Source organism: Protopterus annectens, chromosome 14.part0 (assembly GCF_019279795.1).
Source record: "Protopterus annectens isolate FY-2018-M chromosome 14.part0, PAN1.0, whole genome shotgun sequence".
NCBI lineage: Eukaryota > Metazoa > Chordata > Ceratodontiformes > Protopteridae > Protopterus > Protopterus annectens.
Window position 1 is genome coordinate 1167962634 of NC_056748.1, and position 144179 is coordinate 1168106812.

Below are 144179 nucleotides of genomic sequence, written 5' to 3' on the forward strand. Positions count from 1 at the left end.
CACACACACACACACACACACCAGTGGTGGGAACAGAACACCTGCCTATCTACAGAGCACTATTACAATACTACATAGTTACGAGTCGCGACGCATAGACTACACATTTCAAGGCTGTCATTATGACCTTCTAGGAATGCGGACATCAACAGGGATGCTGGCAGTTAAGATGTACATACCTGTGAACCTTTATGTTTAAAGTAGGAATCCATCCTGACCTGGAGTATGCCCATCTGTGGAATGGACAACTACTATCACTATACAGGGTTACAATGGTCATGCCCATACACAGAGGCACATAACTGACACAAGGTATCACTGGGCATGCTCACACAGTAGCACAGGGCTGTTCGGAATGCACTATGTGTCCTACACAAGGTTATACTAGGCATGCTCATACACTTAGTAGCACAGGGCCGTCTGGGATGCACTCTGATTCTAAACACGGAAGGCCACAGTGGTCATGCTATTACAGGTAGATGTAAAGAACACATTGTAATAGGCTCTGATGTTAGTAGTTGTCATTGTTAGCAGGAACGCTGCTCTACATATATCTGACACCGGTCTTTTACACAACGTCTGCTGCTGTCCATCACCTTAGATGTACCATCCTATACCAAGCACAATATCACCACTCGCAGTGATGTCTTGCTAGGAGTGGAAACTGTTTAGCCAACACAATGAGCCTTGCTAGAAGTGGCAACTGCTTGACCAACACAATGAGCCAATGTCCTGCTGTAAGTACGAGGTTGTCCAGTGTTTTTCATTCTGGGATCACATGACTGACCGTAGACAGACCTTTGACACATATCACATGCATCCATGATTCAAGGGAGTGAGGTTAATACCCAAGTCGCATCCGCCCATATAGTGCTGTTCCAAGGCAAATGTCCTAAACACAGGATAACACCCTGACACCTAGAGGACAACTGCATTGTATGCTTATGCTAACCAGTGCTAGATGTGTAGCATCCATGATCACAGCTGCTCACTATAGATCCAACAGTGGGAAGTACTGACATCTGTGCAGTGAGGAACACCTGGCTGATGGCTCTGTAGTGCACAATAGCACTACCACCATATACCTCATAACCAGACATGTGGGCCATAGCACAGGTATGGACCGCTCCAGGTGGTGGTGTCCCCACATACATAGAGGCCACTCACATAAACTGACCGGTACCCCCACGAAAGGCATCACAGATGTGTCATGTGCAGGACACAGTGTCACATGCTGCATTCTAGGATGTAAACCTCAGACACCACCATGCCCTCGGACCACCAACACACATCCATACATGTTGTAGGACATTAAGAGTACACCACCATGTGACCCTTGACCAGTGGACTGTACCAAGCTCTACATCTACTATAGAGAGTATCCATGTACTGACTCAGTTGCATCATGTGTTATGCAATGCAATGATACCACTGTCTGTAACCAGGTCGGCTGTACACATACCAGAGGCCCTCAGTTATTTACAGCATTAGCAGATGACTGTTGCTGTACACCAGTACACACCCTCATGTTTGGATATGACATACATGTACCTGCCCTGGGTATGTACATGCCACACACACACACACACACACACACACACACACACAACATACATGTAAATAGCATAGCTGTTGTCCTTTGTGCAAACAGGTGGCTACAGCCATTGCATACATGCACATGGAATGTAGGTCCATGGCTGCTGAATGCTAACGGTACATAAGGTGTGATATCAATGTTGACAGAGGTAACATTCCCTCTGTACCAGTCACCCATTACACCTATCATATCCTACAACAGTTCATGTGTCATGTATGTCATTACACATGTCCACTAATTGCAATGCCTACAAACATGCCCAAATGACAGGATTGTAGGACCTACCCACATGCACATGTAGTGGTATGCATTCAGATACCATGTGTGTGCAGTTGCTGATGTATGCAGGTGACATGCATCTTAGTACATCATGCAGTTGCAATGCAGCCTCAACATTGCCAACTGTATATGGTGATATGCTGAATGTACGGAAAGATGTACCTCAGGTATGGACAGATGTGTGGAAATAACTAAGTGGTGGGGCATCCTTGCAGATGGATGTTTGCTGAGGACAGCTCACATGTGTGTCACAAGCGGCCCTACAATAACCTGTATGACCGGTAAGCAATGGTTTTGTTAACTGAAGGACATAACACACAACGTATACAGCGGTCAGGGTGACACCGAAGGTAAATCACTTGACACCTGTTAACAGTTAAGACTTCCTGTGTGCATATATCAGCACTGTTGCCAAAGTAAGTGTCAGTACACTTTGTAATGTGTGCAATACTGCTGTAAGTCTGTCATACATATCTTGAGCTAGGCAGGTCTTTGATTCACAGTACTGGCATGTGTGGTTGTGTGTGTGTCCATATATGTCATATATGGTGGGGAATACATCTCAATTGTTACTCACTCTCCTGTACACTAGTGTACACATCTGTACAGACTGCAATATAGAAAGGGCATAGGCAGGGGCGTGTATCTCACTCATGTGAGGTATCTGTATGTGCGTGACATAGGTGTATTCAATACTGAATGCCACAGTGTATGTGTGTGTGTGTATCTATGGCTGTCTGGTCCATGGAGTGAGGATGTATGTTACCATACTGAACTGATAAGACCCCCTCCCCCCATCCAGGCGATGCAATCTACTATTCATGTAGATGTCCCCGATCTTAGGCCATACTGACTACCTGTACATGTGTATTCTCTGTGGCACGTCATGTAGGTGCACAGTACTGTAATGATGATTTGCACATAGGCAAGGGCCCTCAGCTCAACAGTAGCAATTGTGTGTGAGTGTGTGTGTTACTGTGTCGGTGAATCCATGAGTGTGTGGGTGTGTTACTGTGTCACTGAATACATGTGTGTCAATACCTGAGTCTGTGGGTGTAGTTGTGTGTTGGCATCCTGTCATGGGAACGTGTATTACTGCTTCCCAATGAGGCATCACACTTCCCACTGACCTCTACCCTTGTAATCAGCTAGACCGCTCTCTTACCTCACCACTCCATGTAACTGTACCTGTGATGTCACCCAGTATGGATGTCACGTCTGTAGCCACAGTAGCTTAATACACAGCTGTCATACTCTTGGATCAGTAGACATGTTTGGAACATGGGACATTCTCACTATTATGTGGCAGCTACACGGTGCATGCTGGTATATTCATACATACCTGTGAGTAGTCCACATTGACTAACTGCAAACACTGACATCTACCGGCACATGCAATTAGACCTGAAGGAGGAAAGCAAAACATCATGACCAACATGCAGTTACTGTTGTTACACGAGACACATACTGTTAACAGTACAAAATGCATTGTACACCTGTAGTACATGGTATGTCTGCTGCCTGTCAACAGTACTCAACAATTGTAAACTACACTTATCTTTCTAGTCTGTTCACCCTGTGCATTAGACCATATGAGCATGTCCCTGCATCAATGGTGTGGATGTCAGGGATGCGGCACAGGCATCATTATATGCACAGGGTGATGATGTTTGCCAAAGACCTAGGCTGCTCCATTGGATGACATCATGTGTGTGGGTTAGGGCCTTTGATCTAATTGGGTGTGTGTGGATGTTATGCATGTGTGTGTTGCGGTTCATAGATTAGTACTAAGCTAACTGCCTTTGCAAGCCATTTTAAGCTTAGCCAATTATCCTTTGTGAGACTCAGACCCTGCACCTTGTGTTTGTAAGGCAAACACCTTACCCATTAGGCCATCCTCCTAACTCCCAACATGTTTCCAGTGTGTGCGTGTATGTATGCACACACTTTTGGCATGTGTCTGGCCTACACAGGGATATTATTGACAGCTGCGGACTGTACAGGCCAGGTTTTACAGTTTACGGTATCCGGCCATGGACATGTGACCTGTGCCTGCCAGGGGTTGCACGGGCAGTACCTGGCAGAGGTGCAGATTGGGTACTGTCTGATGAAACTTGTCCACTGGACACGTGTCCCTGTTGGGACCGTCCAGGGCCACGTGCATGTGACCTGCTGTGTCATGGTGTGGACAGCACAGCACCAGATGCACTGCTGCTGCTACCACCACTATGGGAGCAGACATGAGAGGTAGCTCATACACATAGACCTGAAACAGGTGCTGTAGCAGGCCTACTTCCACGTGCCCGATGCCTCACTCCTACCAGATGTTCAAACACAGCTCACGCTCGTGCATTGTCATGCCACGGTCAAGGACTCCAACCATGTCACCCAGTTGTCTATCCAAAGCTTCAGCAATCTGCTGTTGAGCATTTACCATTGCCTGGATGTTGTTTAAAGAATGGACAGCGGCCCTCTGAAGCCTCTGATCTTCTCTGTTGTGCTGTTCAGCACATGCTTGTGCCTCCATTACAGCCTGAAACATGCGTCTGGTGACACCAGCTGCTGCGCTCTGTCTTGCAGGAGCATGTTGGCCAGAGGTCCTCCTATGAGCAGTACTGGCCACGTGCCTGTGTGGGGCACCACCAGTCAGTTGGCTGACACCATGGTGTGCAGGTACACCTTCCATAGCCCCCACACTTTCCTGTTCCAAGCTACCACATGCCAACTGTCCTTCCTCTATGGCCACTGGTGATGGGGTATGTGCAGCATGGGATCTATGTATGGGGATGAGGGGGATATAGGTGGAATGGCAACCAATGGCACAGTTCCAGCCCCTGACAACCCTGCCTGTGCCTCAATCATATGTTCATCATCACTGCTAGAATCTGTTGGGACACTAACATCAGATAGACTGCAGGAGGGCAATGCACCTACATCACCTGTGATGGCAGACAAGAACTGTACATTACAATCTATACAGTAGACACACACACACACACACACACACACACACACACACACACACACACATGCATGTGATATGACAGAAGGCATACAGCACATACAATAATAGTGGTAGTTATCATACATCCCTGGGTTGCACACAACAGCATGCAGATGGCATGCAAATTACACAATCATAGTAGTAGTTAGCATACATCCCTGTGTTACATTATGTAGACCAGCACAGGTTAACAGTACACCTGCCTGATGTGTGGCATATGACCTTGACAATCACATGTAGTATGACATGTGGTCTGCTGACGTGTGCAATGACATGCATACATGTTTAACACAATGGTGTCCTGTCAAATATACAGTGGGGTAATGGTGTCCTAATACATTGTTGTCTGTCCGCCCTACAGATATGCTGCACATTTAGCTGATATGCATGGCCATTGTAGGGAATCATAAGGCATCTCTATTGCTTTACAGTGTGAGTTACAGACACAATTCACAGCCATGACTGTGTTCAGATACAATACATATATACTGTGGAATGTGACCCACATCACTGAGGTGTATACACACTAAACCAAGATGTGGAATATGTGACACAGGTCACTGAAGGTTATACGGATGACACCCCTGCACATCTGCACCCATATTGCTGCTGCCTGGCAACTATGGCCAGACATGGTGAACACGTCGGTACACCATGTCCCACAAGACATCTGTGTACCACACACACACACACACACACACACACACACACACACACACACACACATACGAGGAGCAAGTATGACATTGATGTCCATCACCAGTAAGGGGAATGTACTGCATCTGTGGGCTGATGTGGATACTGTACAGGTGACTGCTGTCATGTCGTGACACCCTCAAGATGTTCAACACATCTTATGTGGTGGATTGATGTCATGCCTACACAAGATGTGCACAGGCCTGTAGGATGTCTAGTGTTCCACATCTGCAATATAACCATTATACAAAGGCCATAGTTGGACCATGTGTAGCCATTGTATGATAGGGTGTACACACAAGCACATCACGTCTACTGTGTGTTGCTTCATGTCTCTGGCCATCCTCCATGGCCATGTGTGTACATGTGTTGGCCAAATTATTGTGGCAGATGTCTATTTCACATGTCTGTGTTGTCCCATATGGCATACACCCATAGATGTCATATGCCCCTTTCCCCAAAAAAACTGACGGGGGCCCGGGGTTAAAGCAAAAAACAAAGGGGTGGGTGGGAGGGGTGTGTGGGTGGGGTGGGGGGGGTGGGGGTGGGTGGGGGGTGGGGGGGTGGGGTGGGGGGGGGGGTGGGGGTGGGTGGGGTGGGTGGGGGTGGGTGGGGGTGGGTGGGGTGGGGGGGGGTGGGGTGGGGGTGTGGGGGTGTGGGTGTGGGGGTGGGGGTGGGGGTGGGTGGGTGGGTGGGTGTGGGGGGGTGGGGTGGTGGGTGGGGTGGGTGGGGTGGGGTGGGTGGGGTGGGGGGGGGGGGGGTGGGGGGGGGGGGGTGGGGGTGGGGTGGGGGGGGGGGGGGGGGGGGGGGGGGGTGGGGGGTGGGGTGGGGGGGGGTGGGGGGGGGGGGGTGGGGGGGGGGTGGGGGTGGGTGGGTGGGGGGGGGGTGGGGTGTGCGGGTGGGGTGGTAAATGTTTTTTGGGAAAATTATGTTTTTTCATAGTTTTTTAAAGGGCAGGTTGGGGGTTTTTGCCAGGGCCCAGGCCCCACTAGATTTCCCCCCTTTTGGGCAAAAAGTTTTTAAAGATTTTGGGGGACAAAAACCAACCCAAAAAATTGGGGTGGACCAAATAAACCTTTTTTAAAAAAACCCAGGGGAAAAAAAACCAAAAACGGGGGGGCCCAAAAGGGGCGGGCATTCCCTTTTAAAAAAAACACCAGGGGTCCCAAAATTTTTTGTTGGGGACCGGGCCTTTTTAAAGGGGGGGTTGGTTTTAAAAAGGGTTCTTTTGGGTTTTTTCCCCAGGGTTATTAACAGAGGGGTGACAATGCAATATGTAGCTGTCAGATTGTGACCATATGTCACACACACCTCACCCACAAAGCCCCTTCTGTATGTTGTTCACAACACTCTGAGTCGGCTATTGCTCCTAGGTCATGCTCATTCACATACTTCAATAGGCAGATGCCTTCTGTTTGTCAGTGTGGTATGGACTACAATGAGGGGGAATACAATTAATTAACCCTGTCTTACTGTAGCTGGAACTGGTGTGATGAGCATGTATTATTCAGACACCTTATGTAGTGTTGGTTCTGCCAGCAGTCCCGTTGCAAAACACTCCTGTGACATAGGAATGTACATCTAGTATACCGAGTGTAGGTGGAACACAGTATGGGTGATAATGTCCTCTGACCGGGCAAGGTTATGATATGCAGTGTGAAATCAACCTTACTGTCATTTACATCTGTACTGCTGACATCAAATAATTTGATCAAGGTTCATGGCCTTTCAGACCATACTCAGCAGGGTAGTAGTGCAGTACTTCCCATTATCAGTGGTGTCTCCCCCTTTGTGGGTTGTGATACCTGTTGGTGTGCACCATTCAGTGTGTACACAGCCTGACATGAAGCTATGTTTTACATGATGTGTACCTGGAGAGCAACTTGTTTTGCCATATGTGTATGATACAACCTGTAATGTGGACAGGTCCCATGCAGCCTGAGTGCATCTTGTACCTGCATAGTTGTGGGTACAGGGGCCCTGTGGTGTACATGGATATATGATTGTGTACCTGTTGGGGAGGGGCAGTATGTTTATCCAAGACCCTGTTATCCAAGACCCTATCTGGATTGCTTATTCATGCTTAGCACTTGTTCAAAACTTGTAAGCACTACGTAAGCTGCTAATTACTATAGCACTCAGTCTTCCTCATTACCTAGAGGTAAACAGGTTTTGTGCATACTTTTCTCACTTGCTTAGAGTAAAATAGCTCTTGTGCTCACTTTTCTCACTTATCTAGGGGAAATTAGTTTTATATTCAGGCATGTCCAAGGGTCAGCTGCCAGTGTTCTCTCCTGTATATCTGATGAATCTGGACATCTTGAGGCACCTCATGTACACAGACAACCCTCTCCACCTACCACCTAACACAACAACCTGTGGGAGGTGCGCTTATCTAGCCAAACTGGAGGTAAAGCTCTCTCCAACCAAGCCTGACCCTGACAGTCATGTGGAGAAGGTAAACACTCTCACCACACCACACTCATCACAGAGTCTCACTGAATCTACCCCACCATTAACTGAGAAAACTACTCGTGTACCAACGCATTAGCTCAACGCTTTCTGGAATTCATAAATACCAGTGCCCTGGATCAACATATCCACACACCCACCAGGGGCAACAATATCGTAGACCTAGGCATTACCAACATGAGTGACCCGTGTTCCACACCTGAAGTCAACTCCTCGTTGGTCCAATCCGACCATAAGCTGAACACCGTTGATATCCACACCCCACCCCTGCCCCCCATTAAGGAAACCACAGTATAATATATGTCTACAAAGCCAGCTTCATGCTTCTTAAGACAGACGTGGTGAATGTCACGACACCCATGCAGATGGACAATACTGTTACAACTGCTGAATCCTACATAAATGCACTCTATAAACACTTACATGAGTGAATGGATCATGCTATCCCAAACAGAACCAAGACGCTATACTCCTAATTAAGGAAGCCAATCTGGTGGTCCCCTGCCATAAACAAACTGTACAACAGGAGGAAGACACTGTTGCAAAAGAGAATACAATCCCATGCGTGGAGGAGCTCCCTGGTCGCCCTCAGTAAGAAGGTGAGATCCCTTATAAGATCCTCCAAATCTAGCTACGAAAATAAAACCGCCACTAATTCCAACAACCACAAAGCATTCTATAGCTATGTCAAATATCTCAATGTCAACACCCAGATCTGCTCTGAGTTACAGCACAAAGGCATGAACATTACAGAACCAACTGATATTGCCAACATCCTAGCAGGTTCAGTGCTACTTCTCCCCTCTCATCCCCTAAAGGGCCCATATCTATACAGGAAGAGTGCAGAGTCCCTGTACTCACAACTATGCAGGTAAAAGCTGCACACTCTAAAGCCAATATCACAGCATCCATGGGGCCAGACAATATCCCAGGCTGCGTTTTACACAAACTTCAGAATGTACTGGCTCTCCACCTATGCACCATATTCAATAATAGCCTTGCATCGGGTTTTGTGCCCCCCGAATGGCACACAGCAACAGTTATCCCACTACACAAAGGTGGCACCAAAACAGACCATAGGACTTATTGCCCTATAGGCCTGACTAGCCTGGTCTGCAAGGCTATGGAGCACATCATCATAGATCTCAGTCACAGAGACATTGGGTACCTCTAAACCTTTGACCCCTCACAGTTTGGCTTTAAGTGCAGCCCATGCCTCCTAAACCTGGTGGATGTCTTAGAGACAGTTACCAAGGCATTAGATGAGGGTAAGGAGGTCCACACAGCCTACCTAGATCTCTCAAAGGCTTTCAACACCATTTCTCATTCTAGTATTATTGACATACCCATCCGCCTGAACATCAACCTCTGCATCATGTGATGGTTTGCAAAGTGGCTCACGGACAGAACCTTCACAATGGGAGTTGCATACCCTAGGTCCGACTGTATACCAGTTACAAGTGGCATCCCCCAGGGCTCAGTCCTAGGACCCATCATGTTCAGTATATAATTCTCTGACATACAGGCAAGCACAGGAGGGCTTTGGCTGAAAAGGTTTGCAGACGACTGCAAACTAGGGGACATAATTGTTTCCCCAGCTGTTACAGACACCCTCAGGAAGGGTCGCACTGAGATGGATACCTGGTGTCAATATCATGGCCTCAAGCTGAATGCCAAAAAGTGCATAGTCATCCCCTTTGGATATAACTAATTATCCGCAGACTACCACATAGGTGCTAATCCCCTACATACAGAAAAGGTAATACGGGATCTGGGAACCCCAGTAGATAGCAATCTCTCCTACGATACCCATAATGACAAGGTGGTTAGAATATCCTTCTACGTGGCCCCGCCAGTCTCTAATGGGTTCGCATTCAGAGCAAAGAAGGCCATTGTACCTCTCTACTCATGACTTATTAGACCCATTAAAGGATACAACACCCCATTTGAGATGTACCTTACAAGACAACTGCAACAGCTTGGAAGACCACAACAGTACCACACCAAGGGGATTACTGACCTTAAACAGATGTCCTATGCAGCCCAACCTAAGAAACTCCAGCTGTACTCGGTTGCATACCGCATACTCACAAGTGATCTCTGCTTGACATACAAGGCCCATGTCCAACCCAGTATTGCTGGATATGCTCCACCTAAACAGAAGCCCCTGAGAGCCACATGCTCTAGGGATATACACCTAACCACAACAATGACTAGAATGTGCTGGACAGATAGATTCCTGACCCAGAGACTCCCCATGCTTTGGAACATGATTCCAATGTACATCAGGCAGGGCCCCTCACTAGCACTCTTTAAGGGGAAACCTTGATGGGTGGATGGGGGACAGATATGTACCCCGGGGATCACTGCAGTGGCTCTGCTGGACAGAGGCACAGGAAACTAATGGCTCTGCCGTTCAGAGGCACAGGGAACTAACCTATGGGGGTGGCGAAAGCCAACACACTCTAGCTAGACTTATAAATACCCTTGGTAAGACAGCCTACTACCTATGTTTGCACTTATTACATGTCTTATGTACATGGATAGTTAACTAGCTCTTCCATTTTACTTTGCCATCATGCTGATAAACTGTCGGGTGACTACAAGTCATATGTATCCTGTTATTGTGTATTGTAAATGCCAATAGATATAACTAATGTTTGCCTAACATAACAGTAATGCTATGTAACTTGTAATACAAATCTGCCTACCATACTGTACATTACACAGTTATTGGCACACTATCCCACAATGCAAATCATAATTGCACAGTGTCCCAACCTTCGACATGTTATTCTCAGTAATACACCCATACATATGCCTACTGTTACAATATATCAACATATACTATCCCCTGTTGTAGCACATACTTTTTGGACCAGCCCTGCCACTGACAGCGGCTGGTGAGGAATATTTGTGTTCAAAACCCTTATATAGCATCTCTTGTGGTGTACGCAGTGTTTGCCTTGTGACCTACAGCAGTACACGCATAAATACTACAAGCGTTACTATGCTCAACAACACATCACTACAAGATAACTGTTTCCACTATATAGATTGCATGCACTTTAAATATTACAGAACAGGTACTACATACACAGACATACTGAGTGTTCTACATACCTTATTAGTAACCCGAGGTGTCGTTGACTGTTAATTCAATCCTTTTCAGTTTGTGTTTCAATTGTCTTTGTAATGTTCTGCTGGTATATACGGATGGTTTGAATGTGTGATAAGCCATCCTTTTCTAGTTAAATATCAGTAACATGTGCTATCCTGACCACCAATTGATGTTCCAAAGTAGTTAATTAGATGCACATCAGCTGTGCAGCTACTCCATTAGCCAATACCATGGCAACAGTGGTGTATAATTGAGTACTCCACTTGGGCGTTGTCCGTTTGCCTTACTTTCGAGGAAGATGGCCTGGATGCGTTGTTTGCGATGTATTTCAACAGCTATTATGAAGACAGACAGAGATATATTAGCTATAGGACTCCTGTGGATTGTGTGAAATGGCTAGAGGATGTTGTTCTACATGTGAGTACAACTGTTATATTTCAGAACATTGCTACTTATGCAGGGTTTGTTTGTACCTGATACTTCTGCAGATGTTTCAGTCTGGCAAGGATGTTTGGGCAGCTATATATCTACATATATATGTATATCCCCATATATCGACATATATCTCTTTCTCTCTCCCTCTCTCTCTCTCTCTCTCTCTCTATATATATATATATATATATATCTTGATATATATATTGATGTGTGTGTGTATGTATGTGTGTGTGTATATATATATATATATATATATATCATACATCTTTCATTGGGTACATGCCGGTTTGTCCTATTTCTACACATTCCTACCTTTTGTGTTTTATCCTGTCAGTATATACAACTGCCATTGGTACATCTCAGGTAGCTTAGTGGTATGTTGTTGTGAAGATTGTGTACATGGTTGCGTGTTCTAATCCTGGCAGTGGTAATTTTACCTCTCAGAGCAGGCATTGGTAGTGCAAGGGTGATTAATGCACATTTCAGCGGTTGTGTGTTGTACATGTTTATTATTCTGTGGAATACTACCTATGTATGCAAGTTGTGGTTAAGGTATACTATGTAATATGCAAATCATCTGAGAAGATTCCTGTCACAGATACTCCCCATTATTTGGAACTACATCCCTGATTACATTATACAAAACCCCTCACTAACACTCTAGGAAATCCTAGCGAAAAGGCACAGAAAGTCACAAGTGTTCCAACAATCTTTAACGAAGCACTTTTCGTCCTGCTCACTGGCAGGACTTCATCAGATAAGAAATACTACAAGATTACATCATTAAATAATAAATGGGTAAACCACCAAAACAGCAAATCCAGTCCGGAGACCACCACAACAAGTAGCAGGACTCACTTCCTTTTCCACAAATTGGAACTATTATTGCAGATTCTTGGATGACACATGCATTTTTTGGAATGGACCAGTGGAGGGTATTGAAAGCTTCATTGAGTACATACACACCACCACGACCTTCCTAAAATTCACCCATCAAATATCTCATCATAGTGTCAACTACTTGGATGTGACACTCACTAAGGAAGGGGAAGGGGTAAAATCTTGTATTTATAGAAAACCTACTTTCTCCAATGGTTATCTACATTTCCAGAGTTCGCACCCACGTTTCCAAAAAAGAGGAATCGTGAAAGGACAGTTTGTCAGAATTTCATGGATGACCTCTTTGGATGTGGACTTTAGATCAGAATGTGATATTTTGAGATCTTTATTTTTAGAAAGAGGTTACCCCATTGATCTGGTGCAATCAGTACAGGATGAAGTCATGGCTGCACGTGATACTAGATTTAGTCCCATTGTGGCAAAGAGGTCTAGGGAGGCTGATAGTTGTCCCCGTACGAATATAGAGGGGATGTTTTCTGGTAATTGTACCTTTATCACTGATTTCAGCATCAATGCTTCTCACATTAGGAATATAGTGGAGAAAGAATGGCAATCGTTTCAGGAACTTACAGATTTAAGTTCATTCAAGGGCAAGGAATTAAAGACTATATTTAGAAGAGGATTTAACATGAAAAGGGTCCTGGAACAGCATGAGCTTACATTTCAGTCCTCTTGTAAGAGAACAGGAACATACAAATGTGGGCATTGTTCATCTTGTAAATACATAGCCCAGGACCACCATGTATACCTGGAGAGTAGAAATAGGGACATCAAGGCCGCAGGATACTCCAATTGTTTGTCCACCGGAGTAGTATACCTGGCTATATGCCAATTATGTCCGGCGTTCTACATCGGCAAAACCGAGCGACAATTAAAAAGACGTATATACGAACATCAATACGATATAGTTAAATCTAATACTAAAAATGCATTATATAAGCATACTATTGAATGTGAGGGAGCCAGTTTTCTGTATTTTGTAGTAGAAACTGTTCCCAAGGACATAAGAGGTGGACCCTGGGAGGCTAGGTTAGCTCATAGGGAGACCTATTGGCAGATCCTCTTAGAGTCCAATAAAGCTCTAGGGCTGAATGATTTTATTACAATTGAACCTTATCTGAAGCTTAAAGCAAGGTGTATTTAATATATGTTTTATTATAAATATTTTACTCACCTTTAATATTATAGAAATTTATGTTTTGAACCAAGGAACAATTCATTTATTTAATTTTGGTTCATGGTTTTATATTCTATATATATAAAAATACTTGCTATACAGCTGTGATTAAGAGAGATCAACAATATGTAGTATTGCCATTCAGTATGGTTGTTTATTTTAGTATCCAATAAGTATTATGTATACTATTGTATTTTATGGTTATTTTTTAAGATATCTCTTATATTTTGATTAACTGCATTATTGTATAATTGATTGACTACCTGCTCGTTAGCATGTGTATTATTTAAATTGCAGTATGCTTTGAGATTTCATCTGAGGAAGTCGTGTTGATCGACGAAAACGTGTGTGGGATTTTATATATTTTTTGCACGTTAATAAATTGTGGCTTTAGTTCACCTTATTGTGAGTCCTGCTACTTGTTGTGGTGGTCTCCAACTGGATTTGCTGTTTTGGTGGTTTGCAAGTTTTCCTACAGCGTTTCTGCTTTTGGTGTAAATAATAAATGGGTGTTACAATCAAGTCAAACACCACATGATTGCCTTAGAGGTATTGCTCATTGTCACACATTTGTTGCAATATATAGTATATATAAAATACAAATTCCTTAATGTGAGAATTCCTTGATGTAAAAATATATATGTATATAAAAAATATATGTATATGCCAACTCCTCTCTGTTAAAATCAAAACAGGTAATAGAAATGTTTATAGTTTAAAACATTGTTAAAAACATTGTCACAGAATCAATACAAAGAGTTAAACTGCAAGAATTTGTTAACTTGCAGTACGAAAAATTGCCACACTCCCATGTAAACCAACTAAATGTCTACATAAACTGACTCCAGGGAATCCTTGCAAAGTGGGTAGGGAACAGTGGATACACCCCAGGGATCCCGCAATTGGCTCTGCTCCACAGAGAGACCGTTAATCAATGGGGTGGTGACAGCAGACACTTTTTGGCTATGCTTATGAGTGGCCTCAGGCAGTCAGGCATGTACCTACCTATGTATCTATGAACCTATACATACAGTATGGACACATGCTGATAGCTTAATTTACTGTTCAGGTATTGACTTACCTTGTGACAATGGCAGCTGTGTGTACAATAGTTGAGGGCTACCTATGTAGGATGCACACAGTAGACCACCTATACATGACAATTTACAGGTGGTCGTGTGTGTGTGTGCCATCCATGTTTGCTGTGTGTGCAGGTGGAGAAGGGTGTCAGTCCATAAGTGCCTACACTGTCAGTGTGTGTGCTATACGTTCCCTCTTTGCTAAGGCATGGGCATACTGGGCACGCCTCCGTCTGCCTACTGGGGTTGGCACAGGGTGTTTGTGGTCTGAGTCCCTCTGTGCCTGTGGGGCCCTTGGCAATGATGGTGGGCTGTGAGGGCCTTCACCATTCTGTCCCTGCTGCAGCTGTTTCTGCAGGATCATACTGTGTAGCATGGCACATACTATGAAGATGTGGGCACACATGCCTGGAGAGTACTGCAAGGCTCCACCAGATATGTCCAAGCAATGGAACCGTGATTTCAGCATCCCAAACATGCACTCTAGGATGATTCTGGTTTCTGTGTGTGCCTCATTATGGCACTCTTGCATGGCTGTGTGTGCATTTCTGATGGGAGTCATCATCCACGGTTCCAGTGCATAGCCAGCATCCCCCGCCAGGTGGCCATATGAGATGTCCCCCCTGGCAAATACCTGATACAGCTGTTCGGCATGCCAGATGTAGGAGTCGTGATAACTTCCAGGGCTGCCAGCACACACATCCATGATAATGTCCTGGGCATTGCACATGACCTGGCAGTTGATGGAGGGGTATCCCTTGAGGTTTATATAGCACCTACCCTGCTCACCAGGTGGTGTCTTGATGTGTATGTGCATGCAGTCTATTGCACCCAGTACTTCCGGGTAGTCTGCCACAATGTGGAAGAGAAGCATATTGCTGGCCAACTCCTCCTGCATTCGGGGGAAGTATATGTGCTCATTGGTATATGGTAACATGGCATCCAGGAACTGGTGGAGTACCCTGGATGCTGATGCCTGTGAGATCCCCATGATATCCCCAGTTGGCCTTTGGAAGGTACCTGTGGCTAGTATTCTCAAGCTTACACATACCTTCATGTCCACTGGGATGGGTTCCCCTCTGTTACTTCTGGCTCTTAGGCATGGCCGGCACACCTCAACAAGTTGCTGTGTGGTGTCCCTGTCCACCCTGTAACGCTCTACTATCTCCAGATCATGTAGCCCCTGGTAGGTTACCCTGGGTCTGAACACTCTTCTTCTCCTCCGGTGCCTGAGATGGTTGTCAGCATCATCCTCCACACAACCATCAGTCTCCAACACATGCTGGTGAATCAAAGCTATGGCAGCCCCTAACATGTACATATTAAAAGTTCCCCATCTGTATACACCAATGGTGCAGAGTGTCTGGGAATACACAAGTGTGTGTGGGGCTTTCACACCTTATACTATTGTGCAATGGATGATGCTGGTGTAATTGGGTGTGTATGTGCAATTCCAGCTGCAGGGTATCTTAATTATTGGTTTTACAGCAGGTACTGCTATTGTGGGGCCTTTGGTGTTGACTTACGCTTGGCTACCGTAATTCATCTATTGCCCTTTACTTCACTTTTCATCCCGATTCCCCTCCCATTGACAGGCATGCATCCAGCTGCCTGCTTTCTTGTTTTGTACTTTCACAACCCAGGATTGTGTTTGGAAATGTGTTATGTAGCTGATCTACTGCAAGTTTGCTTTGTTCTGTTGTGACAGTTCTCTTTTCTTTACTGTACGGCACCTCCCATTTCCTGTTCTGCAGGTTGCTGCTAGCAGCCTTGTTAGCTGTTGTCAATGGCCCACTGTGAGTTCCTAGGTGTTAATTACTCATTTGTACTTCAATTACCATGCTGCAGCATTTCCTTATTGTCTTCCCATATCCTTCCTGTTTCAGCTGTGGTGCACACCGCGCACAGCCGTTTACCGGGTTTTGAGCGTATTTTCATCCACGTTCACATGCACTTTCGGTTACCTTGTGTGCTCTCAGCTAAGCAAAGTAATGGCTACTTCCACACCCCTATCCTGCGGCTTTGCTTAGCAACAGGCAACCCGGATTAGCAATGCTCCAATGCGCTTACAGCTACGGTGGCTCACCCCTCTCTTGATGTCATGTTTACCTCCAGTCCACTCCTCAGTGTTGTACCGCTATGCCGTGTAGTACATCCTTACGCCGGTGGGAAGTTTGTGATTCAGTATTACTTGACTCATTTGCATGGCATTGACTACTAATTCCTAGTAACCGTGCAGAACACTGTCACAGACCCTTAGCAACCCTTGCGCCATGGTTGTGGTGTAGCATGCGTGCCATTGACTATTATGGGGAATTCATGAATTGTGTTACATTGCAGTTTTATGACATCTAAATATATTTTCCTTGTGATCCCATTTGCGCACCGATGCACTGCAGTTTTACTTTGCGTTAGTGTGGCCATGACATTAAATGTTATTTTTTATGTGTTGTGCATGTTTTTTTTGTGCCATTGGCTATATATTTAGCCATTGGCATATATTAACATTACAATACGTAAGTTTGGTCCGCTTTCATGGCTCCAATTTTATGTTTAAAAAAATGTAAACCGTTTTTTTTGGTTTACATTTCTTCATGCTAACACTACGCCTGCACCACTTCATGAATCGCTGTATACCTTCATCTGCATGCTACATTGCTGTGCATGGGGTAATTAGCATACATGCGCCAGGAACTGCGCAGCTCTGGCGTACGCTGGTAGTGCATGTGGAAACAGTTCGTACCCGAATCGCTCAGCGGCCATATTTGACGCTAGATTGCAGACACTACTCTGGCACCTGGCGCAAGCTTCATGAATCCCGGGGATCATCTTTCCTTCTTTTCCAAAATCTGGGTCCAGCATGTTTTATGTTTAACTTTCACTCTGGGCTGCAATTTCAATGCGAGGTCAGTTACATGGAACTATTTTACAGCCGAGGCTTTACAGAATGGCCACACTAGAAGTTTCTGTGGTTGCATCAGTCATTATTATCATTTTCAGTTCTTTTGCTGCTGATGATGATGATGATGCAAGTCATAGCCTGTTCCCTTACTTTTCTTCTTCTGTCTTTTTGATCATTCATTTTTGGAAGGTATCGTAATACTAAAGATTAATTATCTAAATCCCTGCTCTTCAAAGGCACCTCACAGAAATAGATAAATACCAATAAACAGTGTTTAGAAGTTGTGGTAGAAAAAAAGTTATTCATAGAGAGGTATATGATTTCCTTTCTGAAAAGTAAATGAATATTTCAAACTGTCTTTTGGCAAAGCTCCTTTGCACCACTTGTGCAGTGGTGGGACATATTTTCATCTAAGAAGATAGTCCAACCCTTGGAAGCTGCAAAGCCTATGAAAAAATATTTGTTTTACAAGAAAATTATTCTCTTAGCCTAAAGTTGTGTGACATCAGATTTGGAATATTTAGTTAGTTATACTATGAAGGTGCAGCCTCTGCATATCGGAATACTGAGCAGCTTAACCCTTTCAGAAATTAAGATTTTTTTCCCTAGGCTGCAGGTTTTATTATTAGATTTTGATTGTGCGGTTGTTCTACAGCATGTGTATTCAGCAGCTAAACCTTTTGATATACCCCTACAATGAGCTGGGATTCTCTGGATCTTTGGGACTGTGGCATATTTCCCTTTGCTTTCTCCTGCACAGAGAAGAGACATTTACCCAACTAAAGTCAGCATAATAACTGATGTCTAGACTTGCTTTGTTACAGTGAACCAGCATCATACCTGGTGTTCAGGCTTACTTTGTTACAGTGACACACCTGGTGTCCAGGCTTACCTTGTTATAGTGAGTCAAATTCCCACTTGGTGTCCAGGTTTACTTTGTTATAGTGAACTAGCATCACACCTGGTGTCCAGGTTTACTTGCTGTAGTAACACACCCTAGGTATAGCTTACTTTGTTATAGTGAGCGAGCATCACACCTGGTGTGAAGGTTTACTTTGTTGTAGTGACACACCTGGTGCCCAAGTTTACTATGTTAAAGTGAGCCAGCATCACATATGCTGTCCAAGCTCACTTTGTTATAGTGACACACCTGATGTTCGGGCTTACTTTGTTTTAATGACACACGTCTTGTACAGGCTTACTTTGTTATAGTCACACACCTTATGTCCAGAGTTACTGGGTTATAGTGAACAAGCATCACACCTAGTGTCCAGGCTTATTTTGTGACACACCTGATGTACAGGCTTCCTTTGTTATAGTGGCACACCAGATGTTCAGACTTACTTTGTTTCAATGAGAGTCCTCACACACAGGCTTACTTTGTTATAGTGACGCACAGGGTGTCCAGGCTTACTGCATCATAGTGAACCAGCATAACACCTAGTGTTTATATTTACTTTGTTATAGTGAACTAGCATCACATCCGGTGTCCAGGTTTACTTTGTTGTAGTGAAACGCCTGATGTACAGGCTTACTTTGTTCTAGTGAGCCAGCGTCATACCTAGTGTTGAAGCTTACTTTGATATAGTGACAAACCTGATGTACAGGCTTTCTTTATTATAGTGACACACCTGATGTACAGACTTTCTTTGTTATAGTGACACACCTGATGTACAGGCTTACTTTGTTGTAGTGACACACTTCATGTATAGGCTTACTTTGTTATAGTGAGCTAGCGTCTCACCTAGTGTCCAAGCTTACTTTGTTATAGTGACACATCAGAACTACAGGTGTACTTTGTTATAGTGACACATGTGATGTACATTTGTAATTTGCTATACTCAGCCAGCATCACACCTGGTATTTAGGCATACTTTGTTATAGTAATCCAGTACCATAACTCCACTCCAGGCTTACTTTCTTCTAGTGAACCTTGTTTTTTTAACCTGTCAGCAGTACTGTACTTTGCTCAGAACCTGTTATCTTAGTGCAGAATATCATTTTTTCTCATCTGTCCAGTGTTACCTTTAAAACAATCATATCCACTGTCCAGTGAATGCACGATCCTTCATTATCCTGTTATTCACACATGAGTTTTTAATCTCTTTTGATGATTTCAAAGAATTTCATCCAGAATTAATATTTCCTGACTAGTGATTAAAAGAGAACTATCTTCCCAAGCTGAATAAGCTAGGAATTAAAAAAACAAAAAACATTCCATGCCATTTTCTTCTAAAGCCTTTTTTGTGTTGAGGCAGCCATCTTTGGGCATAATTTTCATGGGTTGTAGCAGCATGCTGTCTATAAGGCTATGATATAATTCTAGAATTTAGTCTCACCCCTTCAATGATTATACTCTATTTTACAGGCTTTGTGAAATCCAGGAGGAACCCATACTGTCGGCTTCACTTTGGAGTGAAGAGGGGAAGTTGAACTACTCAGGTTCGTGTTTAATAACTGCTCCCTCAAAGGATGCTATACCAGAATGCAGATTAGGACTATACTACTGCATTCAAACTCAATTTAAATAAGAAAGGAAAGGCCTTTTGGTGTGAACGGGAGGTAGGCTATACTGCAACACTGATTCTTAGATTGTAATGCCTACTGTTATGTTGAGTATGCTCAAATAGTTGGGGTTGTGTTCCTTATAAGGGTCACTGTCATAGTACTATTCATAATTCTTGGGAAGGGTAATAAAGTAGTAGATAACCTGGAATCAAATGCAGGATGGTAGAACCCACATTCCCTGCAAAAATTCTGTGACAAACCTGCTGTGCTACAAGATTGTATATCTTGTTTACAGTCATTAGAAGAATTGTAAGTTGCTGCACTAATACTACCTAACAGGTACTTCCTGGTGACCCATTTCTGGAAAAAGGCAACAGTGATAGCTGCTGTTCCAAAGAATTGAAGTTTAACCTACTGCATGGTGATCATAATGGCAGGGGATAAAGTTTACTATCCATTTAGAGAGAGTTTGCTTGGCGAGTGGCCTGCCCTGCTTTCATGGCATAATCTGTTTATTTCAATGTAATAACTATTTTTTTGTACATCCATACTAAGCACTGTTATTTGAAGGCTTGGGATAAAAAAAAAATGGTAGATAAATAGTTTATTTCAAAGCCAGTGCTGAACTCAGGAAGGAATTAAGAGGGGGTGGTCTGAATTGCTATCCTATCCGTATGCATGGATGTATAGGATTCTTTACACATGAAGGTCTGCAGCACTAATATTTTTACTTAAGTAATGACCACTGACCACCAAAACAAGTTTTCTAAAACAAATACATAAGACATGTTCAAGTTCAAAAGGGGTAAAATCATTTTTTCTTTTACAAAGTTAAGGTTGTGTAGAGTGGGGCATGGTCTACCTCTAGTCTCCAAATGAAGAACTCCCTTCAGAAACTGATTGAAGAACTAAAGCTCAGCAGCAGAACAAACAGAAGACAAAGTGAAATAGGTAAAACCGTGCACTTTGAGCATATATGGACCGCTGTACTGCCTGCCTCCAGAAGTATGATATTTTTGTAGTTGCTGTTTTGGTGCTTTTCCAAATGAACAAGGCCCATTGATCTTTATCAAAATATACTGGAATCAGCAGATTTAGCTGTTTATATTTGTAGCATCTAGAAGCAGATCTTCAAGTCATGGTTCCAGGTACTGAAACCGTTTATCCAAGGGCTAAGGGACACTAGTGTGTCCCAAATGTCCATCATTTGGTTTCAGTCCTAGATGAAGTGAGAAACAAAAAGGCATATATTTGCAATAAATTTGAAAATATTTTATTTATGGGGTTTGTTGTATGATTTGAATCACTTTTGGTGTTAAATGTATTTAATTATTAGACTCGGGTCTGTGACATTTTCTATATTAGTGCATTTTATGATTTGGATGGTATTTTTAAGATCACAGGGCTGGTTACACAGACTCTGGCATATGGTTCTACAGCATCATGCGTGATATTTTGCCATAAATATAGTCCTAACTTAGAATGTTCTGTTTTATTTTACATTAATTTGCATTTTCTTCTTTGAGCAAACTTCCTCTTATTAAATGCATGCATGTACAAAGAAGTTCTGAATACAGGACTTCTGATGTAAAGACTTATTTAATTGATCATAGAATCAATATGCCTTTTGCCTTAGAAAATGATTTTTTTCCTGTTTAACACAGAGGCAGTGCATAAAACTAGTTTCAAGGGAAAATTATATTTGATGTTTGAGAACAAGAAGACCAAGCTTTTTTTTTAATTGGTATGACAACTACTCGAGTCCAAACTCCCTTTTCAAGTGGTTAAGTGGCCTACTGTTACAAAAATGTTGTAAGTCAAAGGTAATAGCATTAACTCTTTGTAGTAACAGTCACAGTTTTACTGAGCAGCATGCATTGCTTTGGAAACATAATCAGCATTAGCAGAACTTTAAGGAAGTTACTGAATGGCTAAGTTTAGTGTTTTTTATTTTAAGTATATGCAGTTTTTTTGTCAGCTTTTTTCTACTTATTTTACACAACTGAGCATGTTTTCATTGCAGTAGTTTTCCTCTCTGTAGTGAGTTTTATTTTACTGCATGTCATTTCTTAATGCTCATTACATATTTGAAAAAATCCAAACGATAACCAAACACCAAAGAAATAGTAACAAGCACAATGGGACTGGTCGCTGAGTATAGTAAATCCACAGAAAGTCGCAGATAGACACCCTTTAAAACCAAATAGTAGCGTTTATTAAAGGGTAAACTAACATAGAATCTCCTTCAACGTTATGCTTGTTACTATTTCTCATTACATATTTGCTGTTTGCTGATTAAAGTATTTATACAGGAAAAGGAGCATTTCTAAAGAGTTTATAAGTTTGAATATTTTTTGCAGGAAGCATTCCTGCTGGTTCTACTTCAGTAGACCGAAAATTCACTGACCCGACTTTGTTAGCCAAAATGAAAAGGCCAACCACAGAATACCGACATCCCAGAAAACCGATTTCTCACTCCAGGTAAGTAACTGCTTGCCACCCGGTTGAACTTTGACCCTTATCCCCGGTAGTGCAATCTCGGAGTTGGTATATTTAGTTGGGGGGGGGGGGGCTGGGTTTACTTTCTTTCGGTTTTACTATTTTTTCAGGATGGCCAAATGGTTACTTACCTGGCGTGGGAAGTCTATGTTCTGGGATGTCATTGTTCTGCAGTTGTTGGCCTTTACATCTTGGCTAACTGAAAGTTGGGTAAGTGAACTTTTGGTCTACTGAAGTAGACCCTTTCTGTGTGGTGTCTCTTGTAGTTCCCATTATTAGTCAGACGTAGCATTTCCATTCCATAACTGCTTTCCCAGCTACAGTATGTTTTTACATATCAGTTCCTTTTATTACTTTTGTGAAGTGTTTTGAGATAAAGATGTGTGATAGATTCATTAATGAAATGTAATAGCAGCTGAAATGGGTGAAGGAGGAAGATGCTAGGAGACAGAAAAAGAAAGATAACTTGAAGTAGCAGTAACTGAATGTGTTTAACTTGGGAAAGGTAGTGTAATGGAAACTGATGTTATGGTCATATTTCTTCTGCACTTTAAACCAGACAGCCGCATCTGCTTATGGATGGATAAGTGAAGTCCTGTAGAGACATTAAAAGTGATACCTTTGCAGTGACTGAAAGTTATTTCTTAATGGCTATGAGGTAAAACCCAGTAACTAACTTTTTTATATACCTGTCCTGTGGTTAATTTTAAAGTAATTACGTTAGAAGATGTCTCAGGAATAACCGAGATCAAGATTAAAGCATTCCTGTGCAGGTTTCTTTGTGTGACTCTGTCTGTTTGCTGTCTCGCTGTAATTCCTTGATACCTGAAGAAGTAACAAAAATAAGTAACAAATCATTTGAAATTTGGTTCTGAAGAAGTCTGTTAATTTTTTTTGAAAGAAGTCTGTTATTTTTTTAGAATGAAATCAATCAACTAGTTTTTTAATAGAATTTCTTGCTTGGCCTTCTTTTCATGTGTGGATTACTTTGGTGGGGTTTAGGAGATTATTGGTTTGTTTTACATCAGGTAAGCAAATTTTGGATTAGCACAAATGTTTGTTCTTGCTGAGATTTTTGTCAGGATCAGCACACGTGATCTGCTTGTTTTATTTGTATTGATGTATGTAAAGATCTGTCTAGTCCTGTAAGGTTTGCCAAATAAATGTTATACAGCAACTGTGGAGCCTTTAACGAAGAACTGGAACATCAACCTAAAAACACTTAAGAGGGAATTTGGTTGCCAAGAGAATTGCTTCTAACCTTTCAGAGGAATAAAGGAATACTAGGCGAACATAAGAGGCCTAATTATTGTTTAAGGTGACACAATTATAAGTCCTTGCCTTACATGGTGACCTGTAACATTTGTCTACCCATCTGCAGTGGTAAGTTACTCCATATGCTGTGCATATGTTGATTTAGAAACTTATCCAACCAGTGAATCATGTTTATTTGTTGGTGTTGATTTAGGTCTCAAATAGGAGGTCAAATAGGATTGGGTCTTTCATGGCGTGAAAAGTGAGACACAGGTCATCTCAAAACAGGAAGTTGGTTACACAGTATAAAGACAGTTGTGGTATGCTGTGCGGAATAGTCAGAGGATTTGAGAACTTTACTTTTGTTTGTAAGAAATCATTGGGGTCTTTTCAGTTGAGCGCTATGCTTGGATTTTGTATATACCAAAGGGGTGGTTGGTCTGATAAAGGAAATGTACAGTGGTAGGACGACTTCTTTGGATCTTAAACATATTCTTTTGGAAAACATCTCAGCCAGATCGATGGATTTCACAACTATGATGGAAACATGATGATTGAATGAGAGAGTGAATTTTGTACATAAGTAACTGAGTATCTTATGACCGTATCTGTTTCAAGAGGAGAACGCCTTATAATACATGAGGTGGGAACTGCACATAAGTAACAAAGTATCTTATGACTGTATCTGTTTCAAGAGGAGTACCACTTATAATATATGAGGTGGGAACTGTACATAAGTAACAAAGTATCTTATGACCGTATCTGTTTCAAGAGGAGTACCACTTATAATATATGAGGTCGGAACAGCTCATTCAGCTATTATCCCATGTTACCATGTAGTAGCTTACAGGATTGCATTTTCTCAACTTTGTTGCCACTGTTGTGACAGGTGTACTGGAACTAAACTGTTTCCCTTATAAGGTGGCCAGGCATCAATCCTATATATATTTTTTTACAGTGATTGTGTAAGAATTGTATAGACCACATATCCCTATATCATGAGGCAATCCTAGTTTGTTTTACATTCACAGTATAAAGCACAGTCTATTAGTTTCATTTATAAAACATTTTTATAGGAAACTGTATTGAAAGAAACCAGCTTAAATGTCTTATAGGACTGATGCACATTAAAGCATGTCTGCATGCTATGTCTTTATGCAGCACTTAAAGAACACTGACTTGGAACTGAAAAGTTGTTCTCCAAGAAAAAAATGTGTATATATGTTTTCATGGTGGTGTTCTGCATTTGTATTAGCAATGTGTATCCAGAATCTCAGATACAGAATTTGTAACCCCCAGCATGCAACCCACAACTGAGATGAACAGGAAGAATTACATCAATGATGTTGTAGAATGCTAAGCAGATATTTCTTGGAAACAGTTGGTAGCCTTTCTTTAAATTATAGAGTAGATTTTGTCACGTGCAAAATATAGCTCAAAAACTTTAACTAATTGTGGTTAGCCTTACATGCAGGATCTGTGGACCTTCCGAGTCTATCCAGCTAACAAAAATAAATAAATACATACAGCAGTGATAAGTAAGTGAAACTGTCAATGGGTGAGACAGTAACAGTAATTCAAGAGCATTCCCCATTTACAGTGACTCCAAAGAGGTGGAGCTTATTACATTGTGAAAAAGTGCAAAATGTATATATTACATTGTGAAAAAGTGCAAAATGTATATATAAATGTTTGGCCCTTTTTTAATACAGTTTACGTAGAAGGGTGATACAGATGCTTCCTTACAAAACTTAGTTCCCTAGTTCCAACTAGGATGCCTTCAATGTGGAGTCTGCGTGCCCTTCCTTTATACACATGAGTTTGTGCAAGGATTTCAGGTTTCTTCACACATCTCAGAGCTATGTCCATAGATGAACTAGCAATCATTTAAACTGTCTATAGATGTGTGGGGATGCCAGAGGAGGTATAATTGTGTGTGGCTGCTTGTGCTCTGTGACTGACTCCTCTCCTGTGCAGGATTGGGTCCATCAAGTTCACTTGCTGCATGCTGGGATAGGCTGTGCTGGCCAGGACAATATGTGGATAAAGTTAACATCACAACACTGAGAATGAGTTATTTAGTATCCTCTAGATATAGTTAGTACTTATCACAACCCTGAGATTGGCACAAATAATGATGGTCATTTAGGATCTCAGGGAGAAGAGAGTAAGTAATGGTCAGATAACATTGTTGCACGTAGTGTTTGAGCAGACTGGGCTAAGGAGCCCTTTACTGTTGGCCTGAGTTTGATGTTTACTTTTCAGTTTGCATCTCAACACATTTCCTAACTAAAGAAAGTTTTCTGAAATTCTTTGAAAATAGATAACTGTGTCTATGAGGGCTTATCTAGCTTACAAAGATTGTTGTTTGTCTTTTCGGCTTTTCCCGGTTAGGGGTCGCCACAGCGGAACTCGAATTAATGAAAGAAATTAATCATGTCAGGAATGTTTTTGTGAGCTGAATGTGCATCTATTTACCTAAAAAGCTAGTTGCAGGTGGAGATTTTTAACCATTTTGTGATGGCCTAACCCTACAAAAGTCATTTGTACTACTCAAGGACCCCCATCATTTCACCTGCTATAACCACGTAATTTGATAAGAATTTTGTAATAATTTTCTATTTATTAATGAGATATTGAATAGAAAGACCCTATGGCAGTAACATGAGTACTTTATATTTTTAATAACATGACAGCTATAACATTGTAGTTGCTTTTTATTAAACTGAATGAATGCAGTGTGTGCAATTCAAATTGAATTTTCCAAGAAACTAAATATTCAGAAGTGTGAAACTCAACAGAAAGAGCACAGAGAGAGCAAAATCTTAACTGTGACTCGGATGCAAAAGCAGTAAATTGGGAAGCATGGTGTTCAATCTTTTAGTGTTTTTTTAAGTGAATTTCACTTCATGCACACCCACACCTTTGAGTATGTGCGTGTGTATGTTTGAGTATGTGTGTGTGTTTGTGTGTATATATATATATATATATATATATATATATATATATATATATATATATATATATGTAAAATTAAAAAACAGCTTACTTTTTTGCAGGGAGACAGTCTCCCCTGCATGCCTACATCCCCTGCAAATGATGGATATCAACTCTCAAATGCCAGCAGAAGTAATCATATGATTTTTATATCATTAAAAATATCAACATTACAAACCATTGACTATATGGAATGTTTCCATATAACTATCTCTACCTATCTATACATAAGGTGCAGTAGATTTGGACTTGGCGCATATATGGTAAATTTTGTCGGTAATTTCAGTGATTAAATTATATTACCTTTGAAATGCAACAGTCAACTGTAATATAATTTCAGGAGTTATCCTCATTCTCCATGGTGATGTGACCATGGTGTTAGTGTATTTAACTTCTGAGGACATGTTGGCATAGCCCCCACATTATGGGGGGATGGATTGCAAATGTAATCTATTTATTTAAACTTGCATTCACTTTAGTAAGGTACTGTTTATTTTGTTAGCTGTTTGTTGAAAAAGTTCATCAGTAATGATGGAAAGTTAATTAACAATGTAAAAAAATGTAATCCGATACATGTATAAATATATAATGTAGATTTTATATATAGATATGTTTTTGTGTATGTATGTCCATGTTTGTGCATGCATGTGTGCGTGTGTGTGTGTGTGTGTGTGTGTGTGTGTGTGTTTGCTGGACTCTGATAAACCTGTAGAGGTCTTGGAACCTGTGGTACACCGAATGTCTGCTCAGACTCCACTACAATGACCCCACCAGAGGCCAATATGATATCTGAGGTTCACAGGTCTGAAACAACTGAAGCTGCCATTGATGGTGAAAATGGAGAACCCTGCTTAATCATTTCTGAAGGGCCCAAAGGCATACTGTAGATCCTCATTAGAAAGGAAATTCCCAGGTTTCTCATTGAGATTTGTTTGGGGTCAGAGCATCCACAATTAGTGAAAGTGGGCATCCCACCTAGAAAAAAGAAACAAAAGACTAAAAATGTTTCTTTCCTCAGACATCCAAAGAAAGGAGTGGATAGATTTTTCACATGGCATATTTAGTGCCATAATGGCACTTAGGCTGCCAGCCTTTTGTAGGGCCTGCTACTACCACTCCTTCTCTTTTCAATCCCCCAAAAGAGGCACTTAGACACTTCTTCCGAGGCCAAAGAAGATAAGACTTGGATGAGCACTCCTTGGGTTACTAATCCCAGATTCATTCACCAGGTCAAATGGCCTCAGATGATGAAGATTCCTTGTCTCCTGACACCCTGTTGAAAAAGCTTAATTTGTGGAAACTATTGTTAATATGATGAAGCCCTTTGAATGGGAATCTAAACAAATGTTTGAAGTTCAGCAGAGGTACTATAACATGCTTTTATGCCTCCTGTTCTGGAGGCTTTACTTAATGCATTTGCATCTGCTTCCACTGCACCAGACTCCCAACCGCCAGCTCCTAAAAGGCCTGACAGGTTTTATAAGGTACCAGAGTATCTGAAATTCTGTACACAAAACGTGTGGCAGATCCTTTTATGTCCACAGACAAGGTCTCTAAGTTACTGACTGCTGCTAATGCTCTCACTTCTGATAAAGGCAGTAAGGACAGACTGAGGAAAAAGGTTTATATGTCTTCTACCCTGGCCTTTAGAGCTCTCAGCTATCAGACTCAAATAACTAAATAATGTGTGCTTATTCTGGGCAATTTAAATAAAATACTATCCACTCATGAGGAACCTGCAGTAAACAACAGGCTGTCTATATGGTGAATCAGGCTTCGGAAGTAGCAAGACATAGCATCAAATGCAGTCGTGATGCAGTAGAAGCTTCTTACTGGGCAGCTGCTACAAGTTCTGTGATCAGGATGTATGTTTGGATATATTCACAGCCCACTTCAGAGTATGTTAAGGTGAAACTCCTGGATTCTTCTTTAAACAAAGGGTTTTCTTCTCTTTAAGCATACTTTAAAATTTTCTTTGTCATTGAGTCCTGAGCTATTAAAGTTTTAAAGTGTATTTAAAGAGAAGAAGTATGAGACATTAGGTCATGTGATTGGACATGGGATAACTTGATTTTGTTATTTAAGTTATTTCTGAGGTAAGTAATTTAGCCTGATGAAGAATTTTAAAGGGATGAAAGCACTAACAAGTTCTAATAAATTACTGGTTTATAGTTATTTTGTTTGTATTTCTGTGTTGTACAACTATTATTTATTTCATTGTTCATTTTTTGTGGTGCATATTGCCTTGCTTGAACTGACCAATGCATTACACACAATACCCCATTTGGGCATTGTAGACAAACTCATAAAATTAGGTATAAACCCGTATAGGACCCAATAAAGTTTTTTTTTTTTTTTACAAAAAGAGCAGTCACTAGCAGATTTGCTCAAGTCTCAGTGTCGGGGCTGCCCACTTAAGGAATCTACTTCACCGAAGTCCATGTCAACATCAAGGGCTTCTGGCTAACCAAATATGTAGATAATTGTAAACTAGGTGCAGTCACAGAATCCCCCAAAGACAGAAATATCTTTCAAGAATGCTTGACACAAGCCATTAACTGGTACCAGAGACATGGTCTAAAACTCAGTATTAAGAAGTGCATAGTAGTGTCTTTTGGGAAGAGACCTACCTCTGGGAACTACCACATTGGCAATACACCCCTAAGAACAGGCCTAGTGGTCAGGGATTTGGGAATGCACGTGGACATTAATCTGGCCTTTGACCATCATGTGTGTATGGCAGTAAAGAAATCATTCTACTCTGTGCAGCTTAGCAAGGGTATGTCACCTAAATGCAAGGATGCCATTGTTATGCTGTGCTCACTCCTTATCAGACCAATCATTGAGTACAACACCCACTTCAGTGTGCACCTCAACAGGCACATGCGACAACAGGAGCATCTACAGAGGTACCTCACAAGAAGAATACAGGGGACAAACAACATATCCTACAAGGGCCACATTAAAGCCTTATCCTAGTACTTTGTCACACCAAGAATTTTGGAATCTGGTATAGTGAGTGTGTTTTGTTATTTGCAGAGAAAAGGTGTTGCTATTGCATAGAAAGCAGTCACTGTTGTGAGCTTTATTATATGTCCTTTATTATAGTTTGATAGGCTCACAGAAGCCAGTGATCAAATAGAATGTTTTGTAGCCTAACCTTAAGATTTCATGTCATCATTACCCCACACACCGCCTTTACAAAACATAACAGAATGTAGAGATAGCACATTCTAGTCTACTACTGTGGTGGGCTGTTGGCTGATACAGTAGTCTTAAACACATTTACTAGAGTTTACTATGGATGCTCGTTGCACTATACGTTCACTAAGGAATGAAACTGCCCTGTGATTCGCAATACTAGTGGTGAATGGCCATTGTGGTAGAAGCACGCAGGTCAACTCTTACAGGGTTACAGATCAATATTTTCAATACAAAGGAAAATCTCCCTTGTCCTTACTGTACTCTTGACAAAATATAATAGTGCCTTTAGTAATGATATACATATATTTTTACAAACAATTAATTACTTGTCAATCACTTTAACTTGGGATCGTAATTCATAGTTTAATATCTGTAGCAGGTGCAGAAAAATGCTTTTTGCCTTTTACTAGCTTTACTGCAAAACAAATCTTCAAAACCACAAGTCAGATAAGATAGAAGACAGATAAGAGTGAAGTAAAAAGGTGCGCAGTCACAGTGACAAATCAAGTAATACAGAGAGCCCATATAACAATGGTGCAGTGAAGTTATTTCACAACATTAGAGATATTAACGACATGACGTTTATAAAGCAAGATGTGTGCAGTGACAAGATAATGTGCTATATTGTAATCTGTTCGTTTAAACGTCATAGCTTGGCAGGATACACACACACACACGACTCTTCTAAAGGAAGGATATGAGTATTGCAGCTGCTTTTACCTTTAATAAGAAGGAAGAGTCTGTTCATTGCCACCTGATCTTCAGCAGTGTTTTGAGAGTTGGAATGTAAGGTCCAATTGCTGCTTGTTCTGATACTTACCCTTCCTTTTCTAAATGTGGGTAAGTACACTTGCAGAACTGATGAATTAAAGTGACATTTCCAGATAACTCTGCTGTCATGCTGAATAGGTACGCACATAGATAGTAGTCTTAACCTTCACCACCATGTGGCCACAGTGATGAGGAAATCCTTTTATGCTGAATACCTTGTAACTAAAGGCATAGCATCTAGGTCCAAAGGGTACATTATCCCACTGGTCTCGGCCCTTATTGGACTAGTCATAGAGTACAGTACTCCCATCGGTGTGTACCTGACCAGGCATATGCAGCAACTAGAGCGACCTCAGAGGTTCTTTATAAAAAGAATACAAAGCATAACAAACCTGCCCTTATGCAGAACACCTTAAAGCCCTTTCCCTCTACTCAGTCTCCTATAGATTGCTGAGAGGTGAGCTATGCCTGGCTTACAAGGCATCTGCAAACCCCATACTTGTGAATCTCCTGCATATTTGTAAGTCAAACAGCACCAAAAACACAAGGTCTAGAGACCAGAATTTTGTCTGTGACTTGAGCAGAACGTGCTGGAGAGACAGATGTGTCCCAGAGACTGCCCCTCCTATGGAACAGCTTTCCCATCCAAGTGAAGCTGAGTTTTTCTATTAACCAATTTAAGAGCAACCTAGACTAGTATATGGGGAATAGGAAGTTTACACCAGGCCTGACACCTATGTCCCTTATGGACAGAGGTAGTTTATAAATGTCTGGCCTTCAATGTCCTATTGATCCAGGACATCATTATTCTTTTGGGAAAACGTGGCTAGGCTTTGAAAGGCCCCCTGGGTTGTTAGCCTAGTAACAATCGTTGAATCTATGAATGGCATTACAGTATCAGTTGTATATGTGCAGAAACAAAGTGTTTTGGTAGACTGTCTTTCTGATTGTTCCATTGAAATGATGTAATGAGAACTACAGGCTTTCATAGGTGAACCAAGCTGAATGTTTGGTGTTCAGGTAAGGACACAGTTCCACTAGTCTAGTCACATATTTTTAATGTCACTGATAATCATGTATTTTTAATAAGAGTCAATCAGATGAAGTCACTGCATTCTTTAAAAAGCAGGGGTAGCACATTCTTCTCACTTGATTAGGGAAATGGCATTTCCTCAAAATGGAATGTCATACGGTGGCAGTTAGAAAGACTTAGAAGTGATTTATACTGTCAGGAAATTAAAATGCATGGGGTGGAGATTAAAGTTAAGCCATCCTTAATCAATCTGATTTCCTGAGTAAATATGCAGTGCAGTGCACCCTAAGAAAAGAGAACCCAGTGCAAATGTCTCGGATCCTAGTAAAACAAAGAGTTAGAAGGTCACACTGAAAAAACAATCAGAAAAAACTAAATGAAAACTCCAGCCAAGCTAGAACTTCCAATGAGTGACCTCCCAAACCTCCTGTAACAGAGGCACACGGGATAAAATGACTAAGACTTTTACGTGTCAGTTAAAAATTTTAATTGTTTTATGAGGATGTTGCCTACTTTTTTGAGATTTACACAAGAAACAGATAAGTTTGTGTTTAGATGGCCCTTTCAGGATAGTATGAAGGTCAATAAATCTAAAGTGTTACTGTAGTGTGACAACAAATGTCAAACTTGAGTCTAAAAAATTTAGGAGTCGGGCATGGGTCTTGCCTCTTCTTATCTTCTGTTTATCTTCACAGAACGAACATTAAATTATAATTGCTTAATGTCAGATGCAGACAATAAACATGTTTAGTCTGCCCTATTAAGTGCTTTATATTCTGCCTCCCCTATACCTCTAGCTTTCCCTTTATCCTTTTTCTAGCTATCCCATGCCCTCTTGAGTACATTTTGGAATTTCCAACACCAATTCTGTTACTCCATGCCATGATGACACAACCCTTTCTGTGAAAAAGAGATTTCAGACATCCAGTGTTAAACTTTGTAAAGAAAAGAGCCTTTCAGAAGTCCTACAGGATCAGCAGAGACATGCATGCTATTCCAGATATTTCTGATACCAGTCCCAAAGAGTCATTCTGCGTGGTCTATCCAGAAGAGACTGGATGTGCTTGTTGACAGTCCACAAGATTCCTATGATTCTGTAAAACAGTCAGTGACTGCCCATTTCATTGGTTAGTACTAAGCTAATTGCCCTTGTGAGCCATTTTAAGCCTAGCCAATTATTCCTTGTGAGACTCAAACCCTGCACCTTGTGTTTGTAAGGCAAACACCTTAACCATTAGGCCACCCTCCCATCTCAGCTGTGGTTTTCTATTTCAAATCTTCCAATATGCATTCACAGTATGTCTGAGAGGGTTCAGCAAATTTATGTTTGTAATGGTTGCAAGGCAGACTGAATGATAAAGAAGATAGTCAGCCTTCATAAAGGATGCCAGCAACAATGTGTTCACCAGTCCAGAGGACATCAGAGGCGGATGAAGAGAGCACTTCCAGTAGCTTCTGAATGAAGAAACCCCCACATAAGCTGTTCTTTCTTAGACACAGCCTGCAATGAAAGCAAAGGAGAAGCCCACCATAGAAAATGTAAGATTAGCACTAAAGGAAATGAAGACAGGGAAAGGAGCAGGCCCAGATTAGGTCATAGCAGATATGATAAATATGGTGGGTGGGATCAGGCAGTAATGGCTGCTGAGGGTACTCATAACAATATGGAGAGAAAAGCGTATTCCACATGACTGGAGAACAAGCATACTAGTGCCACTGTTAAAGAACATAGGCGGCATTCACAACTGTGGGAAGACTAGAGGTATCAAACTCCGATCATACTACATGAAAGTTATGGAAAGAGTGATTCAAAAACAAATACACAGATTAGCAGAAAGTACGATGACAGCTGGGCAGTTTGGATTTAGATCATGCTGCAGCACAGCTGACCCATTGCTTGCAATGAGACAGATACTTGAAAAACGCTAGACATGAGGAAAGACTCCAACTAGGCATACCAAGACTTGGAGAAAGAAAGTTGATTTGGGCAGTTCTGCATTGGTTCATAGTCCTAGAAACAGTGGCAGAATTAGTGTTGGCTATGTACAAGGGCTCAGTGACTCAAGTATGAACAGTATTCATTCTCACAGAGGGGTTCTTAGTGGGAGTGGGTGTGCATCAGGGTTCAGCTCTGTACCCATTGCTGTTCATATAGTTGATGGACTACATGAGATAACATGCCAGAGAGGTCAAATCAACAATGTTACCGTATGCAGATGATGTGGCTATACAGACAGACTAAGTACTTCAGCAAAGGATAGGGAAATGGAATGGAATGCAAAAATGAAGGCACATGGGATGAAACGCAGTACTGGTGGGACAGATGTAATGACAGCAAATGGGGGAAATCAGAAGAAGCTAAGAATTGAGATAGAAGGGAAAATAGTAGAATGGGTTAAAAGCTTCAAGTATCTGGGAAGGGTTGTTGAAGAGAAGGAAAGCCTGAATGAGAAGGTCAAAGCTAGAATCAGAGGGGCTGGACCCAACTAGCACAGTGTCAGGGATAATGCATGACAGAAGAATGCCAAGAAAAGCTGAAAAGTAAGGTGGACAAATCATGGGCAGTGAAGGCAGAGCAGTTGAAGAGGCTAGATGTGATGGCAATAAATTGTCTGAGATGGGTGGTAGGATGCACACTGTGGGACAGATAAAGAAATGAGGAAATAACAGCAGACCGCAGAGTAGCTCCAGTTACAGAAAAGGTCAAAGAGAACAGATTACTGTGGTTTGGGTACATGTGCAGGAAAGCAGAAGACAATTTGGTGAAGAAGATTTGGGACAGACAGGAGGAAGACAAGAGGAAACAAGGGCATCCAGCAAAGAGATGGATGGGATCGTGTGAGAGAGGACCTATGACAGTCAGGCATTACTATCAAAGAAGGTAGGAGAGTAGCACTGGATAGAGAAAGAGATGGCTGCGGTTGACACAACAGCCTGATCCTATGTAGAAAAATGGGAAAAGGGGGGTTGATGATGATGGGTGTACACCAGATGCTACAGGAATTTAGAGGATTTCCCTTCTTGGATGACTGAATCCATAAAGTAAAGAAAGTATCAATTTGTTTCATGCTTTCCAGCAACTGGGGATCACTGCAAACTTTGTAAATCCATCCATGCATCCACAACACATTTTCAACCACTTTTGCCATGGGGATGGGGTGTCACATCAACAGTGACAATGATTTAGAGCCAATGTTCATACCATCTGAAGTCTTGTCTAAAATCCATGATAGCAGCTGAGCTTCATGGACTGTGCTGGGGATTTATTTGGTTTCTTCTGCCTTTTGTTATTGTTCATGTCATCCACAAAGGGCAAGTGTAGGTGTGGAAGGCAAATTCCACATAATGATACTCATGAGCTCTGTTTGTTTTGCTTAGGGCTTACCCATGACCATTGGTCTTGTTCTATCTGTCAGAAATTCTTCTCTGAGACTTTATGTAGTCATCTGTCTGCTTTAAACCTATGTCTAGAAAACCAAAGGCTTAAGCATTTGACTAGGAAATCGATGGAGGGTTCTGTGAGTTTCTCCGAGCTGTCCTTGAAGAGCAAGGTAGGCAAAGCTAGACCCAAGTCCTCTTCAGCTGCACTTTCTCTCTCCTATGTACCCCTTGAGGTTGATGAAAACCCAGTGGTATGGTTGGAGAGAGGGTCTGTCTCTCCAGTGGGAACCGCAGTGGAAGTCATTAGGAGTGGGGATCTGGGCACATCCGAGGGGATGCAGACATCTGGTATGGATGATTTGGAGGAACCACAGCTATTTATTTTGGAGGATTCAGGAATTGGTCCAGTTCCCTTGCAAAAAGAAGCTCCGGGCATTAGGCCTTTGCCTGACCTTACTCTTGCCCTAGAAAAACCTGCCAAACAGAAACAAAAAACTAAGCATTCCAGAGTACCTAGTACTCCTACATTGGACTGGGATGTTTTCTCGCAAGGTCTTAAGACATTGATGAACCTCTGGCCTATGACTACTGCTTCTCCTATTTCTGGCCCTGCCTTCTCCGCTTCCACTGTGGTGCCATTGGGTTCCCAGGAGTCTTTCTCTGCTCTTCCGGCCCAGAGCTCTGAATCAGAGGGGTCTTCCTTGGATGAAGACTCTTTAGCTTACTCCACTCAGATTCCTTCCCCCTTGGAATATACTTCTCCAGAGGAAGAGTCCAGTGGGGGCGGGGATTCACCAATGGAAGAACTCTCTTTTGCAGAGACAGTTAATAAGATGAGGGAATTCTTTAAGTGGGATTCTTCCCAAGTTTCAGAGAAACAAGAGATACTGTGGCTTACTTCAGTTGGAGGCACCTGCAGCTGTCCCTCCAGTGCTTCATGCTTTCCTAGATGTCTTTGCATCAAATTCCAAGACCCCAGATTCACAGGCACCAGCTCCTAAAAGACCTGACCATTTTTATAAGGTCCCTGAGGACTGTGGATTTCTTTTTAAATGCCCTTCAGCTGATCCTGCTGTGGTGTTTATCACCTTAGATAAATCCTCTTGGCTTGTTCTTTCCACAAAATTGCTTCCTCAGACAAAGAAAGTAATATTTTAGAAACATTAGGAAAGTAGGTTTACACCTCTTCCACCCTGGCAATCAGAGCCATTAATTACCAGACTCACATGTCTAGGTATTCTCTAGATTTGCTCTCCCAAGCTTCTCAGGCCCTGTTCCAGCTTCCTAACTCAGAGGCCAAGTCCTTATCTCTCTCTCTCTCTCTTGGCTGCATTTTCACAGGTCACTAAACATTTCATTAAATACAGCTATGATGCCGTAGAAGAGTCCTCCAGCGCTGCAGCTTCTGCTTTTTTTCTTAGGAGATACTCTTGGCTGCATCTACAGGCTCTCCCAGATGACATCAAGGCACAATTGTTTGATGCTCCCTTGGAAAACTCTGAAGGAAAAAGGCAAGGAGCTCCAGGATTTAAAGCACCTGCTAGTTTCTCCAGTTCCTAAATTTCATAGAAACTTCCCTGCTGAAACTCATTTCATCTTCTTCTTCTGCTCCCTCTGGTTCTAGAACACATAAATCTGTTAGGAGACCCCCTCAGCCTAAAACGGTGGCTTCTGCTCTATATCCTCAGCAGCCCTTTCAGTCCAGACAGGGCTCTATGTGACATCCAGCTCCAACTTCCAAGTCATTATCCTCTGTCTCTCCATCCTTCTATTTCCCTTTCAGCCTGGAAGGAGATCACTCAGGATTCTTGGGTGATATCCATTATTCAAAATGGTTAATTCATGATTTGGAAGTCTCTATCCCCCTTTCACAAGATTCCTCAACCTCCCTCAGATCAACTGCATCTGTTTCCTCAGCTGCTAACTCAGCTTTCTCTCCAGGGCACCATCCGGCATATTCCTTTAAGTCAGCAAGGAATGGGATATTATTCCAGGATGTACCTGGTTCCAAGATAAGACAGTCCTTCGAGACCCATTTTGGACCTCTCAAAGTTGAATACCTTCCTGGTGGTGCCTTCTTTCAGGATGCTGTCCCTGCAGACTCTTCTCCCTCTGGTTCCTCCTCAAGCATTCTTAGCTTCACTGGATCTCAAAGATGTTAATATGCATATTTCTATTCACCTTCACTTCAGGAAGTTCTTACATTTCTCGGTGGGTTCTTGGCACTTTCAGTTCTCTGCCTTGCCTTTTAGTCTTTCCACTGCTCCAAGGGTCTTCACAAAGTGTCTAGTCCCAGCCATTGCTTTTCTAAGATTAGAAGGTCTTCAAGTTTACCCTTACCTGGATGACCTGCTTTTTCTGGCCAGCAGTCCAGATCTTCTGCTTCAACACCTAAATCTAGCTATTCCTTTTCTGCAAGGCTTGGGCTTCATAATAAATTATAAAAAAATCTACTCTATCACTCAGTCAGGATCTCATTTTTCTGGGCTGCAGGTTTAGGACAGACTTGATGGTAGTTCTTCCTTCAGAGAATGCTCTGTCTCTCATGAAATCACTTCTAACTCTTTCTTCCATAACTGCCAGGGAGTTTGTGAGACTTCTTGGATTCATGGCCTCTACAATTCCCATGTTGCAAAACTTCACATGTCGAAGTTCCAGTGGTTTCTCTAAACAGTCTGGTCCCAGCATGGTCATCCCTTGGAGACTGCCATTCCTCATCTTCCCTGTTTGAAAACAGAACTAGGTTGGTGGATGCAGCAACTCAGTCTGATCCTGGGTTACCCCTTCAAATTCATCAACCAGTACAGGAACATTTTACAGATGCCTCAGACTTAGGATGGGGAGCAACCTTTGCTTCCACAAATGTTCAGGGCCTTTGGTCCCCCTCTCAGAGGAAAGAACACATGAATATCAGGGAAGTGAGGGCACTGATTCTAGCCTTACAGGCCTTTCACCCTGTGTGTTTCTTCCAGGACCCAATTGACATCCTCACAGACAACACTACAGTCCTTTGGTACATAAATAAGCAGGGGGCACAAAATTTAAACTTTTTTGTTGCTTAGCTGTCAAGGCATGGGAGTTGGCTACTCAGTACAAAGTCTCACTGCATGCAGTGTACCTTCCTTCAGCTCAAAACTTGGTGGCAGATGTATTAAGCAAATCCATGACACAATCACATGAGTGCATGCTTCACAGGGATGTGTTCCTGGATCTAGTTCACTGGTGGGGTACTCCAGAGATTGATCTTTTTGCCTCCCCTCAGAAGAGAAATCTTCCTCTTTTTTTGTGCCAGGGTCCCTCACCCTCATGCTTGGAAGGTGGGTGCCCTATCATTTTCATGGTAGAGGATGATGTTCTTCGCATTTCACTGTTGCAGTCATCACATTTGGATTATCCCTGCCAGGATAGCCCTCAGTCAGCCCGAATACCAGAGGCGTAGTATTTCTGCGTTGGTTGCCATCATCCCAGGACTGATGTCAGGTCGTCAGTTTTATAAATTAAGGCAGCCGATGCCATTACATCAGTCTTTCTTACTGAGGAGCCCAAAGGAGAAGCAGTTTGCATGAGTCCTGGTTGGCCATTACCTGAGATTTTCATTTCCAAATTAAAGTTGAAGTCTTCTAAAGCTAAGTACCCTGTTGGGGATCCTTTTTCTTGCTATAACTGATGTCAGAAAAAGTTAACAGTTGTCTTGCCTGTGGAAAGAAAATACACCACCGAGATTTTCATTTTACTGCATTACTTGCTTAGGCTCAGACCACAATGTCCCCTGCTGTCACTTTATTGCTTTGTTCAATGCCAGAACTGTACATCGTCGGGCCCTTACTGTAGCTAGATATTTTCGCTCTCAGTCCTCAAATTCCTATATGGCTTCGGTAAGCCATCCGACAGCAGATCCTCTGAAAAAACATAAAGATAAAGACAGAGACAGACTGCACAGGTCCAAAACTGCTGACAACGCTTCCATTAAGCTAATCATCAGTTCTCTGGTCCTCAGTTGCTTTCACAACTCCTGAAGCCCGCTTCTGTGGATTCCAGGCCACTATTGAGACCCTTTTGGAGTCTGGTATGCCATAAGACTCTTCATAGACTAAGGATCCTGTGGATGTCTCTACCTTGGATGGGTCCAGAGCCACACTGAGTGGGCATCGGCTTCTGAGGAAGTACTTCACACTACAGATTCTCGACACAGACCGATGACTTCTTTTGCATCAACCGTTCTTTCCAAAACTACCGAGTTTCTAAGGCTCAGGGTACGAAGCACACCCAAGAAACTGACGGCCCAATCTCAGGCACCTGCTTCCTTGCCTCAATCACAGATGCTTAAAATGGCAGAAGACCTTGTAATGCTTATCAGGGGAAGCCAGGCTACCCCTTCCAAAAGAAAAAGAGATTTGTCCCCATTAGTTTTATCTGAACAGGACTCTGATGACTCCGATGACTCTGATGTATCTGAATATGAAGATATGAAGCCCCTCTCAGCTTATGAGGATTCTGATTCAGAGGAATCCATCCCTTCAGCCTCTCCACCTGAGGACTTTTCCTTTGGGGCAACCTTACATACCTTAAGGGAGCATTTCCAATGGGAATGTCGGGACTACCCTCAGTCAAAAAAAGAGACTCTGGGAATTCTTAGATCATCCACAACACAGACCTCTGGCCATTCATCCTGTTCTGGATGTTGTGGATGGTTTTATGGAATCTAGTTTGACTCCTGACAGTCTCCCTCCCTCCTGCTCCCAGGAAACCTGACGGGTACTAAAGAGTCCCTGACTCCCACAAATTTCTTTTCAAAAATCCAACTGCTGACCCTAAGGTTATCTCTCAAGGACGTAAAGGAATTAAAGCAACTTCTGCTAAGAATCCCACCCCCTCAGTTAGGGATTCCAAAGCATTTGACAGATGGGGTAAAAAAGTATATAACTCTCCTACTGTTGCTATTAGAACACTAAACTGTCAGTTCCATATGCTGAAATATCAGCAACATACCATGGAACTCCTCAAACAAAAAATATCTTCTTTTCCTGCTTGTGCAGAAAATAGAGTTACAAGAGTTAATGCATTCTGCAAGTCAAGTAACTAAGCACAACTTATAATTTTTTTATTTATTTATTTTACATTTGTTTACCGAGCTAGTCTAACTGGATACATGTCCATTTTCAGTAGAGGCCCGGGGAGAAAAGCTCCTAGGTAAATACAGCTAAATTAACAAATTTCTGTGAGTTAAGCATATAAACAAAATCAATACAAAAATACAAGCAAAAACAGACTGATTTAATGTGGTGTTCATGCCCTAGAAGCATCTTGCAGGGCAGCAGTCACTGGTTCTTTCCTTAGAAGGCATGCTTGGGTAAAAGAACAGCCCTTGCCAAGCCATGTCAAATCCAAATTATTGGATGCACCACTGCACAAAGACAACTTATTTGGCACCAAGGCAGAGGAGGACTTAAAAAAGATGGAAGAAAAAGCTAAATCTATGCAGACAGTTAAAGACTTCTTGCAGGTCCAGCCACTGAGGTTCAGTAGACATGGCCCCTCCAAACACTGGTCCTTTCTTGTCCCCTCCAGGTCAACTCAGCCCAGACCCTGGGGAAGCAGGCCCCCCAGACAGCAGCCCCAGGGAATGCAGATATCTAAGCAATGGAGTTCCTCCTCTTCATTACCAGGGAGTGCTAAGCCACCTTCTCATGCTAAAAACTCACAATGACTTTACACTTCCACCCCCTCCCTCTGCCCACCCACTCTTGCCTCTAGGAGGAAAACTCTCCTTCCATGCAAGCACCTGGGCCCCATTACCAATGTACGCTGGGTCCTCAACATAGTGTCCCAGGGATACAAATTTTATTTCTACACTCTACCAACCCAAAATGTTTCCCAGATCTTCCCCCAAACCAGTGGCCAGAGGCCAAAAAGCAAGTCCTTTCCCTGCTCCCTATGAGGACAATAGAGCATGTTCATGCAGAACAGGTAGGCCAAGGTTTCTACTCCAGACTCTTCCTGATACCCAGAAAAGAGGGCACCTGGCACCCCATCCTCGATCTACCCATTCTAAACATTTTCCTGGTGATAACAAAATTCTAAATGTTCACCCTCCAGCAACTTCTACCTATGCCCTCCAAGAATGCTTGGTTAGCCACCCTAGACCTAAAAGAGGCCTACCTATGCATATCAATCAGGAATCTTGCAGCAAATATCTACGTTTCAGGGCAGGATCACTGCACTTTCAGTTATCTGTGCTTCCCTTTGGCTTATCCACTGCTCCCAGAGTTTTCACAAAATACCTGGCTCCTGCCATTGCTTTTTGCAGACAATGAAATATTCAAATTTACCCATACTTAGACGACTGCCTGATTCAGGCAGACAGGAAAAGTTTCTAAAGCACCTGACCTTTGTAAAGGAACTACTGACCTCCCTAGGGTATACTATCAATGAAAAGAAATCCAAAGTAGTACCCACGCAAAAGATTGTATTCCTGCTAGCAAGCCTGGACACGGCATCCCAGGTGGCATTCCTTACTCCGGAAAAAACAAACCTACTTGACAACCTACTTCTCTCAAATAGCCACCAGACTCCAGTTATCTGCAAGGAAAATCTTGCAAGCTCTGGGGTTCATGGGTTCTTGCATTCTACTCATTCCATATGCCAGACCGCATATGAGGAAACTACAATGGTACCTAAAAAGCCTTTGGTGTCAGCACAATGATAACTTGTTTAAGGAAAGATATTCTTTGGTGGGCAGTAGCATGCTACCACAACAAGAGGGGTTGGGAGGGTGGCCTAATGGTTACGGTGGTTGCCTTGCAAACACAAGGTGTGGGGTTTGAGCCTCACAAGGAATAATTGGCTAGGCTTAAAATGGCTCACAAGGGCAGTTAGCTAAGCACTAATCTATGAACCTCAAGAGACTACCCTTCTTACAACCCCACTCCACCCAGACCATCACCACAGATGCATCAGACTATGCCTGGGGTGCACATCTGGACAGCAGGTGCATTCAGAGCCAATGGAGCCCAAACCAAATACAACCAAAAAGAGATGTTAGCTGTTCAGCAAGCTCTGACAGCCTACAGACCCCTACTCTCCCCGGGGCCGGGGCCTTTACTGATCAAAACAGACAATACCACTGTGATGTGGTATATCAACAAGCAGGAAGAGACTCGCTCGTACCCTCTGTGGAGGCTCACCATGACCCTTTGGCACATGGCCTCAGTCATGGAACTCCACCTGTTAGCACAATTCCTGCCAGGCTCTCTAAACTCTCTGACAGGCAACTTAAGCAGAAATCTTCTGGACCCACATGAGTAGCAGCTAGACCAAAGAACCTTCACCCTTGTAACCCAGAAGTGGTACACCTTGAAGGTCAACCTCTTTGCTTCCCACGCCAACCATCAACTCAGCAAATTCTGCACCAGGGAATCTCACATCAAGGACTGGAAAGTGGATGCTCTATCCTTCCAGTGGGTCAACCTCTCAGTCTATGCATTCCCCCCTCTACCGCTCATTACAGGGGAAATGCTCAAAATAAGGTAGGAAAACCCAAGGACAATCCAGATTGCCCCAGACTGGCCATGCCAGCACTGGTACCCTCCGCTGCACAGCCTGTCACCACTGCCACCATGGCATCTCCCTCCGATCCCAACACTCCTGACCCAGAGGAATGGAGAATTCATGCATCCCCAATTGCAGACCCTCAATCTGGCAGCCTGGCTTATTCACTGACCACTGCACAAGCTGCCAATCTAAGCAAACAAGTTCTAGATGTTATACGTGAGGCCAGACACCCTAGCACTAGAAAGTCTTATGCTGACAAGTGGAAAAGGTTTTGCACCTGGATCCAGGCTAAGGGAGCCAGAACTGCACAGCCCTCCCTACCTCTCATCCTGGATTACCTGGCTGACCTACTACACAGGGGTCTATCCTTCTCTTCCATTAAAATTCATGCCTTTGCCATCTCTGCTCATTTCAGCACAGAGCCACCTCTTTTATCCCACCCTCTCATCAAACAGTTCCTAAGAGGGGCTAACAACTTGAGGCCACACAGAAGAGCACCTACCCCAGCTTGGGACCTTAACTTTGTTTTGGAAATGCTCACCCCGCCCCTCTTTTGAACCAGAAGCATCAGCAGAGTTCTTCTCTTGGAAGACAGCCTTGCTTCTGGCCATCACTTCAGCTAGAAGAGTATCTGAGCTACAAGCACTAATGGCTGTAGAGCCCTTCATCATTTTTCATGCTGACATTCTCCCCCTCAGGACTAACCCATCGTTCATGCCAAAAGTGGTGTCCAGTGTGGCTCTCAACCAATCCATTCATTTACCCACCTTTTCCCCTAACCCACAAAACAAGGGGGAAAGGATTCTGCACTCTCTAGATGTGCATAGACAGCTCAGATTCTACCAAGACAGGACTAAATCATTTAGAAAGACAGATCAATTGTTAGTCAGCTTTGCTGCAGGAGCAAAGGCCATATCCTAACAAACCATTTCCAAATGGATAGCACACTGCATCCATTTGTGCTACAAGCAGCACGGGAAACCTCCCCCCAAAGAGGGTCAGGACTCATTCCACCAGAGCAACCTCCACCTCTGCAGCTTTCCTCAGCGGGGTCCGCATCAGGGACATCCTGGAGGCTGCAACATGGACATCTGTTCATATTTTCACCAAGCATTACCACCTGCCTATCTTCTCCAAATCCAGGGCAGGCTTTGCCACAGCAGTCTTGCAGGGCATCCTAGCCAGCCCCCAGTCTTCTTGACTGCCTCTACCCTTGTCTTCAGCTTTGGGAATCGACCCAAATGTGATGACATGAAGAACATAGTACAGTTGTGTACACTTAACATAAATGTAGATGTTCAAGTGTATTCATTGTTGCAGTCCTGGTTTCCCTCCCTCCATCCCCCTTGTCTCTCTCTCTCTCAATTTCTCTCTCTATCCTTACGAGGATTTCTTGGTATTACTTTCTACTGGTGGTGTTCTTCCACCATAATCTAGCTCCCTCACGGGGGCGTCCTGACAGTTATAACAAGAAAAACAGATGTAATGGCATCCGCTGTTTTCATTTATAACACTGACAACCTGACATCAGTCCTGGGGTGATGGCAACTGACACAGAAAAACTACACCTCTGGTATTTGGGCCGACTGAGGGCTACCCTGGCAGGGATAACCTAAATGTGATGACTGCAACAGTGAATACACTTGAACATCTACATTTATGTTAAGTGTACACAGCTGTACTTTTCTTTATGCATCCCCCCTTTCCTTTGATTCAGAAAGTCCTGTTGGATATTCAATAGGAGAAACCAAAAATCTTGTTAGTGACTCCCTCTTGGCCAAGACAGCTTTGGTTCCCTCTTCTTCTGCATTTTGCCAAGGGCAATCATTACAAGTTGCCTCACTGGATGGACCTAATCAGTTAAGGCAAGGGATCTCTAATTCACCCACAGCTGTCAACTCTTCACTTGACCTTATGGGTGATCAACTTTTGATTCCTTTTAGGCACCTTTTTTCTAAGGATGCTTCTGGTTTTGCAGGAGGCCAAGAAACCCAATACTAGGAAGTCATAGATTTCAAAGTGGACAAGATTTTCTATCTGGTGCCAAAAAAGGAAAAAGGACCCCTCTTTTGGTGGATATTCCTTTGATGTTATCTTACCCGTGTGAGTTGCTTAACAGTGATATTTCTTATTCTTCTGTTTTACTGTGTTTACTGTGTGTAATAAATTAGATTCAACTACGAAGTATAAGTGGGTCTGCCTTTATTGGGATCCTGTGCTCAGAGATTTTTATACTTATTGTTTTTTATTTGTCTATGCGGTCCATTGGTTTGGTGTTCCTTATTCTTCTATTAAGGTCCACTGTTCTGCCTTGTCTGCTTGCCTGCCCTTTTCTCCTCCATTGGTTTCCAATCTGGAGGTTAAGCTTTTCTTAAAAGGCATCCTACATATGAATCCTCCCAGGAATCAGTTCCTCTTCCTTGGGATCTTAATTTTGTACTGGAGAAGGTGACTCAGGTTCCTTTTGAACCAGCAGCCTCTGCTTTTCTAAAGTTCTGTACTTTGAAAACAGTACTTCTGGTAGCTATTATCTCTGCCAAAGGAGTTTCTGAGATCCAGGCATTAATGTTTCACCACCAGTCAAGGTTTATATGGTTCTAGTACACTAGCTATAGGGACCTTCTAGATAGAAACTGATGGCATTATGAGTAAATCTTGGGCATATGTGGAAAAGCATACCTGCTTTCCCAGCACTCCATAGGAGACAATCACCACTATGCACGGCTTCTTGAAATATCTTTCACTTCTCCAAAGTGCTGAGAGCCATATATTACATCCGTGTTTCAATAAAAGTCCTATCTGATGTCCATGGATAGTGTTACATTGATAGGAAGAGACCAGAAAATGCTCCAAGCAAAAAATCACTTGGAACACAATATTTAATCATGTTGTCTAGATGCAGCTGATGGGCACTGCAGTGTGACTTTATCGCTAGCAGCCCACTCTTTCTAGTATGTGGAATGCTGCATAATATGATCTTACAAAAAGCAAGGTTAGGCAGAATCCTTGGGAGCCTGTACCACCAAAGCAGTAGATCCCACTGTAATCATCAGCACATCCAACAGCAGTGACAGTGCTGGCAATGGATAGCCATCAGTGACTGTGCCACAAACACTCAACAAGCATAATGTACAGTATATGGCAGTGCTGGCAAAATGGCACCATCTAATCTGCTTCTATGGGTCCTGACATGTACACATTGGTAATGGAATGTTACACAGAATAAAATGATACATGCAGTGGTATGTAAAGGTGGTGTTGGGCAGTGAATGGCCAAGTCACACTGTGCATCAGACAGGTTCATATATATTGTGCAAACTACAGGTTGCTGAGGGCCCCAACCATCATTATTTGCCAAGCTACCTAGTGATACATAGACACATGTCTGCCTGCTTGCATTAACAAGGGGTGGGGGACCACAAATCAACAATGATAAAAGCAAGGGTCATGAGGAGGGAAGGTATTAATATCTAATATGACCTCATCCACTGAGTGAGTGGAGTGACACTGTGAGACCATAAATTGGGCTGAATGCAATGGAGAACTGTGGGAGATGCACTATTGAACCTTGAAGCCTATCCCCAGTGCTGTTGAAAGCCATGCAGGCCTAGACACCTTAGGAACATGAATGTGGTGGAAATGGGGGTTGCACACATATCACTTTACCCTAAGTGTCCTGTGACATGGTGGCTCCAGCACTGGCTTGGGTATGTTGCTACTTCAACCATGCCAGGTGCAGAATGTGTTCCTAGCAATGGGCATTCAATATATCCACTATGGGTATGCACATGCTTGTAACCTTATACAACACTGAGGTACTTTACATGGTTGATGGCACTGGATAGCTTCACAATGGTGGCAGTGGCCATGGAAGCTAAATGTCCCACCAGTAAGCTAGTTGTAGCACTATCCCTAGATTCCATGGTGACTCCCAGGCCATGCACATTATCACTCACTTCCATTTCGGCATAGATAGCTACCAATTCTGACAGGATTACAGCCCTGCATACCTGGTGACTGAAGCTGAGAGATGTCAACAAGTCAATGTACAGTAGTAACAGTGGACAATGCTTTAATGCACTGGTAGCCTGACATACACCAGGTATGTATGTATCAGATGCAGTGCACTGAAGTGGTGAACACTGCATCAGTTACTGTGGAGCCCCCCCCAAATGGATTGGCAGTATATCATGCTATGCAGTTTGTAAGGTGGGTTTGGGTGAGGTTAAAGCAGAGCCATAACTAGATCATCTGGTGCCCTATGCAGTACACAAAACTGGTGCACCTCTCAATGCAAAGCTGTGGACAAAAAAAAAAAAAAAGATCACAGACCTTTGTCTATACTGTAACAAGTAGCTTATGCAAGCTTCTTGCTACTGTTACTAAATACATTGTAACATAGTGTATTAGTAAATGTAGCAAGGAGATTGTATAAGTTCTTTGTTACAACTACAATATACATTCATTTAAGCAGCACAATATTACCCATTGCTTCTTAAACAGTGATACTCCACTCATGCCCCATCATCACCTGCCAGTTGTACTCAGTAACAGTCTCCTCCTTTGCCACATCCTAGTTATGGTTCTGGGCTACAGTGTCACTATGGGCAGTAGATGACCTACTCAGGAAAGATTCCAACACTATCAATGTGCCCTGTGGCTGTGAGTTGATGTACATGCTGGCATCATCACCAGACCCTGGTAGGGGACTTAGCCTATTGTTCTGGCCCAGCCAACACAGGAGTCACTGTAACAGCGGTTTGCTCTGTGGATACAAAATACATTCCATAACTGTGTGCTACTGCTTGCTGCACATTCCCTCCTGCCTTGTGGTTTGCATGCTGATGTTAGATGGAGGCAAATATGAAACATTTACCTGTGCTGACAGTCCTCTTGGCCTATATGTACGATGTACCTGTAAAGGTCACAGAGAGTTGTTAGTGGATCTGTCCTGGCATTGGTCTGATCACAGCTGCTGCATCCCTCCTGCAGTAAGTATACTATCCTGGCTGGTATCTGTGAGAAATACAAGGCTTCTTACTAATCCCAGAACCCATGTCCCTTTCTTCTAGTATGACATCTGCCCCCCACATCACCATGTGAAGATGGCAGGAATAATTATTCCCCAGTGAGTGTCAAACTTGGAGTCACAATGTTGTATGCCTTCTGAGAAGCCTGTCATATCATATCATATCACATCATTTACATACTTCCAGCACTGATATGCAATGTGGTTCCTCCCGCTCATGCCAAAACATTCTGCATAACTGTTGCTTACACACAGACTCATAGCAGCTGGTGGGCATCCCCCTCTCTTGACCAGCTGCCACTCATGAGTCTTGATTGCTTATAACAAGACATTTTCTGCAGGGCTGAACTGGTCCTGCCAATGCCCTCCACCTTTTGTGGAAGACATGCCTACACTCGCCGAAACAGGAAAACATATTATTTGAAATAAATGTGTGGGTGAACAGAGGTAGCAATGACACTATGACAGCAGTCTGACACAGTGCAGCATTACTCACTTTGAAATGAGTACACTGTGGGGCCACATTTCTTCTGGACAATGGGGTCTGTGTCTGTGTATGTGTGTGTGTTTCTTTGTGTATTGGTGCAAGTGTATGTGGATGGCACGGGAAGCCCAGGACCTGATATTGGGTGTAACATCTGAATGTCCCCTGCATTTTTAATTGTGGCAGGGGGCAGAGTAAGTGAGATGTAGGGGGAGCATTTCACAGCTGTGTGTAGGAATCTTTTGCAGGGCAGTTCATTCAGGACTCATACAAATACAGGAAAATGTTATATTTAACATTGTCTATTCGCAGCAAATCAAAAGGATATCATAGTGGTGAAACAAAGGATAGGACAGCTTGTATGGGGAGAGGCGGCTGTCCTGTATCAGTGGCTGACATCCTCTGCCAAGTTCGTATGTCGACAGGTGCATGATCACTGCAGGGTACATCTGTAGATGACTGTTTTAGTCATGACTAATACTGAACGCTAGTCCTTATCTAACAAGTATAATACTACACTATATCTTACCACATTAATAAAGACCACAACTTCCTCCTAGGAAATTGCTGTTTTAATGTTGCCAAACCACTGATTCAAGCTGTTCAAAAGTGTCTGCCACTTGCTTTTCCTTGCTGCACATTGTATCATCCAAAAAAGTGTATTAGCCATAATAATCACTAATAAGTACTAGTGTACATTATATATGTACTAATAAGGCTAGATTTCACCTTTGCCTTTGAATTATTATGTTTTCCAGAAGCACACAAATGACATAAATGTAGATATAATGTGCTACTCATCACCAGGATGATGCTAACACCATTGGCATGTGTGAGATGTGTGGGAATGAGAATCTTGGGCATTCTGCATGTCATTAAAAGCCCATTGGAGAACATAAATCTCAGGCTGTCATTTTGTTTTGCTCTGCATGAATGAAGATGGCTGCCTGTGCTAGAACCCATACAAAGAACCTGGCTGATGGGCAAGAGACAGGAAAATGTATTCTCTCTCTCTGTCTCCCCTCTCTACACACAGTTCAGGGAGTGGCTGCTGGGACCATACATGTGACCTTTCAGGAAGGTGGATACATGGTATGACATGGGGAACCTGCTGTCCAGGGTGACCAGCATTCCATTTATCAATGAGCAGTACAGGTACCAGTATGCTGACCTTCGTTCTTATTACAATTAAGATATACAGACATGGGAATCAGTGGAATGGCAAGGATGTCCCAAAAGGTATATCTCCTGTGTATGGTACTGCCTTTTACAAAATCTGTGTATGTTCTTGGTTTGCTCTTTTTATTTACTATGACAAATGCCAAGATATTCTGGGTTGGCTGCTGTGAGTGATTGTGTATGGTGTGTGATGTAAGTGGCAGCTGTTGTGTTGTAACAGTGTCCTCTTTTGTGGGGCAGGACATCTGGGGCATTGTGGACACAACTTCAGGCTTCCTCATTATTGCTCATAAGTGTATCAATGTTAGCTGTGTCTGCCAGGTCTATTTCACTTAATCAAACATTTATGACCTCAACTAACCAATGATAGAACCTTATTTGTCGAAGTTACTATTAATCAGTGTACCTAAACATTGAATATACAGTTACCAAAATATTTTTGTTAGCCAACACCATGCATTACAACACTGTAAACAAACTTTAAACAACAAACGTCCGCAACACCTTACAAAACTTTTCTAAACAGTTGTTTGTCTTTTCCCGGTTAGGGGTTGCCACATCGGAACTCCAGTCTGCTAATGATTGGCAGTCGATTTTTATGGTGCTGAGTTGCTAGTCCGACACCCAACCTTCAGTGAAGGCATGCCCATTCATGCATGTCTTTCGGAGGAAGCTCGACCGCGGGGAGGACATGCAGACTCCACACAGAAGGCACTCCAGCTGAGAATCGAACAGGAGAACCTCTTGCTGTAAGGCAACAACGCTACTGCTGTGCCACCCCAGCTTTGCTAAAACTTTTCAAACAGTAATATAACAAATTATTATGTTAATGCGCAAACCACACTACAAAAATAAACTTACATTACAAAAAAAACACTTTCTGTAAGTAAAGAACTTAGCAAGCCAATTTCTGTAAAAGTGGGCATACCCTAAAAATAAACAGGCAAAACAGGCATTACCCGATTCTTAAAATATGCACCGGACTTTTTTTCTTCATTTTTGCAGGGGGTCAAGCCCCCCGCACCCCCATGTGGGAGGCTGCCCCCCAAATTAAATATACCAACTCTGAGATCATACTACATTGAGGAAAAGGGTAAACAATGAACATAGATTGAATATTCATGCTGCCTTCTGTATGAATATTGTTTTATTTTCCCCAGTTGTTGAATGGTGGGTGGGATTTAGGTGGGAGCTGCTACTACAAATCCTGCGAGGTATATACTGATACAAACCTAGCATTCTAGGATGGCCAACTAAAATTTTTGAAAAGAATACCTTTGGTGTTTAGATACTTTGATTAATAGTTATTTTGACAAATGCAGTTCGATCTTTAGGCATTCAACAAAATAACCATTCTGTTAAGTGATCTAGACCCATGTCTGCCATGATGCACCTGTTAGTAATAGTGTAGTTGCCTCTGCTCCATTGTGCAAAATTGTGGTAGTGCAGATTGCTTACCTAGATCCTGATAACCTGACTGTTTGCTTTGCACATGCATAAACTGCATGAATTCTGCCTTCGGCTGTGGGGCTCATTTCTGGATTTGTGTGCTTGTACACATATATATATGGAGCTGTAGTTTTACCTAGGGTTCTGGGTCTCAGTCATACCTGCATGTGATTTGTAACTCTCTACATATCCTGTATGTCTTTCAGCACAGGCAGATTATGAAGACTAGGCCAGCTGCCCAGGAAGAAGCAGTAATTAGAGGAACAACATGGTTAATGGCACCCTATGCCTTTCCAGGCTTATACCAGCCGTAATTGCTCTGTATCCTCTTAACTAATGTTATTTTTCCCAATTTTCCCTCATGTCTGTATTTCACTGTCATCCATCAGAGATACAGGCTCATCAGGCATAGACTACTGCTGATGTTGCTATGGATAATGTTGTGGATTAGGCTGGTGAAGTTGGTGGAAATGCCTTGCTGAGGAGGGGTCTCATCCATCCCAGGCAGGGACACCACCTCATTCACCACCCCTGGTTATACCAGAGCTGGAGCATCAAACAGAGGCAATGGTTGACTGGGAAATGAACTGCTGGGTTACCATCCATGAACCTCTCCTGAAGTGGGTAGCAGACTTGCTGGACAGGCTGACTTATGCAATCAGGTCAATAGGGTGGGTATGGCACATTTCATTAGGCATTGGGACCCAAGACCACCACATGTACCAAGTTCCAATAAACTCCTCCTGTGCCATTTGGCAGTTGGCAAGCAGCCTCTACCTTATCCTTTATATCCAGCCATTTGTCTGCACTTTTGTTTGTCTGTGCATGTGTCCCCTTCCCCTTGTATCACTACTTCTGTTTCTGTTGGTCATCGTCTTTGTTTATTTATATGCCCTCACCCTCCATTCCTCTTCTTTTGATCCTTTCACTTTCTCTTCTCTAGCTTTATATATAAAAGGGAATCCTTTCCCCACACAAAATGGATAACAACTTGTGCTACCTGCCATGTTTTTGAATTCATGTTTTCACAAGTTTCAGGCAGTGTGATGTGAGATTTTTACTTTGTCCTTCTTTGTAGACTCAGCTACATCACTTGGCTTTATTTGTAAAGTTTCTCCTTAGCTTTGTCTGTCTCCCTGAAATACAGCAATCTGCCTGCACAAGCTATATATCCCTGCTTTGTTATTCATGTCTAATTAGAACTGTTGTGTAGTTAGCAGCCAGCTACATGACAGACATGAGAAAAGCATACAAACTATAGAGACAGTGACCAGAGATCAGTAACTAAACCCAAATCATGGAGTTGTGAGTTAGAAACATAAACATTAAGATACTGTGCTGTTATCCTCAAATGTGGTTGACATTAAGATTGTATTTACTTTTTCTTGATACAAAAGAAATAAAAGATGTAATGATCATTGAATTACCTTCTAACTAAAGTAAAATAAATTGTTGCTAACAGAACAGACTGAATTTAAAATGAATTTGTCAAAGATTAATTGTTACTATATATTTTCTAGTTTGAACAAATATGCTGTCAAGATCAAATTAAAATTTAAAATGTACAGGTGTTTACATACAAGACTGTTCAACAAATACTGAAAAATTTACATGACAGTTCAACAAACATTAAATAAACTCAAGGACAGGTCATGCCTACTCAACCTGGTGGACTTGTTTGAGAAGGCCACCAAAGCAATGGATGAAGACAAAATGGTTCACACTGTCTACTTGACCTGGCCAGTGCATTTGACACAGTATCCCACTCATGCATTGTTGACAAACTCAAGAGATTAGGTGCAAAGTCATGTTACCCAGTGGATAGCCAACTGGCTCACAGACAGGACCCAGAAAGTTAGAATTGGATAGTCCGCCTCTACAAAGAGGCCAGTAGCAGGTAGAGTCCCTCAGGTATCAGTCCTGGGACTGCTCTTTTTTGTCGTTTACTTCTCTGAAGTCAGTGCCAATGTCAATGGCCTCTGGCTAACTAAATTTGCAGGTGACTGCAAATTAGGAGCTGTCATTAAATCCCCCACTGACACAAATGTTCTTCAGGAAGGGCTAACACAGACAAACAACTGGTGTTAGAGCCACGGGCTAAAACTAAATGCCAAGGAATGCACAATAGTATATTTTGGGAAGTCATCCATGCTAGTAACTATCACATTGAAGTTACACCCCCCTAAAAGGTGACCCAGTAGTCAGGGACTTGGGGACACACATAGACAGTAATCTAACCTTTGAAGATCATGTGTCTACCTTACTGAGGAAATCATTCTATGTTGCTGAACTTATAAATAAAGGTATGGCATTAGATCCAAGGAAGTCATTGTTCCACTGTATTCAGCATTAATTAGGCCAGTCATTGGGTACAATACCCCCTTTTGTATATCCCTAACCAACAATTGAAATATCCACAAAGGTTCCTCACTAAAAGAATACAGGGAGTAAATAACATGTCATATGCAGATCAACTCAAAGCTCTATCCCTATATTCTATGTCCTACAGGCTGTTGAGGGGAGATCGATACCTGACATACAAAGCATTATCAGATCCCACTCTGGTGGACCTCCTGCATATCCAGAAAAAAAAAAGCACCAGAATTACCTGTTGTAAAGACATAACACTTGCCTGTGATATAAAAAGGACCTACTGGAGAGACTGGTATGTATCCCAGAGACTACTACATCTCTGGAACGGGCTCCCCATCCATGTTAAGCAGAGTTCTCCCTACCCAATTCAAGTGCAGCTTGGACAATTGGATGGGGAACAGGAAATTCATCCCTGGTTTGGCACTTATGTCTCTAATGGACACAGGCAGCCTGTAAATGGTTCATCTTTCAGACCCCCTGCTTGTAAATGTTTCATCTCCCAAGCCCCTGCTTACATTTATCAAGGGTACCAGAACTTGTCAGACATTTGAAATGAATGGCTATGCTTAAAAAGGCCCTTGTGGTCATTAGCCTAGTAAAGACTTATGGACCTATAAAAAGAAGAACCAGTGATAAAATGCAGCCAATTATATGATGCTTTTGTATTGCTATCATAAGTGTTTACCTTAAAGATTTTCTTGATGTGCTAAAAACTACATGAAATGTAAGGCATTGTTATTTATGATTAACTGCATGTATAGGTCAACTAATTTCTATAATTCCACTTATCTTAATTTCTTGACCTTCCACCCTTGTACAATCCAAATATGCACACAGTCCATCCACACAAAGACCAATAGTGTGTGGCGGTTAGCTGCTTGTTCCACTGCATCCTGCTCTGAATCTGCAAGTTCCTCCCCTGAGTCTAGTATCAGAATAAAGGCCAAACTGTCTTTGTCTGCCAGTAGAGAAAGTACAGTTGTGCAAGTAAACTTGTCATAACAGCGAATGTTGGAATTTATTTGTGTGTCTTTGTTGACCGTAGAAGGTCTGACTCGGCAGACCCTATTTTCAGCAGAGGCTAAAATAAAAGCTCCACCAGAGTACATTAATACTGACGTGTGAATTTCAGACAGTTTTCAGAACAACAATTACATTTCTCAAGAAACAATCAAACCAAACTGACAATGTCCAAAAAAAGCACACACAAAAGATTTGAGCTGCTAGGAGAACCGCAATGAGAACACAACGAAGCACAGTAGTATAGATGAGCATTTTCATTCCTTTATTCAGTGTAATGGAACTTCATCAGATAAAGTCCCAAAATTAACTTCCCTCTTAAATTTATTTATTTATTTTACATTTGTTAACCGGGCTAGTCCAACTGGATACATGTCCATTTTCAGTGGAGGCCAGAGGAGAAAAGCTCCACTATCTAATGCATAATAACAAAAATACATTCAAAGTACATAGGTAATTTAAGACACAACTAAAGCAGGGATTTAAAATTACATAGGGAATTAAGACACAAGTAAAACAGGCATATAGGCTTTCCTTTCAGTAAGTTCAAAAAGGTGAATACAGAGACTATCAAATTTCTACATTTCTATATTTCTAAATATTAAGAGAGAACCAGTCAAAACTCATTACTAATTAAACAGCAATTTCATAAAAAGTCATTGCTACACTTGTTAAACAAACTGAACAAAACATACATACAACTGTTTGGAAAATAATAGAAACATACAAAACATCAAAAACATTGTTTATGTATAAAAAATGTAACTGTAATCTGATAAAAATATATTTTTAACAAAAATCTGGAACTGGTGAATTTGTAATTTAACCCTAAAAATTGTTGCATAGCTTAAAATGATCTCAGTATTAACCTGTTCTAAACTCTTATCTGCTTTAACAGCCAACAAACTGCTAATAGATATTCTATTGTTTATTACTGGTGTTTATGTAGCATTCCATAGAACCTGCCAATATGTTTCCTAGGGTTACCACCTACTCCACTTTGCGAGGGACAGTCCCTCTTTGGGCAGTTGTGTCCTGCATAAAAATTGAAAAAATGGCAAATGTCCTGAGATATTAGGACAAACATATTTCCTATATTTTATGTAATAGTTGCATAAAACAGTTATTCTGTTTCTGAAACACCTAAATATTATAAGAAACAGAAAAAGCAACTAAAATGCTACAAGAATAAGCGTTTATTTAGGCAAAAAAGTGAAGTTCTGTCCTTTGTACTGGCCGTGGGTATGTTTTGCTTTGCAAAATCTGACGTTTGTACAAAAAATGTCTCACTTTCGGCATTGGAAAAGGTAGCAACCCTAATGTTTCTTTATACTCAAGAAATGAAGACTAGTTACCTCCCCTTTCATTTCTTTTTCCAGAATACAAAATACAAACTTTTTTAAATTGGTGCAATTAATAGCATGTCTATAAAGCACATTAGAACTGTCTTTTTTCTTAATTGCATATACATGTTGGTATATCCTTTTTCTAAATGAATTCCCTGTCTTTCCTATATAGTACATGACACAAAAAATGCTGCATATACTACCCTTTTGCATTATAGTCAAAGTTACCCTGTACCACAAGGACCTTATTGTATTTTTCCAGTAGTCATATTCATGGTCTGATATAAGTACCTACACTCTTTGCAAGCACCACGTGTTTTCATTCTTCCATGGTAACCCCTGTCAAAATCTTTGTTCTTTTCAAAAATGTTAGGGTAGGATATCTATTAGTAGTTTGTTGGCCCTTGAAGCAGAGTTTAGAACAGGTTAATACTGTGATAATGTTAAGCTATGTAAGAATTTTTAGGGTTAGATTATGAATTCACCACTTTTAGGTTTTTATTAAAAATATAATTTTATCAAATTAAAATTACATTTTATACACAATATGTTTTTTTATACACAAACAGCATTTTTTTATGTTTTGTATGTTTATACTATTTTCTAACAGCCGTATACATGTGACTTTTAATGAAATTACTGTTTAATTAGTAATGAGTTTTCTCTGATTATTTAAGAGGGAAGTTCAAATTGGGATTTTTATCTGATGAAGTTCTGTAACACTGATCAAAGGAACAAAACCGCTCATCTATACTATTGTGTTTCGCCGTGTTCTCATTGCTGTTCTCCTAGCAGCTCAAACCTTTTGTGTGTGCTTTTTTGAACATTCTCAGTTTAGTTTGTTTCATTCATGTTTGTGTAATTCTGCTGTTGTGGAAGGACTCTGGAACACTTGATTATCAAACTTTTTGTTATTTTGGGCTATGGATATCAAAGGAACTGGTGACTTACAGATGGTCCTCAATGACAATAGTGTTAATCTAGCCCAGTTAATTTCTCTCGACTCAAGTCAATGCTAAAATGGATTATGTTATTTTTACTGAAACAAATAGAACCAACGTGTCTAACAATACAAATTTAATTTCCCCTTTGACTACAAGGCATCCAGTAAGGGGAGCTTCTATGCAGCAAAATCCAATTTACTCGGAGGTGTTGTTTCAAGGAGCTAACACCAATGGACAGTTCCCTGCTAAAGACAGCATGAGATTGGAAAATATTGGTAACTATCCCACCAGTAACAGTGATTTCTTTGTATGGCTAAACAGAGAGTTTTCATTAAACAATGGAAACCGAGGGCAGATATCAAATTCTTGAGAAGAATTGTTACACAACATAAAACAAAAATTGTTTAAAATGAAAAAAAACTGTTGAAGCAATATAGGGGACTGCAGCTCTATGACATCTTTTTTGACATCTTTTTTGAAGACTGCATTAAAGTGCATGTCCTGAAGTGGTTGAGAATTTATAAGTTTCCGAATAGCATACAGAGTGGCTCCCTTCTTCACAGTGATTTGCTTGACTTATTTGACCAGACCAGGCTATAATTTATGAGGTTGTTGATAACAGATAACCAATGGACAATTACTGTTTTTAAAATAGAAATTATTTCATTACAAAGTGATATTACAGGAAATCTTTTTCCTTTTCACAAAGAACTTTATAAGGGTATCTTGACTAGAGTGGAACAGCATGTTGTTACTGTTAAGAAAAGGAAGGAAAATAAACTCCAATAGGATCATGGGGAGTATGAGCAAAAACATGCATACTCTTTGCCGAAGAGCAAGTCCAGTAATAGGGTTTCATTCATGGAAAATGATGAAACCATGGTGCCACAGGTTTTGGAGGAATTAACGCAAAATGTTTCTTATGGCCAGGAAGTCACAAATTTTCAGCAAGATCACACTCCCCTTCCAAGAAGATCGCTGAGAGTGACGGACAAAACATCTGCCCAGGTACAACAACAGGATTTTGGCCTGTGATAACAGCAACACAATTCTTGTTAATATCTGAGGGGCCGACAGAAGAGAAAGGGGAAAAAGACCAGAGGTAAGAGATCTTAAGGGTGACAATTGTGTTGTTTTTGAATTTGAAGGACTTAAAATCTATAGTTATAATGGCATTATAATAACAAAACAGCATGGGGCCTTATTATCCCAAGGTTTTAATTTTATGCATAATCGAAAGAACAATTATGTTGAAAGCATTTTGGCTTTAAAAATGTTTGCTACAAATGTTAACCTAAATTTATTAGAGAATAACTGAATTAGTAATGATGTTAACTGTGAACTTTATGCGATAGACATTAGAATGGTGTATAATACATTTTTAACAACTAAAGAATCTAATTTAAACAACAGGGAGTATAAACACTGTTAGAACTTACAAACAACCATGAAATAAGGATCATGAAACCAGGTAAAGGAGGTGGGTTGGTCACTATGGATCAACATACTTATACAGCTAAAATGTTTGAATTCTTACAGGATAGTTGTTACTTTTTTGCAGCATCATTGACTGAAGCTGACATATCTAGCTACAGATGTGATTTGTTATTAGAGGAATTATTTTTGGAATATGACTTCAGTTTGGAAGAGATTAATTATTTAAAAGTACATAAATTATTAATTCACTCCTTATTTGGGATCCCAAAAATTCATAAATCTATTTTCGATCCCCCAATGAGACCTATTGTTGCAACAAGGGGCTCTAAGACTGAGCCCCTAGAGAAATTTATTGACCATCACTTGAAGGAATTCTTTGACGACAAGCCACATGTTCTGACAGACTCCTGCCATTTACATATGTATATGGCCAAGTGTGAGTATAATTAAAATATTATTTTCTTAGTATTGATGTGAAATATTTATTCATGTCTATTTCACATGAATAATGCATAGAATATTTTATAGAAGCTTTAAACATAGTTTCTGACATTACTCAAGATTCTATGCTCTATCTACCTTAATGGATTTAGTATTGAAAACAATGTTGTTTGCTTTCAAGGACAGTACTTCAAACATATAAGGGGGTGGCTACGCAGACATCATTGGCCCCAGTTTTTGCAAACGTTGTTTTGTGGTTGTGGAAAATCAAGTTTATTTTGGAATCAGAATACCAGAATTCCATCTATAAATATTTTAGGTGTTTGGATGCTATTCCTATTTTATGGAATGATGATGCACAAGAATTCCACAATTTATAGATTACATTAATTCCACTATTATTTCTTTATCATTTATTTGCACACACAGTTGAGGTGGAAGGTTGTAACTATTTGGGTGTACATTAATATAAGAATAAGGAGCAGCATTGTTATGTGTTGTCCATTTACAGAAAACCTACTTATTCAAATTTTTTTACACTTTGGGAGTAATCATGCATACTAGCAGAAAAAGAACTTGGTGAGGGGCCAGATGATAAAACTCTGTAGACTAATTATAGATGACAAATGTTTGCACAAAGAGTTTTCCATCTTAAAAAAAATATGTTTAAAGAGAAGAATTAGCCACCACTTCTGTTGGAGGAACATGAAACCTTAGTTTTAAAGGATAGAACGGCTTCATATGCACCCCTATTATGGAATCCCTGAGTGTCAATTCAGTACTAATAAGAAAGATGTTAGTGGTCAAACTAATTGTATCCTAACTTTTGATCAGCATTCCCTGCTATTAGACACACAATAGAAAAAAGCTAAAAGTGTGTGTTTGAGGCATTTGGATTGACCGACAAGTTGGGCCAAACTCCCAGGATAGTTTTTTGGAGAGGCTGGAACATGAAAAATATCTTTGAAAAAAACAAAGATTTTGACAGGGGTTATTATGGAAAAATGAAAAAGTGTGGTGCTAGGAAGGAGTGTAGGTACATATATGAGACCATGAATATGACTATTGGAAAATACAATAATGTCCTTGTGGTACAGTGTAACTTTGATTGTAACACAAAAGGAGTAGTATATGCAGCATTTTGTGTGTCATGTACTGCTTTCTATATAGGAAAGATGAATTCGGTTAGAAAAAGGATATGCCAGCATGTTTATACGATTAAGAAAAAAGACAGTTCTAATGCCCTTTATAGACATGCTATTAATTGCACCAGTTTTAAAAAGTTTGTATTTTTAAAAAAAGTTGCAAGAAATGAAATGGGGGGAGGGGGGACTGGCCTACAGTTCTTGAGTATAAGGAATCCTATTGGCAGGTTCTATTGAATGCTACACAAATACCAGGAATAAATGATAGAATATCTATTAGTAGTTTGTTGGCTCTTGAAGCAGACAGAGTTTAGAACAGGTTAATACTGTGATAATGTTAAGCTATGCAATAACTTTTAGGGTTAGATTACGAATTCACCAGTTCCAGATTTTTATTAAAAATATATTTTTATCAAATTAAAATTACATTTTTTATACACAATTTTTTAATGTTTTGTATGTGTATACTATTTTCTAACAGTTCTATGTATGCTATGTTCAGTTTGTTTAACAAGTGTAACAATGATTTTTTTATAAAATTGATCTTTAATTAGTAATGAGTTTTGATTGGTTCTCTCAATATTTAAGAGGGAAGTTCATCTTGGGATTTTATCTGATGAAGTTCCATTACACCGATTAAAGGAACAAAAGAGCTCATCTATACTACTATGTTTGCCGTTCTCATTGTGGTTCTCCTAGCAGCCCAAATCTATTGTGTGTGCTTTCTCAGGAAACAGCAAAATAATTACAAGACAGGTGTATACAGTAACGCATTTACATCAATAATTCAGTAAAGTCTATACAGTTGTTCCAGCTGTAAAATCATGCAGAAGTAAATGAAGTGATACTGCAGAAGGGAAACATTATTGTAAAGAAGTTTAGTCTTCTTTCATTGCAGTAAAGGAAGGTTTGCAAGGAGTTCAAGATACATAATGAGGTTAGTTATAAAATTATGTAGGAAGGGAGATTTTAGTATTGTATAGGTTTGTAAAGAGTTCAAGAGGTATATTGAAGTAAGTTATACAATTATGTAGGTGGGGATAGAAGACAGCAGTACTGTATAGGAGGGTAGTGGTAATAGCATTCTGAATTGATCACTGTTGCAGTAGCCTTAGCTATGTAACACATCCTACCAAGGATCAGACCTGACAGCCAACATCTAAAGCTTTAGAGTACCTTCCATGCACCCTAGCCAGTATCCATAGCTTTAGAGTACCTTCCATGCACCCCAGCCAGTATCCAAAGCTTTAGAGTACCTTCCATGTACCCTAGCCAGTATCCAAAGCTTTAGAGTACCTTCCATGCACCCCAGCCAGTATCCAAAGCTTTAGAGTACCTTCCATGTACCCTAGCCAGTATCATAAGCTTTAGAGTACCTTCCATGCACCCTAGCCAGTATCCATAGCTTTAGAGTACTACCTTCCATGCACCCCAGCCAGTATCCAAAGCTTTAGAGTACCTTCCATGTACCCTAGCCAGTATCCAAAGCTTTAGAGTACCTTCCATGTACCCTAGCCAGTATCATAAGCTTTAGAGTACCTTCCATGTACCCAAGCCAGTATCCAAAGCTTTAGAGTGCCTTCCATGTACCCTAGCCAGTATCCATAGCTTTAGAGTACTACCTTCCATGCACCCCAGCCAGTATCCAAAGCTTTAGAGTACCTTCCATGTACCCTAGCCAGTATCCAAAGCTTTAGAGTACCTTCCATGTACCCTAGCCAGTATCATAAGCTTTAGAGTACCTTCCATGTACCCTAGCCAGTATCCAAAGCTTTAGAGTGCCTTCCATGTACCCTAGCCAGTATCCATAGCTTTAGAGTACTACCTTCCATGCACCCCAGCCAGTATCCAAAGCTTTAGAGTACCTTCCATGTACCCTAGCCAGTATCCAAAGCTTTAGAGTACCTTCCATGTACCCTAGCCAGTATCATAAGCTTTAGAGTACCTTCCATGTACCCTAGCCAGTATCCAAAGCTTTAGATTACCTTCCATGCACTCTAACCACTGTTCTGTATGACATAATAAGGATACAATCAGTGGCTATGGTGCCAAAACTTCAGAGCTGTCTTGCTTCAGAAGGAGGCTAAACACCAATCCATACTTATAAAGATCCCACACCTTGACATAAAAATAGCAAAAGCAGGAGAATAGAGGGAGTATGTGGCTACAGCAGCAGTGATCTATTCAAACATCTATTGCTGTAGTAGGTTTACAGACACAGTTCTTCTAAGCTACATTGGACAGCTACCAGAACTTAGAAATCAAGGGAGGAGACTGATGGATTAGAGTCCAGGATCCCCTGCAGAATAGTCCTAGCAAAGCCTGCTCTGGCCCTAGAGAAGGAGTCAAATTTGTAGTGCTTGGTAAAGGTATGTACAAATGAGCATGTTGCTGCCCTAGTACATTACTAGACTCTACCCCTTTCGAACACGCCACAGAAGTAGATGAAGCCCCAGTAAAATGGGCACTGACGTTGTCTGGAAGTGTCTTGTTATGGTGAGAATAACACAAAGTAAAGGCATGGGACAACTCTTTAGAAACTGTATTGCTTAAAACTGCTTGTTCCTTTTTCCTACCTTCGCAGGAGAAAAGCAGATGATCTCCAATCTTGAAGGCTTTCATACTTACAATGTGGGCATGCAGAGTATGTATAGTTTTTCTCCCTCATGTTTAGGCTCTAGAAAAAAAGGAGATCAATAGACTGGCTTAATATAAACTCTAAAATGTCCTCAGGCATAAAGGAAAGATTTGTTCTCAAAGTAACCCTATCTTTATGAAAAATAAAATAGAGATGACGCACCACAACAACTTGTAACTCAGATACACTTCTTGATGAAGTCAGAGGAATAAATAATATTATTTTTCAATAGAACAACTTCAAGTCAGCCTCATAAATTCAGTCCTCACTACAGCTTCTTCTTCGCCTCACCTGCCCATGTGTGACTGCTGTATCCATCAGCTGTTACTCATATCAGTCATCTCTTTCTTTCTCAGCCCGAGTGGTGATGTTCCTCAGAAAACCACTATCCTCTGTAGCTGTTCAGCTGCCCTTTTCTGGTAAGGGAGAACCACCTTTGCTGGCATTAGGGAAAGGGGGGGGGGTGCTCCTTCAGTAAGCTGTTCTGAGGAACTTCATTTCCAGGGAAAGGACTGACCATTAAGCCACACTCCTAAAGCAGATAAGAGAGATTGGATGCCCTTTTTTCTTCTTGCTGCTCAGAAAATGATTGATAGTGCCACCAGGCCAAGGTCCACATCCTAGCACGATAGAATAGCACACTTTTCCCTAATAAATAAATTAATGAATGAATAAATAAGGGAATCCCTACAGGAAACCAGGATCATGTGTCAGATGAAAAAGTTATCTGACAAGGGGTTGAACAGCACTTAGCAGAGTTGGTAAGTGTCTTGAGAGGAATTTAAGGTTTTATTGTAATTTTTTTAAATGACAATCCGCAACATCAAAAGCCCAAGACCCAAAGAATACAATTTGAGGTAAAACATTAATTTTCTTTTCACAAAAAGTAAATATTTTCAATTGATTCCACTTAGGGAAGCATAACACAAAATGTTATATTCTGAGGTAAAACATTTAGTGATAACCACTAATAAAAAACTAAAACTTACTTGTAATACAACTGATGTTGTACTGTGAAACATAGATGTTTGCATTAGTAGAAGAAAAATAAAATTCATTTTTTTTTTTTTTTTTATAATATTGACTACCAACCTAGATTGTTACATTTGCAGTGTGTTATATATACTTTAGAGACAGCTTTTATAATGAAAAGAAAGACAGTAAGCCAACTGACAGAGATAAGCGATGACTGTTATTTTGAACTGGAATTGGGATATCATCATCTGCTGCTTGGTGATTAGTGACTCTGACAAATGTTGTCCTGAGACTGTATCTGAGGTCCACCACTCTAAAATGATTGCTTCTTCCCAGAACATGACCATCATTTTTGTCATTATTGCTCATTTGCCTTCTTGGTACAAGGTGTGAAAACTGTAGGTTATTTCTGCAGTTAGGGTGCCTAAAAATATATAAAGTACAAAATGCTTCATTAATTCTAGACTCTAGTGTAGCAGTCTCTCTTTAACTTCAGCCTTCATTAAGTCTCCATGGAAGGCTAGAAAGGAATTTGTTCTAGAGAAGATATATCTCTTATTTTCATACTCTCCTTGGGATGCTTACTGTGATGGTGGTTTGCCTCCCACAGGTTCTAATCTGGGAGCAGTGCAGCTCTGAGGTCATCGATTAACAAAGTGAAAACACAGAATTCTAGTTGTAGCTAATTAGTAATCCTAGTCACATCCAGAGCAGGAGCTATGTGAAGAAGAGTATGAGTAGTAGTTAATGAATCAGACAAGACAATGTGCCAAATATAGAGGATGCACTTGTCTTAGCAGGTAAACATGCTAAGAAGTAAGAATATGAGAAAAGCAGCCTGCTACTTTAAATGGGCCACTATAATGCTGAAATCAGTTTTTTGATCAGATTAAGGAATTTTACAACAGAAGGAAGAAGGTGGTAGCTAGCAGAGAAAAACACAAAGGAAAAAGTAAAGTATGAACGGGAGCTGGAAGGGTACATTTTTCATTGGACAGGTGCCTTTTTTTCACAAGAGAGAAAGCTGGAGAAGAATGTAAAGGAAAGGAGCTTATAGTAAGAGGTTGAGGATAGGTAGCTGGGTCAAGCACACAAATGTATGATAGAGACAATACTGATAGGGGAGGTACTGACAAACTGAGGTAGAGGGAGGACAGCAAATTTAGAGACATCAGACAAACAAATGAAAGACATGGTGATAAGGAGGACTGGACAAAAAGCAGGGAAGGGTAAGGACACAAAAAAAAGAGAGCAATACCGGAAGAGGATATAGGTTTAGCATGGTCTATTATACTGCTCTGCCTGTGTCACCCCCAGGGGAAGGTCAGACAGCACCCTGTTCACCATCCCCATGGGGTCCTACCTGGGGTGTTATTGGCAGCAATGGGCAGTAACATTACTCTAGCTGAAGAGAAGTCATTCCAGATGACTGATTCAGGCATCCTGCTCTCCCACTACCTCTCTGAGCTCTCTTTTGGTCACATATTGACCTGGAAGAGCCACTTGTGGGAATAATGTTGATCATACCCAGTGAAGCACCGTCAGGGTCAATGCAGTCACAGGGGGAGGTAATCTATGATATTTCTTGGGTAGCTGAACCTGCTGGGTGGTGGTGAAACCAGACCTAGCCAACGGATATAACTGCAAAATAGAGGAAGAGAAATAACATAAGAAAGATGACATAACAAAAGACAGGATAAGACTTTTATACAGTCCCAGACATTACATTGAACAGTCCCTGTTCCTGCAGGGTTCTTAAAGTTCTCCCTATGACCTAAAACACTGATCAGAACCTGAATAGAGGCAGCAGACAAAAGACAGGATAAGACTTGTATGTTAAAACCCCATAACTTTGTATATCTCTTAGCTTGCAATAAGAACTGTTGCTCTGCTAATTAGATGATATCACCATAACTGAGCTTTAAGCCGAGCTAGCGACTGGTAAAAGTAACTTTTACCTCTTGCTACACTCAGGATAGCTGTCTGGCACTAACGACATTCAGGTTGGCTTTAGGCTCTCCCTCTTAGTGCATTTAACACCAAAAGTATTACCCCAAGCTACTTGTTTTTTTCCTTATCCCCTAGCTACTTATAGAATTTCCCTTTGCTTATTTTTTAAATCAGTAACTGTACTTTAAACTCCCTCCATATTTTCCTTACCTGAGAACAATGTCTCAGATTGTTTCTTGAGAACTGAGTTTTAACCCACTCCATTCAACCCTTGCTTCACTCGGGCTCCACTTTGCTCCAATACCCTACCCCTTTCCCACCCACCCCCGCTCTCCCCAGATTTATAACCATAGGCCCAGTCCTCCTCCCATCAAAACACTCCTTCCTTTACAACTTTGCCCATACCTCCTTATAACTCCTCCCATGCCCCACCTTAACTCCTTCCTTTACAACTCCTCCCATGCCTCCTTATAACTCCTCCCATATCCTACCACAATCAATCTGACAATCCTTACATTCCAATACTTTTCCTCCACTCTGTACAATTTCTTTCTCTGTAACTAAGTAGTCTTAAAATCCCCTCTCTACTACTCCATTCTCTGTAAATAATTAGTCTCACCTCATACCTTAAACAGCCACTCCCAAACACCCTTCCAAGTCAGTCAGACTCATGCCATACCAGCTACACAATAAATCAATATACCAGATGCTCTTTCTGGCAGCCTCACTAACTTTACCAAAAATAACAACTAACATCACCACCTATCACTCAAGCCTTCTCAAACCCACTCCATTCCACTCCACCTCTAATATTCATCCCATCACCTTCAAACCAGTTAACATCTATATAGGTAGCTCCATCTTTAATGATGCAACCTTTACCCAAGTTAAACTGCCACAACCTCGCTACTCAAGCTTAACCAGCATCTCATTAATATATGACAAAAGCTTTAACAAATTCCTGAAACACATTGTCCAAACTGTAACTAGACTAACCCTGTGTGGGGACATACATCCAAACCCTGGCCCAACGATCACTTAGCCTCAGCCCCTCACCCTGGTCCACAAATAAACACTAAACTGACATCAATCATTCCCAGTAGAGATAAAGCATATATATTAATACTGAATATGAACATCAGAAGTATAAACAACAAAATTCATGAGCTCCATGCTAACTTAGCTCTCTACTCACCAGACATTGCTCTACTTACAGAGACCTGGATAAATCTCAACACCAATACTAATGACATACCACCCCCAGACTATAATATTATACGCTCTGACACAATAAATAAAAGAGGCGGTGGTATAACTCTACTCTATAAAAAAAAACCTCTCTATAGAAACATTATCTGAAAAAAACGTAGAACTTAAAAATGCAGCAATATTGTATGGCAAACTACAAATCAACCCCAATAATATATATATATATATATATATATATATATATATATATATATATATATATATATACACACACACACATGTATTATAGATCTTTACATGCCACTGGGAGATACTTCAATGCTGGAAAACTTACTACACTGGTGCTGCAATAACTTACCTCAGGAAACACTTATAATGGGTGATCTTAATATAGACTGGTCAGAGTGCAATTCCCCATACCCCAAAAACCATATTAACCTACATGTTTTTTTCTCAACTCATCCAATCACCCACTAGGGTTAATAAAACTTCAGACAGACATTCCAGTCTAGACTGGATGTTAACAAACAGGCCAGCCCTATACTCCCTCTCAGGTTGTCTACCAGACAGTCTCAGTGATCATTTTCCCACTTATCTGGTCAGAAAGAAAACAATCTAAACTAAACAACCTATATTGCTATAAATAAGAAATAAAAAACAACTTAACCCCTGCAAACATATAGAGATACTTAAACATTGTAGATGGACACCTTTAAAGCTCCTACCTCTACAAGAAGCAGTAATGTTCTTCAACACTACTTTCATTTCCATTCTAAACACACAGATACCAAGTAGATATATATGTGTTAAATCTAACTATGCCCCATGGTTAAAAACAGAAACATTAACTCTTCCTCAGGCTTAAGGATAAGGCTTGATCTTCCTGGAAAACAAATAACTCCCAACTCACATTTCAAACTTATCGGGAACTTAGGAATAAAGCAAAGAAAGAAATTAAAACAGATAAAGTTAACTACTACACTGAAATGCAAGTCAAGCACCACAAAATAAAATGGTCCATAATAAACAATATTCTGCCAGGTAAAATAGGAACCCCCCCCCCACCAATAACTCAGACAATATAACCAATATTTTACAGAAACTATCCTACAACTATCCAGAAAGCAAACACCATCAACAAACAAACCCTCCTTCCCAACACCTAACATCACATCCACCTTCTCACTGCAACCAGTTGCAACTGATACCATCAAAAAACTTCTGAAAAAACTAAAACCAACTACACTAGCTGCCAACAATCTACCAGCAGAGTACAAAAAAGTAACATCAGATGGCATAGCATACCCATTTCAATACTAATCAACAGATCAATAGCTGAACACCAGGTTCCTTCCATCTGGAAAACCACGTACATCATTCCCTACATAAAGGTAGCCCATAAACTGAACTTAACAACTATCGACCAATTGCAATATTGTCACCACTTTCTAAAATTCTAGAAACAGTAGTTCATAAGCAGGTCACTGACTACTTGCTTAATAATAAACTTCTAACCATTACCCAACATGGTTTCAGACAGTGTACATGCATTTGCACGTACGGCCAATGGTTGAATGCGAAACTGCTGACTGCAGAATGTCAGGACCGCGGAATGTCGAAGCTACAGATGTTGAACCCGAGAATACCGAATGCCGGCCAGGCCACTATACCCCCCTCTTGACCCATGGTAGCGCTTGTTGCGGCAGGTGTGTGATCGGGAAATTTTAATTTGATGTTGGCGTGACATTCCGCGCATTTGCGCAAATGAGATTAAACAATTATGTTCGGAACTCTGCTGGATTGACCTTTGGCCGCGCGACCAATTGTATGTAAACCGTTTTAGATCATTCCATAGCACAACAACTGCACTATTGTCATTTACTAATATCATCAGTCTTCACAGGAGCAACAGTCACTATGCCTCTTCTATCTTCTTGGACCTGTCAAAAGCATTTGATATGGTCTTCCAGACTCGCATTCTAAACACCCTTTCAGATCTACATTTCTGTAATTCCACCCTTGCTTGGTTCAAAGACTACCTCATAGGATGCCAACAAGCAGCCTCATGGAAACAGACCCTATCACCCCTATTACCAGTTGAACTTGGAGCGCCCCAAGGCTCTATATTAGCCCCACTCCTATTCCCTATATTTACTAATAAGCTCCACTCTGCAACCACCCATGCATCACCCATCCAATACACAGACAACTCAACTGGGATTTGTTCTGCACCCTCCCTAGTAGAACTTCAGACTCTAACTCAGAAAGCCTTTTGAGAAGTTGAGTCTTGGCTAACAAATGCTAACTTAATCTTAAACCCTAACATAACAAACTGTTAGCCTTCTCTCCTAACAAAACTGCTCCCCCCAACACATTCTGCATTACCTCCTATAATAATACCTGCATAACCCCCTCTCAACACACTAAACTACTGGGAATAGAAATTGACCATAAACTTAAATTTGATATTCATATTTCTCAGGCAGTTAAAAAAGTACACAAAAAACTTGGTACCCTATATAGGAACAAACACATTCACTAAAAATACCAAAATAGCCATTGCCCAAACCCACTTACTGTCCACCTTACTATATGCAGCCCCCATTCTCACTAACCTTAAGAAATCTGAATAACAAAAACTTGAAACCTGCTACAAAAAATTGCAAGATTTGTGACAAATTCACCAGCTAGATCTCACCACTGCCTAGCACTCAAGCAGATTAACTGGTTAGAGCTTCCCCAACTCCTACACCACATACAGCTCTCAATGGCCCACAAAATCCTCTCAGAACCTGAAAAAATACCTGCCCTTCAAACTCTTCTTAAACTCTATGCTACCACTAGACTACTGTGACCCACCAACAGAAACCACATAAAAACCTATGTATCCAAAAATCAAGCAGGAGATTCCCTCTTTTCAAACTATATAGGCAAACTCTGGAATGTCTTACCAGCAAATCTTACCTCCTTATCATCCCTAACAATATTTAAACCAACCTTAAAAAACTATCTGCTTAGCAAATGGATCTTGCCCTTGCACTACTCCCGGCTGACAGCTAACTACTCACTCTCCACAACCATCTCTCCAACATGTCTACACACTTTGCACTATCTCTCATACAATTCCTTTTCTACCTCACATCTACCACTCTACACAATCTACCATTGACATACATAATAAAAAGAAAGCATAACACTAACTCTTGCTTCTTCAATATTTTTCTTTAACATTTTGTAAATATGAATCTCTCTTTAATGCCTGGATATAACATAGAACACTCTAGATGATGTTTGCTATTGCTATAATGTAGAGCCTCCTTTTTCAAGTCTTATTCCAATGTTGAGCCTCCTTCGAGTCTTATTCCATACATGTATACAATGCCACTAATGTCCTTCTGTTTGTATATTGAGACTATAATACACAGTACTGGTACTTAGCCTTGATTTAGGTTCATAGGTAGGTACTAGGCTATCGGCCCTAGGGCCTATACAAGCCCAGCCAAAAAGGTACCCTGGCTTTTGCCACCCAAGAAAATTATTTTCCTGTGCCACTGTCGAGCAGAGCCACAGAGGTGATCCCCGGTGTGAATTTCCTATTTCCCATCCAATCATCAAGATTTTTCTTGAAGAGTGCTAATGAGGAGCTTTATTTCATATAGATAGGTAGTTTATTCCAGAGTATGGGAAGTCTCTGGGACAGGAATCTATTCCTCCGGCATGTTCTGTTTATTGTGGTGACAAGGTTTAGGTCCCTAGAGCGTGTAGCTCGGAGGGATTGGGATTTCTTTAAGTGGAGCATGTCCAACAGCTCTGGGTTTGACATAGCTTTGTGTGTTAGGCAGAGATCACCTCTGAGTAGGTGATATGCGACGGAGTAAAGCTGGAGTTTTTTGAGACAGTCAGTGTAGGGCATCTGTTTGAGGCCACTAATCCTCTTTGTGAGGTATTTCTGTGGCCTTTCCAGTTGTTGTAGATGTTTTGTGAGGTACATACCAAAAGGGGCGTTGTACTCTATAATGGGTCTAATGAGTGATGAGTAGAGGGGAACAATTACCTCTTTTTTTCTGGATGAGAAACCTTTTGTGATGAGGTGTGCCACATAGAAGGATTTCCTGACTACTGTGGTGATGTGATTATCAAAGGAGAGACCACTGTCCACCTGTGTCCCAAGGTCTGTTATCACACTTTCGGTGTTAAGTATACTACCACCTATGTTGTATTTCATGGGTACAGAGTTTTTTGTACAGCGTACATCTATGTATTAAGTTCAAAATATTCATACTAAGCATTTGATGATTTGTATTAGACATTTTTGCTCCTTATTTTGTATTTTACTGTTCTAACTGGAGCTTTTCTCCCCAGGTCTCCACTGAAAAAGGACATATGTCCAGTCGGACTTTCCTGGTAAACCAATGTAAAATAATAATAAAATAAAATAATAAAAATGCAATTTAGAAAGAAAGGATACCAACAAAAGAAGGGAGGGAGATGAGAGAAAGAGAGGTAGAAACTGTTGTTATATATAAATCACTGTATGAACTTAAAATAGAAATTTATGAATAATTATGACAGAGCATCTGCAAATACAATTGCAAAAATACTAATAATCTGATGAGCAGCACAGCTGTCTGACATCAAAAGGGTGCTATGCTATAATGTACTGTCCTAACAGGGTGGTCACAGGGAAACTTTCTCTTTATTGTGTCCTTTGCCCATTATTCACAGGTCTAGCAGTGCTACCCTACTTAGGAAGTGCTCAGATATCACCCTTGGTCACTGTGACCACCTGCCTGTTTCTATCATTTACTGCAACACTGGCATATCTGTAAAAGGCCTATAAATGGAATGGTGCACACACTAGCTGACTAACTGTGCAGTTACATTGAGAAAAATATAGAAACCTCGGTACCAATGCCTGCACATGTGTACATGTAAGCACATGACACAGTAGGGTTGACTGATATGCAGGTAGCTGCCACAGAATTTGCACAGTAATTAAAAAAAGTTTCTAAAGCAAGACCATTTAAATAAAGAAATTAAAAATGTGCACCCTTGTGCCTGGAAAGCCTTTCTATTCTCTTCAGCTGGCTCCTGTGCACAGAGTAAAATGCAGTTATTTAGTTTCATACCTTCAGGCTATTAATTAGGAAGCAAAATATCTTTACAAAGTAGACAGTAGTATTTGCAAGTCAGGGTCCCTTGCAATGACATTATCTTCCCATAAGCTCAGAAGAACAGGGTGGCACCTCTGTAGGTCACTGTAGTGGTGCCTGCCCTGTTTACTAGATGGGGTTATGCCAGTGGTATTGGTGACATCCCTGTCCATACAATGCCAGGCATCTAGTTTCTACTGGGGACCCTTGTACAAGTACCCAATCAGGTGCTCCCAGTGGTCTCTGTACATTAAGTACAGGACTATTTTAAACTCCTTACTGCAGCACAGGACACCATGCTAACTACGTGCTAATCACAGTGGCATTGGAAGCCACTGGCATGTTCTATGCTCCATTCCAGATAATAATGTCTGGCATCTGAATTTCATGCATGTTCTGTGTTTCTCTATTTGTCATATAAAGTAGGCATCTTGGTAACCTGACTTCTGGTATGGTGTAATAAAGAAAATGCTAAAAAGATTGAAGTGTCAGGGTGTCAGAAAATTGTGAGAAATGGAATGGCATGTATGCACTATCTGCTCATGCAATTTCAGGAGACTGAAAGAGCCTCTTAACATGACTATGGTCATAGTCGTGGTTTAGAAAAAGTATTCAAAATCATTTACAAGTTGTGACCTAATTTGCATAATCATCATCCTCAGTGCCTCAAAACTACATAAAATAAACTCTGGCAGTCACAGAGAAACTTACTGCACTATGGAAGAAAGCAGACAACAACACTACTGAACTTTGCTACACCTGGAGAAAATTGTTGACAAGAAAGCAAGAGTTCCTTCTTTGTGAGGTAAGCTTTAACATTCCCCAAGTTTTCATTTGCTGGTCAGATTTCAGCAGGGTCTTGTTTGCAGAACTCTCTAAGCAATGCAACTTTTTAATTTAGTGATAACATTTTTAACTTACTGCTGGAGTAAGACGTGCAATTAAGGCAGGTGTGGTAATCAAATGTTGGGGTTAAATAGGGGCAAGTAGCCTGCAGTGAGGAAGGAATTCAGCATCAAAGGTACAAAGCAATACTGTTTGGAATTGTTTTTTACTATCATTGTGAAATGCAGAACAAGATTGTGCCGGTTTCAGGAGTGTGGTCTGCTGTTGCTGTATGAGGGTGTTTTCAGATTTCTTTTCACTGGTGACATTACAGGTAAGACATGCTTAATTTAAATTCAGTCATGCAGCTGCTTCCATTTGTATGTTGTGCTGGCAGTATCGGAGTGGGAGATAAGAAGCTTCACAGAGCAGCTATAATATCACAACTAAACATGACTTTTACTGGAGATTATTGTTAGCACCTTTTATTCTGTGTGTGTGAATATGCTTGTATAGCTGCCTGGTAAAGTCCCTTGTCAGGTTCAAAGCAAAGCATGCATACTGGCTTCACTGCTACCTTGCTGTTTGAAGGGGTGAGAATTAATACAGTGGTATCATTTGTGGTACTGGTTCTGTTAGACCAGTGAGTCTGACAATATAATATATATTTACAGACATCTAAGCATCACAATAGGAGTAATTAAAAGCAGAAGGTGTTCCTTAATAAAGGTATCCTTATCCATTTATTCATGCACTTTATTCTTTCCACACACAACATAACCATTTGGAGAATGAGATCTTGTTGCAGGCTCTTTTGTCTCCACAGCTGACCCATGTTCAACCAGGAGAAGTCTGACTGGCTTTACAGTAACTGTGCCTGGAGGGAAGCAGTGAGTAACATAAATGATGTCAGTCTGCAGGACAGAGACCACCAGTAGGTCAGATTCTGAACAACCAACATAATTTGTAATGCTTGAAAGCATGCTGCTCTCCCCTAGGATACTCTTAAGATCCTTGTTAGCCCCAGTTAACTCAAAGAAGTCAGAGGAAGGAGGAGCAGATGCACCTGGGGATGGATGGTCGGGTAAACTGGGGCAGCCAGAAAGAATGAACAGGGAGGAGAGGGAAGAAAAAGCATGCTGCCCAACTGGCATGGGAGAGTAGGCCGCCATGAGGCAATCCATCAGCCAAACTTTCTTTAAGTAAGATGGAAGAGTTCCTTGCCTCTCTGCATGGGGGAAGGGGGGGCTGAGACAATTTAGTATCCCATGACATGGTGCTCAACCTTGGTTCCTTGTTCCTAGAAATTCCACTAGAGATACCTCAGTGTGAATTAATTGTATTGTGGAAAATGCATACTTCTTAAATTTGCAGTATAGCAAATATGGCTAAATGTAGTTTTCTGTTGTATAATAACATCAGAGCTTCAAACAACAGCAGCTCCTGCACAAGTTATGATCTGTCTTTTTGTATTATACCACTGTATGCTGTGCTTATTATCTCTGCACTGAGGGTAATGTGAAGGTGATGGGTCTTAGCTGTGGATATTTTTATTTGATATCTTCACAGGTGCCATACTATCCATCTCCTTCACTATGGATATTCCTCAGCCCAATGTTGGGGACAAGTATGATTCTGACAATGGTAACTCTATGGGCGCTGCTTCTGAATCCCTGCTACTGCCTAATTATGAGAACTAGAAAAAGTGCGAAACAGGATGCTCTAATCTGGCACTATCAGATAGAATGCAGAAAAGCTTCAAAAAGTCATATGTGCTCTGTGAGGGGGGTTGATATAGATAACACTTTACTCAAAGCAGTGTGAATCAATTTTGGATCATATCATAAAAAAACTAGATCTGCTAAGGAGATTGTCTTCATTATCTGTTGGTACTCTGGTGCTCTGTGCATGCTCAGGTCACAGAATAAAACATTACCCGGCTACACTTGCACCCCTCCCTCCTATACTGTACTAGGAAAGTGACCTAACATTTGAACAACATGTGTCTATTATTGTAAGAAACTCCTTCTATATTGCACAGCTTATAAACAAAGGGATTGTGTCTAGATCTAGGGATGACATTTTCCCCTTTACTTAGCCCTCATCAGGCCAATCATTAAATATAATGCCCCCTTTGGACATGCACCAACTGGAATGACACAGAGATACCGTACTAGAAACATACAAGGCCTGAACAACTTGTCCCATATTGACTGACTCAAAGCCCTGCCACTATACTCAGTATTATACAGCCTGCTAATAGGTGACCTCTGTCTAGCATACAAGGCATCCTCCAACCCATTACTGATGGATTTACTGCACATCAGCAAGTCAAATGGCATCAGAAATAGATAGTCTAGGGATCTAAAACTCTTCTGCAACAATAACAGAATGGATTGGAGAGACAGGTATATATGATATTGAATATAACTGCTGTGGAACAGACTCCCCATCCACATAAAACAAAGTTACATATTCAAGCACAACATATATCTATGGATGGAAAACAGAAAATGTACCCCAGGGATTCCCCCTATTCTATTAATGGACAGAGTCATAGGTTCATAGGTAGGTACTAGGCTATCGGCCCAAGGGCCTAAGTAAGCCTAGCCAACAAGGTTCCCTTGCTTATGCCACCCAAGAAAGTTATTTCCCTGTGCCCCTGTCGAGCAGAGCAACAGAAGTGATCCCCGGGGTGTATTTCCTATTTCCCATCCACTCATCAAGATTTTTCTTGAAGAGTGCTAATGAGGAACATTGCTTGACATAGATGGGTAGCTTGTTCCAGGGTATGGGAAGTCTCTGGGACAGGAATCTATCCCTCCAGCATGTCCTGTTTATTGTGGTAACAAGGTTTAGGTCCCTAGAGCATGTAGCTCGGAGGGATTGGGATTTCTTTAGGTGTAGCATGTCCAACAGCTCTGGGTTTGGTATAGCTTTATATGTTAGGCAGAGATCACCTCGGAGTAGGCAATATGCTACGGAGTAAAGCTGGAGTTTTTTTAGATGGTCAGTGTAAGGCATCTGTTTGAGGCCAGTAATCCTTTGTGAGGTACTTCTGTGGCCTTTCCAGCTGCTGCAGATGTTTTGTGAGGTACCTTCCAAAAACAGCATTGTACTCTATAACGGGTCTAATGAGTGGCGAGTAGAGGTGAACAATGACCTCTTTTTTCCTGGATGAGAACCCCTTTATGATGATGTGTGCCATGTAGAAGGATTTCCTGACTACTGTGGCGATGTGATTATCAAAGGAGAGACTACTCTCTACCTGGGTCCCAAGGTCTCTTATCACACATTCGGCATTAAGTAGACTGCCGCCTATGTGGTAGTTCATGGGTACAGAGTTTTTACCAAAGGGGATAACAATGCACTTTTTGGCATTGAGCTTGAGGCCATGGCTCTTTCACCAGGCATCTGTGTCAGTGAGGCCCTTCTGTAGGATGTCCACATCATTTGGGGACTCGACTATGGCTCCTAGTTTGCAGTCATCTGCAAACTTCATTAGCCAAAGGCCTTCTGTGTTAACCTGTACTTCAGCGAAGTATATACCAAACAGGAGACGTCCCAGGACTGAATCCTGTGGTACTTCACTTGTCACTGGTTTGAAGTCAGATTTGGAGTTTGCAACTTTTACAGTGTGGGTTCTGTCAGTGAGCCAGTTGGCAACCCATCTTGTGATGTAGGGATTTATACCTAGTTTAGTGAGTTTAGCTATAATTCCAGAATGGGGGATGGTGTTGAAAGCCTTGGCGAGTTCAAGATAGGCTGTGCGAACCACCTTACCCTCATCTACGGCTTTGGTGACTTCCTCAAAGAAGTTGATCAGGTTCAGGAGGCATGATCTGCCTTTCACAAACCCGAATTGGGTGGGGTCCAGAGTTTGGAGGTTACCAATGTCTTTGTTTATGAGTTCCATGATGATATGTTCCATGGCCTTACAGACCAGGCTCGTCAGGCTAATAGGGTGATAGTTCCCGGGATCAGTGGTAGCTCCCCCTTTGTGGAGTGGGACAAATGTTGCTGTGCACCATTTGGTGGGCACAAAGCCTGACATGAGGCTGTGATTGAACATGGTGCTTAGGTGGGGAGCCAGTTCTTTCTGAAGTTCATGTAAAACGCAGCCTGGGATGTTGTCCGATTCCATGGATGCTGTGATTTTGGCTTTAGAGAGTGCAGCTTTTACCTGTGTAGTTGCGATTACAGGGACTCTGCATTCTTCCTGTATAGATATGGGCCCTTTAGGGGGTGAGAGGGGGGTAAAGTTAGCACTGAACCTATCTGCCAGGATGTTGGCAATATCAGTTGGTTCTGTAATTTTCATGCCATTGTACAGTAACTCAGAGCAGATCTGGGTATTGCCATTGAGATTCTTGACATAGCTATAGAATGCTTTGTGGTTGTCTCTAGAATCAGTTACTATTTTGTTTTCGTAGCTAGCTTTGGAGGATCTTATAAGGGATCTCAGCTTCTTACTGAGGCTGACCAGGGAGCTCCTCCACTCATGGGATTTTACTCTCCTTTGCAACAGTTTCTTCATTCTGTTGTAAAGTTTGTTTATGGCAGGGGACCACCATATTGGCTTCCTTTTTTTGGAGGATATCATCTTGGTTCTGTTTGGGATAGCATAATCCATGCACTGCTGTAAGTGCTTATAGAGTGCATTTGTGTAGGATTCAGCAGTCGTAACTGTATTGTCCATCTGCATGGGTGTGATGAAGTTTGCCACTTCTGTCTTAAGAAGCATGAAGTTGGCTTTGGAGAAATTTTTTACCATGGTTTCCTTAATGGGGGGGGGGGGGTGAGGGTGGGATGTTGATATCTAAGGTGATTAGCTTATGGTCGGAGGTGACCAACGAGCAGTTGACTTCAGGTGTGGAATACCAGTCACTCATGTTGGTAATGACTTGGTCTAGGTTATTGTTTCCCCTGGTGGGGGTGTGGATAAGTTGATCCAGGGCACTGAGTGAAGGAGATGGTACATGAGTAGTTTTCCCAGTTAATGGTGGGGTAGTTGAAATCGCCCATTATTAGGGTGTTTGGTTGAACCCTAATATTTTTCAGTATATCAAGAAAAGGGGAGTGGGAATCCTGGGGCATGGTGGGGGATCTGTAGCAAGCTACAATTTGGATTGCAGGTTTGCCCATAGTTAGTTGCACTTGGATAACTTTGGATGCATTTTGCTGAGCATCTTGCCTGGAGGTGTGGATATCCTTAATGAATATGGACACACGTCCGCCTTTGGTGTTCCGGTCCAGGTTAGATGGCCGAAAAGTGTGGTATGAGTTATAGCCTGGTAATGCAGGGGTGTTCTGTGGAACCTTGAACCAGGTCTCAGTCACTGCACAGATATCAATGTTCTCCATTTTAAGGAGTGCCTCAAGGGAGTGCATTTTTTAGATTTAGACTTCTAGCATTGAATAGAATTACCCTCAGTTTTTGCTTGCCTGTTCCTGTTATGGTGGTGAATTTGTCATTTGAACCTTACCTAAAAAAAGGCACTATAGGGGCAGCAAGAGCCTTAGCCAGTATCCAGAATCCCAGGGGTGACAGGTGCAGGCCATCTCTGGCAAAGCATTGTGGTCTGTCGACCATGTCGTCCCAGGCAGACAGATACTGGATCCCCTTAGAATGACACCAGAAGCTTAGCCAATTGTTGAAGTCAATCAATTTATCCTTGTACTGCGGTATCATTCTGGTGATGGCAGGATGCTACACAGGGCTAGGGTCATACCTGCCTGGGCTACATGATTGGCGAGCTCTTCCATGTCTCTTTTCATGTAGTCCAGCAAGGTATGTCTCAGGTCATTCACACCAACATAGACAATGACAGAGTCATATTTGTACTTGTTGTGGAGTGACCTGAGTGTGTGGGTTATGTGGCGGATCCTGGTACCCAACAGGCAGCTGACAGTAACCTTCTCCTTGTTTAGCCTGGTGAGTGGGACATCAGTGTGCCTGACTATAGAGTGACCTATGACTAGTGTGTTGGGTACGTTGTTTTGCCTTATGGGCTGTGGTTGAGTGGCACACTGAGTCTGTGGGTTATGTGTCATTTGGGTGGGTGGAGGTTGCTTGCATTTCTGCTTTAGAGGTCTCTCCAGTTTGGCTAGATAAGTGCATTTCTCACAGGTTGTAGTGTTGGGTGGTAGGAGGAGAGGGTTGTCTGTATACATGAGGCAATTGCTACATTGCCCCAAGATGCCCAGATTCATCAGGTAGACAGGAGAGAACACTGGGAGCTGACCCTTTGACATGCCTAAATAAAAAACTATTTTCCTCTACACAAGTGAAGAAAGTGAGTACAAGAGCTGTTTTTTCTCTAAGCAAGTGAGTCAGCTCCTAAATGCTTTATTCCATGCATGGATCCCCTGAAATTATCTATGGTATGAACCCATTTATTCTCATTAGATGTAATATATAATTATCAACCATAAGATGGGTAAGGCCAGTCTATAACCAAATGGGATAGGTTATTTTGGTCACAAAAAAGAAAAATGGCTAGGTTTAAATGGCCCAAAAGGGCAGCTAGCCAAGTACTTAACTATTAACCAAGATACCCTGTGCTACTCTACATTTCCAGTTTTGTCCCAGTATTAAAAGTGTGTGGTTGAATTCCAAATAGCATCAGGCTATTTTTCAAAAATGAAACTTCAAAGTTCTCTCTTTTGTCTGTGGTTCATAAGTATAGGTTAGCACCTTTGTCACTGTAATCTGTGTCTTCTTGCTATATTTGAGTTTTTTTTTTTATTATTATTTTAACTTGGCACACTTCTTTTGTTAAGATGTTACTGCCCTATCATTGCACTAAGACCTCTTCCTCTTCGAGATGTCTCTTGGCTTTAGCCCTTTTTTACCATCTTTCCTTGCTCCTCTAAGACTCTAGCTTGACAGCGGCAAGTGAATAAGTCATGCTAAAGGTCACAACAAATGTGTTAGTTTCTTAGGTCCTCAGCTTTTTATCTGAGTCCTGTAATATTTGTGTTAAATTTAATGAGATGACTAAGGAAATGAAGAAAGCAGCTTTGTGCCATTTTATAGCAATGCCAGTATCAGGAAAAGGCTCAGCAAGTTTTTGTGTGTTGTATGGTATCTACGGCATGACATAAATAGGTTCTATTTTCACAACCAATCAGTCCTTCTAATTCTCCACTGAAACATTGTTCTTCTATGTCTACTCTAACAAGACTTTCTTTGTTAAATTGGCCACATCTGTTATGCAAACTGTTAAGGCTAAAGATGCTAAATAGTTGGGATCAAAGCCATTTCTTCTTCTACAGGTCCATGTGATCAGGCCACAGTGATGGAAGACACACCCATATTATTTCTTGTCATTTGGAGGTGATGGGAAGTTCTACATCAGCCCTTGCTATGTTGTCTGAAAATATCCTAGCTCAAGGGACCTTCTGCTGTCCTCCACCAGTCCTGAGATTTCATGCTTTTCCTGCCATTGATTATTCTAAGCTTCCCAAGATAATTGTGGAATATCAACACAGGCAATCACTTTCTATCCTTCCCATCTCCTGATCCTTTGATAGACTTGAAGTTTGATCAGAACTGAATGCTCATTTCTCTTCTGGCCACAGAGACTTGATGGGGTCTCCACTTCATGTGGCAGAGCACCATCTTAGGAGCTCATTTTTCCCAGTACTGGTCCTTCCAATGTTTGGTGGAGCAGTGGCAGTACCTCATGCATTTGGCCATTTTCCCGTATGGCTCATGTTGGATCAGTTCTGCCTTGGGTGGGGGGAGGGGGTCCACTGCTGCTCCTCAGATGCTAACCTGCATATCTCTCTCTTTCTGTCTCACTATTACTTTGTATCTGTATTCACTTTTCTGATAGCGCTAACATTGGATTCTTTGGTTTATGTTAAATCTGCCTTCCACTGGACAGATTTATTTACTATTTATTTGTTTTATTTTACATTTGTTTACCAGGAGAGTTCGACTGGGCAAGAAGCCCATTTTCAGCGGAGACCTGGAGAGAAAACCTCCATAATGGTTAGTACAGTAAATGCAATAAACATAACTTATTTAAGCAGAGAACAAAAGAAAGGAGCTGTTGAATGTTATCACAGTAAAATCAGCATAAGATAAACATGCAATAAAATACAACAGCATAGGAAATACATACAATACAGTTGTTGGGCATTGCACATATTAGGTTTAGTGCCTACTCAGCATGCAGTGAAAGGACAAGTGATGGTGGGGCCTTTGCAGAGTACACAGACTCAGCTGACTTTTGTGGAGGCTATTTTTAGCTACCACAGCAGATATCCTGGGAATGGAGGAGGGTCCAGCAGAGGACTTGCAAAGGTCTCCAGTGTATGCTTCTCAAGAGATCATTCTCAGCATCTTTTGTGGAGAATCCAGAGATCACAGACTTCAAGTCAGCTGAGATCTAAAAGGGTATTTCCATCTTTTGATATAGAAAATTCTCTGCAGGTTCCAAATAGAAGGACCGGAATGACTTGTCACATCAATCCTCGTGGAAGATGATGATGAATAACTTGTTTTTGCACATTTTCTCTCAAATTAACATAAGTTTAGCAAAGTATTACAAATGATAAAGAAGAAAAATAACTGGTCTTTCCTGGAACTTTCCACTCCACGCTAGAGTATTCAGGTCACCAGTCAGCATCACCAATTGCACACCGATGGTTGATGTTGTTGGTGATGTGAGCTCATGTCTGAAAAGGGTGCTAGCTGGACAAAGATCCCTTAGCCAGATGTGGCTACTTCTGTAACTGCCTTAAGGAGAAAGGCAAAACAAACACCTCAGCAGGATAAAGTGCCTTTGTAAAACGAAAAAGCAAAACAGCAAAACAATCCCAAAGTCACACCAGTAGCTAATAATCCAAGATTCCAATGTAGAAAAGAGACCTTTATTGTAGCAGAACTTCTCTAGACAGTAAGCGCTTTCACGTTGTATAAACGCTTCTTCAGACTTCAACATAATACAATGAATTTCATGCCTTTAAATACTATGGTCGCTAAAAGCTTGATTAATAAATCAATTAAATAGTATTTTAAATTATTAAAGTGCCAGTGCTCACAAAATACATGAATGACAAAAACATAAAATAAAAACATAAGCATATTATGCATACTAAATTAAGCATATATATTGATCTATTTTTAAAAACTGCCATAAAGAGTTAACATGTTAAAACACCTGTGATATACCGAGAAACTTAATGCTTAAAAGCCTTGGCTGCTAAAAATGGTTTCAAAGTAATTTTATCATTTAGGCCGTATTTATGTGCCTGGAGCCTGAGAATCCATCTGTTCTCAACCTCCTCTGTGCGATTCTTGATGTTCCCTAGCCTACTATTGCTTTTAACCAATTCTAAAACCTTGAACTTGAAGTGATGTAAGGACCCTTTCTCCATGACATGTCGTGCTAATGCGTTAGTCATATCTTCTTTGTTAACTGCATAGACATGTTCTCTTATGCGTTCCCGCAGCGTGCGGTTTGTTTTTCCCACATAATATTTCTGACAAAGTTGACATTGGGCCAGATAAACTAGATTCTTAGATCTACAGTCAGCATAGCACCTAAAGGTATAAATTCTTCCAGTATGTGGATGAATGAATGCATTTTCTGCTGTTATGAATCTACATTGGTTGCAGGTTCGACAGGGAAAGGTACCTTCTCTCTGTGATATGGGATGTTCTACTTCTGTTTTTTCATAGCATAAGAGCCTCTTTAGAGACTTCATGTTCTTATAAGCTATGTTTGGTACCTCTTCAACTAATGTCCTAATTCTCTCATCCATAACTAAGATTTTCCAATTGTTCTCTATGATCTTTTTGATCTGACCATTTCTATTAGTGAATGGTATAATAAGTCTGTTTTTTACAATGGGTGACTTCTTTGTGTTTGTATTGTTGGTTTCTAACTTTTTATGATAGAATGGTCGACCCCTATCTGATCTTATTTCATCTGTCATGGCTATAGTGTCATGCACAGCTTCTTTGTTATATCCTCTCTGTATAAAATTCCTTTCTAGTGTTTTTTTCTGGTTTGCAAAGGCTAACTCATCAGTAGTCAATTTAGATGCCCTTAGTGTTTGGTTCATCACTATGTTTGAATAGATATGTCTAGGATGCATGCTGTTGCGATGAAGCAAGTTGTTTCTCCAGCATGTCTTTCTAAACATTTCCGTATTAATACCATTTGGTCCCCTGGTTAGCTGGACATCAAGAAATTGTATTATGTCACATGAATGAGTGCTTTGAAACTCTAGAAAATCAGTTGTCCCATTCAAATAACAGATAAATTCAACTAAATCTTGCTCTGTCCCTCTCCATATCAAAAAAACGTCGTCCACAAAACGACTATAATGTATTATGTGCTGATTAAATACTATATTATTCAGCACATAGGCATTTTTTGATATGGAGAGGGACAGAGCAAGATTCTATTCCTATGCTGCAGTATTCTTGGTGTGGAATTTCCTGCCTTCAGGCGACTTATACGTCGGCTCCTATACAAAAGCTTCAGCTTGGATGTTGCAGCTGCATGGGACATCACACTTAGGGCCATAAACCAAGGACCTTAAGTATGACTTCTGCACGCACAGTCCTCAGAACTTTTCAGCCACAGATGACTTTGCATCGTACGATCACTCTTCAGACGTCGGATCGACTTTAGATAAGTAACCCGTTGGATTTTTGCATTTCTAATTTTTTTTAGCAGTCTTTCGCATTGCTTATGCTTGGTTGTTGTAGCTTTCATCTTATGTCAGGGAAAAAGGGAAATTGCCAATGCGGGCGCCAAATTCCCTATAAGGAAGCCCATGGCAAATGGGTTTTCTGCTTAGGCCGGGAACACGACCATAACGCCTGCCCTATTTGTAAATCTTTTGTGCCTAAGACCTTATGTAGTTATCTGGCAGCTTTAAACCTTTACTTAGAAAACCAATGCCTCAAATGGCTGGCTCTCTGGATGGATCCCACTTTGGAGGGTGCCCAAGAACCTCTGCGTAAGAAGGCCAAGATGCCTAGGCCTTCATCGCCTGCTGTTTTGCACCCGGATGTCCCGCCAACTACCGATGTAGGAGTTGAGGAGTGCTTGGCAGATCCATCAGCTCCATCGACCTCCCTTGTGGAGGCCGATGCACAGCCGATGACTAGCACATCCATGGAGCTTTCTCAGACACCAACGCCTGTCAATGTTGAGGGGGAACCAGATTTGGTGGTTCCTTCGACCGGGATCCAGACCTCAGATAAAGCCACTGCCAAACCCAGCTCTAGACTGTATCCAACCACAAAGAAGCACAAAACAAAACAAATTACGCCTTCACCTCTTCTCTTATGCAGGCATTTATGGCCCTTAGGCCTTCTGCCTCACCCCCAACTGTGTTGCTTCTGCTAAGCCCTAGGCCTCCTTCTACTTCTTCCATTCCCATTGCTCCCCTCCTTGAGGAAGAACATGAATCTACCTACTCTTCCTTGGATGAATCTATCTCTTATGCATCCCAGATTGCTTCTCCCAAGGAGTATTATTCTCCTGATGAGGATTCTGCGGAAGGGGATTCTCCACCTGAAGACATTACATTTGGTGAAACCATCACCAAAATGAAAGACTATTTCAAATGGGATACTTCCCAAATGACAGAAACCCAAAAAACATGCTTTGAACTGCTGCAAGTGGAGTCCCCCTCCCCTACAGCTGTACCCCTGTTCTTCCTACATATGTGGATGCCTTTACTGCAGCCTCTAGAACTCCTGACTCACAGCCTCTTGCACCTAAGTGCCCTGACTGCTTCTACAAGGTGCCAAAGGAGCAAACATTCCTCATAAAGCCACCCTTAGCAGACCCAGCAGTGATTGCCACTGCCCCTGATAAACAGTCTAGGTTGTTACCTTCTGCCTCCCTATTGCCCACGGATAAAGATAGCAAATCCATAGATATGATAGGCAAGAAGGTGTACACGTCCTCCACTTTGGCCTTCAGAGCCATTAACTATGAAACACACATGACCAAGTATGCCCTGGACTTAGTATCCCAAGCCACCTCTATGCTGGCTTCAATTTCTGACAGTCCCATTAAAACGGATATCTCCTCCAAATTGTCCACAGCACTACAAGTGGCTAGACACTCCATAAGATGCAGCTACGATGCTGCAGAAGCTTCTGCTTGCTGTGCAGCATTAGCATCTGTCCTTAGGAGATATTCCTGGCTTAGACTACAGAATCTGCCAGAGGACTTCAAGTCCAAAATCTTGGACGCCCCCCTGGATCAAAACTTCCTCTTTGGAAAGCAATCTGCAGACCTATTTTAGAATCTGCAAGAATAAAAGTAAAGAATTACAGGATATTAAACCTCTCCTGGTATCCCCTATACCCACATTTTATAGGAACTACCCAGCTAAGACTACCTTTGTTAGGCATAACCCACATTCTGCTGCCTCCTTCTCCAGACCCAGAAGAGGAACTAGAAGACATTTCTCATCCAGGCCCACTGGCCCACCTCCTCAGTCTAGACAACCCTTTCAGGACAGGGGAGGTTGTAATAGTACGTGACTACCTTGCCCATCTGCCCCTCTCAGCTCGCCTTACCCACTGTCTCCCCTTCTGGCAAAAAATCACCACACACCAATGGGTATTAACCATTATTCAAAAAAAAATATTTTGTATCCTGGAAACAAATTCCCCCCTGGAAAGGGCATTCCATATTCCCCCCAAAAAATGTCATCTCCTTCCACAAATTCTGTTAGACCTGCAACAACAAGGCACAATAGAGCCTGTTCCCACAGGACAAGAAGGAAAGGGATTCTACTCCCGTCTGTTCCTGGTTCCTTGAAAGGATGGGCCCTGGAGACCCATTTTGGATCTCTCCTTCCTAAACCTTTACCTGCAGGTACCCTCCTTCAAAATGCTGTCACTTCCCACTCTATTACCCCACATACCCTCAAATGCTTTCATAGTCACCTTGGACCTAAAAGATGCTTACCTACACATTCCCATCAGGGTCTCACACAGACATTTCCTGCATTTCTCTGGCTCATCCTCACACTTCCTATTTACGGCCTTGCCCTTTGGTTTATCCACTGCCCCAAGAGTGTTTACAAAGTGTCTAGTTCCAGCCATTGCCTTCTGCAAGATCCAAGGAATCCAGATTTACCCATATCTGGATGACATCCTTATCCTAGCACAGTCTGAAGATTCCTTCTTCAGAAATCTACACTTCACTATGTCCTTCTACAAAGTCTAGGGTTCACCCCAAACCTCAAGAAGTCCTCCCTGAACCCAGACAAGGACAAGATATTCCTAGGTTGCAGAATTAATACGAAACAAATGAAAGCCTTTCTCACACAGGACAAGGTTCTATCTCTAACTACCCACTTCCAGGAAGTCTTGCTATCCCAGACAGTCACTGCAAGGCAATTCCTTCGACTCCTGGGATTGATGGCAGCAACCATTTCCATGTTACCATTGGCCAGAATGCATATGCAAAAACTGCAGTGGTACCTCAAAAATATCTGGTCACAACACCAGAGTCACTTGGAACAAGTTATCCCCTTCTTCCCTGTTTAAAGAAGAAAGTCATTTGGTGGAGCCAACAAGTACAACTAAACCCAGGGCTTCCACTGCAGCCCCCTCAACCCACACAAATATTGCATACAGATGCCTCAGACTCAGGTTGGGGAGCCACTTTGCACTCTTAGAGTCCAAGCCCAGTGGCAACCTCCCATGAAAACCAAACACATCAATGTAAAAGAGATGACAGCAGTTCTTTTAGCTCTACAGACCTTCATACCCCTACTTCTACCAGGTCCTCTTCTGATTGTGACGGACAATACCACTGTAATGTGGTACATCAACAAACAAGGAGGTACCAAGGCATAACAATTGTGCAGGCTAGCCCTACTAATTTGGGACCTAGCACCCAAGCACAACCTATCCCTGCAGCCCAGCTACATCCCTTCACAGGACAACAAGCAAACAGACCTCTTGAGCAGAACATCCTCTTCACAACACGAATGGATGCTGGACAGGACGGTCTTCCTAGACATAGTCCACCGGTGGGGCACTCTACAAATAGACCTGTTTGCCTCCCCCTAGAACAGGCAGCTGCAGACCTTCTGCACAAAGGCTTACTCCCCCCAAGCCTGGAGAGTAAACACCTTCAGTTTCAGCTGGAAGGGGAAGTTCTTTTACACCTTCCCCCTCTTCCCTCTGATTCAGAAAGTCCTTCTGAAAATCAGGAAGGACAAACCAAAAATCTTGCTAGTGACTCCCTACTGGACAAGGCAGCACTGGTTCCCCCTTCTACACAATTTAGCCAAGGGCAATCACTGCAAGTTACCTCACAAGGTGGACCTCCTGACACAAGACAAAGGAACTCTCCTGCACCCACACTTGAAAATGCTATCCCTGACTCTGTGGGTGATAAATTACTAACCTCATTTAGACACCACTATTCAGGGAATGTGCTATCAGTCCTGAGGGAGGCCAGGAAACCCACTACTAGAAAATCATACCTTGCTAAGTGGGAAAGATTTACTCAGTAGTATCTGGGACAGGAAAGTGGCCATTACGAGGCTGACACCCCCTAGTTCTTTCATATATGTGTCAACTTATAAAGGGTGGACTTTCCTATTCATCAGTGAAAGTGCACCTCTCTGCATTATCAGCCTGCTTACCTCCAGAGCCTCCCTAGTTAGCCAGGCTACATGTGAAACTTTTCCTTAAAGGGGTTTTACACATCAGACCACCTAAAAAGCCTATCCCTCCTCCATGAGACCTGAACTTCATTCTGGAAAAACTCACCCAGCTCCCCTTCAAACCGGCTAATACAGCCAATCTACAGTTTTGTACTTGGAAAACAGTACTGTTAGTGGCTATTACCTCTGCCAGAAGGGTTTCCGAGCTACAAGCCTTAATGGCATGCTCACCTAACACCATTTTTCATAGGGACAGGGTCACACTGAGGACTAACCTCTCCTTCATGCCCAAGGTAGTCAGTGACTTATCTCTAAATCAATCCATTCACCTACCCAATTTTTCCCCTCTCCCACTAACCAAGGAGAGAGGATACTCCACTCCCTAGATGTCCACAGGCAACTGAGATTTTACCTGGACAAGACTAAAGACATTAGGACATCCAAACAACTCTTTGTATCTTTCCACCCCAGGGCATTGGACAAGGCAGTCACCAAACACACCATTGCATCCTGGATTAGAAAGGCAATCTGTTTCTGCTACTCACACCATGGATAACCCCCTCCAGTTGGGGTTAAGGCATACTCCACAAGAGCAGTGGCCACTTCCAAGGCCTGACAAAATGGCATGGACACAACTTTCATTATGAAAGCAACTATAAGGTCTACAATCCACACTTTCACCAAACATTACAAATTGGACCAAATCTCCAAAGCACAAGCAGGATTTACCAGGACAATCCTACAAGACTTTGTGGAATCATCTTCGGCATCCACCACCCTTTAATCAAACTTAGCTGTCGTGCTTTCCCACACCACGAATACTGCAACATAGGAATAGAAGGACATAGAATAGTTGTGTAAAATCTTACCATAATCATACATGTCCTTCTCTTCCATGTTGCAGTATTCCTTCCCACCCACCATTCCCCCTCACAGATTCTACCAGTCTAACTGATCCCTGTTGCCTCTGCATTACAGAAGAGACACAGGGCCTTATACATGTCACCTTTGGCAGCCTATCCTGTTGGGCCATCTACTTTGCCTGCTTAGTTTCAAGTTCTGAGGATTGTACGTGCAGACGTCATACTTAAAGTCCCTGGTTTATGGCCCTATGTGTGACATCCCATGCAACTGCAACAGCCAAGCTGAAGCTTTTGTATAGGAGCTGACGTATGAGTCGCCTTAAGACAGGAAATCCCACACCAAGAATACTTCAACATGGAAGAGAAGGACATCTATGGTTATGGTAAGATTTTACACTGTTTTTTTCCTGAGTTAGTCACTCCAGCTGTTACAACAGAACAGGTTTATCATTTGAATGTAAATCTGCAGAGCCAAAGATTTAATACTTTAAGGCCCAAGCTGAAGGACATATGGTAACACTATGGAAACCTTTACTTTAAGCTTTTCCTAGGCTAAATGTAAGAGACAATCAGACAAATTGCTAAATAAAGAATGAAATACTTCCACACAAACTCACCACAGTGTGCACTGATGAAGCTAAACAGTACATGAATGATACACAGGATTAGAAATAGGATGTCAGGTTTTAGCCCTTTGACAATAAAGAATACTTTTGCAAGCATGACAACAGGAAATATGGGTGAAGGAATTCTGTGCTTAGTGAGTAACCTTTCAATAAAAGTCTTCGATATCTAACCTGGAGTTGATTTTAAGTTCTGCATAAGAGTGTTTCTGAACTCTTATGACCTTATTTATAATGTCAATTTTAACCTATGAATGAATAGAAAATAAAATGCTTATGACAGAGGCAGACCTATAGCCCCTAAATTAATGAGGGGGGACTGTTTTCTCCTTAAAAGTTGAGTGCATCTTTAATTTTCTGGTAAAAGACTCCTGGAGAATTTAACTTTCATTTACTTCATTCTGTTTTAGTCTCTGTGTGGGACATAACCAAAAATAGTGTCTATAAAATGTGATGTTAAACTATGGGCTGTAAAAAAGGAAAGGAAGCATATTTTATAGCAGAAAGAGATTGCCAAAGCAGTAGTTTTGGAAAAAGAAAAGTAAATGATTGATGCACAAGACAATGCCCACATACCAGGGCTCATATCATAGTGGACCCCATTGTAAAAAACACAGACCTTCCACTCACCAGACTAGAGAAGGAGAAGATAACAATTAGCTGTTTATCTGGACCAAGGTGCTGACAAATTACACACGCGCTCATATCAATGCACCACAGATGCCAGTATGATTCAGTCAAATTCCATGTTGGCAAAAATAACCTGAGACATTCCTCACTGCACTGTATAGAGACATTATGGATCTCTCTGAATATGTGTCTCAGACACGTATGTGCCTTGCATTGAGTAGCATTCTACCTTCACCAAGGATGATGCCACAGTATGAACAAATTGTGATCGACTTTAACAATTGGGTTAGCTTTTCGTTTCATTCCAGGGAAATTCAATATTTGTTAGCATGAGAAGACATGGTTAATAGGCCACATTGCTTGTCAAGGATGGTCTGCACCTGTCCCCCCTTGGACTTCTGTATATTGGCTAAACCTTTATCCATTACCTTAGAGCCTTTTTTAGGCAATACCAAGTTGACAAAACTTAGGGAAAAAAAAGAACCTAAAGGTATAGCTGCTCAGTGCTAGGAGCCTAAACTAGAAACTCCATAACCCACAAGCTCTCACTCTGGAGAATATAGATATCTGTGCCATTACAAATAAATAGTTTAAAGTCACAGGAAGTACTCCAGTAGTGCAAGGCTTTAATGATTTCCATACATTTAGACCACTAGCTGCACAGACAGGGACTAAAGGTGGAGGTGTCTCAATCAACATTAGCAAAACATATACTTTTAGGCTGGTTAAACTGGATGTTGCCCTAGAGTTCATCCACATGCAAGTAACCAAAGATAAAAGTCCCATACCATATCTTAGAAGGTGACCTAAAGCTTGCTATGTCCCATGAATCCATTAGCTCATACCTAGACTTTTTGGATACATGCACCTTTGAACAAAATACCTCTTCATTGGAGACTTCAACAATGCCTCTATAGACTGGGAAACCTACACTGCTTCCATCTTGCAGGCACATTGTTAACTGGACTTTATTAACACAAATACCCTTGACCAGATAGTGCACACTCCATCCAAAGGTTCAAACATACTGTACCTAGTACTCACCAGTAGAGGACAACACTGCACTTTGTGTCATGTCCTCACTGATGAAGTCAGTAGTGCTGTCTCCTTTGAAATAAAAATGAATTTGGAAAACCCAGCAAAACTTGTAACCGTTAGGAACTATTCTAAAGCAAACTACATCTTGTTAAGCAACAGTGTGTCAGAAATCAGTGCCCCTCCAAACCCCGAGTTTACAGCGACCTATGAAGAATTGTTCAGGGAAAATCTGTACAACAATGTAAATGGCTGCATACAGACTGCTGTACCTACCAGTAGTAACCTCAAAACAAACCCCAGAAGCAAACCATACAGGTGGAATCCTAACCTTACCAGGGTATATAACAAAAGGAAAAATGTCATGGCCAAAATCAGAAAGGTCATCTCTCATAATGACAAGAGCTCACTTAATAAACTAAACAGGAAACTGAGGACTAATTAAATCTAACAAGACCAATTACAATGTGAAGATAGCTTCTCATGCTAAAGACGACCACAAAGTCTTCTACAGCTATATCCAAAACCTTAAATGCAACACACAGCAGTGTGCTGAACTGGTGGAAAATGGAACCACTGCCACCAACCATAGTGACATAGCAAATATGCTGGCTGACAAATTCATCATTAATTTTACCCCCTGTGAAATCCCTACAAGCATAACAACCCTCCACAGCTATTAGCGGGGAACAGGTCATGGTGGCACTCTCTGAGGCCAAAAACACAGCCCCAGTGTGTCCAGACAATATCCCAGTTTGCCTCCTAAATAGTTTGAAACTTGACCTATCTGGACCACTTGAGTCACTTTTCAACTACACCCTCAAAACAAGCTACATACCACTTGAATGGAGAACTGAAATGATTATCCCTCTTTAGAAGGGTGGGCCACTCGACTAGTTTAGACCAGTTTACAGGCTTTGCTGTATTCTGGGCTGTGGTGTAGTTCCTGTGTTGTCCATTACCTTACTTGGATAAGAAGGAAGTTTCTTTGCTCACCAGTGGGAGTGGGGAGCCTTGAGCAGCCTATCTGTCCCTGAAGGAGTGACCTCAGCACAAGAGCTGTAGTAATTGGTTGTTTTGGACCATTTCTAGCTCTTTTGAAGTTCCCTGTTTAAAATCCGCATTAGCGCAGCTTTGCGCGATTGTGCACATAGCACAGTGCCGGTTAAACAGGGTTAAACTTTTCCTGGCTCTGCCAAGTCTGCTCTTCAAATTTTCCCTTAGAAAGCTCTACACATAGAATAACCAGTCTACTCGTTATATTATAAGCATAGCACTTGTTCTCAAAGCTTTTCTTCTAAGCAAGCACTCTCAAAACTCAAGTAGCACTACATCCACCTACCACCCCAACCACTTCCCTTAAAGGCACAGCACTCTCTTATAATATTCTAGCATGTCGAGTGGTAGATTGCTAGCATCTTCTCCTGCTCAGCTGGTTAATCTGGGAATCTTGAGACAATGTTATAATTGTCTCATGTACACAGACAACCCTCTCCTCCTCCCAACAAACACAGATACATGTGAGAGATGCAACTATATAGCCAAACTGGAGGCTGAACTCTCTCAACTCAGGACTGGCAAGACCAGACAGGAGGAGAAGGTAACCACACACACAACAAACCCAGTCACACATAGACCTACCCCAACTGCAAATCAAGCACATAATAACACAAAAACATACTCGGAGGCTCTATTAAAAAAACTTACCAAAACAACAGAGGCTCCCAAAGCAGACACCCAAAAATCCACCACCTCAAAACATAACACATGCAACACATACTTCAATAAATTGGTGTGTCAATAAATCACAGCCCTTAAGGCCAAACACTATACCTGATACACTAGTGATAAGTGACTCTATAATCAGACACACTGACATCCCACTTGCCAGGCTGAGCAAGGCGAGGGTAACGGTAAGCTGCCTATCGGGGGCTAGGATCTGCCATATAACACATGCACTCAGGTCACTCAAAAGCACGTACAAATATGACTCCGTCATTGTCCATGCCGGCGTGAATGACCTGAGATGTACCTCCTTGGACTACATGAAAAGAGACATATAGGAGCTCTCTGATTATGTAGCCCAGGCTGGTATGACCCTGACCCTGAGCAGCATCCTGCCTTCACCAAGAATGATGCCACAATACAAAGACAAGATGATCAGCTTTAATAATTGGCTCAATTACTGGTGTCATTCCAGGGGGATCAAATGTCTGCTTGGGATGACATGCTGGACAAGCCATGCTGCTTCGCAAGGGACGGCTTGCACCTGTCACCACTGGGCTTCCGGATATTGGCTAAGGCTCTTGCCACCCCCATAGTGCCTTTTTAGGCAAGGCTCAAAAGACGAACCCACCTCCTTAGAAAACAAAAATGGAAAAAAATTAAGGGCAGTGCTGCTCAACACCAGAAGTCTAAATCTCAAGATGCAGGCTCCCGAAGCACTCCTCAGTATGGAGAACATCGATGTCTGCGCTGTAACCGAGACCTGGTTCAAGGCTCCTGAGAGCACCCCAGTGCTACCAGGCTTTACCTAGTATCATGCTTTTCGGCCCCAAAACCCGGGCCGAACCACAAAGGGAGGGGGAGTGTCCATATTCATCAAGGATACCCATACCTCTAGGTTAGTGGCAACTCATGAAGCATCGGAGACCATCCAGGTGCAGCTAACCATAGGCAAAACTGCTATACAACTGGTTGCATGTTACAGACCACCCTCCCAATCTCAAAAACCCCACTCAGCCTTCCTGAAGACATTGGAAGATATGAATGTCTCACCAAATACCATCATATTGGGAGACTTCAACTACCCTAACATAGACTGGGTGCACTATTCTAGCCCTAACACCCTAGCCCAAAGGTTCCTGGAATTCATAAACTCAAATGCAATGGAACAGCTAGTCACCTCTCCCACAACGGGGGATAATATACTAGACCTGATCATCACAAACATGGGGACAAAATGCTCCACACTGGAAGTATTGCCCTCACTGGTGAGATCTGACCACAAACTAATCACCCTGGATATACATTTACCACCTCCACCCCCAGCACAAAAGACTACAGTGAGAAACTTCTCTAAAGCCGACTTTACACTTCTCAAGACTGAGATGGTATCATTTAAGCCCACAGGGCCAATGGAAACCACATCCCACAATGCTGAATCCTACACAAATGCTTTCTACGGACATCTCCAAGAATGCATGGATTGTGCAATCCCAAATAAAACCAAGACCCTCTCCACCAAAGGAAAGCATCCTGTCTGGTGGACCCCAGCCATAAACAAATTGTATAACAAAAGAAGGAAGCTACTGCAAGACAGAGCAAAATCCCATAAAGGGAAGGCATCTCTGATCAGCACTAGTAGAAAGCTACGTTCTCTCATAAAAATATCCAAGGCCAACTTTGAGAGAAAAATCGCCAAGGACACTAAAGATAACCACAAGGCATTCTTCAGTTATGTTAGAAACTTGGGTGGAAACACTCAGATATGCTCAGAGTTAGTACACAATGACATGTTATGTTTTGAGGTGATGGGTTGCAAACTGGCTAAAGAACAGAACCCATAAAGTCAAGATTGCGGGAGCCATGTCAGACTCAAAGCCAGTCACAAGTGGTGTCCCACAGGGCTCTGTCCTGGGACCCCTCTTGTTCGGCATTTACTTCTCAGATGTGAAAGCAAACATGGGAGGGTTGTGGCTGACAAAGTTCGCAGATGACTGCAAACAAGGCACCATAGTCGATACACCAGCTGACACACACATCCTACAGAAAGGCCTCACCGAAATGGACAACTGGTGCCGGAATCACGGCCTTAAACTGAATGCCAAGAAATGTATAGTCATCCCCTTTGGGAAAAACAAAATACCCACAAATTATCACATAGACAGTAATCCACTGAGTACCGAAAAAGTAATCAGAGACCTGGGGACCCAAGTTGATAGTGACCTCTCTTTTGACACCCATGTTGCCAAAGTGGTTAGAAAGACTTTCTACCTTGCCCACCTTATCATGAAGGGGTTCACATCCAGATCAAAGGAGGTCATCGTGCCCCTGTACTCCTCCCTTATCAGGCCCATGATTGAGTACAATGCCCCATTTGGTATGTACCTCACCCGGCACTTACAACAGCTGGAGAGACCCCAAAAGTACCTCACCAAGAGGATCAAGGGTCTCCAACATATGTCATATGCTGCCAGGCTAAAGAAACTCCAGCTCTATTCAGTAGCATACCGCCTGCTCAGAGGTGATCTGTGCTTGACGTACAAGGCCATGTCCAACCAGGAATCGATGGACATGCTCCACCTCAAAAAATCAAAATCCATAAGAACCAGGAGAGCCAAAGATTTAAACCTCAGTACAAACATGAATAGAACATGCTGGAGGGACAGATTCATAACTCAGAGGCTTCCCATACTCTGGAACAAAATCCCAGTCCATGTTAGGCAGAGCCCCTCACTGACTCTCTTCAAGAGAAATCTTGATGAGTGGATGGGAGATCGTAGGTTTACCCCGGGGGTCATCCCTGTGTCGCTACTTAACAGAGGCACAGTAACTAATTTTAATAAGTAAGGGGGTCTTCAATGTGTCACTACTAGACAAAGGCACAGTATTCTAAATTTATCCTATACACCTTAGTACCACTACATGGGGTGGCGAAAGCCACATCTCTAGGGCTAAGCTTGCAAATGCCCCAGGGCAGATAGCCTAGTACTAAACTATGAAACTAACTGACTCCAGAAACTACAGACCCATGAGGCTGACTAGTCTAAAATGCAAAGCCATGGAATGAATTATCATGGAAATGATCAACAAAGAGATTGGCGACCTACATATACTGGACTCATCACAGTTTGGTGCATACCACCTACCTAGACCTGGCTAAGGATTTTAGTACAATACCCCACACAGCTGTTGTTGACAAACTCACTGAACTAGGCATAAATCCCTACATAACTTGCTTGATTGCCAGCTGGCTCACAGATAGGACCCAAGAAGTCAGGATTGGTGAGTACATCAGGTCTCAGTGCTGGGCCCACTCCTGTTTGGCATCTACTTCTTGGAGGTCAAGGCTAATATAAAGGGCCTCTGGCTCACCAGTTTTTAAGACAATTGCAAATTGGGAATTAACATAGATTCCCCCATAGCACTAACATCCTGAAAGAGAGTCTAAAACATAGAAATGACTGGTGCCAAACCACAGATTACAACTCACTGCCAAGAAGTGCATTACACTGCCTTTTGGGAAAATGTCCACCTAGGTTAATTACTTCATTGATAAGACATTCATAAGAGCTGACCCAGTAGGGAGAGGACCTGGGAATATATGAGACTTAATCTGGCCTTTGACCAACATGTAACCATGATATGAAGAAAATTATTTCACCCAAATTATAAATAAGGGTATGCTTCTAGGTCCAAGGAAGTTATAGTACCACTTTACTCGGCCATTATCACACAAATCATTGCCCTCTTTAACATATACCTGACCAGGCATATGCAATAGTTGGAATGCCCACAGAGGTTCCTCACCAATAGAATCCAGGGTATTAATACATTGTCCTATACATATCAACTTAAAGCTCTTTCTCTATGTGCAGTCTCCTGCAGATTACTGAGAGGTGATCTATGCCTGACATGTAAGGCATTCTCAGACCTAGCCCTGATGGACCTTTTGCACATCTGCAAAACGAATAGCATCAGAACCACTAGATGTCATTCCATATCACTGTTGCAGTATTCATAAATGAAGGGATCTCCTGCCAAGAATCTCTCAACATCCAGCCAGTACACCAAAGTCTCTAGTACTTACAGGCACTGTACATCACACATTCATTCCCTAAGCAAGGCATAGGGCATGAAGGTGTCATACAGATGCACACAGTGAGAACCTCTTTGCCACCAGTCCGAATGCCATTACTGAATGTTGATATGAACATCTTTCTGAAGTGCTGGTTACTAAGCTGTGTTTCAGATAAGTGCCCCATTGGGGTTTCTCCTTATATTTCTTTTTTATTTAGTGTTGTTTGTGTTCATGTCAGCCAGAAGCAGAAAATGTCAGTGTGGGAGTCAGATTTCCCAAAAAGCCCATCACGACCAGTGTCTCTTCTGTCTGGGTACTTTTCATGACCATACGCAGTGTTCTGTCTAACAAGCTTTTGGCCCCAAGACCATACATGGTTGTCTGTACTCATCTATTTACTTAGAAAAACAATGTGAAGCAGAGTCCATCCCTAACCCTATTCAAATGTAACATTGATCACTGGGTGGGAAATCAAAAAATCACTCCTAGTCTGGCCCCCATGTCTCTGATAGACAAAGGCTGTTAGGAAAAATTCCCTAGCCAACATAACTCTCCCACTGAACCTCCTAATTAACATACCCCTCCAAATAAATGCCCATGTTACATGAGGACACAATTGGGTTGGGTTGCATGGCTAGCCTTATAAAGGCCCTGGTGGTCATTAGCCTAGTAAATACCCATGAAACTAAATTATGAGTAGCAATGATAATGCATGTATTTCTCAGTGTAAAATCACATTTGCAGATCACATGAAATAATATAGACTGGCTCAGTTTTAAACAGAATAACATGGTATCAGAGTGTCCCTCACTGCAGTTTATTAAGACTTTGACAGCGGAGACATACATGTATCTATCTCCTTTAGAATCATCAGTATACAACAGCTGAGTCAACTTTGTGATTACCTTTTTTATCATATTTATTGCTTTCAAAGTTTTCTTCATTTTTCTTTTTTTTAATTTTATTTTTAAAAGGCCTTATGTCATGAGCCTAACAATTCCCAGAAGCTTATTTTGAAGTGGTTTCTGGGGAATGGGTAATAAATCATAAGACAGACTGCAGCAGTTAGGAATAGGAGACCACACTCATGCAGGACTTATAGGACTTACCCACCTCTCTCTAGTCTGTTTCCAGCAAACCCGCTGTTCATTGCTTCTCAAACTTTTGAAATGAAAGATTCAGTGAAGTAATACATTACAAAGAGGTCCTTCCACCATTCTGTGGCATAAGTCCCCCTAGAAATGTATTATGTAGATTTCAAATCAGTTTATTGCAATCATAGTTAAAAATATATCCTAACAGATGATTGCTAATGGTGGTGCTATTATCACACATCACTGTGTCAGGACTAGCCAATCTGTAGTGAAGCACTGGTTCTAGGTGATTCTGTCACAATGACTAATACCAATGTGACACCCCAACCCATGTAAAATGGGGTAAAAGCAGATTGTGATGAACAAGGCTATGACAACTATCCCCAAATGGTGTCATCATTCATAAGTACACTAATCAAATATAATGCTTCTAAACTACTACTTATAATATGTCAGTGAACTAACATATGTAATCATACATAATGAGGCAGGAAAGTTAATAATCCTGAGATCATGCAACAACCAGTTTCAATTAAAATTTCTTAATACTGTTGTGCAATTTTCCAGTTGTAGTACTGTTTATCCTTTTTGTAATTTAATTCCTTTTGCTTACAAAACAGATAAAAATAAACATCTTTAACCAGTAATCAATGATTTAAAACTGGTTGTGGTGAATCTTTACATAGGCAATATCATCTTGAACAGATATAGCAATATCACCCCACCGAAAATGAGACAACTATCCCACTATTACATCTTAATACACTCTAAGAAAGAAAAAGAAACATTTCAGTAGTATGTTAATGAGACAGACAAGTTTCAGTCAACATTTTATTATACTTTGTAAGATAAATAGCAACCTAAAAATACATTTCAGTTTGTTGGAAGACAATGGACACTTAAGACACAAACTATTAAATTGCTATTTTGTTCACTATACATATCTACATATACCTTGATAAAGATAAATAGTCCATATAGGCAATAATACATGTTGCACTGAATAAAAAATGTTTAACATATTGCATTAAAATGCCAGTCTGACAGTAGGATTTCCTTTGCAAAAAGTTAAAGATGTTTCAAAATGTGATCGCCAAATGCAGACAAGTATAATAAATAAATAAATAAATAAAGCATAATAAGAAAATTCTGTCGCCAGCAAACAGCATCCTCTGAGCCTAAAGGACATTACTAACCTAGATTGTTGCCTTTAATTACATAATAGTAGTTGAAGACTGTGATTTCCCCACATTGGGCCAGTAATCAAGGAGCCTGAATTATCACCACTGACAGTGGAGAGGGATGTTCACTTGGAATACAAATAGCTACAGTCAGTACTTCCAGATGCAGACCTCTCTGCATCAAGCACAATTTCTCTTAAGAGCACCCAGGGAACACGCTCAGTCCAGGGGCTGGTTCCTCTCTATATCTGCCCAGACCCTCAATAAGATTTCCCACTGGCACAGTTCAGAATTGAGTCCTTAGCTGGGGTTCCAAGCTAAGCCCCCCCCACACCCTCTCTGTGAAACCAGTGATTTGTGTCCCTGCTACAAGCAGCTGACCCACATACTCTTTGAGATTTGATTTGTATACACATGCCCGCACACAACCCCCCACACACACACCCCTGGGAAAGGCTGGCACAGATTGACCTGGTATGACCCTTTCTGCCCAGACTGTAAGGTAGTTATCACTGCCACCAGAACCCCTGCCAGCTACTTTAAGGTTCTTAAAAGGGTGTCTAATTATACTGAGTGAAATTAATATTAATACAAATGGTAATGTTGACCAAACAGCCAGGCTTTCAGGAGTGGCCAGAGTTTTCATCAAATAAATAGGTGCAAATACTTTGAAAACATAAATATTTTTATAAAAGGACCAGACACAATGGGGAGTTTACATTTATTTAATAATAAATAGTAAAAGAACATGAAAATACTAAATATCTATTTAAAGTAAACACCAGAGTTTCAGACACAGGGAATATTAAAAATAACACTGATGGAAAGTTCTACACAGTTATAGAAAAACAGTATTTAGCTAGTCTCACTATCTATTCCTGATTGACTAAAATAATTACTGTTCCTACTTACTGACTAGAGCAAGGCAAGATGATGTGGGTGAGGGTCTTTCTAGTCAGGTTTCCAAGAACAGACTGCCCCTAAGTCTTCAGTCTCTCCTAATATAAAACATTATTTCTGTACAGAATGATGTCACATACATCTAGTCATCTAACTTCTGCTTCCCAAACTATCACATAAACTAGAAACTGCCAGTATTTTAGCACCTACATGTTAATAATGCACACAAAACAATTGCTCAGATATGCTGCTGCTCCTGGAAATCATAAAACAACTTCAAACCTCTCTCTTTCCAGAGTAGCAATTAGCTACCTGCTATAGACAACACGGAAGGCTTCCTAATACTTGGTATCCCAAACATTTTTCTCTGGCTCCAACCAGAACTGTGAGATTACATCTTTATGGCTTAACCCATAAAGTAATTTAATTTCATATATATTTTCTGCAAAGTCAGGTGAATTAAGATTAACCTTTTCACTTCCAGTATATGGTGTTACAATGTGTACAATAATGCATGTACATTTCTTTTCCTTCCAGCAGGGCACACTGTTGATACATGTTAAAACAAGTAAACCTCACAAATAAATTTTCAGCATAAGCATTTGTACAAATCAGTTTGATATACAAATGATGTATGATTATTTACAAAATTCCAGCTAGCTGTGTTAGCATATATTACAAATCTACTGCCCTTTTTTTCCTGGCATGGCTGACAGTATCTCCTATTGTCACAAAGACACACAGGGAAATGATTCTGCATGCCAGGTTGAGACATTGTCACTGTTAATGAAGTAGGGCAAGCTCTGTCCTTACCAAACTTATATGTATTCTTAACATGCAGGTGTTCAAAAGTCAAGGAATAATAGCATGTCTTTCTAAGAAGAAAGGCCTGACAATCTGTGTCTGCTGCCTTAATGGCCTGGTAATTTCTATGGATGGCATAGGCAGCTCATGAAGTTCTGTAGGAGTCTGATGTTACTTGATATTTGGATGGATGGATGGAAATTGTGGAAATAAAGCTTAATTTTTTTGTTGGGCTACATTCCAGAAGCTGTGAACATATCAGTAAACAGCCTTCACTGCTCAGAGTAGCTTCAGGAATAAAATCTAATATGATCAAAGTCAGTGTTTTATTTTTTGATAGATGAAGACAACTAGAGTATAAACCTATTGTGTCCAAGCCAGTTTCTACTCACTAGATCTGCAGATGTGGCTTTTCAGTATGACAAGTCAATCCTGGTGCAGGAGATGTTTGTATTTATTTCCACTGTATTAGATGGGCACTCTAAACCTTCAGAACAAAGAAATCTTACCAATGTTTATCATCCTTTTTTGATGCTAACAAATTATATTGCCTTTTCTGTAAGTTATAGACCTGATAGTTCCTTTGTTCATAATGTCTGTCATTCTATATCAGGTCCAGAAACATCTGGTGTTTCTCTCTAATTCTAGATAGGAGGCCATGTAGCAATTCACTGACATGCAGATCAGCAAAGACACATAGCCGTGCAGTAATGCGGATGAGGTGAGGAATGGCTTTGTAGGGGGTTCAGTATTATTATTACCAACAGCAGACACTGGACAGATGTTTGTTCTTTTGCATTATAAACTGCTGTTATATGCAGTTGGCATTGTTTATAATAAAGATGAACCCCTGTATGCAGTCACTCCCTGCCTTTGTGCATTTAACCTAGTTACACGCACATCTGTTAAACTGCCACACCTCCTACTACTCCTGTGTATTAGTAGTACTTGTATATAAGGTTCACAACAGTAATGTACTTACTTCTTGTTTCTCTCCCACTCTCTCTATGCACTGGTAATACTTGATAGTGTATTTACTTCTTGTTTCTCTCCCACTCTCTATGCACTGGTAATACTTGTGCACAGGTTCACAACAACAGTGTGTTTACTTCTTCTTCTCTTCTTGTTTCTCTCCCACTCTCTCTATGCACTGGTAATACTTGTGCACAGGGTTCACAACAACAGTGTGTTTACTTCTTGATTCTCTCTTGCCCTTTCTGTGTGTTGGTAGTACTCGTAAACAAGGTTTACAACAATAGTGTATTTACTTCTTGTTTCTCTCCCACTCTCTCTATGCACTGGTAATACTTGTGCACAGGGTTCACAACAACAGTGTGTTTACTTCTTGATTCTCTCTTGCCCTTTCTGTGTGTTGGTAGTACTCGTAAACAAGGTTTACAACAATAGTGTATTTACTTCTTGTTTCTCTCCCACTCTATGCACTGGTAATACTTGTGCACAGGGTTCACAACAACAGTGTGCTTACTTCTTGTTTCTCTCCTACCCTTTCTGTGTATTAGTAGTACGTCTATACACGGTTCAAAACAGTAGTGTACTTACTTCTTGTTTCTCTCCCGCCGTTTCTTTGTATTGGTAGTATTTGTATACAAAGTTCACAACAACAGTGAACTTCTTGTTTCTTTCCCACCTTGTCTGTGAACTGGTGGTACTTGTAACTAGAGTTCAGCCCAATACAGTACTTCTTGCTTCAGGAACTGACAATAACCTGTGCTACACTAGTCCACTTTACAGTAGAGTTATCATCGACCTGTTTGTTGATAAGTTGTCATGTGGCTACATCCTTTGATTCCAGCCTACCCGATGTGTACTTTGCATACATGCAGTAACTGTCAAATTCATAATTTCCTAAAGGGCTGAAATATGGTTCTATATTAGGACTTTGAAATGTCAAAAGAGCAAATGCTCTTACATTGAGACAGAATAACCAGAGTTCCTAAACCTCGAATGGCCAGAACAGTGATTTTTTTCCCAGGGGAAAAAAAAAATCACTGGGCCAAAAAAAAAAAAAAAACAAATCTACAGACACACACTCCCATGTGGGGGACTGTGGCACCCATAACCCCCTACTTAAATATACCAACTCTGAGATCTCACTACAGTGGAGGAAACAGCAAAGTCACGACAATGGCCCAGGAATTTTTTTCCGTGGGAAAAAAATTGCCGTTCTGGCCATTCCAAATTTAGGAGCTTCAGTTATTCTGTGTCGATGTAAGAGCATCCGCTCTTTTGACATTTCAGTGTTGTAATATAGACCCTGAAATATGCTATTTCATGCCTACAGAAGTATTCTAATGACTTGTATTTCATAAATTACAAGTTGACTTCTGGTTTAGCAATTGACACCAGTGAATATCTTTTTATGCTTTTATGTACAAAGTGTGTGTCTGTGTGAGTGTGTGTGTGTGTGTGTGTACTGTGATGAACTTGTATCCTGCCTTTCTTGACTTGATAATGTTTGTCATGACTTGTACAACATGTAAAGGCATGACTCCCTTGTTTTTCCTAGACTCGATAAGTTTGGTCATGGCTTGGACAATATGTAAATACATGGCTACCTTGCCTTTTTTAGACTTGATAAGGTTAGTTATTACTTGGACAATGTGTAAAGGCACGACTACCTTATTTTTTTTAGACTTTGTAAAGTTGGTCAAGACCTGGATTACATGTAAAGGCATGACTACCTTGCCATTCTTAGACTTGATAAGGTTGGTCATGATTTGGACGATGTGTAAAGGCATGACTCCCTCGTCTTTACTAGACTGATACTTCTAGTGTTATAAATGTGTGATTTACTGATAGTCTTCATATTCTTCCTCTGTCAGATTGACTCTGGTTTCTGTGGAGTATCATGCTCTCTACTTCCCCTTCCTGTTATGAAGGACAACAGCCTACCCTAGTATCGTATTGGACTGATAGACCATCTGCAGTAATGATACAGAGAGATTTCATCTGTGAGAATGTAACCACGGCTTATTAGAATAACAGTTGTTTTGATATGTTGGATTAAAGTCAATAAGGAGGGTGTCATGCACTTCTGTAGCTACACTTAAATGTGTAGGACATGTATCAGATGTAATTGGTGTTCAGTCTGTGCTGTGAGCATGTAAGAGTGAAACAAAACCTAGATCACATCCTTTATGTGTGAAATATTACATGAGCTACCTGAACTGTGAGCATGTGCCTGGCATGATAATCTCAGAAATGGCATTGTTATCGCAAGCACATATAGTAATATGACATGATAACATTACTCAAAACAAAAACTGCACATTGTTATCAACTTCTCAGATTTATTTATTTTTGGTTATTTGTCCATTTTCAGCCATGATTTTGGCCAAGAAATGAGCATAGAAGTACTACACATAATACTGATTTAATATGAAGTGACAAAACATATTACAATTAATCTTACTGTTCAAAACAGACATTAAAATTTATGGTGCACTTCATATATTTCATAGAGGCTAGTTATAATATGTTATAAATAGTTATAAATGTTGAAGTAAAATCTTACTAGTTTTAATAGCTGTTAAATATCAATCCAAGTAGAAAGTACAGTATCCTGAGAAAAATAATGTCAAATAAATACGTATTATATGATAATGTTAAGTATCGTGATATTTGAAAATATGTAATTTCCTTTGAGTAGGATGTATAAATTCTGAGACACACCAAGTCAAATATTTGATTGCATGGCATATGTTCATAGGATAGGTCTATTTACATTTATGCAGTGGTCCGTGTTATATCAAAAGCATATGGGAATATTTAGGTTATGAATGCACAAGACATGAGCTGCAAAACGTTGGTTGAATTCTAGCCTTTGTCTCGGTAGCTTATGCATGTGTATTCTTTAATCAAATAATCTTTTAGTTTTGTTGTGAATATTTCCATATTGCTTTCAGTTCTTATGTTGGCTGGAATGTTATTCCATGAAGTCGGCCCCATTTTACTAGATGTGCTTTCACCACTGGCCAAGCCATATGGTGGTCTAATTAAATCTATCATGCTGTTATCGCTGTGTCTTATGCAGTAGTGATGGTCTGCCTGTTACTGAAAGCAATGGAGCTCCTTTAAGCCTCACTGATGGCTTCTGGATAATGCAAGATAGGCAAACCTTGCAATTTTACTAGATCCTCCTTGCAGTATTTTGATGTTTGGCTTGAGTAGAGTACTGCTGTTTATAGTGCATATTCAGTTTTTAGAATTATCATATTTATTGCTATTGTTACTCTAACTTCTGTGCTTTATTTAATGCCAGAACTATTTGTCGTTGGGCCCTTATTGCAGCCAGATATTTCTGTTTACAGTCCTCAAATTCCAATATGGCTTTTGTAAGCCATTCAACTGCAGACTTTCCAAAAGAACGTAAAGATGAAGACAGAGACAGACCGTACAAGACTAAACCTTCCGACGACGTTACTGCCATGCTGGTCGTCGGTCCTTCGGAATTCAATGAGGCAGTTTTGCAGCCCCTGATGCCCACTTCATTTAATTCACAGGCCTCTGCCGGGACCCTTTTGGAGTCCAGTATGCCACAGAACTCTTCTTCATATAAGGATCCTGTGGTCATCTCTACCTTGGATGGATCCGGAGCCGCTGTGCAGGCAGTGGCTTCCAAGGAAGTCCTTCGCAACACCGAATCCAGACATAAACTGATGCCTTCTTTCATGGCTTCCGTTCTTTCTAAACCAGCCAAGTTCCTTAGGCCCAGGGATCGAACCACCCCCAAGAAACCGCCTTCCAGACATTCTTTGGCACCTGCTCCCTTGCCTCAGTCACAGATGCTTAGAATGGCAGAGGACCTTATCATGCTGATTAGGGGAAGCCAAGCCACTCCCTCAAAAAGAAAAAGAGATCTGTCTCCAGAAGTTTTGTCTGAACAAGAGTCAGATGAATCTGATGCATCTGACGCTGAAGACATGCAGCCCCTTTCTACATATGAGGATTCTGATGTAGAGGAATCTATTCCTTCAGTCCCTCCCCCAGAGGATTTTTCCTTTGGGGAAACCCTGCATACTTTAAGGGAGCATTTCAAATGGGCGAGTCAAGACTACCCACAGTCTAAAAAGAGACTCAGAGAGTTCCTGGCCCTTCCACTGAGCAGGCCCTTAACCATCCTCCCAGTCCTAGAGGTGGTAGATGATGTCTTCCTTGAATCCAGCTTGACTCCAGATGCCCTCCCTCCTGCTCCCAGAAAGCCAGACCGGTATTACAGAGTCCCTGACTCTCACAAATATCTCTTTAAAAACACAACAGCGGACCCTGAGGTCATTACTCAAGGCCCAAAAGGGGTTAAAGCTACTTCAGATAAGATTCCCACCCCCTCAGACAGGGATTCCAGAACACTGGACAGATGAGGTAAAAAAGTATACACCTCTGCTACTCTTGCTATCAGGGCAGTCAAGTGTCAGTTCCATATGCTTAAATATCAGCAACATACCTTGGAACTCCTTAAACAAAAAATTACCTCCTTTCCTGCATGGGCAGAATCTAAAGATTTACAGGAATTAATGCACTCTGCTGCTCAAGTAAATAAACACACTTTGCACTGCGGTTTTGACACCCTAGTAGCTTCTTGCAGGGCAGCAATGACTGGATCTGTCATTAGAAGACATGCATGGCTTAAGGAACAATCCCTGGCAGACCATGTCAAATCAAAATTGTTGGATGCACCCTTGCACAAAGATAACTTATATGGTACTAAAGCAGAAGAGGTGTTAAAAAAGATGGAAGAGAAAGCAAAATCTATGCAGACTGTTAAAGATTTCTTACAGGTACAGCCCCCTAGGTTCAACAGGCATTTTCCTTCCAAACACCGGTCCTTTTCTGCACCTAGTACACAGGGCCAGCCTAGGCCCCGTGGAAACAGACCACCAAGACAGCAGTCCCATGTGTTGCAGAGATCTAAGCAGTGGACTGCCTCCACTTCAAAACGGGGGAGTTCCTAGCCACCCCCTTATGGCAAAAAATTCACAATGACTCACCCCTTCCCGACCTCGCCTCTGCCCACCATCACATACCCCTAGGAGGAAAACTGTCCTTTCACTCCATCACCTGGGCCACCATTACAAAGGACCAATGGGTTCTGAACATTGTGTCTCAGGGGTACAAATTCTCCTTCCACACCCTTCCAACTCCCAAAGGTTTCCCAGATCTACCACCAAATCAGTGAGCAGAGGCTCAAAAGCAAATCCATACCCTGCTCTCCTTGGGAGCCGTAGAACATGTTCCTGCAGAACAGATAGGCCAAAGCTTCTACTCCAGACTTTTTCTGGTACCCAGAAAAGAGGGCACCTGGTACCCCATCCTCGATCTGTCCATTCTAAATACTTTCCTGATAACCCCAAAATTCAAAATGCTCACCCTCCAGCAGCTGCTACCCATGCTGCCCAAGGACGCTTGGGTAGTCACCCTGGACCTAAAAGAGCCCTACCTCCATATTCCCATCATGGAGTTCTGCAGAAAATATCTTCGCTTCAGGGCAAGATCTCAGCACTTTCAATTCCTGCCCTTCCCTTTGGCTTATCTACTGCTCCCAGAGTTTTCACAAAATGCCTGGCTCTGGCCGTTGCTTTTTGCAGATAAAGAAATATTCAAATTTATCCCTGCTTAGATGACTGCCTTATTCAGGCAGAAAGCCAGGGAAAGCTGCTCAAAGATCTGGCCTTTATAAAGGACCTACTAACCTCCTTAGGGTACACAATCAATGAAAAGAAATCCAAACAGGTACCCACCAAAAGGATAATCTTCCTGGGAGCAAGTCTGAATGCAGCATCCCAGATGGCATGCCTAACACCAGAGAAACAAAGTTTCCTATCAGCTTACTTCTCTCAACTGGCCACCAGGCTCCAGCTTTCTGCAAGAGAAATCCTGCAAGCCCTGGGATTCATGACATCTTGCATACTACTTATTCCATATGCAAGACTGCATATGAGGAAGCTTCAATGTTACCTAAATAGCCTTTGGTGTCAACACTCTCAAGATCTGGAAACCCTTTGACCTGTTATTCCTTGCCTGAGGGAAGAATTTCTTTGGTGGACAACAGCCTGTTCCCGCAACAAGGGACTGCCCTTCTGCCCACACCCTCCCCACAGACGCATTAGACTATGCTTGGGGTGCACAACTGGATGGCAGGTGTATACAGGGCCAATGGAACCCCCAGCAACTCCACCTGCACATCAGTCTAAAAGAGATGATGGTTGTGCAGCAGGCCTCGATAGCTTTCAAACCCTTTCTCACTCCAGGGGTTCTCTGGATCAAAACAGACAACATCACAGTGATATGGTACATCAACAAGCAGGGAGGGACTCACTCCTACCCGTTGTACAGGCTGGCCATGACCCTTTGGTTCACAGCCTCTTCCATGCATCTACACCTGTTAGCACAATACCTGCCAGGCTCTCTCAACTCCCTGGCAGACCAATTAAGCAGAAAGCTGTTGAACCCCCATGAGTGGCAGCTCAACAGAAACACATTCTTACTAATAACTCAGAAATAGGGAACCCCAGAGGTCGACCACTTTGCCTCCCACACCAAACATCAGCTCGATAAATTCTGCACCAGGGAGCATCACTGCCTGGCATGGAAATTAGATGCCCTGTCCTTCCCTGGGTAAACCTCTCGGTCTATGCCTTTCCTCCTCTACCTCTCATTCCCAAGGTGCTAATCAAAATAAGGGAGGTAAACCAAGGACCAGATCAAAATAAGTGAGGTAAACCAAGGACCATTCTCATAGCTCCAGACTGGCCCAGACAGCACTGGTACCCCTTGCTGCGCAGCCTGTCCCCACTGCCCCCATGGAATCTTCCTCAGGTTCCCAACCTCCTAACCCAGAGAGCAGGGGAATTCATGCAGCCCCATTTGCAGACACTCAATTTGGCAGCTTGGCTTATAACCTGACCCCTGACCAATCTGCCCTCCTCAGTAAATAGGTTCTGGATGTTATCCAAGAAGCCAGATGCTCTAGCACCAGAAAGTCTTATGCAGATAAATGGAAAAGGTTCTGCACCTGGATCCAGGCTAAGGGAGCCAATACGGCACAGCCCTCCATCCCTCTCATCCTGGACTACTTAGCTGACCTACTACACAGTGGTCTCTCTTTCTCCACTATTAAAATTCACGCCTCTGCTATTTCCACTCATCTTCCCACTGGGCAGCCTCTTTTTTCACACTCTCTGATCAAGCAGTTCCTCAGAAGGGCTAACAACTTGAGGTCCCCCAGAAGGGCACCAACACTGGCTTGGGACCTTAACTTTGTCTTGGAAAAGCTCACCCTGCCTCCTTTCGAATCAGCTTCTTCTGCAGAGCTAAATTTTCTCTCCTGAAAGACAGCCTTCCTCCTGGCCATCACTTCAGCCAGAAGAGTCTATGAGCTGCAAGCACTCCTGGCAGTGGAACCCTTCATCATCTTCCATGCAGACATGCTATCCCTCAGAACTAATCCATCCTTCATGCCCAAGGTAGTATCCAGTGTGACTCTCAACCAATCCATCCATTTGCCCACCTTCTTTCCTAACCCTCAAACCAAGGGGGGAAGTATTCTGTGCATTGTAGATGTGCAAAGACAGCTCAGATACTATTTGGACAGGACTAAACCCTTCAGAAAATCTGATCAACTGCTGGTTTGCTTTGCTTTAGGGGCAGAGGGCAATGCCATCTCCAAGCAAACCATTTCCAAATGGATAGCACACTGCATCCATTTCTGCTACAAGCAGCATGGCAAGCCTCCCCCCAAGGGGGTTAGGACCCACTCCACCAGAGCATCCTCCACCTCTGCAACATTTCTCAGAGGGGTCCCCACCAGGGACATCCTGGAGGCTGCCACCTAGACATCTGTTCACACCTTTACCAAACATTACCACCTGCCTCTCTTTTCTAAATCCAGGGCAGGCTTTGCCTCTGCAGTCTTGCAGGGCATGCTAGCCAGCCCCTAGCTTCCTTGACTGTCTCCACCCATTTCCTCAGCTTTGGGAATCTACCCAAATGTGATGACTGCAACAGCAAAACACAAAGAACATAGTACAGTTGTGTACACTTACCATAAATGTAGATGTTTGAGTGTCTTCACTGTTGCAGTCCTGGTTTCCCTCCGTCCTTCACCCTTTTTTTTCTTTTTGTTACCTTTCTCACCTGTTGTTCTCCTTTCCTTAGAAGAGACATATTGGTATTTTTTTTTCCACTGGTGAGGTTCTGCCACCAGAGCCTGGCCTCCTACTTTGGGGGCTCATTACCGGTTAGGGCAAGAAAAACTGATGTAATGGCATCAGCTGCCTTCCTTTATACCCCTGACATCAGTCTTCAAGTGACAGCAGCCAATGCAGAAATGCAAAGTCTCTGGTATTCAGGCCAGCTGAGGGCTACTCCAGCAGGGATAACCCAAATGTGATGACTGCAACAGTGAGGATACCCGAACATCTACATTTATGGTATATGTACACAACTGTACTTTCCTGTTCCTGAGATTATTTAATTTGCTGATACTGGGAATATTCTGTTAGGTTAAGTAATTGTCCATCCATTTGAATGGTCCTGCTCCAAAGTTTAACAGTTCCATTATATGCAAAAATAGATTGTGGTTTCAAATGCCTAGCCATGTGTAGAAATATTACTGCAGTTTTTGGCTACTGTATATGCTGTTATATGTGTTATTAGTTACTGAATAGAGGGCAGTCAATGTACTGAATCCATTACTAAAGTTATGCTGAGCATCAGACAGAAGGCCATTGCAGTTAATGTGGTCAGAATTTTTTTTATATAATAATTTCTCTAGTATCTTGGCCAAGGGACCCAAATTAGTTAGGGAATGAAAATTTCTAGGAGAGGTGGTATTTTGCAGTTTAGTTAATGAGATGATTGTGTGCCTGGACTGGATTGGTACAATTTCTGTTATTAGTGAAAGGTTAAAGATGAATGTTGGTGGTTTGTGTACTAATTTAGATGCTAGGTCGAGGAAGGATAGTTGCATTCTACTGAAAGAGGCACCAGTGTTTGTGTTTAATTTTTCCAACTTTTTTTAAAATTGTTTGGGGATTATTTCTTTAAAGTAGAATGTTGGACACAGATCTTGAAGTACTTTTTTTGTGCTTTGTGTTTACCCATCACCAATGGGCACAAGAGACCTCTGTTTCTCTTGCACAATGACTCATTTTCACTTCTGCACACTTATGCAGCTCACAGTATAATCACTGTTGCTGTTTCTTGGTTTCGCTTTGTGTTGCATCATACATGTGTAAAGAACCGATGTACACATTCTGCTATATGCATTGATATTCCACAAGTACTTGGATCTGTGGTGGTATTTAAATGTATAATTGCGTTATAACATTCTCCCCTTTATATACATATATAGATTAAAGGTATTTCCTCAATAACTATTGGAAATCCCTGTATAAATGTATTATTTTCTTTTAACCTGTAAAAAAAGAAATCACAAACTGACAATTATGCAAGTTTCTGTGCCTCTAACTGTTCGGGTATTTCTCACCTGATGATGCCTGTTGTGGGAGCATATTTAAGTACTAGTACAACTGGAAGAATAAAGTATATTAGTCTATTACAAAAGTGGAAAAGCTTGTTTATAAGATCATCTGTAAAGATATCTGACTTTCAAGCAATGTATATGCTTAGGCCAGGTGGACTGGCATAAGTGATGAATGGTTCATCAGAAGGATTTATTCCTTTTTGAAAGAATTTGCTTAACCCTGCTTCTCTGAAGTCAAACAGAAACTATAAATAGAAGGTATTTCTTTCTGAGGAGCCATTAAGACAGTTTGCTAGGAAAATTATGTACAGGCAAGCAAAAAAAATGGAATTTATCTGTTTTATTTTATGTGATCAAAGGAAATAATATTTCTAGTCATGCGACATTATCGAATAACATTTTGTTTGATCTAGTCATGCCATTTCACATCTAATCAGGGTAGGGTTAGTTGTGTTGTGGGGATGAATTGGGAGGCATCAGTTGTAGAAATAAGGTGCTTATGGTTAATCCATTAGTCATCATTTTCTCATGCATCAGGCATGGAAGAAAAAGGAATCAAAAGCAGTAGTTCGGACTTCCTGAATTTCATGAACTATTTTTTTTATATGAAAAAAAAATCACCAGTTTGCTTGATTACACTATATGTAGGGAGCATTTTTTTAAATCCAGTACACAAGTTAGCTGCATTTGAAAATTTATTTTGATTGCCACATTCATGCAGTTCTGGAGGTTCTTAACATTCTGTAGCCTTTTTACAACTTAAGGGACATAATGATCATTTTCCTCACTGAGATTTATTTCAAGTTTCCCTTCTTGATTCAGGTACACTCTTTGTTCTCTGCGAGTCATACACATATAATCTCAAAGTGCAGTCTTTAGTTGAGAGTGGTGACTGGCTGATTTCAGCAGTGTACCTGTCACCATTGTGTAGTTAAGTAGTAACTGATAGAGAGAGTTGTGGGGGTTGGGTGAAATTTACTTAAGAGGGCCTAGGTTTGACCATAAGGGTGAAGCCCAAGTCATTAAACTCTTAAGCCAGGAGATGAGCAAATCCCATTGTTGCCTTCATCATGAATGTTATTATTACACTTTTTTTGTTTGTTTGTCTAATTCAGATGTAAAAATGTCTTATTGTCATTTACTTTAGGTACTGTTTGACTTTTTGGAGGGACTATCTAAATATGCCCTTTTAAAAGTGTTTTGTGCAAATGTCAGGAGAAACACGGGATATCAATATGGTTTAAAATGTTTAAAATAAATTACTTTACCATGCAGGGGTACTAGATGCATTGACTTCAGGACTGCTGCAGCAGTATTTATCTGACAGAAGAGATAGCAAATTACTTTCTATATCATTTGACATATTTTTAATGGTAGTGGATAAGCAGTCACTTAAATTATGAACCCATTGATCATTTGTAAATGTATGTTACATTCCAGAAGAACTGCTGCCTTGAAAATAAAGCTTCACTTTTGCCAGCTACTTTGGAGAGGGCAGCATTAATACTGAGCTGTAGTTCTTAAAGTTATATTGGCTACTGTTACTGGACAATTGCATTTGCCTGACTATATCAATGATTTCTAGAGTGTTTTTAATTTTTAATTTATTAAGTTGATTAAAGAACATGCGCACATACAAAAAAAAAAAACAAATCAGGCCAAGGAAAGCTACATTAAAACTGATAAAAGAAAATGAAAGTTGACAATGAAAACAGCAAAATTAACAAATAAACAAACAAAAATGCTGACCCTCTCTTAGGGTTTAAATAAACTTTTCTAAAATGCTAATACTTAAAGGAACTCTGAAATGAGGCCTTGGTCCCAAATCAAGGAGGGTATGTGATTCCATACGACTGATGCCAGGTAGACCAATGAATATCTACTCACAGTTTCTAAACTAGTCTTTGGAATAATTAGCAGAGCCTCACCTGATGACGTCAGTTACCTGAGAGGTGTATAGGCCAGCTACAGCACTTATAAATAGGCAGGGCATGTGGAGTTTGGCTTTATTTGTAACTTATGTAGCAGAGAAGTAATTCTGAAAGCATTATGTTTGTTTTTTTTTGAAGTTTGCTCTTAGTTTGACTGAGGTAACTATTATTGCTTTTATGTTACTTTTATCAGCTGATGAAAGGTACGGCTGTATTATGAAAGATCAGTAGAGCACTTCCACTACAGAGTGTAAAGTTGCAAATTTCAGGGACAGTACAAATTGGTCTTTGTAAGAGAAAAGAGAAATTTGATGAATGCATACTACATGCATAAGGTTTTCTTGCATTAATTGGCAGTTGACTCAGTGGGAGAGGTAAAGTGATATCTGTCTTCTATGTGAAGTCAGAATTAAAGGTTCAGTCACAGGAATTGCTTGTTATTGATTTAGTCATGGCGTTTTAAATATATGCAAAGCAAACAATATGAACCATGAATGTATAACTTTAGGATTTACATATGGTTAGAATTAGGACTGATGAATTGGGGGGGTGCTTTTCTCCTTTTATGTCAATGTATCAAGCCTGGCTAACTCGAATGTGTAAAAATCTGTTAACCAGTTTACTGTGTAATTTAATTTAATCCTGACTTGTGCTCAGGACTAACTGTAACCTGTGGAACTTGTTTAACTTGCTTACTTATGTAATCTCTGTAAATAGTCTGTTTGTAATATGTAATGCTGGTATTATGTAATGCTGTATCTGCTTACCCTTGGAGCTTTTCTCCCCGGGCCTCCGCTGAAAATGGACATGCATCCAGTCGGACTATCCCGGTCAACAAATGTAAAATAAAATAAATAAAAATTTTATATATGATTTACATGTCTCATGGTCTAATGCAGATTTGCTCACAGTAACAGGTTACTATATTATGGTTATTCTTCATTATCTCTCCCCACGATGTGGTGGTCATCTAATCACTCTACAATTTAAATGTTAGTTTTCACTATAACATTACATGTTAACAGCTTTTATTATTATTTATATGATTTTTTTATGGTTTATTTCTATACTCTGTAATACGATCTATGATACAACACAAACAAAATAACACTATAAAATAAGGCAGCTGAAGTAAATACTGCTCTTTAACTTGCTTTAAAAGCTATCTTTGGTTTACTTTCTGTGTTATGTCAGTACATTTCCTGGTACACTGATGTTAATTTCTTTTTTTGTGTATTGCTCCACCCTTCCAAAATCTACATTTCTTCTTCTTCATTGTGTTACTTTATCTATATTTGTCATGCTTGCTTCACTCAGCCATGTTTACTATAGATAATGTTTATCTGATTATGGTAAAGTTCTAAGAAAATATTTTGCTGCCAGGAATGAGAGCAAGCAAGCTGACAAGACCTTAATTTATGTATTGGAACTATAACATATATTGCTGCAAAACTTCAATAAAGTTATTCTCCTCATTCTGAAAACTGCAGCAATATAAATGCTTTATGCCGTTGCTTTTAGTGCTTCACCACATAAAGTGGTCAACTGCTGAAAGGTCCATTTTATACCATACGCAAACATAATCGACATGCTAACCGGACTCCAAAATGACCCGTATATGGTAAGATGGATAGTAAATAGGCTGACAGACAGAATCCACACAGTAAGAGGGGTGATTGTGTCCTCTGATAGTATGAAGGTGTCCAGTGGTGTCCCTCAGTGTTCTGTGCTGGGACCTCTGCTATTTGGCATCTACTTCTTGGATCTCCAAATTACAAATGATGATCTATGGTTAACAAAGTTTATTGATCATTACAAACTGGGTGTCATCTTTAAGTCCCCCTCTGACAGACAGGGATTCCAAGATGAGCTTACACTTCTTAATAACCGCTACACAAAAATGGGCAAAAATTGAATGATAAAAGTACAATATTGTGGTATTCAGTAATCAGTCCCTCTATCTTGTGTTCATTATAGACAACATCCCACATCAAGAGGAGACTGTAGTAAGAGACCTGTGAAATTGTGTAGATAATTCCCTTAGCATTAGTCATCATGTTGCAGCTCCGGTAAGGAGGGCCTTCTACTCAGCACAGCTGATTACATGGATTAGGCCCATCATAGATAAGATACAATGCCCTTTTTGGGGCTGTATCTCATTAAAGATATCAAACAACTGCAGACACCTCAAAGCTTTTTAACAAGAATATTCAACATTTAAAATAAGCCAAAAAATGTGGTCCACAGCAGAAAGAAGGTGAATAAAAATCCAGTAGGTAAAATTCAACAAACAAATTTATTGGATGAAAACCACACAGTAACAAAAGGGATTTGTTACTGTGTGGTTTTCATCTAATAAATTTGTTCGTTGAATTTTATCTACTGGATTTTTATTCACCTTCTTTCTGCTGTGGACCACATTTTTTGGTTTCTTGGTTTTAGTTGGTCGTTTGTGTTCACTTTCAACATTTAAAATACCTGAACTACAAGGAGAATGGAAGCAGTGTCCTTATATTGAGTATATCATGGAGTCCATAGGGGGTGATCTGTGCAATGCAATCTGGGCCATTAGGGATCCTGTTGTCAAAAGCCTCTTATACCTCCATAAATGAAACTGTCCTACAAACATGAGCACCAGAAAGAGTTTAGTTGTGTAATATCTTACCATAACAGTAGATTCCCTTCTCCTCACATTTATAGTATTCTTAATGGTCGGATCTCCTGCCCATGGCACCCCAATGTTCGACCAGTATACCAAAGTCTAATGATCTTGTATGCTCCATATGTTACACACATGCTCCCCGCACAGAACAGGGCATAAAAAGTGACTTACGACTGGAGGTTATCCAGAACTGAACTGCCCCAGAAGAGAATAATGTTCACAGGACAAAGGACTCCATCTCTATCCAGACGGAAAAAATGCAGAAGAAAAGGGTGAAACCCTGACCCAGAAGGGAAACCAAAACCAGAACAAATGAGGGGGTTGAAGGTAGGGAGCGTATACTGCTACAGTAAAGAGAAGGAGATCTACAGTCATGGTAACATTTTACACAACTCTACTATGCCCTTCCATTCTGTATCACTGTTGCAGTATTTTTAATGGTAGGGAGAGTAAAAAAAGCTCAAGAAACAGAATGAGAGGTCAAAGGATGAGAAGGGCCCTCAACAAATACATATAAAATCGTTCTAGCAAAACCTGTTCTGGCCCAAGAAACCATATCCAACTTATTATGTTTAGTAAAGGTATTCACCGAAGACCAAGTAGCAGCTTCAAGGATGGAGTAAGTGTCCAACCCTTTGAAGAAAGCATCAGAAAATGCAACAGCCTAGACAAATGAGGTCTAACAGAGGTAGACAAAGATTCACCATGAAAAGAATAACAAAAAGAAATGGCCTTAAGTATCCAGGAGATGTTTTGCTTAGAGCAAAACCCAATATCCTGGGATGAAAGGAAGCAAAATGCTGCTCAGACTTATGAATGGCATTAGTTTTATCCAAATAGCACCTGAGCTGTTTGTGCAAATCCAAGCTATGCAAGACCCTCACACTAGCAGACTGAGGAGAGGGGAAAAAGGAAGGGAGTTGTACTGACTGATTCAAGGACAACTCGTTTACTACCTTGAGCATAAAAGAAGGATTAGTACAAAAGAACACCCTGTCCCTGTGAAAAAACAAAAAAGGAGAAATGACCATAGGGGCCTGGAGTTCAGAAACTCTCCAAGCAGAAGTAAGAGGCAGCAACAAAACAGTCTTCCAGGTACAATTCTGCAAAGAAGCAGAATGTGCAGGCCCAAAAGGAGCCTAACACAGTTATCCAAAATAAAATTAAGAACCCAAGGAGAATGAATAGGTTTCCTTGGCTGCTTAATATGCAAGATGCATTTAAGACGTTGTTTCACCTCAAAATGAAAAACCAAAGAAGGATTCAAGGGCAGGCAAACAGAAATTGCTGACAAATGGGCCTTGACAGAGGAATAGGCCAGGCAGACTGGAACAACTCACACAAATAAGGGAGTACCAAAGGTACCCCCACTGTATAAGGATCCTGATTATGATCATGGCATCAGATAAAAATCTTTTCTATTTGGACATGTAAGATTTTCTGTTTTAAGATTTCCTGTCTTCCTATACAACCCTGAGCACTTCCTCAGAAAAAAATGTGACTGAAAGGGATTAAAACCCTATCACCCACAGTGTCAGCTGAAGAGTCGTCAAGTGAGGATGGTTAAGAAACCCCTTGTCTTGTGTGAGGAGGTCCAGCTGATGAGGTAACTTGTGGTGATTGCCCCTGGCCAGATGGATTAAGAGGAAGAACCAGTGCTGTCTTGGGCAAAAGGGAGTAACTAGCAAGAATTTTGGGAGTCCAGCTGAATCTTTTGCAGGACTCTTGGAAGTAGAGGGAGAGGAGGGAAGGCATAAAGAAACATTCCTTTCCAAGGAAAAGGAAGGGTGTCTTTCTTCCATGCCAGATGGCATGGTACTCTGGAACAGAAGAGAGGAAGCTCTCTGTTTGGTGGGGAGGCAAAAAGATCTACCTGAGGAATACCCCACTGATGGACATTGTTCAAAAACATGTCTCTGTGAAGCATCCTTTTGTGAGCCTGTGTTTTGGTCCTGCTCAGAGAGTCTATCACTAGATTGTTCTCTGAAGGAATGTATACTGCCTGAAGAGTTAACTGATAAGTGACAGCCATTTTTCAAGCCTGAAGAGCCATCCTGTAGAGAAGGCAAGATTTTGTGCCCCCTTGATTTTGGCATATCACATCACAGTAGTTTTGTCTGTGTATACCTTTAAGGGTGAGAGAATGGGTTAAAAAGCTTAAAGTGCCAGAATCAGAGCTGTCATCTCTATGATGTTAATATGGTCTGACTTTTGGTGAGACTAGTGACCCTGAACTTTCAGGTGACCAAATGAAGCCCCCACCCCAGGTCTGAGGCATTGGTGAACAGTTCTTGAGAAGTGACTGGAGGTTAAAGGGGAAGGCCTGGGTTGAGAGGAAACTGTTGACTTCACTACTCAAATTCCTTCTTTAGACAAAGAAGGAGAGGTACACTGAAATCCAGAGGGTGGCAATGTTGCAGCCAAACTGACATGAGGAACTAATGAAGCCATGAATCCCAGGGTCTGAAGAAAATCTTTGGCTGGCATGGCAGTCAGAGGAAGAAGAGACCGAAAGAAGGGTATCAATGTCAAAACTTTTGGAGGTGGAAGAGAGGCCACGGGGGAGAGTGCACCGGCCGATATCCAGGAACCCAATCTTCGAGCTGAAGTAGGGGAAATTCGTAAGCTGACTGGGCAGCTCAGCCAACTTCTGGACTTACTGGTACCTTTGGGACAAGGTATTCACCAGCTGCTCTCACAACCTTGCCACACTGATAACAACGCTAGTGCGGCAGCTACTACTCATTCCAATTCAAGCCCTAACTCTGCGATGCCATCCTCCCTAAGCAGAGGGCGCTCTAATACAGCGACGGACTTTCTTTCAACTCCGCTTGCTTTACAGGCAGGGAATGTGAGTCAACAACGCCCCGGAGGAACAACCGGAATGGATACCAGGTTGCCCTCCACCTTTCAGGAATGGTATCGAGATATTCCTACGTTCCAGCGACCGGGGTCAGTGAATACCAGAACAGATGAAACAACTAGTTTTCGGGAATCTATGGCCGCACTAGAGTCTTCATTGTACAGGTATCGCAGTTTACATTTGGACAACATGTACTTGAATGAGTGCCTGAGTAACAATGTAGTGCCTAAAGGCTTGCGTGTGTTCAAATACCCCAGCAATGTTGTGGCTGGGAGTGACTTTCACCATGACTTGATTTCCGCTTTTGATAAATGCGGGTTGGACATTATCAGAGCTATAATAAAAAGAAATGAAGCTGATATTGTTAAATTGGATCAGGACATTAACAAATACAACCACGCTGTCACTATGGACTTGTTGTTTCAGGTTGAAATAGAAAAACAAAAATATCATCAAATAAGAAAGGATGTTGATAACAAATGTACAGTTATATTGCAGAGAAAACATAAAAAACTACAGAGGGATTTGAGGGAATACGAGGAAGGTTGCCCGTACCCTATACCATCTTCCAGTATTGATAGAAGAAATTATATTACACGACCTGGGGTAGATATCAGGGAAACATCTTTTAACAATGAACAAGAGATAAGTCAGGAGCAGGGAATAGAACCACTCCCCAGGCGATCCGAAAGAATTAGAAATCAAAGAAAAACACATTATGAACAGTCTTTTTCCCCCCAAGGTTACCCACAGAGAGAGAAGATGAGGAACAACAGGAAACCTCATCCCGGACAGGTTCAGTTTTGGGAATAAGCCATGCTGCATCCAGTCCGGATTTATGTAACCGTGAGGGGCCTCTTTGTCAATCAGGAGGATATACTATATACAACTACAGTTCACTTAGTATTAATGAAACATATTTCACACTTTTCACTAAAGGTTTCAAATATGTACCTAACAGGAATAGTGTTATAACTCAAGTTATTATTGACACCAAGTTGTTTATCAGGAAATTAAATCTAGTACACCTGTTGGGTCAAGGGGAGCTTCATCCTAGTGCTGGATTACATAGAAGTAGTTTATACAACCCACCTCTACACCCCCAACTAAAAAACTTAGAGTATAGGATAGAACAACAGATCAGGAACCATTGCAAAAGGGGTGGGTATACCTCGAATTTAACTATCCCTGAACAACAGTTATTACAGGCTTTACAACAAAATGTTAACATTCGAGTAATGGAACCTGACAAAGGGGGAGGAACAGTAATCATGGACCAGCTCTTATATGAAGGCAAAATGAATGCCATATTAAAAAATGAAACTAGATATTGTCCAGTTTCCTTAAATGAAATCCACATAGCATATCAGAGATTGGACCTGGTCATTAAAGATCTATTGGACCAGGAAGCCATAGATTACAATACCTATGTGTTCTTGGACAATCCTCAACCTAGGGTGCCCTCTATGTTTGGTGTTCCCAAAGTACACAAAAACATAGAGGATCCACCTATGAGGCCTATAGTGGCGGCACAAGGATCAAAAATTTCCCCACTTTCTAAATATTTGGATTTCCAACTGAAAAGATTATGGCCGAAAGCTACCCATCTGTTGAAAGACTCATGGGAATTTTTAAGGAAGGTTACGCCTGAAATTTGGAGTCCCAATTTAAAATTTTTGACCATCGACATAGTGGACCTTTTTTCTTTTATTCCACATGACATTGGGATAACATGGTTAGAGGAAGCATTAGCAGCAAATTCCTTATCCAATAACAATGAAAATTTCGTCATTTTGCAGCTTATGGAATTGGTGTTGCATAATAATTTTATTTATTTTTCTGGGGAGTTTTATAAACAAATTTCAGGGGTAGCGATGGGAGCTAATTGTGCCCCCACCTACGCCGACATTGTCTTGTCCATCTGGGAAAATAAATATGTGTTCAATAGCCCCTTCAGTCAATACTGGGTGGCATATTACAGGTTCCTAGATGACATTTGCATTTTCTGGACAGGATCTGACAGTTTACTTACGGACTTTATGGAGTATTTAGCTGGCACTACTAACTTTCTTACTTTCACATACCAGGTCACCATGGAAAGGTTGGAATATTTGGATGTTGAGCTTACTATTAATAACGAACATCAGTTTCAATCATCAGTGTACAGGAAACCCACGTTTTCCAATAGTTATATACACTACAGTAGTGCGCATCCAGTATACCAAAAGAAAGGGATTGTTAAAGGCCAGTATGTCAGAATTTCCAGAATGACATCTGACGAAGAGCAGTTTTTGAAAGAGTGTGAGAACCTCAGAGTTTTATTTTTAGATAGAGGGTACCCCAATGACATGATACAGAACATATATGAACAGGTTAGAAATGAAAGAACAGGCAGGTTTAGACCCATCTTGGGATTACAACATGAAGGGGAAACATCTACTCCCCCGACATCACAGTTGGAATACAATCAAGCTTTTATTACACAGTATAGTGCCAATTCTAGTAGAATAAGAGATATAATTAAAAGAGAATGGGAAACCTTCACAGAAATCACCGACTTGGCCAATTTACATGGCAAGGAAATGAAGGCAGTTTTTCGTAAGGGCAGCAGTATTAAAAATATATTAGAAAAAACGCCCTATCAAACCCACTCATATAGGCCTAGAAAAGGCACTTACAAATGCGGATCTTGTGCCCAGTGCGCATACATTGCACATGTAGAGGAAGTATTCCTGGAAGCTAAAAACTTGACCATTAGGGCCAAAGGATTCTATAACTGTAACAGTTTAAGGGTTGTCTATTTGGCCAAATGTAACTCCTGTCCTGCATATTATGTGGGCAAAACGGAGCGGACCCTAAAACGCAGAATATATGAGCACAATTATGATATCCAAAGAGGGAACATTACCAATGCCTTGTTTAAACATTCATATACATGTTCTAAAGCTAAATTTCTGTTCTTTGTTCTGGACAGTGTCCAACTGGATCCAAGGGGTGGACCATGGCAAACTATTTTCGAACAGAGCGAAACACACTGGCAAATTTACTTGGAAGCTAACAAGGAACCTGGGCTCAACGACCATATATCTATCAAACCAATATTAAAATTAAAAGCAGTTTCAATATAAAAGGTGGGGTTATTAAGAAAATCCCAGTTTTTACATAATTTTAAAACTCCCCTGTATGGTGCATTTTGACACACTAATATTCACCAAGAAAAAGGATTGTTTTTAAAAAATTTTAATCAAAATAAAAAAATTTTTTAGTAAGTTTACTTTAAATTTTAATTAGTGTATTAAGTTCAAGGATGTATGTATTTAAGGAGATGAAACAGTGCATTCATTGTCTGATGAAGTTACTGGAGTAACGAAAACGAATGTCAAGGTGTTTTACTGGCGTTTACATTAAACCTGTGTTTTATGATACTGTGAGTTCTGTGGAATTCATCATATTCTTTCAGAATCTGCTGGATATTTATTGTTTTTTGCCTCTTCTCGGTGTTGGTCTGTGTTTTGAGTATCACTTTCAACATTTAAAATACCTGAACTACAAGGAGAATGGAAGCAGTGTCCTTATATTGAGTATATCATGGAGTCCATAGGGGGTGATCTGTGCAATGCAATCTGGGCCATTAGGGATCCTGTTGTCAAAAGCCTCTTATACCTCCATAAATGAAACTGTCCTACAAACATGAGCACCAGAAAGAGTTTAGTTGTGTAATATCTTACCATAACAGTAGATTCCCTTCTCCTCACATTTATAGTATTCTTAATGGTCGGATCTCCTGCCCATGGCACCCCAATGTTCGACCAGTATACCAAAGTCTAATGATCTTGTATGCTCCATATGTTACACACATGCTCCCCGCACAGAACAGGGCATAAAAAGTGACTTACGACTGGAGGTTATCCAGAACTGAACTGCCCCAGAAGAGAATAATGTTCACAGGACAAAGGACTCCATCTCTATCCAGACGGAAAAATGCAGAAGAAAAGGGTGAAACCCTGACCCAGAAGGAAACCAAAACCAGAACAAATGAGGGGTTGAAGGTAGGGAGCGAATACTGCTACAGTAAAGAGAAGGAGATCTACAGTCATGGTAACATTTTACACAACTCTACTATGCCCTTCCATTCTGTATCACTGTTGCAGTATTTTTAATGGTAGGGAGAGTAAAAAAAGCTCAAGAAACAGAATGAGAGGTCAAAGGATGAGAAGGGCCCTCAACAAATACATATAAAATCGTTCTAGCAAAACCTGTTCTGGCCCAAGAAACCATATCCAACTTATTATGTTTAGTAAAGGTATTCACCGAAGACCAAGTAGCAGCTTCAAGGATGGAGTAAGTGTCCAACCCTTTGAAGAAAGCATCAGAAAATGCAACAGCCTAGACAAATGAGGTCTAACAGAGGTAGACAAAGATTCACCATGAAAAGAATAACAAAAAGAAATGGCCTTAAGTATCCAGGAGATGTTTTGCTTAGAGCAAAACCCAATATCCTGGGATGAAAGGAAGCAAAATGCTGCTCAGACTTATGAATGGCATTAGTTTTATCCAAATAGCACCTGAGCTGTTTGTGCAAATCCAAGCTATGCAAGACCCTCACACTAGCAGACTGAGGAGAGGGGAAAAAGGAAGGGAGTTGTACTGACTGATTCAAGGACAACTCGTTTACTACCTTGAGCATAAAAGAAGGATTAGTACAAAAGAACACCCTGTCCCTGTGAAAAACAAAAAGGAGAAATGACCATAGGGGCCTGGAGTTCAGAAACTCTCCAAGCAGAAGTAAGAGGCAGCAACAAAACAGTCTTCCAGGTACAATTCTGCAAAGAAGCAGAATGTGCAGGCCCAAAAGGAGCCTAACACAGTTATCCAAAATAAAATTAAGAACCCAAGGAGAATGAATAGGTTTCCTTGGCTGCTTAATATGCAAGATGCATTTAAGACGTTGTTTCACCTCAAAATGAAAAACCAAAGAAGGATTCAAGGGCAGGCAAACAGAAATTGCTGACAAATGGGCCTTGACAGAGGAATAGGCCAGGCCAGACTGGAACAACTCACACAAATAAGGGAGTACCAAAGGTACCCCCACTGTATAAGGATCCTGATTATGATCATGGCATCAGATAAAAATCTTTTCTATTTGGACATGTAAGATTTTCTGTTTTAAGATTTCCTGTCTTCCTATACAACCCTGAGCACTTCCTCAGAAAAAAATGTGACTGAAAGGGATTAAAACCCTATCACCCACAGTGTCAGCTGAAGAGTCGTCAAGTGAGGATGGTTAAGAAACCCCTTGTCTTGTGTGAGGAGGTCCAGCTGATGAGGTAACTTGTGGTGATTGCCCCTGGCCAGATGGATTAAGAGGAAGAACCAGTGCTGTCTTGGGCAAAAGGGAGTAACTAGCAAGAATTTTGGGAGTCCAGCTGAATCTTTTGCAGGACTCTTGGAAGTAGAGGGAGAGGAGGGAAGGCATAAAGAAACATTCCTTTCCAAGGAAAAGGAAGGGTGTCTTTCTTCCATGCCAGATGGCATGGTACTCTGGAACAGAAGAGAGGAAGCTCTCTGTTTGGTGGGGAGGCAAAAAGATCTACCTGAGGAATACCCCACTGATGGACATTGTTCAAAAACATGTCTCTGTGAAGCATCCTTTTGTGAGCCTGTGTTTTGGTCCTGCTCAGAGAGTCTATCACTAGATTGTTCTCTGAAGGAATGTATACTGCCTGAAGAGTTAACTGATAAGTGACAGCCATTTTTCAAGCCTGAAGAGCCATCCTGTAGAGAAGGCAAGATTTTGTGCCCCCTTGATTTTGGCATATCACATCACAGTAGTTTTGTCTGTGTATACCTTTAAGGGTGAGAGAATGGGTTAAAAAGCTTAAAGTGCCAGAATCAGAGCTGTCATCTCTATGATGTTAATATGGTCTGACTTTTGGTGAGACTAGTGACCCTGAACTTTCAGGTGACCAAATGAAGCCCCCACCCCAGGTCTGAGGCATTGGTGAACAGTTCTTGAGAAGTGACTGGAGGTTAAAGGGGAAGGCCTGGGTTGAGAGGAAACTGTTGACTTCACTACTCAAATTCCTTCTTTAGACAAAGAAGGAGAGGTACACTGAAATCCAGAGGGTGGCAATGTTGCAGCCAAACTGACATGAGGAACTAATGAAGCCATGAATCCCAGGGTCTGAAGAAAATCTTTGGCTGGCATGGCAGTCAGAGGAAGAAGAGACCGAAAGAAGGGTATCAATGTCAAAACTTTTGGAGGTGGAAGAGAGGCCAACATTGCACTGTTTAAATCTTGCATCCCAGAAACACATGACCTGAAAGGGAGTCAGGATGGACTTTTGGAAGTTGATAGTGCACCCCAGACTTTGAAGAAGAGAGATAGTGAACTCTAGATCCTGTAACAGGAAAATGGGATGAAAGCACCTGAAGTAACGGGTCATCTAGTTAAGGAATAATCTGAATGCCTTGGAGCCTGCAGAGAGCAATCACAGGAACTAGACATTTTGTGAATACCATTGTGGCAGTAGAGAGGCCAAAGGGCAAAGTAGATAACTGAAAATGAAATGGAATAAACAGAGAAATGTAAAAACCTTCCTGAAAAGAGGGTCAGTAGGGATGTAAAAACCTTCCTGAAAAGAGGGTCAGTAGGGATATGAAGATAAGCATTCTTCACATCCAAAGACACCAGAATGTCTTAGGGTAGTAAAAGAGGAAACAGGTTTTGAAGAGTGAGCATCCAAACAGAAGGGACCTTGAGAAAGGTGTTGAGCATGGAGAGATCCAGAATAGGTCACCAAATGGCCTCCTTTCGAGAAACCAGGGACATCATGGAATAAAAACCCCTTCCCACATGAGAAGACGGGAAATGTTAAATGGTTCCTTGGTTCACCAGGGACTATAGGACCACTGGGAAATGAGGAAGTTGCTCTAGAAGAGGCTGAAGAATCCATAAAAAAGGAGGGAGAGACTTCCATACCTTGAAGTAACCCTGACAGATGCAAGAAAGAACCCAAGAGTCTGAAGTGATGATAAGCTAATTTGAAAGGCAAAGGAAAAGCCAAAGGGACAAAGGAGCCTGGCCCAAGTAAGGCGGGGCAAATTTTCAAAGAGAAGCAGGCTTATCAGATGAAGGAGGCTTCTGAGCCACAGAGATCTTAGAAGCCTTAGCAGAGGAGGCCCACCTACTACCCTTTCTGCTCTTGGAGGCCTTACAGGGTTGCCTGCGATCAAAAGCAAATCTAGAAGGATAATTCCTCTGGAACATAGGGATAGAAGAGACAAAAATATGTTGGGTCCTGGAAGTCTTTGCATTTCTCATGAAGAGACTTCAAGAGGTCAGCAGCAGTCCTGAAAAGATGTTTCTTATGCAAAGTAGCATCAAACAACTTGGCCTTAATGTCCTCAGACAAAGAATGGAGATGAAAACACAAATAATACCTCATGACACACCCAAAAGCTGCAGCCCTGAAAGTCATTAGCAGCATCATAACTTCAGTTAATAGAGTGGCAAGCCACTTGAGAAGCAAAACTTTAAATAGATAAGGCAGAAGATTTGCCTTCAGAATCAGGGATGTCAGAAATAACCTGACAAGCCTGATCAATCAAGGCCAGAGCATACTTGGTCATATGGGTCTGGTAATTAATAGCCCTAAAGGCCAAAGTAGAAACAGTGTAAACTTTCTTACCAATCCTCTCCATTGCCTTACTATCCTTATCAGAAGGCAAAAGTTTGGAAGAAGGCAAGAGTTTGGAAGTTTTGTCAGAAGAGACTGACACCACAGCAGGAATAGCAGAAGGACATTTAAGTAAACAATTGACAATCTTCGGGAACCTTATAGAATGTATTAGGTTTATTAGGAGAAGGAGTCAGAGAATCAGGAGACTTGGAAGCACCAATGCAAGTGTCTTAACACAGAGCCAATACAGGAGCAATTGCAGATAGTTTAGGAGTATCGACTTGAAGCAAATCATAATATCCCCTCTGAATATCAGACACTTGCAAAGAATCCCACTTAAAATATTCTATCATCTTCGCAATTGTGTCCATAAAGGACAATTCATCAAAAGGAGACTCGGGGCTAACAGACTCCTCCTCATCAGAACCATAAGCCAAAGGTGAAATCTGTGATGAATAGGAAAAAGACCCCTCATCAGACTTTGAATCCTCATCCAAGGAATCAGTTTCCCTAATCCATTTAGAAGGGATAGAGGTCCAGGAATGGGCAGGCACCAAAATCCCTTGAAGAGGCTTCAAGGCCATTAAACAAGATTTGAGTAAACTCTTGCCATTCCCTTTGAGGATCCTTAGGATGGGCCAAACATGCTTCATCTTTTGTCTTTTCTTGGTAGGGACATTAGCCCTAACAAATAACAGAGACTCTGACTCTTGGTGAAATTCAATGATAGAACCCGGCAGCCGACTCCCTGACCAGTGTCTGCAGAATCAACCATAGTTCCCCCTTGATATCCAGAGCAGACACCTGCATAGCCTCAGACAACATGTGAAAACACAGATCTGTGCCAGCCTCTGATGGGGTTGTGGCAAAAGAATCTGATGTAGACGCCAAATGGCCCCGAGAGCTATTACCTGCTTTTAGAGGGACATTCAGTGGAGGCCAGGCAGCTAAAGTAACCATCTAAGACTTCCTGGCCTTCTTCTTTCCTAGTGGGAGTATCTCAGAGTTAAAGGATGCCACCATGTTTCCCTGGGCCAATTGTTTAATTGATTGTTTTTCAAGAAAAATGGCTGGAGAAGACAAACATCTTCTGACTGTCTTAGGCACAAATGCCTTACAGATATTTCAACAGGTATGGTCATGGGATGCTCCCAAACAAAAGAGACACTGTCTGTGATGATCCTTATAGCAAATCTGCCTCCCACACTGACGTTCCATTCTTGGATGACATGAATACTAAGTAAGCAAAATAAAATACAAGGCAGTCAGACTAATGAGCAATAATGGTCTTCGGACTGGTGGCAAAGAGGTTTTGGGTAATGCATCCGTAAGTCACTTTTATGCTCTACATTCTGTGTGGGGAGCATATTTGGTGATGTACGACACATACAAGTAAATTAGGTTTTCATATACTGGCCGAATGCCAGGCTGCCTTGGGCAGGAGATTCTTAATGTGAAGAATACAGCAACAACGATATAGAAGGACACCTAAACCTGCATTAACAAATAAAATGCTGTAGAGAGATAGATTCATCAGGCTGATCCTTCCTCTCTTCTAGAACAGACTTCCACTGAATATAATATAATATAATATAATATAATATAATATAATATAATACAATATAATATAATATAATATAATATATATATGTTATATTATAATATGTTAAATTTTAATATATTATGTTATGTTATATTATATTATATTATATTATATTATATTATATTATAATCCAAAAGAAACGGTCAAGGCAGAAACAAGGATGGCAGTCCGAATTTTGTGGATATCTTGTGATACCAGAATAAAAAATTCGGACTGCCATCCTTGTTTCTGCCTTGACCGTTTTTTTTTTGGATTGTGGTATTTTTCATAACGGTCTTATGCTCATTTATTATATTATATTATATTATATTATATTATGTTATATTATATTATATTATTGTGATGATATGGGGTAGTGCCATCTGTGCCAGGGAGAGTAGGGCAGTGCATGTGTAATATATGCCAGCATAGCTAGCTAGAGTTTGATAAAGAATTTTATGTACAGTAAAAAACAAATCAGGTGGTAGCAGCCATGGCTATGTAGAGTAACAGCTTTACTAGTGAAAGAGGTGAGCACTTCTGTGGCACCAGCCACTTCATCAGACAATCAAAGAACAGTAAAACACAGCATTTATACCAAGCTCATCATTGCCATCAACTACCCAATTAATCCTTAAAGCCATATACCTAGTATAAAAAGTTTTATACCTAGTGTGAAAATTTTAAAAGCTTAAAATTAAAAACAGCTTGACAATTGAAACAGCATATCACATCATACGACTTAATGCCTACAATATAAAAGTATAAAAAGGTATAAAAGGGGGGTATTACCTACTATTACAAAATTAATATTAACCAGATATGGTCATTCTATAACCAGCACTGAAATCATTTCTTTTTAGATATTAGTGAGAGATATTCTGGAGCCTTCGCTGCAGGACTTTGTTTTTTGGAACATGACAGGAAAGATCTCTCAGATATCTCACACAACCTCATACCTCATCTTGCCTTGCTGTAGTTAGCATCTCAACACTCATCATTTTGTCTCTCTGTAGTAAGTGACTTAACTAGGGAACAGTAATTCTTTAGTCGGTGAGGTATAATATAGTGAAATTAGTTAATTTTTCCTGCCAATCATGAGTGGATGGGTGATCCACTGAGGCGACCCCTAACTGGGAAAAGCAGAAAGAAGAAGATTGTTTCTTTGCATCTGCGTGAATCTATCCAAATGTATTATGTTTTTATATCTCCTGTGATTACAACTCTGGTGTTTATTGTAATTAGATCAGTATTTTCATGTTTTCTATTTTATTATTTATTATTAAATATTTCTATATCTTTCATTATGTCTGGCCTTTTAGAGAATACTTTTAGCATCTTAAGAGTATGTATGCTTATTTTAGTGACACTGTGGCTGCTACTGAAAGCTTTGCTGCAATGGTCAAACTCTAGCATTTGTATTAGTATTAATTTTACTCCATATAATTGGGTATCTTTCTAAGAGCCTTAGAGTAGTTGACTGGTGGGAGCGTAATTACCTCATAGTTTGGACAAAGGGGGCACAGCAGATAAATCTGTGCCAGCCTGTAGAGCAGTGTGTGGGATGTGTCTTTAAGAAGCATAACAAGTGACTGAACATGCATGTATTAATAGCAGACACGTGCTATACCCAGTGCCATTTTGAGAGTGCAACCAGAGGGTAAGCATGTATGAATGTAATAGCTAGTTTGTATACCTAAGTTAAAGTTAATAAGCTTTAATCATGATGTGTTTGCACATAATAAAGCTGTTTGAATAGAACCCACAAACATTTGTATATTGTATATTACATTATATCAAATATTACATCCTGACTAGACGAGTGGCACAACCTTTGAGACTGCAGTGTTTGGAGGTCAAAGAGAGACTGCCGTTTGGAGGTTGAGAATGAGAGACTGTAGCATTTGGAAGCCAAAGAAAATGAGAAACAGTGCCAACATGAGAGGGAGATGCTGACTCTTTGTCAGGGTCATGGAGGTATTAGGGAAGGGGAAAACTGAACTCCAGAAGCAATAAAGGTCACTAAATTTCTTCAACATTTTACAGAGGGTGATAATTTTGATAGATTTTTTTCATATACTTGAAAGAGTATGTAAACAATATAATGTTGACCAAGGTCTCTGGGTACGGTTCCTGACCCCTTTACTTCGTGGTAGAGCTGTAACTGCTGTTTCTGAATTGTCTGATACTGATTGTTTAAAGTATGATAAAGTTAATCAATGTTTATTGGAATGTTTTAAGATAACACATGAAGCTTCCAGAAATAACTTTTGTGAGCATAGATGCAAGGCAGATGAAAGTGTATGTCATTATATTGCTGAGTTAAGCACTTATTTTCATAGGTGGGTGAGTGGGTGTCAGGTCACCATTTTTGAAAGGCTGGCAGACATTTCGTTGAGGGAACAAGCCCTTAGCACTTTGCCTTACCACATGGGAATCTGGTTGGGAGACCAAGAATGTAACTCTGCATATGATCTGGAGAGAAAAAGGGATCTCTATTTAGCAAGAAGGGCACAACTGCACAAGAACAGGATAGAGAATGCTGTACATGGATACAAGAGAACCCATGGTGGGCAGCCTACCCCAACAGAGTCCACTAGTAACAGGGGAAGCCACTAGTTCAGTTATACTGCCAAGATCAAGGGTTAGATGTTTTAAATGTAACTAGAGGGGCAATGTAGCAATAAAATGTCCAATGAAGCAATGTCGGGAACAAAAGTGAGGGAGCCAGCAAGTGGGAATAAGAGCATGCAAGTGGTATGTTGCCTGGAGAAAACGGGGGTACCAAACTATCACCAGAGTTTCTATCCTATCTTATCCTATCTTGGAAGACAGGCCACTGCTAAGAGAGACACAGCCTCTGACACAACCATTGTGAAGTCTGCAGTGGTGAAAGAGGAGCAGTACTTGCTTGGGCAGTCCACTCCACTCAGTGCTTTAGAAGGGACCCCATTGCAAATACCTTTGGCCAGGATTTACCTTGAGTTGGGAGGGTGGAAAGGAAGCAAGCAGGCAGGTGTGTTTAAAGATATCCCTGCAGATGTCTTAATAGGGAATGATTTTTATAATTCAGTACCTTGTGTGCATGCAGTTACATTCAGTCTACTTGGAGACAGGCATGTGGGTCTGCTAGCCTGGGGGAGACCCAGACAGACCCCACACCTGTAGCTTGGGCTAGTGATATGGCTATATCAGGGAGAGAGCTACCCTGTAGCAGTGAGCCTGAAAGTCAGCCACTGTTGTTGCAAGGTACTGAAGTTCCCTTGGACAGGGTGACTGCAAGGACAGAGGTGAGTGCTAGTACCCAGGCTGAAAGTGAGGCACTGCTGTCAGAAGATACCATGCTTCCTGTGGAAAGGCAGCTGGGAAGTACCAAATAGTTAGAGTTGAGACAGGCTTAGCTTTTGGACCCCACCTTATGAGGGTTGAGAGAGGTAGCTAAGAAGGCACCTGATTCTCAAGGAAAAGGGGAGGCTGTATACTGTAACAAAGAGTGGACCCCTGATGGAGGGCTAGAGGGTGAAGTAATACAGCAGTTGGTAGCACCCAGAGCCTACCATCTGGCACTTCTAGCCATAGCCCATGACATTCCTTTTGCAATTCATATGAGCATAAAATGTAACAAGAGACGTATTATGCAGAACTTTTATTGGCCTGGGATGGCAAGGGTTATAACAGGGTACTATAGGACCTGTGAGCAGTACCAAAAGTTAGGCAAGGCAGGAGACAAGGTCAAAGCTCCTTTGAAGCCCTTGCTTGTGATTCAAGAGCCGTTCCAGAGGGTAGCTATGGATATTGTAGGGCCCCTGAGTACCCCAAGTTCACAGAGAAAAAGTATATCCTGGTGGTAGTAGATTATTCTACTAGAAAACCTGAGGCAGTTGCTCTGTCCTCCATTGAGGCAGAGAAGGTGGCAAATGCTTTGTTAGAGATTTTCATTAGGGTAGGTTCCTGAAATGCTGATTGACAGAGGTGCTAATTTCATGTCAGACTTGCTGGCATGTCTGTGGAAGTGGTGTGGGGTGAAACAACTAAAGACCATCCCCTACCACCCCCAGACTAATGGTCTTGTGGAGAAGTTAAACTCTACACTAAAGACCATGCTACAGGCATTTGCACACCAGTTTAAGAGAGATTGTGTGGGACAAATATTTACCCCCTCTGCTGTTTTATATACAGAGAGGTACCCCAGGAATCCATAGATTTTTCACCCTTTGCGTTGCTGTATGGGCTTAGGGTGAGGAGGTCTTTAGATCTGTTTTGTGTTGAATGAGTGTGAATCCCACAAGGATTCTGTTGTAGCATATGTCCTACACCTGAAGACAAGGCTTAGGGAGCTCATGGGCTTGACCCAAGAGAATCTGGCTAGAGCCCAACAGCAGAAAAAGGTCTGGTATGACAGGAATGCTGCAGCCCGAGAGTATGCTGTGGGACAGCAGGTTATGGTGCTCACTTCTGTCAGGCATAATATGCTGCAGGCAGCTTGGGTGGGACCCTTCAAAGTGGTAAGGAAGGTCAGTGATGTTAATTACATGGTAAACCTACTAGGAAGGAGGCAAGGGCACAAATTGTACCATGTTAACATGATGAAGCCTTTCCATGATAGGGAGGTCCTGGGCAGACTCAAAGGGCCGGGTTGACCATTAAGCGCAGTAAGTGTCAGATGAGTATGACAGAGGTCTACTTCCTAGGACATAGAGCGGGGAGTGGTAAGATCAGGCCAAAACCTGCCAAAGTGGAAACTTTTCAGGTGTGGCCTGCCCCTGTTACCAAAAAGCAGGTGAAGGCATTCTTGGGGAACAGTGGGGTACTATAGAAAGTTTGTTTCCAATTTTAGTACAATAGCTGCTCCCCTCACAGAGCTGATGAGGAAAAACAGGACAGGTAAGGTAGCGTGGACCCCAGTCTGTGAGCATGCATTCCAAAAGCTTAAAGGGGCTTTGGAAGGACCCCCTGTGTTAGCCAGTCCAGATACAGCGAAGTATTTCTTGTGCAGGTGGATGCTTCAAACCATGGGATGGGAGCTGTACTCAGTCAGATTTCCTCAGAAGGAGCAACGCACCTAGTTGTATATCTTAGCCATAGACTCCAACCCAGGGAGGAATGTTATGCAGTTGTAGAAAAAGAATGTCTAGCCATAGAATGGACACTGCAGAAACTTCAGCCCCATCTGTATGGAAGGAAATTAACTGTGGTTACAGAACACAATCACTTAACATGGCTACATTCTGGCCAGACAGCAAAATGCCAAGTTTTTAAGGTGGAGCCTAGGGTTGCATGCATATGAAATGACAGTGCAGTACCTTAGTGGGGTCAGCAATAGCAACCCAGATGAGCTCTCAAGACAGGGCATAGATTAATGTTTTCCCAGACAGGCCCATTTCTCTCAAGCAATGTTTTTTCAGGGTCACTTGAAAAACTAGCTTGAGTCTTCAAAGGGAGAGAAATGTGAAGATATGACATAGTGACACTATGACATAGTGCCATCTGTGCCAGGGAGAGTAGGGGAGTGCATGTGTAACATATGCCAGCATAGCTAGCTGGAGTCTTGTAAAGAATTTTATATAATTTGACTATCACACTGATTTGTACAGATGCTTGTGTTTAAAAATTAATTTGTAAAGTTGCTTGTGTTAAAATATTCATCAACAGTGGGTCCTGCTGGACAGAAAAGAGATATATATGTATGTTATTATAAGTGATTACATTTATATGTTTTAACAGAGAATTTTAGAATGAAAGAGGTTAATCTCAGTACACCTTATTTTAAAAAATAGGTCAAAAAGTAAATGGGTTGGTTTAGGCCATAAAGATTTTATCTTACAGGTCTGATTGCATCCAGAGACAAAAATGTTTGGGAAAAATAGGACTAGGAATCTTACTTTATTGTCCTTAGGCATGAACTAATTGCTATCCTGGAAGGGTGGAAGTTTTTGAAATGGTTTTGTAGCTTTCAGATACTGCAACAGATCTTAGCAAAGTTCTGGGTGTGTATTGTACCAGAGTCAGGTTACCAGATGTGGTGTCATTCTATAACGAGCACTGAAACAACTTTTTTGGATATTAGTGAGAGATATTCCAGAACCCTCGCAGCAGCACTTTGTTTTTCAGAACCTGACAGGAAAGCTCTTTCACAGATATCTCACACAACCTCACACCTCATCTTGCCTTGCTGTAGTAAGCAACACAACACTCCATCATCTTGCCTTGCTGTAGTAAGTAACTTATCTGGGGCACAGTAATTCTTTAGTCAGTCAGGAAAATATAGTGAGATTAGTTAAATATTGTTTTCTGCATCTGTGTGAATCTATCCAACTGTGTTATTTTTTGTATCTACTGCGATTGAAACTCTGGTATTTATTGTAACTAGATACTCAGCATTATCATGTTTTCTATTTTATTATTTATTATTAAATATTTCTATAACTTTTAGTATGGCTTGTCTTTTAGAGAATATGTTTAACATCTTAAGAATACTTTTGCTTCTTTTAGTGACACTGTGGCCACTCCTGAAAGCCTTGCTGCATTGGTCAAACTCTAGCATTTGTATCAGTATTAATTTTACTCAATATAATTGGGTACCCTTGTAAGAGCCTTAGTGTAGTTGACTTGTGGCAGCGTAATTACCCCATAGTCTGGAGAGAGGGGGCACAGCTGGTAAATCTGTGCCAGATTTTCTCAGGTGCATGTATGTTTGCATGTGTGTGTGTGTGTGTGTGTGCTAGTGTGTGTGTGAAAATTAAATATCCAAGTGATTGCATGTCAGCTACTGGGAACAGGGACACAGAGCTCCAAAGTGGTGTCTTGTTTGGGGCCTAGAGAGAGAGAGAGTCCCATCCCAGGTCTGGAGTGTGCTCCCTGTGTGTTCTTAAGGGAACACACACCAGGCCTGGGCCTGGAATGTGGTCCCTGTGTGTTCTTAAGGGAAACTGTGCTTGGTGCAGAGCTGCATCTGAAAATACTGTGTCTTTTTATCTTTGTTCCTAATGGCCATCCCTCACTGGTGTCAGTGGTGAGGACTGAGGCTCCTTGAGTCCTGGCCCGAAGTAGGGACCATCACAAATATAATATAATATAATATAATATAATATAATATAATATAATATAATATAATATAATACCCCCAACTCCCAACTTCAATGACCAAAAATAAAAAAAAAATGTTTAATCTTTGAATGTTAAATAAAGCTTTTTTTTTTATTTTGGGATGTTAAAGTTGTAGTTTTATAGTATTTTTGTATTTGTGCTTTTATTTACATTTCCATTGCATGTTAAGCAGTGTGATATATTAACTTTCTTCAGACTTAATTAGATAAATGTACGTGCAGTCACAAATTCACCCATGGCAAAAATGGCCAGCCCCCACCTTGCAAAAGGAGTTAAAGCATATCTCTCAACCTCTAAGAGCAAGAAATCTGGGCAAAGCTATATAAAATGGGAAGACAAAGGCACAAAAATAGGGACAATTTTTAAATACTGCTTTTATAAACGTAGATAGTTGATAGAATAACACGCTGTATTGCCATGAATTTTCTGAAAAGTAGATGAAACTCAGATGTCTGTCATCATTTTCTGCCTTCAATCCTCAATGATTTGCCAAAGATTTTCCCAGAAAACCAAAATTTTATGAGGAACAGATCAAAAACATGAGGCAACAATCTAGACATTCTGCGAAAATCTGGACAGTTGACAGGTATGGCGTAAGGTCTAAGGGAAGGTATTAGCAAGGTTTAAATGGCAAGGAAGACTTTGACCTTGGAGATGATTAACTCAGACTGGCCATTGTTGAGGTGCTGCTGTAATTACTGCCAATATAGTGCTACAGCAGGGCATGTTACATTCGAGATATTTTCAATACATATACTATGTCCATCTGACAACAAGATTACTAATGGAAAGCATGCACATTTCTGCAAATGAACTGAAATATTTATTTAACAGCCTAAGTTACACATTTCATGGAGCATACATTAGTGCTATTTATTTCACAACAGGATGTGTGGCACCATGCAAGTCAAATCTAAAATGAAACATCCCAACATATACAGTATTTGTGATCCTTAGGCACTGCAGTATTTCACATGAATGTGTATTAAGCATAGTAGGTTAATGATGATTGGGGCCTTTCTAAGCCTAGCCTCGCAACCCAACACACTTGTGTCACTGTGTATCAAGGGTATTTATTAGGAGACAGCAGTGTAAGTTAGAAGGTTTTTAAAGGTTATATGGTGGGTATGCTAGTTTGGGTATAGTTACTGTCTGCCTCAGTATCAGTTATCAGTGGTAATTGTCCTGTAAAATAAAGTTTATATTGGGCAGATACAAGTACTTTCCTGCTAAACACAGTATAGAAATTAAAAAACCTTTGACTATTTTTACTTGCTTTCTGTTCCCGAAGGCCTTCAAGCCACTTTGTAATGAGAGATAGTTGTAACCCACTCAAGTAACTAACCACTGTGATTCTCTTGTTCAGGATTTTGACACTGGAATACATGCAGTTCGATAGAAGTCAAAGCAGTTTGATCATTTTTACATATTGCATGTGTTTGCTGTAGTCATCCACTGAAAGTCAAAAAGTCACTTGCCTCATTATCTTAGATGTTTAAAATTGTACTTATTTTCTTACACTACTACTTAATGTACCAGTAATGATATAAAGGGAATAGTAAAAGTAAAATACAAAAACATCATGTAAACAATAACACCATAACTTCTTGCATTTGTTTTCCAGCTTTTATTAGTTTTATCCATCTATCTTTCTATCTGTATAGCTAGCTAGCTATATATATATATATATATATATATATATATAATCCAACTTCAACTACCATGTGAGTCATGTTTGTAGATAAGCAAATTATTCATTTTGATTATATATATATATAAATCAAAGTTAATATCAGTTTACTATTTCTTTAAATGTGCAGTATATATTTATCCCAAAACCAGTCTTTTTCATACATGCACAAAAAACACAGAAATACACACATGCAAACACACATATGTACAATTGATACATGTAGTATTATTCTGAAGTCCCAGTAAACAAAATTAGCAATTCTTTGCAAATAAGCCAAGAACCCAAAACACGGTATTACAAAATGTTAACACTGACCAGATTTTGTATTTTTTGTAATTTCTGCTATTGAAATTCAAAGTGTAGAAGATAGTTTGGGGATTAATAAACTTGGTCTGCAACTGCATAGGGCTGGTATGTGGAAAAAAAGCAGATATATGATCCCTACTCCATTCACTGACAGCTACACAGTATGTTCTGATGTGCAATTACATACCTGTGTTATGGAAGGTCATTAAGTCTCATGTTTATTCTTCACAAAATGTATGTTAACTTGTAGTTTCTTCACAAATGAGTCAAATAAAATGTTTATAATATGTGTAAAAGCAAAATGAAAAATACATGCATGAGCATGAAGATTTAGCTTCACATAAGTTGTAGCTTTATATTTCAAGTGTCTTACAGTTGCACCCTCTCTGTATTGACAGATAGTTGAAGGCAAAGTAAGTGCTGAAGGAGATAACAGATGTTATGTTTAAAAGTGTCAGGTATCCATGGAAAACAGGTTAATAAACAATACATTCTGGCCTTCTCTGGCTGGGGGATGAGTCTTTGCAAGGATGTATGTCAGATCTTGGGTACTGGTACCAAATGTTAAAAGTTGCAAGCCAATAAATCTTAAGGACAGGTGGTCTATGTTTTAAAAGGCATATTCTCAAGTGTTCAAATGAAGCTCTAAGCAAGGATTACGAGCACATAAAATATTGAAAAATGTTATTATTTGTTAAAAGCTATATTACATCAAAGTTCTGCATGCAGGAAATTGGTAAGAAATAGAGTATAAATAAAGTTGTTTATCTTTTCGGCTTTTCCCGGTAAAGTATTCTCTTTTATTCTTTGAGACTGATCTAAAAAATCTTAGTAAGCTGTCTCTCAGCGCTGTTTATGGAATAAACAAGCACTTTGCACATCCTGAAGTGTTATTCTTGACTCAAGACTAAAAGGTAAAACTCTTTATTGTTTATTTATGAACTTTAACATTTGGTGCCGTAACTTGGTATCTGGACTTTGGTATTGCTGCAGGGCAGTGTGGAATAAATTACAAGGCCACAGCATAGAAAGTTCTTCTGTGAATTCCACACTCTTTTTATGAAATAGAGATTTAGATACTTAATTATTCAAGGTGTGCAAACATGTTAGTCTAAAAATGGGGGAAATGGATTTGCGGAAAATGTTTTTTTTTTCTCCCTTAGATAATTGTAGTTAAAAAAAGTGGAATGAGTGAATAACTGTTTTGTTGAATGACTGAATTTGCTTGTTAGGTTTATGTAAAGTAATAGTGGCAGGACCCCTACAGGCAATAAGGAAAATTTTGTGTGTATGCGCATACAACAAAAGAGAAAATTAGCACAAGGAGGCACCTTGTGTCAAGGGCAGTACCCTCAAGACTAAAAGGTAAGAGGCATGAGCGATGTTTTGTATTGTTTAACGTATGAGTGAAAAGACAGAGAGAGTGACAGAGAGCAAAAAGAAAAAAGAAAAAAAAGGAGAGGTTAAAGTTAAATTAAGTTCATGAACCTATAGCATACTGAGACACAGGTGTGTGTGTGTGTGTGTGTGTAAATCAAGTTCATGAGGATATAGCCTGCTGGGATATAGATGTGTGTATGTGGATAAATCACATTCATGAGCCTATAGCATGTTGGGACATAGGTGTGTGCTGGTAATCAAGTTTATGAGCACATAGCATGTTTGGATGAAGGTGTGACTATGTGAAAGTGCCCTCAGAGTGTCCAAAAGAATGGTCATTCTGTAACACAGTACCTATCCAACCCATTATCTTGATCACAGTGCTGGAGCTAGAAATTTTGAGTTTGTGATGGGATGAAAGCAAATGGGTGGTGTGGAAAAAGGCTTACCAAAATGTTTCCTCTGTCATTGCACAATGACAGAATCCCTATCCTTCTCTCCCTGAATGGTGTGTGAATTTATGTAGTCATTTTTCTTTTCTGAATTACCAGGATCCAGGAAACACAAGGTAAGTCTTAATAGCGAAAATGGGAACAAAGTTATGTAGGCAGGATCAAATCCAGGTAAAGGGAACAGCTGCTTATTATATGTATCATAATTATGGAAAGGAAAGTTGTAAGTATTTGGATGAGTGGTTTCAGTTTACTAAAAATTGCTCTGGTAAAATATTTCCATTAAACGAAACTTAACAATAAAAATAAATTAGAAAATTTGAAGGATACTTTAAAAGAAAAGAAAGACAAGGTAAGTGGGGAACAATGGGTAGTATTTTATTCTTGGTATATTGAAGCTCTTAAAAGAAAAAAAAACAGCATTAATGGGATTATAGGATACTAATAAGAAGTTGCTATAACAGGTGAAAGAGGATAAGAACGCAGTACAGACCAGTAAAAAGGGATCCCTTTTTCCTGTCTTGGTAGGTTTGGAAGAAACTGGGGAAGGCCAGAAAGCAGAGACTTCAGAAGAGGATGATAATCCTCCAGTAGCCACTGCACCCCTACCCCCATATTTACCTGTATAGGTGGCTCCTGTATAAGATTCTACTTTCTCTCTGACCTCTGCATTTCGGACAACTGTCCATTGGACACCAGGTCAGCATAGTACTGTTACATTTCACCTAGTTCCCACTGTTCAAGCCTCATCTTCAGAACAGGCATCTGCAGTCAGGGAGGTTTCTTCTTCTCCTCCTTCTCATTTCCAACAAGCCTCTACCTCTCGGATAGGAGCACTCGCATTTGATACACCCACAGCCCATCACATATGCTCTCACAACAGGGTAGGACAAGAGATTGTTGCCTCTGGAGAGGATCTTTTGGCACCTCTTAGAGAATTATTGGGGGCTAATAATACAGAGCTTGTTAATCACCCTTGGACCCTTGGTGGTTTGCATACTATGTCCAAAAGTTTTCCAAATAGAGAAGATCCATTAAGGTTTAAGGAGGAATTAAACAGTATAACAGAATGTTATAACTGTACTTTGACAGATTTAAACCAGCTGCTTCAGGTAGTCACTTCAGATGAAATAAGAAACCAGTTACTTGAAAAGGCTGAAATAACAGATTTTACTCTCAAAGGGAATGTACTAATAGGCAAAAGGACAGCATTGTTAAATAAAATTACAGAAGTATGTCAAGTTAGAACAGATTGGATTATAGGATACTAATAAGAAGTTGCTATAACAGGTGAAAGACATGCAAGCAAAATAATGGAGAATCCCCTGCCGATTATATGAGTCATGTTAAAGCAGTGTTTTATAAACACTCAGGGATACCAGAGCCAGAAGAACAAGATAAGACAGATATTGCAGCTGCTTTTTTGCAGGGTCTGCAAGCCCCTGTACAAAATCAAATAAAGCAAGTATTTATAGACTGGCAGGAAAAGGACTTTCAGTCATTACTAATTGCTGCAAATTACTGTACTGAGTATCAGAAAAAATGGAGAAAGGAGACTGAAGATCAGCTGTTAACTTTGCAAATAAGGCAGTTAAAAGCTCCAAGGGGCTGAAGTAGGGGCAGGGGAAGTGAGAGAGGAATGACTACAGCATCTAGTAAGAGTGCTGGTGGAGGAGAACATAGTGCAGCTAGTTGGCAACAAGCTGGCAGTGACCCTCCTGCCTTATCTGCAGGATTCTGCTTCAATTGTCGAGAAGTAGGACACTGGAGAGGAAAATGCCCACACAGGCGAATGCAGAGAGTCCAAGATAGTTCGACTGAATGGCAGCCAAATTATAACAATGCTGCATTTACTCTATCACCTCCTCAAATTAGTAGGAGTCAGGAATCACCATACTATGTCAAAATAATACACCCGAAATAAACCTTAATTCTCTGCTGCCAATAGATCAAAAGGGATCCTATAATGCGGTACAAATAAATAAAAGAAAAAAATTCTTTCCTGGTGGATACTAAAGCCACTAGGTCTGTATTAAAAGTTACCTCAGATAGTCAGATACCAGTATCAAAACATAAAGTAAAAGCAGTTGGAGTAACAAATGCTACTGTTACATATCCTGTTTCAGACCCTGTACCCATTTCTTTAGGACTTACTAAAGAAAAGCATTCTTACCTTTTGAGTACTACTGCACCAGTAATTTTGCTAGGGAGAAACCTGCTATGCAAACTGGGTTGTACTGTTTACTGTACACCAGAAGGGGTGTAGTTGGATGTTCCAACAGAATCAGAGGGGGAAGTATTAGCAGTCTTAGCAGAATCAGAGGGGGAAGTGTTAGCAGTCTTAGCAGAAACTGAGGTACAGCCTGTTGAAGGCATACAAACAGCTAAAAAACTGCTGCAACAGGTACCTGCTGACTTATGCGCTAAACATGCTAATGAAGTAGGTATAGTAAAATCAGCAGAACAAAAATAAAATTAAATCCATCCAAACCTCTCACCAGAGTTCTACAGTATCCATCCACTGAAACTATATGCAGAGCACAAAATCAAACCTGTAATTCAGTCCTTGATGCAACAAGGAATAATAGTGCCAGCTAAAAGCCCTTGTAATACTGCTGTTCTCCCTGTGAAAAGTCAGGAAAGGATACTTACTTATAGGTTTGTGCAAGATGTGAGGGCTGTAAACAATGCAGTATTGCCAGCCTTTCCTGTGGTTCCAACTCCAGTAACAATACTGAGTTGCATACCATCTACACCAAAATATTTTTCTGTGACAGATCTCTGTTCAGCATTCTTCTCTATACCTATCCACTGTGAAAGTCAGTTTATGTTTGTCTTTACTTATAAGGGACTGCAGTTAATACTGCATGGTTGCCACAGGGATCCACTGAATCTCCTTCATTATTTTCTCAAATTCTAAAAAAGGATTTGGAAGATGTGAGATTTCTGGGTGGATCTGTGTTAGTGCAGTATGTAAATGATTTTCTAATAGCATCTGAATCTATTCAGCAGTGTCAGCAGGATATAATACATCTTACAGAAAAAGGACATAAGGTATTGACAGAAAAGTTTCAACTATGGTCATCTCAGGTATGTTATCTTGGCCATCTGATATCTCAGGGTAGCAGGCAGATATTACCATCTTGTATTAAGACAATAGCTAAAGCCCCAAGTCCAGCTACTCAGTGCCAGCTTAGATCTTTCTTAGGTATGACACGATATTGCAGACAGTGGATTTCTAACTGTGCAGAAATTGCTAATCCTTTGAAAAACCTTTTCATAGGTTCATAGGAGGTTACTAGGCTATTGGCCCTAGGCTAGCCATGTTATGCCCTTGTTCCTTTATTAACCAAGTTGTATGGTCTATATCTGCAGTGCATGTCTATGATCAGCACTGACTGCCCTTATCCAAGAGGGACATAGGTGACACCCCCAGGGTAAATTTGTGGTCTCTCATCCAGTTGTCTAAGATATGCCTAAATAGGGTCATTGAGTAGCTCTGTTGTACATGAATTGGGAGTTTGTTCAGAGGAGTGACAATCTCTGAAAGACATAGCTGTCTCTCCAGCATGCTGCAGGCTATGTTAAGATCCCTAGAGTGAGCGAATCCTGCCCATTTGACTTGCAGATATGCAGTATTTCCATTAGGGTAGGGTCTGAGACTGCTCCATAGGCCAGGCACAAGTTGCCTCTCAGCAGCCTATAAAATACAGAGTACAGTGACAATGCCTTAAGTCTGTCCACATAAGTCATGTGTTGAAGGCCCTGAATGTTTTTGGTGGGAAACCTCTGAGAACTCTCCAACTTCTGCAGTTGTCTTGTGAGGTACATACAGAAGGGAGCATTGTACTCTATTCGTGGTCTGATGAGGGATGAGTACAGGGGAGTTATAACATCCTCTCTCTGGATGCAATGCCCTTACTTATGAGGTGAACAACATAGATGGCCGTCCCTACCACTGTGGACACATTGTGATCGAAGTTAAGGTTGCTATCAACCTGTGTTCCCAAATCTCTCACCATAGGGTCTGAACTAAGGGTGGTACTGTTAATATTGTAGTTTGCAGGGACTTCCCCTTTACCAAAAGGCATGATATAACACATTTTTTGCATTTAGTTTAAGTCAGTGGCTTTGGCACCAATTATTTGTCTGTGTAAGCCCTTTCCGTAGTATGTCAACATCGTTGGGGGAGTCAATGATTGCACCCATTTTGAGTCATTGGCCAACTTGGTAAGCCACAGGCCATATATTTTCACCTGGACCTCTGAGAAATAGATTACAAACAGTAGGAGGCCCAGCACAGATCCTTATGGTACACCACTGATAACTGGTCTGCTGGTAGAGGTGGAATACCCAACTTTGACTGTATGCGTTCTGTCGGTCAGCCAGTTATCTACCCATCTAGTAACATGGGTATTAATTCCCAGCTGGGTGAGTTTCTCAATGAAGCCTGAGTGGAGGATTGTGTCAAAAGCCTTGGCTAAGTCAGGATATGCTGTATGTATTGTTTTGCCTTCATCCAGGGCTTTGGTGACATTCTCAGAGAAGTCTATCAGGTTTAATAAGTATTATCTACCCTTAATAAAACCAGCTTGGGTCAGGTCAAGAGTTTGAAGGTCGCCTATGTCTTTGTTGATAAGGTCCATGATTATTCTGTCTATGGCCATGCAGATAAGGCTGGTTAGGCTTATGGTTCTATAGTTCCCAGGGTTGGTTGATGGACCCCTTTGTGTAAGGGAATTACTGTTGCTGTTTTCTACTCTGCTGGGACAAAGCCAGTACTTACACTGTGGTTGACGACAGTGCCAAGTGATTCTGCTAGGTCCTGTTTTAAATCATTTAATTGGCAGCCTGGGATGTTATCCAGTCCCATAGAGGCTGTGTTTTTGACCATGGAGAGTGCAGTTATGACCTGCTCTTTGGAGATACTAGGTAGAGGAATGGTGACAGGTATGCTTTGGGGTATGTCTGGTGGGAACAGGGGGGGTAAAGTTTGTGCCAAATCTGTATGCTAGTAGATTGGCAATGTCCGCAGAGTTAGTATGAGTGGTACCCTCCACTACTAGTTTGGCACAAAGCTGGGCCTTCCCTTTTAGATTTCTGACATAGCTAAAGAATGCCTTGTTATTTTCCTTAGCTAAAGATGCTAATTTAGCTTTGTAATTGTATTTAGAGGACTTAACAAGATATCTAATTGTCTTGTTCAAGTTGTGGAGGGTGTTCTTCCTCTGCTGAGTTATTTCCTTCTTGTACTTAGACATTAGTTTCTTCCTGTTGTTGTATAACCTATTTATGCTTGATGTCCACCAGGGTGGCTTGTTGTTTTGTGGGGATCTTGTTTAGATTCTTTCAGGTACAGCCAAGTCTATACATTTGTATAGGTGTTTATACAGGGCATTTGTTTACACCTTTGTGCAGGAGTCATTGCTGACAGTTTGTATAAACAAAGTCCAGGAAACTTAGGGCAAGCATGTTTGTGCTCATGTATGACACACAATCAATGGAATGATAGTTGAAATCATCCATGATCAAGGTGTTTTGCTGAATAGTCAGTGACTCAAGTAGCTGCAGGTAGGTAGAGTGGTTCTCATGGTTCACGTTGGGGGACCTATAACTAACAATGACATGGAAGGGGGTTTTATCTACAGTAAGTTGGACTTGGAGTAGCTCTAGTGAGTCATACTGTTTGACCAGTCTTGAGGTGTATTTGTCTTTAATGAAGATGTATACACCTCTGTCTTTGGTTCTTTCATGCTTGCTTTGAAGTCTGAACTTGTGGAAGGCATTGTAGCCTTGTATGGCTGGGGTGCTCTCTGTGGCATTGAACCATGTCTCAGTGACTACACAGACAGTGGCATCTTCCAAAGGAAGAAGTGCTTTCCGTGAGTGCAGTTTCTAATTTATATTGCTAGCATTAAGAAGCATAACCTTCAGTTTGTCTCTAGTGTTTTTTG